This window comes from Canis lupus, chromosome 8, assembly GCF_011100685.1.
Source record: "Canis lupus familiaris isolate Mischka breed German Shepherd chromosome 8, alternate assembly UU_Cfam_GSD_1.0, whole genome shotgun sequence".
Classification (NCBI taxonomy): domain Eukaryota; kingdom Metazoa; phylum Chordata; class Mammalia; order Carnivora; family Canidae; genus Canis; species Canis lupus.
Window position 1 is genome coordinate 72658947 of NC_049229.1, and position 112101 is coordinate 72771047.

The 112101-nt window shown below is 66.3% G+C and overlaps 5 protein-coding genes across 9 annotated transcripts; 4 read left to right on the forward strand and 1 right to left on the reverse strand.

Annotated features, from left to right (window-relative positions):
• The first annotated feature begins 669 nt into the window (after window positions 1-669).
• Window positions 670-27411, forward strand: INF2 (inverted formin 2). 4 transcript variants are annotated; one of them, XM_038545909.1, is made up of 23 exons: window positions 670-817; window positions 11890-12289; window positions 14186-14301; window positions 14370-14529; window positions 14953-14986; window positions 15858-15999; window positions 16484-16625; window positions 16741-17418; window positions 17789-17934; window positions 18013-18074; window positions 18576-18678; window positions 18905-18990; window positions 19306-19406; window positions 20094-20164; window positions 20271-20378; window positions 20467-20537; window positions 21169-21289; window positions 21759-21923; window positions 22043-22145; window positions 22325-22486; window positions 22851-23450; window positions 23906-23962; window positions 26485-26622. In XM_038545909.1, the coding sequence occupies exons 2-22, from the start codon at window positions 11899-11901 to the stop codon at window positions 23959-23961; spliced, it is 3618 nt and encodes a 1205-aa protein (XP_038401837.1). In that variant the 5' UTR covers window positions 670-817; window positions 11890-11898; the 3' UTR covers window position 23962; window positions 26485-26622. The 4 variants fall into 4 exon arrangements, with proteins under 4 accessions (XP_038401837.1, XP_038401836.1, XP_038401835.1 ...); XM_038545908.1 differs by lacking the exon at window positions 670-817 and adding an exon at window positions 1743-1803; XM_038545906.1 differs by lacking the exon at window positions 670-817 and adding an exon at window positions 10052-10264.
• Window positions 27412-30313: 2902 nt separating this feature from the next.
• On the forward strand, window positions 30314-46981 carry ADSS1 (adenylosuccinate synthase 1). The gene is made up of 13 exons (XM_038545912.1): window positions 30314-30581; window positions 37280-37382; window positions 39455-39517; window positions 40227-40277; window positions 40606-40672; window positions 41529-41636; window positions 41737-41818; window positions 42543-42669; window positions 43179-43333; window positions 44120-44244; window positions 45065-45162; window positions 46385-46534; window positions 46610-46981. The coding sequence occupies exons 1-13, from the start codon at window positions 30390-30392 to the stop codon at window positions 46660-46662; spliced, it is 1374 nt and encodes a 457-aa protein (XP_038401840.1). The 5' UTR covers window positions 30314-30389; the 3' UTR covers window positions 46663-46981.
• A 3915-nt stretch (window positions 46982-50896) lies between these two features.
• Window positions 50897-55219, forward strand: SIVA1 (SIVA1 apoptosis inducing factor). The gene is made up of 4 exons (XM_038545913.1): window positions 50897-51066; window positions 52234-52428; window positions 53184-53340; window positions 55046-55219. The coding sequence occupies exons 1-4, from the start codon at window positions 50949-50951 to the stop codon at window positions 55101-55103; spliced, it is 528 nt and encodes a 175-aa protein (XP_038401841.1). The 5' UTR covers window positions 50897-50948; the 3' UTR covers window positions 55104-55219.
• A 3668-nt stretch (window positions 55220-58887) lies between these two features.
• Window positions 58888-78770, reverse strand: AKT1 (AKT serine/threonine kinase 1). 2 transcript variants are annotated; one of them, XM_038545910.1, is made up of 15 exons: window positions 77365-77383; window positions 76772-76895; window positions 76295-76433; window positions 67865-67993; window positions 64677-64788; window positions 64388-64535; window positions 64114-64245; window positions 63968-64033; window positions 62689-62757; window positions 62456-62581; window positions 62256-62384; window positions 61960-62174; window positions 61426-61513; window positions 59814-59916; window positions 58888-59702 (listed from the first exon to the last, which is right to left on the reverse strand). In XM_038545910.1, exons 3-15 carry the CDS (start codon window positions 76338-76340, stop codon window positions 59623-59625), a joined length of 1443 nt encoding a protein of 480 aa, XP_038401838.1. In that variant the 5' UTR covers window positions 76341-76433; window positions 76772-76895; window positions 77365-77383; the 3' UTR covers window positions 58888-59622. The 2 variants fall into 2 exon arrangements, with proteins under 2 accessions (XP_038401838.1, XP_038401839.1); XM_038545911.1 differs by lacking the exons at window positions 76772-76895; window positions 77365-77383 and adding an exon at window positions 78727-78770.
• Window positions 78771-83922: 5152 nt separating this feature from the next.
• ZBTB42 (zinc finger and BTB domain containing 42) lies at window positions 83923-87230 on the forward strand. The gene is made up of 2 exons (XM_038545988.1): window positions 83923-84334; window positions 84643-87230. Exons 1-2 carry the CDS (start codon window positions 83923-83925, stop codon window positions 85119-85121), a joined length of 891 nt encoding a protein of 296 aa, XP_038401916.1. The 3' UTR covers window positions 85122-87230.
• Window positions 87231-112101: the final 24871 nt, after the last annotated feature.

Sequence of the window (112101 nt, forward strand, 5' to 3'; positions counted from 1 at the left end):
GTGAGGCTCCGGATTTCTGCGCACGCCCCAGGCCGCAGGGGTGAGGGGTGCAGAGAAGCTGCTCAGCTCCGGTCCGGCTAGGCCATCCTCCCCAGCCCAGGCTCAAGGCTAGAAGGTTGCTCTTTCCTCCACTGCCTCCTTCCATCCACGAGGTCAACAAGCACCCCCACTGACCGCAGCCGGTAGCCGCCAGGTGCCAGGCGCCAGCTCGGGGTGGCAATGAGTCAGCCGGCCCGTGTCTTACCCCACCTCCAGGCGCCTCCAGAGCCGGGCATCGGGCTCCGGATCCAGGAGAGCATCCAGGCCTGACACCCCGCTCTGGGGAGGGCGGGGAGGCTTCCCGGAGGAAGCCCCAAAGCTCAGAGGGGCAGGGAGAGGCGCAGGGGGTGGGGAGGAGAGGCCTGGTCAGCCTTCCAGGCAGAGGCACACTTGCCCGTGCAAGGACTCGCTGCATTCCAGGAATCGCTGGGTCCCCATCCAGGGGTGGCCATCACATCCCCGAGTCTCCCGGCTGGAGAGGGTCCAAGCGTCGGCAGGCACCTTTCCTGGCTGGCTCCCCTGGGTACTCAGGGGCCCTCATCTGGCAATGGCCTGTTGCCAGGAGCCACCCCTGCACGGGGGGCGGACCCAAGACGGCTTCCTGGGCTGAGCAGGGGTGCACACGCCCCTGGGAGCGGGTATTTACAGGCCAGCCCTTGTCCCCACCGGACGGGCACGCGGTCCTGGGCAGAAGCAGGAGTGAGCCTGAGAAAGCCCGTGGGCCCGGCCCTGGCACCTGCACCGGTGCCCTGCCCTCTGCCCACCGTGCCCTCCCGCGGTAAGTCCTGCCCACCCCGCCTGCCTCCCCGGGGCCTGAGCGCCGCAGGTCTGGAGAAAGGCTTGTCAGGCAAGACCGGGGACGGGGCTGCTCGGTCCGCATCTTCTCCTCTTGCCCTAATTACGAGCTTTAGAGGCTGCCGTCCTTCTCCTTCACAGGTGGGACCTGGCAGTTCAAGCAAGTCCCGGCCTGACTCACACTGAGCGTGCTGGGGCCGGGCGTCAGGGCTCTGCCCCCACCTGCCCCTGACGCACCTGTGCCCCCCCCTCCCCCAGCCCGCAGGCCTGGGGCCATCGGCTCCCTGTGAGCTCCAATGAGGGTCAGATATCAGAAGGGACTTCCAGGGCTGGGGGCCGCCTCTCCCTAGCGACTCAGCCAGGTTTCCGAGCCTGCTACGGGCGGGAGCGGGTCGGGGTCGCCGTCAGGGTGCAGCAGTCTGGCGGGCCTGATGAGGCAGGGCAAGAGGAGGGGGCGCTCCCGGAGGCGGCCGCGGGTTGGAGGGGGGGGGCCAGGCGGTGCTCTCCATGCAGGGGCGGGGAAGGTCTCCCACAGGGGTCCTCGGACGTGGTGGGGGGCAGATGCGCGTCTGCAGGGCCCCCCCCCGCCCCGAGCCCTGTGGCTGGGCCGTCAGCTCGCTGCAGGGGTGCTGGGGGGGGACACGCGCGCGGGCGGGGCCGGGCGGCCACGGGGAGGTCTGGGGCGCCCCGCTCCGCGGCTCCAGCAGCGCCATCCCCGCGCCAGGAGCCAGACCCGCAGGGCGCGGGCGGGGCCGGGGAGCCCCGGACCCCCCGGCCCCGCCCCGGGCCGCGCCCGCCCCCCACGTGGCCGCCGGCGGGCGGGGCGGCCCCTCCTCTTCCGCGCGCCCCGCGGAGGGAGCCCAGCCCAGCCCAGCCCGGCCCGCAGCGCGCCCAGCCGAGCCGAGCGGAGCCCGGGGGCCCGGCAGCCGCGGCCCGGCCCGACCCCAGCGAGCGCCGCGCCCCCGCCCGGTGAGTCCACGCCTCCGCGCCCCGCGGGAGCCGCCGGGGAAACTGAGTCCCAGCGCGGGGCTCTGGGGCCGGGGAGGGCCTGGGGCGGCGCGGGGTGCGTGCTGGCCGCGGCCCCCCCGGTCGCCCCCACCCCGGGACCCCCCCCACCCCCTCCCCGGGCCGCCCACCCGCGCGCAGACGCCGCCCGCGCGCCCTGGCCCGCGCCCCGCCCGGTGGGGGCTGGATTCCGCGTCCCCGCGGCCGCCACCTCCATCCCCTGACCGCGGATCAGCCACAGTTGGGAAAATAAACTTCGGCTCCGGGTCGGCGGCCCGATCCCGCCCGCGCCCTGGTGTCCGTGGTGTCCGCGGGGCCGGGCGCGGGCCCCCATCGCTGCCCCGGGGCCCCCGGGTGGGGCTGGAGGGCTGCTGTGCGCTCCCCCACCCCGGAACCCGCTTCCCGAGGAGGGACCCCGGGATGAGCATGACCTCAGGAAGGAAGGGGGGTTACCCGCGGTGCCTGCATCAGCCTCCAGCTGTTCCTGGGGAGCTCAGGGGGCGCAGGGGGGCTGCTGTCTGCCTGCCCTGGAGGCTCTGTAACCCAGGGCCCCGGGCTGCACGGTGACTGACGTCCGTTGGTGACCACGGCGTTAGTGCCCTGTCCTGGCTGGCCACGCAGGAGTCATTGTGGCCGAGAGGGCGGTGGCCCTGCCTGGGTCCAGCACACACACCCTCGGGGGAGCTGGAGTTGGGAACTTCCCTTCTTCCCACCAGCCCCACCCCTGCTTCCCCAGGCTGTGGGACCTGGGCAGGACGCTTGCCTGCTCTGGGCCTCAGTTTCCCCATCTGCACCTGAAGGATGGGGACAGGGTTCAGGCATGGCAGGGAAGACACCCAGAGCAAATGCCTCAAAGCCCCGCCACGGGGCTGCCCGGGACAGGGGGCCTGCGGGGAGAGGGTGCCGGGTCTGGGGTCCGGGGCCCCAGACTCCCTCACCAGGACGGCATCAACTCTCGATTTAAAAAGCCAAGTCGGGGCAATAACCGCCCGCTGATCGCTGCCCCGGCCCCATCCTCGTCTCGGCCCAGGAGCAACGGGCCCTGCTGGGGGAGACCGAGGGGACCGGGGGTGGCCCTGCTGGGATGCACCCAGGCAGCCTCTCTGCCGGGGTTCCGCTGCTTTCCCGCAGAGAGTTAACTCTCAGGTGAAGCCCCCCCATTTTGTGGAGGTGCTGACAGCTGTCGGAGCTAATTGCACACACCTCACATGCCGGCCCCCGGGCGCTCCTAACCTCACGTACACCCTGTTCGCCTTTCATCAAAGTGCAGTGATTTTCCAGGCTGGAAAAGTTAGCGGGTTCCTAGGGCTGCTGTGAAGAGGGGCGCTGCTGTGGGTGCGGGGGGCGCCGGCCTGGTTCTGCACTGGGGCGGAGGGTTCTCCGGGGCACCCAGAGGAACCGGAAAGCAGAGCCCCCCCCAGTCGGAGGGATGCGGCCTGACTCGGCTGCCTGGCTCCCTCCCGCACTGTGGGCTTGCATACAGCAGGTGTCTAGTAGTTGCATGGGTCAAGGCCCAGTGGACACAGCGGATTGGGAAAGGCATGTCCGCTTCGATTTCGGGACAGTGAACAGGAGTGAGTCTAGGGGAGAAAGGCCAGGACTGGAAGGTTGAGGCCAGGCAGGAGCCGGTCTCTTCCGGGCTGTCCCCAGACAGAGCCGCCATGCCTGGGAGCCCCTGGACGTCCGAGACCAGGACGCTGGTTTCAACCCACTGGGGAGGAAGGAGTGCATGTGAGGGGATGAGCTCCCCATCACTGGAGGTGTGAGAGCAGGCTCTGACACGTGGCCGCCTACCAGCCTCACCCTAGTCAGGAGGGTCCTGCCCGCCCACCTCTGAACACCGGACAGCCGGGTCCTGAGCTGGCGTGGGGTCTGTCCACACAGCTGCCCCGTCTACCCCGCCCGCAGAGGTAACTGTGAGGTGGAGGGAAGCTCTCATGGTGCCCGCCAGCCGCCTCCCCAGCCAGGCAGGGAGAGGGGGGCGGGGGGCCTGTCCTCCCAGGAGGGGCCGCTGCTGCTTGTCCTCCCGAGGGGTGCTCAAGGAAGGGAGTGGGTGGGTGCGCGGGCTCTCCGGGCCTCCTGAGCTGCGTCCTGAGCAGGGTCCGTGTGCAGAGGAGCGAAGGACTGAGCCAGCCTGTCACACCTTCCCGCCCCACGGCTTCCGACCCTGGCGCCTACCCAGCCAGGCCTGGGTCCTATGGTCATCATCTGTTTCAGGAAGAGGAAACTGAGGCACAGAGCTGCTGGGTTGTAGTGGTGCCGTTTTGGCAGGATGCATTTATAAAGCCCCTACTGTGTGCATCTGCGCTCCCCTCACTGCTCCGGTGGGCCAGAGGGCGGGCGTACAGGGGTCAGGGTGAGCACTGGTGGCTCCAGGGGAGCACGTGGCAACCGAGGCTGTCCCCGTGTCGCTCGGCACCATCACAGGACCCTCGGGGTCGCGGCGCTGGACCAGTCTGGGAATAGGAGAGCGTGGTCCAGGCCTGGGAGCACCCCCGGGGCTCCAAACAGGGGAGGGGGCAGGCACCGGGGCACCCGGTGGCTGCCATAGGCCTGCTGAGCTGGACCCCTGGGCCGGCGGCCCTTCCAGCAGTGTGGGGTGGTCACAGAGGTCTCGGGTGCCCAGATGACGAGACCACACAGAGGCCACTCCCCTGGGGCCACCTGAGGACAGAGTGCCGTCTCCTGCCCGCCCCCCTCATGGCCACCCTCCCACCCAGCCCCACCTCATGCCTGGCGCCCAGGTCGGGGTCCCCTCCCACCCGTGTGCTGCTGCAGCACCCTCCACCGCCCCCCTTCCCGTGAGCTGGGCCCGAGCCAGAAGAGGGGCTGGGAGGTGAGAGGGTGGACCGGGGCCCCCTGCTCCCACAGGGGTGGCCCGGGCCGACTGAGCAGGGTGGGTGGCCAGGGCTGCTGAGGGCTGTGGGCTGGAGCCCTCCGTGGGTGGGAGACCAGTCGGGAAACACTTGGGGAGGTGGAGGCAGACCCACTGAGGCCTGACCGTCGAGGCTAGCCCAGGGCGCAGTGGGTCAGGGCGGAGGAGGCCGGTTCCGGACACACACGCGGCCCTGGGTGATGGCTTCCCTGCACTGGCCCCGCGCCCAGTCTGCCCTACACGCTCACTCACGCACACTCACGCACACACGCAGCCCATGGGGCAGGGGTCTCTGAGCTCCACCTCGGCCCTGCTGAGTGCTGGTGGACGTGGGTGTGGATGCCCGCGTGGGCTGGCCAGCTATGTCAGAGGACCTCGGTCTCCCCATCTGCGCCTGGTCCTGGGTCCTCTTGGGCCCTGGGTGTGGCCTCAGTGTGCAGCCTGCTTCCCCCGCCACCCGGGTCCCCACTTCTGCTCCCAAGTACGGCTTGGCTCGGCGGCCTGCACGCAACAGCAGGGAGGCCGGCGTCTGCTCTTCACCCCGCAGAGGTGGGAGGGCACGCCCCCCTCCCCTGCCCGTCCGTGTCTACCTTCCCACGTGTGCAGACGTGAGCGCCGGAGAACAGGAGCCCCACGTGCCCAGATGGGCTCCTGCCCTCTTGGAGGCACCTAGGGCCCTGCCTGGTGCTCCCAGGCTGCTGTGGGGGTAGGGGCGCAGCCCGGGAGGGACCCTGCAGGCCAGGCAGGCCCTGTAGCCGGCAGGTGCACCCCTGGAGAACGTCCTGGCCACCCCAGAGATGAGAAAACCAGGTCCTCGATGGGCCTGGTGGAGGCAACTGGCCAGGAATGGCTCGGGGCGTCCCCTGCTGCACGCCGAGGTCTTGCTCACCTGGCGGGTCAGGCTGCCGAGCCAGGGGGTCCAGGGACGGAGCGGGCCTGCGTCCCAGCTCAGTGTGGGCCCCCGGCAGCCTGGCTGAGGAGGAGGAGGCGCGGCGGCGGGCACAGGGGACAGGGGGCAGTGGGCACAGTACTTGCTGGCATTTCCAGGGCCCGGTTGACCGATGGCGCTCCGTGGATGGGTCGGGTTGGCGCTGAGCAGCTCATCCCCACTTGGGGACTGGAACCCGGGCCCTGGGAAGTCCAGGGGACAGAGCCAGCCAGCGGCAGAGCCTGATGTCACCCAGAACCTGAGCTGTGCCCTGCCCCCTGCCCCCCACGGCCCCTGGCACAGCCGGGCGGCCCCTCCCCCCTCAATCCACTGCTTTGTTCACCCGCCGGCCTCCAGCTGGGATGTGGGACGGGGCCAGGGGCAAGGACTGCTGGGGCAGGCAGTGGGCAGACTTCAGCCCCACCCCAAAGCCTGAGGCCTACGCGAGCAGGCATCAGGGTCCTCCCAGGCCCAAGAGGCCTCCTCCCAGGACAGCAGGGAGACACGGAGGGAGACACAGAGGGACACCGGAGGGCCTCCCGGAGGAGGCGTCTCTACGCTGCCTCTGATCTGGGGGCCGGAACCCGGGGAGGAGGGATTGGGGCGGCCAGCCCGAGGTTTTCCGCGGCCACTGGAGGCCCTGCGGGTGGAAGCCGCGGCCAGGTGCCTGCGGTAGAGCAGCACCCGATTCAGCCGCCGCCCCGCCAACTTCCTCGCGCTCCCCCACACCCGACCACAGGTCTGCAGCCATCGCTCCCCTCAAGCATCCGGCCGCGACTGGCTCAGCCCCCCGTGCCACTCTCCTGTGCGCAGGGTGGGCGGCCCCTGCCCGCCGCCGGCCGCCAGACTCAGGACCAGAACCCTGCAGATGCCCCCAGACCCCCAGGGAGGCCCGCGGGCCGTGCCCCTCGGCGGCGGGGAGGCGGAGGCCGGGCCGCAGCAGGTGGAAGCGAAAGCTCAGCTTCCTGGCGCGGGCGCCGCCGCCCTTCCTGTCCTCCCCGTCAGCAGCCCTGACTCCCAGGCCACCCCCAGCCCTCCCGGGAGGTGCAGCCCGCAGCGCCCAGCCCGGGATGTGCCCTGGGGCGGGGGTTCCTGTTTGCCCAGGTGTGTCCTCCTCACCAGGGCAGCCCCCTCCGCCGCTTCTCGTCCTCAGCCTGGAGGGTGGGACCGTGGAGGACCAGACAGGCCGTGCGGGCGCCCCAGGTCTGCCATCACCCCACCCGCCCCTGGACCCTGGAGCCAGTGGCCCAAGCCCAGGCCTGGCCTCCCAGCGCTCAGCACCCGCCAGCCCAGACCCCCCTCCACTCCCCGTCGCTGCGGGAGGGAGCCCAGCGCCGGCTCTGCCCTGCCCCCCGGCGCCCTGGGCTGGTGGCCGGCTCCCCCACCCGAGCCCAGGTCCCCTAGGGACGGTGGGCCTTTTCTGTCTCTGCTCTTTTTCTCTTTCTAATGATGAAAATGACCACATTCACCCCAGACGCAACTTGTGCTGGCATCCGGGCGTGTGTCCTGCGTGGCGTGTCGCTGCATGGCTGAAGTCCCACACGGTACGGCGCCGTGTCCTACTTCCCGTCTCTGTTTTTAATTCAGCGCTGCTGTGGAAGTCTTGGTGCCCCCCCGCCCCCAGGCAGCCCCTCTGTTTGCTGCCCGATGCCGCAGTGGCCTGGCCGGCCTCCTCCACGGGGTGGGGGTGCGGGGCCAGGTGAGGCCTCGGGACACACAGGCCCTGCTGGCCGTCCTGGGACCTGCGACGGCAGGCAGCAGGGGGCCGGGTACCCCTAGGTAACCAGGACAGCGCCCTCGGCCGAGGCCCTGTGCTCCGTGCCTGTGGGTGAGTGGGCGGCGGGGAGGCACTGGGTGGTTGGTCCTTACCCAAGGCCCACTGTGCACAGCACCCCGACCTGGGAGGCGCCCACGGCGGGCGAGCCCCACGAGTCCTTGGAGGGTTTACAGCCTGGTGGGGAAGGTGGTGCGAGCCCTGGACGCCCAGGGGAGCCGGGGCTGGGGAGCCAGAGGAGGACTCGGCTCCAGGGGCTTCCCCCAGTCACGCAGGGCCCTGGCTGCCCCTGAGCTCCAGGGAATTGCTGCTGGAAATACAATACAAGGGTTGCCAGGCAGTGGAAAAATTTGGAGCTAAAAATACAGTGTGGCAGCCCCGGAACCCCGCTCCTGCCATTTTACCCGCCTTCCCCAAGGAAGACAAGCTCCCTCTTTGCACCCCGCCCCCGCGCCCTCGCTGGCTCTGGGCCCAGAAGCACCCCAGCCCCTGTGCGATGCTGGCAGGGCCACCGGGAAGCCGCCTCCCCACAGCAGCCCACCCCCCTCCGGGGGCCCAGGTCCCCAGCCTGTGTCTTCCCGACGCCTCACTCCCACCCCTAGGCCCCAGTCCCCCCAGCAGCCCTCGCGGGGGTCTAGGAGAAGGCCAAAGCCCTTCCTCGCCGGAGCCGAGCGGTGGCACTTAGTGTGGGCGTCTGCACCCGACCACACGGTTCAGAGCCCAGGGGGCCCAGGGGACCCAGGCCGGGGCCGCCCAGCAGCCATGCCCAGGACCCGCGCTCCCTCTCTGGCTGTTTCCCCATCTGCATAGCAGAGGTTGGACTCTGAGGTCGGGGTGGGGGGGCAGCTTCGCCCGTGCCCCTGTGCCCCCCGTCCCCCTGTGAATACACTCAGAGCACTGCCAGGCAGGGGCGGCGGTTTCCCATGAGTCAGCACAGCACAGCTGCCTGGGCGTGTGGTGCCCGGATGGAGCGGCCGGTGCTGCTGTGCGGGGCCGGCCGCGCGTGGGCAGGAAGCAGATGGGTGACCAGCGCAGGTCTCCTCCGGTCCTCGGGGCAGCCCCGACGTGGGCTGGCTGAGCATGGGCCAGCAGCACACCCCGGCCAGTGGGCTGACCCCGGAGAGCTCTCGGGGTGGGGGGGGGGGCATGACCCCCTGCAGCGGGAGCCCCACTTTAGTGCAGAAAAGATTGACCCCTGAGAAGCATCGGGGGACGGACGTGCCGCTCAAGTCCGAGCCCCAGCATCTTCGTCTGCAGAGACCCCTGCCCATCCGAGTTCCACGGGTGCAGGGGGAGGCACGGTCTGCCTGCGGGGCACGTGGGGGGTGCTGAAGCTCCCCCAGGGTCGGTGTAGGGTCTGAGTCTCCGGATACTCGGACCCTGGGAGACAGTCCGTGCTTTTCAGCAGGTGGTGCCCACTGCAAGAAAGGCTCTGGAAATGCGGAATCCTGCGCAGGCCCCGCCCCCGGCAGGCCGGCCCCGCCCCCGCGTGGGGTGGGGAGCCCCGAGGTCACATTCCTGAGCTTGCGGCCCGCCCCGCCAGGCCGGCTCTGGGAGGGTCCCTGCCACCGCGCCCTGTCTGGGCGCCAGGCCTGGCCTGCAGCCCTGCGCTCTGGCCCCGGGAGGCGGTGGACGGTATTACAGCAGCGCGGGGTGCTCCGGGGTGCTCCTGGGTGCTCACTGCCTGCTCCCGGGTCCCGTTCGTCCACTGGGAACCCACAGCAGCTGTCCCTTTGCCGCCGGGGAGCCCAGGGCAGCGTGACTTCCCCGCGAGCACAAGCAAGCCCAGGAGTCTGGCTCCTGCCTCCCACGCGGGTCCCGGGTGTCGCCGGGAAGGCTTGTTCCCCACGCTGTTCTCCCGACAGCAGCAAATGCCTGATTCCCTCGGGGGCTCCTGGCAGGAACGTTCAAACGCCCCCCCATGGGAACAGGCAAGGGCTGTTTACCCGCGGAGCCGCTTGGATCGGGCACCAGCACTTGCCTTTGGCAGCGACTGCAGGCCGCGGGAGGGGGCGCCGGCTGCCTTCTCGTCCCGTCCCCGAGCGGGGATTGTTCCTGCGGTCACACGGTGTCGTACGCGGGCGTGCGGTGTGCGCACGTGGTGCCTCTGTGCATCCTGCGATGCACGTGTAACGCCATGTGCGTGTGTGGGGGGCGGTCACGTCCGTGTGTACGTGTTACATGATGTGTGTTCACACGCACGTGCATGGGTATGTGCACGTGTGCAATGTGTACAAGGAGGGGCATGACCAGCTTGGGAGAGTCAGGGCGCACAGCTCAGGATCCCTGGCGGACGAGCAGCTGGAGGGGGCTGGTCTCCGCCTGCCCTGGTCCCAGCCCCCAGTGCACCGAGGGGGCCCTGGGGGCTGGGGTGCGCAGAGAGGACCTGGCAGTGTCAGGTCGGGGCGCTCTAGCCCACGCACGCTGTGCCCGGAGCTTGTCTTCTGCAGCCAGGGACCCCTGGGGCTCTTGGCCAGAGAAGGCCCGGAGGATGCTGGGGGCCCGGCCTGGGAGAGTTCTAGTTCCAGCTGCTCAGCCTGTGCCAAGGCAACAGGGACTTGGGCCAGTGGGGCGGGGGCGGGGCCGGGAGGGCAGGGTCAGTCCTGGCTGCGTCTTTAAGCGGCAGCACCCACGGCGGGTGGCAGTGTGAGCAGAGGCCCCTCCGCTGTGCTCCTCATGCTGGTGGGAGCGGCCCTCTCCCCGGGCAGCGTCCCCGTGCGGAGCCACCGCTGGCAGCCGGGCGGCTCAGCGGTCAGCGGTGATGAGAAGCCAGGACAGCGCGCCGGGCAGCCCGAGGCAGGGCCTGGAATGGGTGGGCAGAGGCAGCCGGAAGGTCTTGCGCATCTGGGTGAGTGGGCGGTGGGGCAGGGGGCAAGAGGGTCAAGGCCTGAGAGGGACAGGGGAGGCCATGGGGTCACAGGGAGGGCTGACGGGCACCCCGCACGCCGCTGCAGCGATGCCCACACCCACTGCCTCTCCGGGTGCTCCCAGAGGTTCCGGTGAGGATAGTGGGGCCCTCGCGGGACCCGCAGCCTGCTGAGCCGCCTCCCCGGGGGGCTGGGTGGGGGCTGGGCTCCTGGCCTGCACCTACTGCGAACAGAGGAGGGGCTGCTGGAGTGCCAGGGTATCGCATGCCTGGGGTATGGGGAGCCCGGAGAGCACAGGGGACGATACCCAAGAGCTCCCCAAGGCACAGGGGGTGCGGGGCCTCCAGGAGAGCCGACCGTGGGCGCTGGGGACCCCGGGCCGGGCCAGCGATGGGCATCTGGGCTCTTGTCCACACTCAGAGATGCCCCCTAACTTGGCGGGTCGGGCAGCCCCGAGAGCGGGGCCGGGCTGGACAGCCTCCCCCTGACTGGGGTCCAGGCTGGCTCCGTTCTGCGCTTCCCAGCGCTGGGGGTGGGCTCGTGACCTGGCTGCTGTAGGTGCCACGGCCCTTTCTCTCCTGTATCCCTGGGGTGCTGGGGTGCTGGGGTGCCGGGGTGCCGGGGAGCTGGTGGCGGGCCGGGCCCGGGGCACGAGGCAGTGTCCTCCGGGCTCTGTCTCAGCAGCTCCGAGCCGCCCTCCTCACGGTAAGTACGAGACCCGAGCCATACATGGTTGCAGGAGAGCCTGGGCTGCCCCTGACCGTGAGGCCAGGCCCCAGGGGCTGTGGCTGAGGACAGCGTCACCGCCGAGGGCCCTGCGGGGGGGGGGGGGCACTCGGTGGGTGTGGCGAGGGCACAGAGGCTCAGCGGCCTGTCCTCCTTGGGGAAAGGCCTGTGCTCGGGGGCATGCGGGGTAGGGGTCACACCTGTTGAGGCTGCACATGCTCGGCCTAGGGGGACGCCCGGTCCTCCGGCCCACAGAGGGATGCTGAGGGCCCCAGAGGCCACCGCCTGTCCGGGCTGCTTCCCCACGGGGCCCGGGCCTTGCTCGCGATCGGGGTGGGCACTGGTCAGCCCCCTCCCCGGCCACGCGCCCGATGCCTGGGCAGCCCAGAAGTGCCCAGGGTCTGGACCTGCTGCACCCTGTTGTCCCTATCTGACCCTGTCCCTTGGGCAGGGGAAGTGCTCTGGGACGAGATAAGGGAGGGAGCCCCAGAGACACCACTTTTGTTGCATCGTCACCGTCACCGCTGGGTCAGTGGTGTTCCTAGTACCCAGGGGGGACGGGGGGGGGGGGGGGGGGGGGGGGGGGGGGGGGGGCGGTGGCCGCTGTGGCGGCCGTCGGGGGTGGGGAGGAGCGCCTGGCCGGCACAGGGGAAGCCCGTGGGCGGTGGCGGCCCTGACTGGACCAGGGCACAGCGTCCCCCCCTGCCCCCAAGGCAGGCCTGGGGTGAGCGGGAAGCAGGGCCACCCCGTGCGGCGGGGGGCGGGAGACACCGAGGACACTGCCCCGCTGGCGCCCCGGTCTCTCCCCGTCCCTCCACCGGCGGGGCGCCCCCGTCACCCCCCGACCCGGGACTCACGCCCGCCTCCCCCCGCCCTGCAGTTCGGCAGGATGTCGGTGAAGGAAGGTGCGCAGCGCAAGTGGGCGGCGCTGAAAGAGAAGCTGGGGCCGCAGGACTCGGACCCCACGGAGGCCAACCTGGAGAGCGCGGACCCCGAGCTGTGCATCCGGCTGCTGCAGATGCCCTCTGTGGTCAACTACTCGGGCCTGCGCAAGCGGCTGGAGGGCAGCGACGGCGGCTGGATGGTGCAGTTCCTGGAGCAGAGCGGCCTGGACCTGCTGCTCGAGGCGCTGGCGCGCCTGTCCGGCCGCGGGGTGGCCCGCATCGCCGACGCCCTGCTGCAGCTCACCTGCATCAGCTGCGTGCGCGCCGTCATGAACTCGCAGCAGGGCATCGAGTACATCCTGAGCAACCAGGCCTACGTGCGCCAGCTGTCCCTGGGTGAGCCGCGGCCCGCCGCGGGGGGGGGGGGGGGCTGGCGTGGTCGCCCCCTTGGTCGGTCAGGGTGAGGCTCCGGGCCGGGGAGGGCCGAGGGAGGGCCGGGGTCACAGAGAGGACTCACGGGCCAGGCAGGGAGGGCTTCCTGGAGGAAGAAGACCTCCGGGTCAGCTCAGCCGTGGTCGTCCAGCCGCTGCACCTGGTTGCCCCCTCTGCTCTGTGGCCTCGCCTGGCCTTGCCCCACCCTGCCCCCCTCTCCGGCCTACACCCCTCCCTCCGCCCCGGAACCTGCCACCCTGGTCCAGGCCCTCGCAGCCAGGCTCACCTGAGTCCACCTGAGGAGCCCCGCTTACATTCCCCTGGCCCCAAGCGCCTTGAGCTTCGCGGGCCGCAGCCCTGCAGTTCTGGCCAGCACTGGCGGCTGGCGGCGTCCTCTTCCCCCTTTCCCCACACCCCTACCCTGCCCGTGCCCTGCTCCCATCCCCGGGGGGCTTCGCCTTCCAGCACCCAGCCGCCACTCTGGCTCAGGCTGCTCTCTGCCTTCGTGCACCTGTTGACTGCTTAAGTTCTGAGTCACGGTCACCTCCTCCAGGAAGTCTCCCCAGGCTGCTCTGTTTTCTACCTGTGGGAGTGACCTCAGGCGGCCCTGAGTGAACAGAGGTCACTGTGCGTCCCTTGCCTGCCAGGCTGTGCCGCTCTCTGGCAGCAACCGCATCTCCTTGATGCTTGGTGCTTTGTTGGGGAGCGCGGGTGGGTCGGCCCGTGGGTGGGCGAGTGCCCGTGTGGGTAAGCAAGGCAGAGGCTACCTCGGGCCTGTCCTATGCAGCCCGGGCCTGGCTGTGCCCATGTAGACTCCTCTGTGGCCTCTCAGCAAGGCCCATAAAGGACACCCCCAAAACTTGCCCAGCTCAGGGGATGAGGTGGGAGGCAGGAGCTCAGCCCAGGGAGCTGTGCCAGTGTGGGCCTTGGGGCCAGGGCCAGCAGGGGCCACTCTGAGTGCGGCCCAGCCCAAGAGACCCCCGCCTCCGAGCCCCTCCCTGTGGCACCTGCCTCTCTGGTCCCCTAGTAGAGGCAGGTCAGCACCCCAGAGGCCAGCCCACCTGAGGCCAGTCCACCCCGAGGCCAGCCCACCTGAGGCCAGCCCACCCCAGGGCCCAGTCCACCCCGAGGCCAGCCCACCCCGAGGCCAGCCCACCCCAGGGCCCAGTCCACAACCCCCACCCGAGGCCAGCCCACCCCAGGGCCCAGTCCACCCCGAGGCCAGCCCACCTGAGGCCAGCCCACCCCAGGGCCCAGTCCACACCCCCTCCCAGGCCAGCCCATCCCCAGAGGCCAGCCCACCCCAGAGGCCAGCCCACCTGAGGCCAGCCCACCCTAGAGGCCAGGCCAGCCCACCCCTGAGGCCAGCCCACCCATGGCCAGCTCACCTGAGGCCAGTCCACCTGAGGCCAGCTCACCCCCGAGGCCAGCCCACCCCTGAGGCCAGCCCACCCCCAGAGCCCAGCTACCCGAGGCCAGCCCACCCCAGAGGCCAGCCCACCTGAGGCCAGCCCACCCTAGAGGCCAGGCCAGCCCACCCCCGAGGCCAGCCCACCCAAGGCCAGCTCACCTGAGGCCAGTCCACCTGAGGCCAGCTCACCCCCGAGGCCAGCTCACCCCCGAGGCCAGCCCACCCCCAGAGCCCAGCTACCCGAGGCCAGCCCACCCTAGAAGCCAGGCCAGACCCTGACATGGCCAGTGGGCTGGTGCAGAGCGCCCCCTGGAGCCCAGCTGCAGGCCCTGCCCTTCCTGGTGAAGTGTGAGTCAGGTCAGCCAGGCACAGGGTTGGGGGGGACAGAAGAAGGAGGAGCCCAGGCCTGGGATCGAAGGATCCCCCTGAGACTCGCCTGCCCTTGACAGCTCTGGACACGTCCAACGTGATGGTCAAGAAGCAGGTGTTCGAGCTGCTGGCTGCCTTGTGCATCTACTCACCCGAGGGCCACATGCTGACCCTGGACGCCCTAGACCACTACAAGGTGAGCCTCGGGGGCGCCTGGGGCCGTGGTGGGCCTGCGGCGCACGCTGACCCCTGCCCACCCCGCAGACGGTGTGCAACCAGCAGTACCGCTTTAGCGTCATCATGAACGAGCTCTCTGACAGCGACAACGTGCCCTATGTCGTCACCCTGCTCAGTGTGATCAATGCCATCATCCTGGGCCCTGAGGACCTCCGCACCCGCACCCAGCTGCGCGGGGAGTTCACTGGTGACCGCCCACACCCCCCGGAGGCCCCGCTGTGCCTCTGCCTCTGCTGCCCCCTGGCTGACCCGGCCCACGCGCTCCCCTCCAGGACCCCAGGGGAGGTCTCTGGGAAGCTGCCCCCGCCTGCTCCCTTTGGTGGACTCGGGGCCTTTGGGGGTGGCTCTCAATGTGACGCTGACCCCCCAGTGCTGTCCTGCCAGGGGTGGCAGTGACCACTGAGTGGGTACAACTGCGTGTCCCCTCCAGAGTGTTGCTGGTACCTGTAGGAATGGCAGGGTCCCCCTCCTGCCCCCTGGGCTGGGTATCCTGGGGGTGGCAGTAAGCCCAGGGCAAGAGCAGAGAGGAAGGCAGGAGCAGGTGCAAGCGGCCCGGGGTGGGAGCTGACCAGAGCAGCCCAAGGCCACTCACCCCACTGTCCCTTCCCAGGGTTGCAGCTGCTGGACATTCTGACGCGGCTACGGTGAGTCGGCATCACTGTTCTCTGAAGCCAGGCTCACCTTGAGACCCTTGGGTCCCAAGCAGTACTCCCAGACGGGCAGGAGGGGACTTGCAGCAGTAGCCCCAGTGGGCCCAGCCTGTGGACCCAGGTCCCAGTGACGACGGTTTGCCTGATGGGTCACTCCGCAGAACCAGGGGCTTGGCAGCTGCCCCTAGGGACCAGGCTTGGCAGGTGCAACACAGGACGCCCCGCTAAGTGGGAGTTAGGTGGACAGCAGAGCCCTCCTGTAGTGCAAGTATATCCCAGATGTCGTATAGGACACACTTAGGCTAAAAATCATTTGCTGTTTGTCTGAAACTCAAACTTGGTGGTGCCTGGGAGCCCACGTAGCCGTGAAACCCCATCCTGGGCCCCATGAGGTGCACTCTCCTGGGTGGGGGCGGTCAGCTGGGCCGTGGGGGGCCCAGAGGAGGAGCCTGGGTGTGAGGTTGCTAGATGCCGAGAGGGGCCCGCCCTGCCGCCAGGGGCGCCGCTCACCGGCCAGGCCAAGGTGAGCGGCAGGTGCAGGGCCCCGTGCATGCTGCAGCTCCCACTGCCCAGGCCGGAAGGCCTGCCCCTCACAGAGGCCAGAGCGGACCCCTCCATGTGGAGTGGGTGCTGCCCTCCCAGCACCCCTGCATGCTGGGAAGCTGCCAGCCTGCCCCCCCAGGTGTGAGAACTTTCTCTCCCCCTTCTCAAGGGCCTTGGGGCGCTGGTGACCTCCAGCCACGCCCATCCTGGCCACAGTGGCCGCGTGCCCAGCACAGCCCTGCCCGGGTCGTCTGCACGTGTGCCAGGTTGGGGGGCGGCTGGTGGGGCACAGCCTCAGCTTGTGCCCCCCACCCCACCCCAGGGACCTGGAGGACGCCGACCTGCTGATCCAGCTGGAGGCCTTCGAGGAGGCCAAGGCGGAGGATGAGGAGGAGCTCCTGCGGGTCTGTGGCGGCGTCAACATGAACAGCCACCAGGAGGTGTTCGCTTCTGTGTTCCACAAGGTGAGCCGGGGCCTGTCTCCCGGCCGGGGTCAGAGGCCGTGACCCCGGCAGACCCACCGCGGCCGGAGCACTGAGGCCAGATCGGGAGCCACGTCAGGGAGCTGCAGGGGCCGGGGGGCGGCGTCTGGTCCAGCTGGTCCTCCCTGGCTGGCACCTCCTGTCCCTCAGAGCCAGGGGGCACGTGTCCCCGAGGGGCGTCCAGGGACACCTGGAGACATCTGGGGTGGGCAGGGGTACCGCTGGCTTCGGGTGGGCAGAGACCAGGGATGCTGGGCGGCGTCCCTCCAAGCACAGGGCAGCACCCGGCACGGACAGTTGTCCAACCCCAGCTGGCCGCAGCGTGGCCGTCAGGGAACCTGGGCTCCGGCCCCTCACCAGGCCCAGGACGGCGACAGCGGGGACGGTCCCGGCCTCGGAAGCCCACCGTTGTCAGCCCGCCGGGCAAGGGCACGGCCGCTGACCCCCGCTCTTCCGCCGCGCCCAGGTGAGCTGCTCCCCGGCCTCCGCCCAGCTGCTGTCCGTGCTGCAGGGCCTGCTCTACCTGGAGCCCGGCCTCCCCTCCAGCCAGCTGCTCTGGGAGGCTCTGGAGAGCCTGGTGAACCGGGCCGTGCTCCTGGCCAGCGATGGTGAGCGGGCGGGGCACGGGGGGGCTCCCGGCCTCGGCCCGGGGGCAGTGAGCAGGCCTTTCCGCCGCCCCGCACCCACGTCTCTGACCTGGGCCCTGACCCCGACCCCCCACAGTCCAGGAGTGTACCCTAGAGGAGATGGTGGAGCGGCTCCTGGCTGTCAAGGGGCGGCCACGCCCAAGTCCCCTGAACAAGGCCCACAAGAGTGTCCAGGCCGACCTCGGCCAGAGTCGGAGGGGCAGCGTGCCCCAAAACAGCGGCGCCCCGAAGCCGGGTGTGGAGGACCAGCAGCCCGAGGCGGACCTCACCAGCCGGCACGTGGTCGACGTCCAGAGCACAAGCAGTGTGACTGCCCCAGAGCCGAAGGGCCTGGAGCCGCAGGCGCCCACCCCAATCCCCCCTGCACCCCCACTGCCTGGCTTGGGAGCAGGGCCTCCTCCCCCTCCCCCTCCCCCTCCACCGCCCCCACTGCCAGGCCTGGGGGCCCCAGCCCCCCCACCCCCTCCACCACCCCCACTGCCTGTCTCTGGTGGGGCCCAGCCTCCCCCACCTCCGCCGCTCCCGGGGTGCCCACCCCCACCTCCACCGCCTGGCATGGGCGCCCCTCCACCCCCACCCCTGCCGGGTACCTCTGGCTCCTCTGTGGCGGGTGGCGGCGAGGAGGAGATCATCGTGCCCCACAGGGACCCTGGCCTGGGCTCTGCCTGGGTCCCCAGCCACCGGCGAGTAAACCCTCCCACTGTGCGCATGAAGAAGCTCAACTGGCAGAAGCTGCCGTCCAACGTGGCGCAAGGTGAGGGCGCCCCAGGCTCCGCGGGGGGCAGGGGCCCGGCCCTGTGTGTCTGTGTCCCCCTGCTACCAGCCAGGGCGGCAGTTCAGTCCCTGCTCCCGACGTAGCCCTGGGTCCTGGGGAGAACAGGTCAGAGGTCACGCTGGAAAGCCCTGTGGGGTCCCCCCGCCCCCGTGCACACCGCTGTAAGCCGGGGTGTGCCTCCGATGCCGCCCCTGCGCTGCCCAGGCCCTGGGCGCAGATGCTCGGAGCGGGTCACGGCCAGGGCCGCTGGAAGGCCTGGATGGCACCTGCACATGCCGCGGGGGACGGCGGCCGGGGGCTCTCGGGCCCCGGGGTGGCCGTGAGCCTGACGGGGACACCTGGTCCGCAGAGCACAGCTCCATGTGGGCCTCGCTGAGCTGCCCGGGCGCCCTGGTGCTGGAGCCTGACTTCTGCAGCATCGAGCGGCTCTTCTGCTTCCCCGAGGCCAAGGCCAAGGAGCGGGCGGCCGCCGCCGCCAGGAAGGAGCCCAAGGAGGTGGGGCCGGGCTGGGGCCGGGCTGGGGCCGGGGCCTGGCCGCCCTGCACGTCCCAACGCCGGCGGGCTGTCTTCCAGGTCACCTTTCTGGACTCCAAGAAGAGCCTGCATCTCAACATCTTCCTGAAGCAGTTTAAGTGGTGAGAGGCCCCGCCCCCCGCTCCGGCCACGCCCCCCGACCACGCCCCCGGCCCCGCCCCCGGCGTCCTGGGCTCCACGGTGCCCTCTGCAGGCCGCCCTGGGAAGTACACACCCCCTCGCGGGCGGGCCTTGGAGACCAGCCGTCCCACCCGCACCCCGCACCCCGCACCCCGACCCCGGGAAGCCGAGGCCCCAGGCGGGCGGGGCTCCCAGCCCCCGAGTCCTTCCCTGCAGCTCTCGGGCATGCGTGAGCCGGCGTGCCCCGGTCCTGAGCAGCCCCCTGGGAGGAGGAGGCAGAGGGTGCAGACTGGGAGTGTGGTGCTCAGCCCCCAGCCTGGTTCCTGCGTGCCCCCGGCAGCTGGGCCCCTGCAGCCTCACGGGTGTGAGCAGCAGAGGGGTCCTGGGCTGAGGGCAGTCCCGACGGGCGGGGTCCCCGGGAGCCCACAGGAGGCCGCTGCACTCCCTCTGCCCCCACCCCCACCGCGCCCCCTCTCCTGCAGCTCCAACGAGGACGTCGCTGCAATGATCCAGGCTGGGGACACCAGCAAATTCGACGTGGAGGTTCTCAAGCAGCTCCTCAAGCTCCTTCCTGAGAAGCACGAGGTGAGTGGGGGGGAGTGCCCTGGGGGCTCCCCGGCAAGGGCAGGAGCAGGGGCGCTGGGAGCTGGGAGCTCGGCCCGCCTGGGGCCTCAGTGGGCAGACACCGGGAGCTGTCATGCCGCACATGAGGGGACGGTGGTGACAGCAGGTAGATGCAGGTGCTGGGCAGTGGGGGACTCCCTGGGACGGGCTGGGAGCTGGAACCCCACGAGTGGCCTCCTCCCCGCAGATTGAAAACCTGCGCTCCTTCACAGAGGAGCGGACCAAGCTGGCCAACGCCGACCAGTTCTACCTCCTTCTGCTGGCCATTCCCTGGTGAGCGGGCAGGCCTGGGCCCCGGGGCCTGTGGTGGGGAAGGGGCAGGGGGAGCGGGCCCAGACCCGGGGACAGAGTGGGGCCGTGCACCCCGTTCCGTGGGGGCTCCACTCAGCGCTCACGCACCCGCAGCTCTGGCAGGGAGGGGCGCCCCACTGGGAGGCCACAGCCCTGCCTGGTGCTCTTCCGGGGCCCCACCCAGGCCTGCTGAGTGCGCCCTGGGACCCGGCCCGGGACCCGGCCTGTGAGCAGCCCCCGAGCCGCGGGCCCAGAGCAGGTGGGGGCCCAGCCGCTGACGTCCCGCTGTGTCCCCAGCTACCAGCTGCGGGTGGAGTGCATGCTGCTGTGCGAGGGCACGGCCGTCGTGCTGGACATGGTGCAGCCCAAGGCCCAGCTGGTACTTGCTGCCTGCAACAGTGAGTGGGGGGCAAGCCTGGGGCCCCAGGACAGGGAGGGGGCCCGTGGCTGCTGGCCTCCCCCTGCATAGATACGTCCCTGCTCTAAGACACACACCGAGCTTGTGCACTTACATGCGCATCCAGACACACGGTGCACACACGCGGCTGCATGTGCACAGATATACACGCGTGCACACGCATACGCAGCCACATGGGCGTGCGCAGATACAGGCGTGCATACACAGATATGTGCTCAGGGACACCTGTACTCACCGCTTTCTCCAAATGAGAGATGAGCAGGAAAATACCACAGCCCCAGGGCAGGGACACACGTCTGCTCCCATCTCGGCGGCGGAGCCAGGAGGACCACCCTCCCCGAAGCCCCAAGGACAGTTAGCTGAGAACCCGGGAGGCCACAGCTATGACCTTCAGGAAGGCTGCTCTCAGCAGCGTCACCCAGAGGAAGGGGCAGGGGTCGTCTGCCCCCGGGTGGTGAGGGGTCAGTGAGTGCTAAGAGTGGCACACCTGGTTCCAGAGCCCCTGAACCAGGAGGGGGTTCCAGCCCTCCTGCCCAGCCCTGGACCAAGCTCGGAGGGGTTTGGGGGAAGCGCCTAGGGGAGGGGAGTGAAGAATGCTGAGACCCCCGGGCCACAGCCTCAGACACCCGCAGCACCCTCCCCCCTCAGCCCTGGCGCCCTCCCACAGGCCTGCTCAACAGCCACCGGCTGCCCGTCTTTTGCCAGCTGATCCTCAAAATTGGAAACTTCCTCAACTATGTAAGTGGGCCCCGCCCCAGCTCGTCCCATCCCCTCCTGCTTCCCACCCCCCACTTCCCTCTCCCGAAGCCTCAATGGCACTCACTGCCCACCCTGCCCCTCGCAGGGCAGCCACACGGGGGACGCCGATGGCTTCAAGATCCAAACACTGCTGAAGCTCACGGAGACCAAGTCCCAGCAGAGCCGTGTGACGCTGCTGCACCACGTGTTGGAGGTGGGTCCTCAGGGTGGCCCCTGAGGCTCGGGCATCCCTGGGCCAGGGTGTGGCCACAGCAGCGCTCAGGGGACACGTCCTGTTGCAGGAGGCGGAGAAGAGCCACCCGGACCTCCTGCAGCTGCCGCGGGACCTGGAGCAGCCCTCCCAGGCAGCAGGGTAGGTACCCCGCCCCGCCCCCCTCTGGTCCTGGCCTGGGAGGTGGCTGGGCCAGGATGGGCCTCATGGCCGCAGCACAACCCTGGGCCCCCGGGAGCCCCTGCCCCAGAGAATGCTGTCACCTCGGGATAGACCTTGGGTGGACGCCGAGGCCCAGGAGACGTAGACGTAGGGCGTGACCTGGTCACAGTCACACCAGGAGCTAGGCCAACTCTGCCTCTGTTCAAGGTGGATCCTCACAGCAGCCCACGGGGAAGGCTGTGCCACTCCCCTTGTACGGATGGGGAAACAGGCCGGGGCAGGTGGGGCTGCGTCCGTGGGGTCACTGAGCCCGGGGGCGCAACTCAGGGAGGGTGGCCTAGACCTTCCAACTGCAGGTACATGCTGCTACAGAGGGTTCTCAGGCCTGAGAGCCAAAGTCAGGCTGAAGCATTGGGTCATTGTCCCGGCTTGTCCGTCGCCGGCACCACGTGGCCCTCTCCAGAGCTCTGACTGCTTCTGGTGACCTGCAGGGGTGCAGTCCAGTGTCCCCTACTGTCCCCATAGGTGTGCGGGCTTAGGACGCCCACGGGCCCCACAAGACCGGATATCAGCTGTTCCTGACCCCACCTGGTTCTGGGATATGTTTTAGGATCAATCTTGAGATCATCCGTTCCGAGTCCAGCAGCAACCTGAAGAAGCTTCTGGAGATGGAGCGGAAGGTGTCCTCCTCTGTTCCAGAGGTGCAGGAGCAGTACAGCCAGCGCCTACAGGCAAGCTCGAGCAGGGTTCTGGGCTGGGAGAGGCAGTGCCCGGTGACCTGTGGGGGGTGGTCTGGGTCGGGGGAGACAGTGCCCGATGACCTCGGGGTGGGGGTCTGGGCCAGGGGAGGCAGTGCCCGATGATGTCTGGGGGTTCGGGGCCCCGCAGGGTTTGTGCCAGGCTAGGCTAGTGAACAAGGCAGGGCCAGGTGAGCGTGGGAGAAGACCACCCCAGGGTTGGGGTGCTGCAGGAGGGTAGCATTGCTGTCCTCGGTCCCCAGAGTAGGTCCCATAAGTGCGGGGCTTCCCTGATCCCAGGGACCCCAGTATCCAGACCTCCTGGTCCCAGCCAGACGCCGCTGCCTGTGGGGGCCAGTGCAGGTGGCCCATCACCCTCCTGCAGCCCGGCCTCATCCCCGTGATGGCAGGTGGCACCACTGTGGGCTCCCGCAGGGCTGTGACCGTGCCCCCCCGCCCCCAGACCATCATCAAGGCCTCCCGGGCGCTAGATGAGGTGTTCCAGGCCATCGAGCAGAAGAAGCTAGAGCTGGCCAGTTACCTGTGTGAGGACGCCCAGCAGCTGTCCCTGGAGGACATGTTTGGCATCATGAAGACTTTCCGCGACCTCTTCATCCGCGCCCTGAAGGTGGGCCGGCCGCAGCCCCTCGCCGACCTCAGGCGTTGCAGGTGGCATGGCCCCGCGGCGCCAGGCCCGGCCGTCCCTCGGGGGCTGGGGGTCACGGGCTCCGTGTGTCCCCCTCGCAGGAGAACAAGGAGCGGAAGGAGCAGGCGGCGAAGGCCGAGAGGAGGAAGCAGCAGCTGGCGGAGGAGGAGGCGCGGAGGCCGCGGGGCGAGGATGGGAAGCCTGGTGAGGCCAGGCCCGGGAGGCCGGGGGGCGGGGGGGCTCGTGGGGCCGGGTCTGCACGTGGGCCGCTCCCCCGACCCCGACCCCAGGCTCCGGTGGCCCCCACCCCTCCAGGTCACCTTCAGGGTCAGCCGGGTGGGCTCCAGGGACCACGGCATCTCTGAGGGTCTCGGGCTTCTCAGTCAGGAGGGGCGTCGGGAAGCAGGAGGAGGTGTGTGTCATCGACGCCCTGCTGGCCGACATCAGGAAGGGCTTCCAGCTGCGGAAGACGGCCCGCGGCCGAGGGGACGCGGAGGGGGGCAGCAAGGCGGCCGCCGCAGACCCCCCGAGGGACAGGGCGCCTGGTGAGACCCTCTCCCGCCTCCCGCGCTGCCCGAGGGGTGGGGCCGGGGGGCGGGGGCCTCTGACACGGGTCCCCGGGGCTCCGGGCTGCGGTGGCGGGAGAGGCCGACCCGGGCCTGCGGGAGGGGTGCTCCGCTCTGCGTGGCTGCCCCGGGGGAAGCAGGCCCCGCGGCCCCGGCTCGGCCGCGCCGTGGGCAGACCCTGGACGCCGAGGCCCGCTCTCCGGAGCCCCCCCTTGGAGGCCCCCGGGAAGGCCCGGGCCAGGCGGCTCTGCGGGGCTGGGATGGACGGAGCCCCCGGGGGCGCACCCCGAGTCGGGGCCTGGGAGCCGGGCCCGCCCACGCCGGTCCTGCCCTGTGTCCACAGCGGCCGCCAGAGGCCCCGCGGGAGGCGGCGGCCCCACCTCCGATCCCCGGGGCTTGGACCTCGCGGACGCCGTCGCCCCCAGCCCGCAGCCCGCCGTGGACGCACCCGAGGACGGCGGGCCCGGGCCCCAGGAGAGACGCTCTTCCTGGTACACCGATGCCAGCGAGTTCCTGGCCCCCGAGGAACCCCAGGGGCCCCCGCCTCCTCAGGGCGCCTGGCCAGTGGTGCTGGGAGGGGCCCAGGCCCTGAAGCCTCTCAGGATCTCGGGTGACAAGCCCTCCGGGGCCCAAGACACTGAAGAGCCCACAGCCCCTCGGGGCGTCTGCCTGGCCGAGGCCGACAGCACCGTCCGGGCCCCGCAGGAGGCCGCTGCCCGCAGCCGCAGTGCCGACCCCCCTGCCACAGGCCCTGTCGGGGACGGGGATGGGGACCAGGAGGACACAGCCCCAGACTCTGCGCTGGACACATCCCTGGACAGGTCGTTCTCTGAGGACGCAGTCACGGACTCCTCGGGGTCCGGCACTCTCCCCAGCGCCCGGGGACAGGCCTCGAAGCGGATGGGCAGGCGAAGGAAGAAGCGCCCCTCCAGGAGCCAGGAAGGTAACTCGGGGCTCCCCTCCCATCATTCCTTGTCCCCCCGAAGCAGGGCCCTGCTGGGAGGCGTTGACGTGTGGTCGGGGCTCATCCGTCCCACGGTGGGGCCCTGAGCCTCATGCGGCAGCCCAGACGTTCCCTCCCCTGCCCCCCAAGAGCGGGTGATTCCCGGGACGTGCCCACAGCCTGCAGGAGAGGAGGTGGCCACCCTTACGCACCTGGGAGGGGCAGCTCTGGGGGGGGCCGCTGGCCTCGTCCCCACGCCCCTAAGCCACTAACCCCCGTTTTGCGCCGCCTCCAGCAGGGAGTGGCAGCCGGGCGTGGAGCCAGGGGCTGCCTGAGGCCCAGCCGCGTTTGGCTCCTCGTCCACGCAGCCCGAGTGCCAGGTCGCCGGCCCCAGCTCTGAGTTCAGGGTAGTCTAGGAGTAGGCCGTTGAGTGCATTTCTCTTATTTGAAAGCAGAGGTTGTCCCTGACCCTGATGATAATAAAACAAAAAGATCGTGTGTGATTCAGTAAGGTACGTACTCGAGCTGGCGCTGCGCACTAACGGTGGCCGCAGAGGCAGGGGCCGCGCCCAGCCCCTCCCGGGCACTAACCTGGCTTCCTCCAGCCTGCCTGGGCCTGTCAGCAAGCCCTGCCCTCCTCTGCCGCTGGTGGTGGGACCCGCCTGGCCCCCTGTCGTCCCTTCCCTGTCTGCAAGGGCGGGAGCCTTGCTTAGCTGGTGTCTGCGCGGTGGCAAGGTGCGACCTCAGAGCTGTGCCAGGCAGATGGGCCTTGAGAGGGCGGGGCGGGCAAGACCACCTGGGGCGCCCTCCAGGGAGCAGGATGCGGGGTCCGTGAGGGCAGGGGCAGCTTGGCCTCCCAGGCCCAGCAGGACAGGCTGCCCCTGTCCCACGCAGTCTGGCTGACCTGTGGCTTTCCTGACTCCGAGCCCCCGGGGAGGAGTGAGGAACAGGGACAGTCCCAGGGCCAGCTGCCAGGGAGAAGCGGGCCACCAGCCCTCTCCCTGGCAGCAGGGACCACAAATGGATCTGTAGGCACGTCCTGGGCAACAGTGCCAGGCCCCCCAGGCCCTCCGAGTATGGGCAGGACCATCAGTGCCCCCTGACGTGGCCCGAGAGGCTCACAGATGCAGACGGAGGCCTGGGGTCCCTACTGTGTTCTGGACTGTGCTGCTGGAGCGCAGATCCCGTTCTGGGGGGCCGCCTGGTTCTCCACCCACCTGCATCCGGCTGGGTGCCACCGCGCTGTGCTGACCCCCTGGACCCAGAGGACAGGTCCAGCGGTGCCCCGAGGAGGCAAGGGCAGGGGTGAAGTCGGGGGCGCTGCTGGGTATAGTCTTTAACCTCAGCTCCAGAGTTTGCTTCTGGGGTTGCTTTCTGAGCATAAAACACAGCCGTGCACTTGCCGGAATGGCGCTGGTGGGTCCCTTAGGAGCCGGGATCGGGGCTGGTCCTGGGTGGGTGTGGGGGACGCTGGGCCGTGTGGTCTGGGGGTCTGGGGGGCCGGCAGCCACATGTGGCTGCTGCCCAGTGAACCATCCGTGTGCCCAGCACGGGTCTGTGCTCCCAAAGGGATCAGCCCCGGGGGGCGGTGGCTCCCAGTCCCCCGGCACGGGGTCTGCTGCTGCACGCTCGCCCCCCTGCCCCGGCCCACCGTCCCGGCAGCTGGGGGCAGGAGGAAGGAATCCCAGCCTCCTTATCGCCTCAACTTTTTTTTTTTGGAAAAACTTCACCCTGACACCTGACAGGGAACTTGTAAGATCATAGTGAACACCACGTACCCTTCACCCTGAAGCAGCCACAACTAGCAAAACGTAGCAAAGTGACGATCAGCATTTGCTGCATTGCTCTCAACTTCCCTGAAGGAGTTCAAAGCCAGGGACTCATGCCCTTTGGCCCCTGAGCCCACCTGGGGTCTCCTCCTAGGAAGGGGGCTGCTCTCCCCGCCCCTCCCCCTCCCCCAGGACGGGCCCAGGCCTGTCAGGTGCAGCCCCAGGCCCCAGCAGGGCCCAGGCAGGCGTCCTCAGGCAGGCCTGTCACCCTTTGTGGGTTGGGGAACTGAATCCTAGCCGGGACCACACCTCCAGCCTCTGTCCCATGTGCGCTGGAACCGTGGAAGGCACGTTCACTTCGGGTGGATCCCACGCCCCCACCCACGGGTTCCGGACTGTGTTGGGGCAGAAATTGCACACACATGACACCTCAGGAGGCGCTCGGGCCATTTATCCCACAGCCAGTGACCTGGCCCTGCCTTGCCCTGGATCCTGGCACAGTGGCGGGGCGGGGGGTGGGGGGTGTGCAGACAAAAACCCTGCTCTGGATGATGAGTGACCTTTGTGCCTGCTCGAGACCCACAGGGGGCATGTGGGGGAAAGAGCTGAGCCCTGGGCCACAGGGCTTGGCGGGGGAGGGCTGCGGGTGGAGGGAACTGTGGGGGTGGGCTCTGGTGCCCTCAGGACCGAGCTGGGAAAAGACCAGTCAGGAGGCCTCCAGTGTAAGGGGCTGCTCAGGACGCAGCTGAGGATGCTGTGGGGAGACGCAGCAGTGGGGATTGATGAGGGGAGGTGGTGTGGCCTGGGCCTGGGGGGAGAGAATGGGGGGAGGAGGGAGAGCTGAGCTGGGGAGAGAACAGGGGGTGGTGGGAGAGCTGAGCTGGGGGGGAGTGGAGGGGGGAGAAAACGGGAGGGGGAACGTTGAGCAGGGAGGGGGGGAGAGAGCAGGGGAGAATAGGGAGAGAACGGGGAGGGGGAGAGCTGAGCTGGAGGGGAGAGAACAGGGGCGAGGTAGGGGAGGGGCAGGGGGGCGGGAACAGAGCAGGCATGAATCCAGCCCGGGCAGGTGCAGGTGGACAGGAGCCAGCTGGCTGGGGGTCGTCCCCACACCTTCCACCTGGAAGGGTCTTGCTGCCCGAGGGCAAGGCCTGGGGTCGGGGGGAACCTGTGCGGCCACGGGGCAGTGGTGGTGACGATGATGATGACGACGTCCAGAGCCCGCCCTGCGCACCTGCTAACGCTGCCGTTTCCTCTCGCTCCCGCAGGCCTCAGCCTTAAGCCCAAAGCCAAGTGAGCGTGCCCGCGGCTGGCCCCCCAGCACTGGGTCACCGGATGTGCCGCTGAGTGGGGCTCCCCCGGGCCAGGCTGGAACCGGGCCCCTGGGAAACCAAAACTCTGTGCCTTACCCTCCAGGGACATGGGGCTCCCCCAGCTTCTTGGGGCATTTTGGCCGAGACCCCAACAGGCCCAGGGCCCGGCCCCGGCCCCGGCCCCTCCCAGACAGCCTGCACGCCCCCAGCGCCCCGGTCTGCTTCCTGAATGCCGTGGCCGCGCCTGCACCCGCATGCACCACAGCGCTGCCCGCGGGCTGAGTCCCCAGGGCAGGGGCCTGTCCCCAGGGCGCCAGCTTACAGGCCTCCAGCCGCGCGGCCCCGGATGCTTCTGGAGACCGGCCCTCGAGCCCTCTCCCCACAAAGCCACGGGAGCCCCCGACCCTGCCGCCGCCCCGTCCCAGGCCCCAGCCCCCGGCCCCCTGCTCCCGCTCTGCCCCTCCACCTGTTCAGCTGCGCTGGAGCAGAGCGGGTTTTAACTGAAATAGGATTGCGTATGCACTTCTGCTCTTCTGTGGTAGCTGAGTTGTGCGTGGGTGCGTGGGAGGGGGGGAGGGAGGACCCTAGGGCCTTGGGTAGGGGCGGGCTGGCCAGCATCCGCACAGACAGGCCACGGCCCCCCTGCTCCGCAGACCGGCGGGCGATCCCACGGAGTTGGCCCCCATCCCGGTACATCCAGCCCTGGGGTAGCCGGGCGTCCACCCTCGCTGCCACGGCCAGGGCCTGGCCACCTTGTCAACGGAGTGACCCACCCTGCCCCCGCCGCCTCCTCCGGGGAGCCGGCCACGACCCCCCCGGGCTGAGAGGTAGCCCAAGGCGTCTGGAGAGGCTCAGACCAATAAAGGAGAGCTGGCCCAGGGAGTGGCTGCGTGGCGTTCAGAGCGGCGGGCGAACGTGGGGAGGGGGGGGCAGTGCCGTGTATGGGGAGTGGGGGGGGGCTGCCTGCCTCACAGAGCACCCGGGGCCGAGCGGGTGCTGAGCAGACCCCGGTGCAGGAGGTGAGCACACCCCTTACAGGAGGCTCGGCCCCCATTGGTGTATAGGGAGTGACTCTTCAGATTTACGAGGTGTCCAAGCACCATGGTCCAGTTCTAGAATATTCCATCATCCCCTGAAAGTCCGCTTAGCAGTCACTCCCCATGCTGCTTCTGCCGGCCCCCAAATCTGCTCTCTGTTTCGATACATTGGCTTCCTTTTTTTTTTTTTTAAGATTTTATTTATTTATTCATGAGAGACACAGAGAGAGAGGCAGAGACACAGGCAGAGGGAGAAGCCGGCCCCACGCGGGGAGCCCGATGTGGGACTTGATCCCACAACCCCAGGATCACGCCCTGGGCCGAAGGCAGGCGCTAAACCGCTGAGCCACCCGGGCTGCCCCATAGATTGGTTTTCTGTGGACGTTTCCTGCAAAGGGTCACACCACGTGCCGGTGACTCCCACGTAGCGTGTCTTCGAGATCCGTGGTGTGGTGGCGTGTGTGGACGCTCCATTCCTCTTCGTGGCTGAGTAACACCCGGCCGTCCGGGTCGGCCTGGCTCTGCCTCCTCGGGTGCGCCCCCGGCCCCCCACCCCGGGGGTGTTTCCCAGTGAAACTGCTGTGGACGTGGGCTTTCCTTTCTCATAGGCTGAGGTTTTGACTCTTTACAAGACCACAAAGCGGCGGCCCGGTGTGTCGTCCCCGCCAGGCCCTATTTGGCGCTCCGGGCGCGGGCGGCCGTGCGGGTGCGCGTGAGGGCTGTGTCGGGACCACCGCGTGCCCTGTGGTCCTGGGGTGCGCTCTGCCCCCGGAGCGGGGGGGGCCCAGAGGTCACGCGGTGAGCCCCCCAAGGTCGGCGACCTGTACTGCCACTGCCCTGGGGACGACGGGCCCACGGTGCACAGGCCGCCGCAGGGGGGCCCGTTCTAATTCAGGCCGGGCCGTGTGACTGGCGGGGCCCCAGCTGCTGGGCCGGGACGGGCTGTTTATAGAAAAGCCTGACTCCCCCCGGGCCCCGGGCTATTTATAGGCCCCCGCGTAGGGGAGCTGCGCCCCTGCCGGCCGGCCTTGGCCCTGCAGATCCCGCGGGACCTGCGGGTGCCCCCCCAAGGGCCCCGAGCCCGCACCCCCTGCAGCAGAGGGAGACACCGCATGTGACGGGACTCCGGCTCGGCGCCCGCCCCTCCACGGGCCCCACGGGCCTCCAGGAGCCTCAGCTGCCTTCTGGAAACAAGCAAACAGCCCTTCTTCCCACGTTGGTGGTCCCTTCGGCGACAATCCTGCCTTTTCCCGGTCCACACTGCAGGCTTCCGAGCTCCAGCTCCTGTCCCGCTGCTCGCTCTCGCCGGCCGAGCCCTCGGGGCTCACCCTGGCCTGCCTTCGGAGCATGCAGACCCAGAGTCCGGGCGCCCCCCTGGCCCCGCTCAGCCCCTCCCGCGGGCGGGGAGCAGTGTCGGGGCTGGGGGCAGGTGCTGCCACCCAGGAAGGCAAGGAGGTGAAGCCTGCCCCTCACACCCCACTTGTCGCTTGCATTGTGGTGTTTGTCCCCCCGTCTCCCCCTCGCAGTGCTGGGAGAAAGAAATTGTTGGTGTCCCCATGTGAGAGAACAGGGCCCAGGACCCGGAGGGGTCAGAGCCAGGGCCCCAGCGGGAGGACCGAGGGGGGTGGCCGGCAGCACCGGCCTCTGCGGGGACCGTCCCTGAGTGACCTCGGTGTGACCACTCTCCCTCCATGGGAGCTTCTGGTCCTCTGGGTGCCCACGGAGCCCAACGGCTCTGAGCCCTGGCCACAGGTTAACGTCTGGGCAGCAGGTCCCTGTGTCCTGAGATGCCGTCCCCCACCCCCCAGAGAGAGGGGCACTGGCTCCTGGCCCTGGGGGGACGGGCTAATCGAGCGCTCCGGCCCCAGGGCTCCATCGCTGGCCCCTGCTCCCAGAGGGGCTGGCCATGTCCCAAGCCCGGTCCACATGGGGTGTCGGGGCTCCAGGTGGGCCAGGGGGTGGAGCAGATGGTGGGAACACGGGCCCCCCGCAGACTGTCGCAAATGGTCTCTGGAAGCCCAGTCCCTTGGTAGGCGGGCCAGGACAGGGGTCTGGTGTGGGGCCTCTTGGAGACCCCGGCCGCGTGGGGCCGGGGAGCATCCCTGGCTGTCTCTGTCCCGGCCAGGTGGCCCTGCCATCACGGGCCCGTCTCCCTGGGCTCTGGGTCCTGCAGACCAGAGGCTGCGCCGCCTGGTGGAGCCCGCCGCTGCTCCTGTTGCTGCCGCCACCGCATGCCTGTGCTGGACGCTGAGCCCCTGAGAGAATGGGTGGGTGTGTTGGGGGAGGGGACACACTGTCCTCTCTCTCCTTGGCCGCCAGAGCACGTGCATCAGTCCAGGGGACCCAGGGTCACCTCAGGGCAGGTGCGGGCCCCAAGTGCCCAAGGATGCAGACTCTCCAGGTGGAGTGAGAGGACACGGCTCCCCTTTTACGAGTGGCACTCCTGACCTGGAGAGAGCCCCCCACCCCGAGTTTCTAAAACCCTGAGGTCCTAGGCCTGACGGGGACGCGGTGGAGTGGGCAGGTCTGGGAGCAGGACAGCACAGGTGCCCCGTTAGCGCTCACGCAGGCGAAGCCTGGGTCTCGGGGCCCACGGTCTGTCCTTGGGCCCCCAGCTCCAGAAGGAGGTGCCCGCAGCCCCACACGGCGCCCCGTGGTGGCTGGGCGGGCGGGGGCGGGACCCAGCGGCCTGGAGGTCACCGAGAGGCGCCAGTGCGCCCGCCAGGCCCGCCCCCGGCCCGCCCCCTGCCCCGGGCCGGCTCCTTTTAGTGGCGCGGCTGCGGGGCGTCCTGTGGCCCAGCGCAGCAGAGGAGCCAGACCGACATGTCGGGGACCCGCGCCTCCAACGACCGGCCCCCCGGCACGGGCGGCGTCAAGCGGGGGCGGCTGCAGCAGGAGGCGGCGGCGACGGGCTCCCGGGTGACCGTGGTGCTGGGCGCGCAGTGGGGGGACGAGGGCAAAGGCAAGGTGGTGGACCTGCTGGCCACGGACGCCGACATCGTCAGCCGCTGCCAGGTGCGGGCCCCCCCCAGAGAGCCCCCTCCTCCCCCGGGCCCGGGGACCCTGTCCTCCCTGTCCTCCCCGCCCCGGCCTGGACACGCCTCTTGGATGCCTCCCCTTCCTGGACGCCCTGCCCGCCGCCGACCCTCCGCCCGCGCACTCCCCTCCCCCGCCCTGGTCCCGGACCGCCTTCCCCGCCAGCCCCACCCTCGGGCCGCGGCCAGGGAGGAGCTATAAATACCTGTGCTGAGCTGGGGACACCCGATCTTCAGGGGGTGGGGTGGGGTGCTCCCGGGGTGTGACACCGGCCCTCGGTTGGGGGCGGGGTGGGCCCCCCAGCTCCTGGCTGGTTTGAGACGCCCTCCCTCCCCGCTCTGTCTGGGTCTGGCCACGGGGTGTCCCCCGGGGGCCGGCCAAGAGGAGGCAGAGGCAAGGGCAGGACAGTGGGCCGGGACCCAGACAGGCCAGGGGCAAGGAGGGTCCCGGCCAGCCTCGGAGCGGGAGGGGCCGGGGACGGCTGGCCAGGGTGACCGCGGGGGGGGGGGGGGGGCAGACGCAGGCTGTGTCCCCAGGAGCCCAGGGTGGCCCCTGCCAGCTGCGGACCGCTCTCACGGGGCTCCCTTGGGGCCCCTGCCCCCGCGCCAGGGCCCAGAGCCACGCTTGCTGCCTGGGCAGACAGAGCTGGGCACAGAGGGGCCAGCGTGGGTGCAGGCTTCGGCCGGGCTGGGGTTCAGAGCCAGGCCCAGGAGGGCTGCCCCGAGGGGAAGGCCCCCCCCAGCTGCTCGCCCGGTCTGTGGCCTCATTCCCGAGCTCCTGCCAGGAGGGCTGGGGCTGGGGCACACCCGCCGGGGAAGGACCTGGGCCCAGCGCTTGGCGCAGGGAACGCCTCAGCTGCCGCCTGGCCTCGCCTGCCCCGGGCAGACAGCACATTCCTGGAAGGTGCTTCCTGGGACCAGGACAGACCCCCACACACCCCCTCCGCCCCGGGCCAGGCCAGCACGCCCGCCCCGGCCCCGGAGAGCCTCCGGGTGCCAGGGAGGCCTCGGGGTGCCCTGCTGCGTGGGCCGGTGGCCCTTGTCCCTCCGCGGCCAGGCACGTGGTACCAGCGCCCGCCCTGGGACCTGCTGGCTCCGGGGAGCCTCTTAAGTCTACCGGTGGCCCGTCTCCGTCCTGAAGAGACTGGGGCGCTTTGCAGGCCCTCCTGGCCATGGAGTGGGGCCTCCCCGCGCTGCCACCTGGGCCAGCAGGCCAGGCCCCGCCGTCCCCCATCTGTCACTGGGCAGAGTCTTGCTCGGCCGCAGAGCAGGCTGGAGCGCCGTCAGCTGACCTGGGGGCCCGGGGGCAGCGCCCCCTCACCCCCTCTGACTTCTCAGACCGAGATTAGATGCGTGTCCCCCTGCAGGAGCCCCGGCTGACTCACAGGGGGTAGCTGGGGGCCGCCCCAGGAGCCCGCAGCACCTTGGCCCCCTCCCCGGCCGCCTGACCCGCTGGTGAGGCAGGGAACAGTTGAGGAGTGAGAACCAGCGGCGCGTGTGGGTCCCCGGAGACCTGGGGCCGTCGGGCCGCACAGACGAGGCCCAGCCCTGGCCCTGGGGAAGGCTGCCTCTTACTAGGCGTGTGCGCAGGACGCCCACAGTCGTGGCCACAGGTGCACGGAGCCAAACCCGCCCTGACCCCGGGAGCCGGGCGGCACGTGGGAGCAAGGGGCCCCGGGAAGCAGGCGGCAGGGCACCTGCGGTGGGCACGAGTCCCGTCTGGGTGGCTGCCTGGAAGGGCTGAAGCCGGCCAGCCCCAGTGACCAGAGGGTCACCTGGCCTGTCGCTTGGGCCCGGGGCCGTCCCGAGTGGCAGCTCCATCCCCCACAGCTGCCCAGCTCCACTCCGCCTCCGCCTCTGTGACCCTCGCCGCCCGCGGGCCTGTGTCTCCCCTTCTCCGACTCGGCACACGTCCGCGGTCTGGGGCCAGACCCACCTGCACCCCCACAGCCGTCCCGGCTTCTTTGCTGCCCATCACGTGGGGCCTGTGGTCAGCACTACAGTCCTGGCCTCGGGCCTGGGTCCCTGCTGCTGTTTCCTTCTCCAGGTGGGGGACAGCCTCCCCTTCTCACTGCACAGATCCCACATGTCCCACGGCTGATGCCGTCCCCGTGGCACCCCAGCAGCCCCTCGTGCACCCCGAGCATCCTGGGTCTGTGGGGCTGCCCTGGGGCGCAGGGGTCGGGGCACGACCTCCCTTTTCTGGTTGGGGTGCAGGCTCCCCTGGGGACCGCTGCTGGCCTCCAGTGGCTCTGGCACCCCCTGTTCTCTGCACTGTCTTTGCATGGTATTGGGTGCCCCGTGGGGTCCCCACACCTCCACCGGGCTCACTTTCCGTGTCGGCCGGTGTCCTTCCCCTGCTCGGCCCTCTCCCCGGCCTGGAGTCGGCCCCAGGCCCACGCGGCCAGCTGCTCACGCCCAGCCCTTCCTCCGTTTCTGACGTTACTTTGCCCAGGACCACCAGGGTAGAGGTTTAAAATTCCCTCCATCCCAGCTGCCCTGTAAGTGGCACTGGGGCTTCACGCGTGACCGGGCACCATACAGGGTGCGGTGGTGGGTTTCTCTCGGTTTCCACCGCAGTCTATGCCACCACCCCATCCTGAAGGGGCTGGGGCCAGCCAGGTCACCCCTCCACGTCCCGCGGCTTGTGGGTGTCCTGGGAACTCTTTCCCCAGGTGGGGATCACCTCGAACCCCAGACTGCTCAGGGCCCTCCATGGGGAGCGGGGCCGGGAGTGCCTGGTGTCACTGCCAGAAGCAGGCCTGCCCTGCGTGTCTGCACCCTCTGATGGCATCAGTCACGCAGCGGGGGCTCTAGAGGGAGGGTTCCCCGGCTTACACAGCCCCTTGTGTCCTTGGGCACGTCCGCCCCGGGCAGGTGAAACCCGCATACCCACCTGGAGCCCGCGACCTCTAGCTCCCCCGACCTGCCCCAGTGCCTCACTGTGCAGAGGGCAACTTTGTGTTTGGGTTGGATGCTTGAGTGAGACGAGGTCAAGCGCTGCAAGGTGGGTGGACTTCAGGTTTACCCTGACGGGCAGGAGGCCGGGGGTTGGTCACCGGTGTCTCCACCCTGGGAGCCGGCTCCTTGCTGTGTGCCGCGCAGGATCCTGATAAAACAGGCTGCTCCAGCGGCCCAGGACCCAGACTCAGCCGGACCCCAACCTCACGCAGGGCTGGCCAGGAGCGGCTCCAGGGCCTCAGGGAAGCTCCCCGCTCCCCTCCTCACCTCCTTGCTCCCTTTGTCCACTTGTCTGGCATTCGGAGCAGAGCTGGGGATGGACGATGGACACAGGTGGCCGAGCTGGTCCCTCTCCAGTGAGCTGGGCTGGGGAGGCCGGCAGGGATGGGGCCGGGGCTGTCAGGGACACAAGATCAGCAATGTCGGGGAGACGGGGAGTCTGGGGCTCAAAGGTCTGAGCCCTCAAAGCTGACAGGATGGGGGTGGGGGGCAGGGGGCTGCATCACGGGACCCCCAGCCAGGCTGGTGCGTCCCCGGGGACCAGGGCCAAGGGGACACTGTGGCCAACGGAGCCGTCCAGAGCAGCATGGAGACCCGTGTCGTCGGGGGTCCAGAGAGAACGGGAGGGGGGCGGTGCTGGCTGAGTGGGTCCTGAGGGTGGGGGCAGGTCGGAGGTCAGCAGAAGGCCATCCAAGCTGACGACAGGGTGCTCAGGATGAGGGCCGGAACGGGACAGATGCTGGGGAGCAGGGGTATGTGTGTGGGTGACACGTAAGCAGGATGTGCTCACGGGGGAGCCTCACGGAGCCGCGGGTGTGCAGAGGGGGAGTGGGCGCCCCAGGGGCAGCCCTGAGCCCCTTCGCAGCGCCCCTACCCGGTGCACACTCACAGCCCCCCACACACACCGTTGCCTCCCAGGAGGTGGCAGCCTCTCTGGGCCAGCTGAGCCCACCCCGTTCCCGTTACCGGGCCTGCACCTGCGGAGCCAGAGCAGATGTGGGGCCCGAAGCTCTGGCCTTCACGGGGCGCCGCTGCCTCCCAGCGGGGCTGCAGGAGCCGGTCCCTCGGGCCTGGGAGTGGCCCCAGGAGACGCGCTGCGCGAGACTCAGGGACCTGGTGGGGTGGGGCTGAGGGGCGCAGAGAAGGGGTGCCGGGAGGATGCTCTCGGGGCTCTCTGTTCTCCAGGTTTTGGGGCCTGGTGGGGACGAGGACGAGGTACCAAGGAGGGCAGCAGAGGCCACACTCTCTAGATGTGGGGGGTGGGCTGGGGGGGTGTCTGCACTGAACGGCCCATGGGCACCGCTCTGGCGACAGGCCCTGTGGGTGTCCGGGGGCTCCCTGCCGGGCCTGGTGCCGACCCCCTGGTGCCAAGGAGGGTGGGCCCACTGGACTCCTGCAGGGGCAGGAAGGGTCAGAGCTGGCCAGGTTCCCCTTCTCAGATCCCTGCGTCCCGGAGGCATCGGGCAGGGGTGTCCTCGGGGGACTGTGAGTGACTGGGCGGGTCGGGCAGGGGCAGTGGGTCTGGAGCTGAGCCACACGTCCTCACCTGTCTCTCCCCGGGACCCTGGACAAGCTCCTCCCTCCAGCTGGTTTTCCCCACCGGGTGGGAGCTGGCCGAGCGGCGACCCCAGCCCCAGCCCCAGCCCCAGCCCCTGGCCCGGCTCTCCTTGGGCCTGCAGACGACCCTTAGCAATCAGCTAAAGCCTAAAGACGGCAGGGAGGTGTTCCTGCCCCAAACTTGCCACCCGGGGGAGGGCAGACCGGGGTCTCTCCAGGACGGTCCCCCAGGGCCTCCGCAGAGCTGCTGGGACGGCCCTCCCGGCGGTCAGCAGGCCCCAGGCTCGGCATCCTGGGGCGGGCCCGTGGCCCTGGGCGTGGATCGTGGTCTGACGTCTGGGCCCTGGGGCTGCCCGGGGCCATCTGACGCCCACTGGCCCACGATGGCCCCTGCCTGTTCCTAGGTGCCCGTGTTTACCCCCAACAAAGGTGCGGCTGTGCCGACAGTGCTCGTCTGTGTGTGTCCTCGGGCCAGCTGACGTTGGCACTGGGCGTGGGGAGAGCGCGGGGCGGGGGGTGTCTGGCCCCGGGTGCGGCAGGCGGGGAGTGGCCGTGGGGGGAGCGTCTGCAGAGGCAGAGGGCCTGCGTCCCCGCCAGCCCGGATCCCGCTGCCACCTCCCTTCTCTGGGGACCCAGGTCCCGGGTGAGCTGATGGAGGCCACGGCCCCAGCGCCCCCACCCTGTGGTGGTGGCAGTGGTCATATAGGATGCCCGTGCTAGGGGCGTCAGCGCCAGGGTCTGCCTGAGGCTGGGCCCGCTGCCCCCGCCCCGTGGCCTCACCCCGTCAGCTCCTGCTGTCTTCCTCTCGCTCCCCTCCAGCCGCCCCCCTCCGCGGCAGCCCACCTGGCTCACCCCCAGCGCCGCCTCCATCCTGAGTCCCGAGCCCACGCCCCTGGCTCCCAGGCCCCCCCGCCCCCTTCGTCCTTCCCGTCTGCCCCCCACAGGGCGCCCGTCGTGTCCACCGTCATTCCCCCAGAGCCTGTGGTCACTTCGACAGCAACACTGGAGGTGCCAGGGAACCCGGCCCTGCTGGCCACGGGGCGCCGGGGAAGGTGGCCCGGTTGTGCTGCGGGGCCGTCGGGCGGCACACCCGCGCTGCAGTGACCCCGGGAGTCCGTGGGACAGGCCCTCCACGCCGTGCAGGGCGGCGGGAGCAGGCCGCACACCCCGTCCTCGTGCGCCTCAAACACGGGCTGCCGGGGTGTGTGGGCGCCCCCGGGAGTGGCTCCTGGCAGGGCCGTCTGGGCGGCTGGCACAGCGCGGGGCGAGCCCGGGGAGGGGTGTTAGGGCCCCAGCCCCTCGCCTTCATTTACGGATGCGTGATGTGAGGCCCGGGAGGGAAAGCCCGTGTCCTGGGGTCTGTGGTCTGCGTCTCACTGTCCCCAGGTGCCGGGCCAGCCCCCTGCCTGGGCTGTCTGGGTGGAGGGATGGGCCTCCCTCCCGGCTGGACCTTCTGGGCTCCCCTCACGCCCCCCAGCCAGCCCCAGCCGCCGTCAGCAGCAGGAGGGTGTCCCCCAGAACACAGGTGGACTCAGAGCCGTGTTTTCCTTTTTATTTTTAGATGGGGGGCACGGGCCCCAAGGGAGGGCCCCTGCTATGGGGACTGGGGGTGCGGGCCCTGCTGGCCAGTGCCTGCCCCCGTCCCTCACCCCACCCCACCCCAGACAACGGTGCCACCTCACCCACTGTCTGCCACCATGGAGCTCGGGTGGTGGGGGCCTGGGCTTGTGCTTCCTGGAAGGGTTGGCCCTCATTCCTGCATCAGAGGAGGGACCTCCAGAGCGGCTCGCAGGTGCCACCTGTACCCAGCCCGCCTCCTTGGGGCGTCAGCGTGTGCCCAGGAGATGGTCCCGGGCAGGGTACGGGGTTGGGACGGTGGGACCAGCCCAGGCCAGGTCCCCTCCAAGCCAGTCCCCCGGTCAGGCCCCTACTCCTCGTCCGTGGATGGGGTCACTAACCTGGCGTACCCAGACATCCGTCAGAGCCAACCCCCGCGTGGACAGCATCCTGGGGCCCCGGGGGACAGACCCACTGCCCTCAGCCTCCCAGACGTGGCTCCTGACGTGATTGGGGCTGGTCCAGGGTGAGGCTGTGCAGGCCCACCCAGGGGAGGTCCACGCCCGCAGGTGCCTGCACACTCAGCCAGGTTTCTGTTCCCAGGGGGGCAACAACGCTGGCCACACCGTAGTGGTGGACGGCAGGGAGTACGACTTCCACCTGTTGCCCAGCGGCATCATCAACACCAAGGCCGTGTCCTTCATCGGTGAGTGCCCCCGGCCCCGGGTGTGTCGGCGGGGTGGGCCTGGGTGCCATCCAGCCTGGCCGGAGGGAGAGAGGGCAGGAGGCCCCGCTGAGCGGCGTGCGAGTGACCGCGAGGGCTGCACACCTGTGCGGGGGTGTGGGTGTGAGGACGTGAGCAAGTGTGCCGTGCGGAGGGGTACGCGCAGGGGTGCAGCAAGCAGGTGCGTGTGTGCGAGCAGTGGCCAGACCCTGCTGCAGGGGCGGAGGCCCGGCCGGCTAGCACCCCTGGCCTCTAGGACTGTGGGGTCTCTTGCTCTGTCTGCCCCCCACCCCCCTCTGGCCACCAGGCCTGACCGCCTGTCCTGAGGTCAGCTCTTAGCCTGAGCCTCCCCCGCAGGCGGCCCCCAGTACCGCCCGACCCCGGCCAGGCCGCCGGGATGGCCTCCCACCGCGTCCCGGACCTTTCCTCTGGCCCCGTCCACGACGCAGCAAGGCCACGCTGGGGACTCCTGTGCCCCCACCCCCACCCCCCAGTGGGGAAGCGGGGGCCGCAGCTGCGGGTGTGGGCCCGGTGAGGACTCGGGGCAAGTGCTGGCCGAGGAGCTGCGTGTGGACAGGCCGAGCTGAGGGCGCCGCGAGCCTCCCCCACCTGGGTGCAGTCTCGGGCCCACTGCAGTGGGCGAGTTCACCTCGGGGCCCAGCCGGTGCCCTGGGGAGGCGGGGGGCTCGGGGGGGCTCTGACCCAGCCTTCTCCAGGGCCACGTGGTGGGAAACGAGGCCACAGAGGCCGTGCTTGATGAGAGGTGCTGCGCCCGGTGTCGGAGCCCAGGCTGGGTGGTCACTAGGGAGCGTCGAGGGGGCTCGGTTCGGCCACCCGCGTGCTCTGCAGGGGGCGAACGTGCCGGCACTCACGCTCCGCTTGCGACATTCGCCGGGCCTGCCCCACTGTCATCTCAGGACACCGTGGCATTTAGGTGACCTTTTGTACTTGGCGTGGCTTGCAGTCTGCGCCACTCCCACCTGGACCCATGTCTGGTCTCCTCGGGCCCAGGCGGTGCCACCGGCAGGCTTGGCGGGGCCGGGGGTGGACGCCGGGGGCTCCTCCTGGGAAGGCAGCAGGTGGCCCGGCCCGGTTGCCTTCGCTCTAAGACAAGAGGGCTAGCATTTCGCTCTAGCCTGGACCCCACGCTATCGTGCGGTGTGACCTGGGCGCGTCCCCGTCCTTCTCTGGGCCTCAGGCTCTGCCCGCGTGAAACATGTATGTGGACCCCAGCTCTGGTGAATGTGGACAGAGAAGACGCGGCTCCCCAGAGCCCCTGCCTGGCTCCCGGGAAGGGCTGGGGGCTGCATTTCTCCTGCCTTCCCACCTTCGTGCTGTGCCAGTAAACTGCACCAGCCCCACCAAGGTACAATCTATGTGCCATGGGACGCAACACAATCCAGCCTTGGAGCCTTGTGGCCACTGCAGGAAGTGCCCCGAGCCGTTTGCTGGAGGCCCTCCCACCGCAGCGTCCGCACCCGCCCCGCTCCTCCAGCCTCGGGCTCTGCAGATGCTTCACCAGGCCTCCTCTTTTGTTGTGATGAATACACACAACACAAATTTGCCATCTTAGCCATTGCTAGGCACAGAGCTCGCTGGCGTGAAGCAGGTTCACACTGTTTCACACCCACCACCACTGTCGTCTCCAGAACCTTCCATCTCGCCAACCTAAGGCTCCGTCCCCTTTATACACTAACCCCCCTGGCGCATCCTCGGCTTCCTGTCCCTGTGCATCGACTCCCCCAGGGACCTCCTGTGAGTGGAATCACACAGGGCTGTGTCCTTCAGTGACCTGCCTTGTCACTCGGCACCATGTCCTCAAGGCCCATCCGTGCCATGGCAGGTGCCAGAATTTCCTTCCTTTTTAGGCTGAGCAGGGTTCCGGTGTGTGCTGGAGCCCCTGTGCTTCACCTGTCCGCGCGCGGGTTGGAGGCCTGGGTCGCCACGGCCTGGGGACAGGGCTGCTGTGAGCGAGGGGGCACACGCTTTGTGCGGCCTTGAAGCTAAGCGGCTGGCGGCCACCATTCGCTCCAGCCCCCTGTGGTGTGTTGCAGGCAACGGGGTGGTCGTCCACTTACCGGGCTTGTTCGAAGAAGCAGAAAAGAACGAGAAGAAAGGTAGGTCCGAGTCCCCGCCCGTGCTCCCTGGCCCGAGCCAGGCCCCAGCGGCGTGTTGGGGAGCGCCCCCGGGGTGGGTTCTGGGGGGCAGGGGTGGGGTCAGCTTCCCCAGCTCTCCGGGCCCCACCCGCCTCCCGCGGGCTTTCGCTGTGCAGAAAGCTGGTCTTGGCCCAGGGTGCGGAGAGCAGGGCAGCCCAAGGCCCCAGACCCTGGCTGTGGGGCTCAGTGTTTGCGGGAGCTCGCAGGACAGGTGTGGCACCAGGCGGTTCACAGTCAGCAAGCCCTGGAATTTGATGAAGCTCCCCAGGAAACCCTGATGTCCGGCCAGGACTGGGGACAGGCAGTGGCCGAGGCCACCGGCCAGGGCATCACGGCAAGCTGCTCCCCCTGAAGGCCGTCGAGAGGCAGCAGCCCTGACGCCCTGACACCCTGACGGGGTCCGAGGAGGAAGCGGGCCTCGGCCTCGGGGCCGGAGTGCTCAGGGCAGGAGCGAGAGGAGCCTGGGGAGCCTGAGCCTGGACACGAGCCCGGGACGTGCCAGGACAGAGGCCCCGGGGCAGAGGTGGGGTGGCCCTGGGACAGACTCCGGGCCCTCTGCAGGGGGAGATAGCCTGGGCGACCTCCGTGCTCTCTTGCCTGGGGGTGGCGGGGAGCGGGGCCAGCCTGGCCCTCTTGCCGTGACGGCTGACCGCGTGCCGCGTGACCGCAGGTCTGAAGGACTGGGAGAAGAGGCTGGTCATCTCGGACCGCGCCCACCTCGGTAAGCACGCCCGGGCCGGGGGCAGGCCGGGTGCCACCACCTGCCGTGCGACTCCCCCACCGCGGCCCCGCCACCTGCGGAGCCCACGCAGCTCCACGGGGCCTTCTCCAGGACCTTCAGAGCGGGCAGGGGGTCGGGATCACGGTCCCCTCGGCAGAGGGAGAACAGGCCCAAGGGGCTCACGGTCCCCTGTGAGACTGCGCTGGGCACAGGCGGTTCTAGGCCCCTTTCAAATGGGGCCACCTGGCCGGGCGGCCCGGGCGAGCGCAGGGGAGCCCCGTAACCCTGTGTCTGTCTCCCGCTCGGGGACCCTCGCCTGGCCGCGCAGTGTTTGACTTTCACCAGGCGGTGGACGGGCTGCAGGAAGTGCAGCGGCAAGCCCAGGAGGGGAAGAAGTGAGTATCTCGGTGGCTTTCCAGTCTGGGAGCTCTGGGGTGTGCCCAGAGGGGAGCGGGGTCCACCCGAAGCCAGCACGACCGCGGGCATCCCAGCCCAGCCTGACCACACACACACCCACACACACACCCACACACACACACACACACACACACACACACACACACGGGCCACAGCGCCACCAGGGCACCCGAACCCCTGCCCCACCAGCACCCACGCCCATTCCTTTGTCCTCCAAAGATATGCATGAGAACGTGCGTGGGACTGGTTCTCCACGCCAGGGCAGGGAGAGGCTGTGGCCGTCCTGCCCCATCAAGTGACACACTCACTGGCTGCACGTGTGCACGCACTCACACCCGTGTGCACACAGGTACGCACACACACTCGTACACAGGACGGCCGGGGGCAGTCCTGAGCGGCCACTCCCTGAGCCAGGGCGGTGACGGGCAGTGGGTACGGTGGGCACGGCCAGCACACCCAGCCCCCGGGAGGCAGCCCGGGCAGAGAGCATCGTCACCGCCCGGCCAGGGGGCAGGGGGCCTGATGCAGACCAGAGGTCTCAGAGCCCCAGGTCCCGAAAGACGGCAGGATCAGGGCTGGCCCACAACCACCTGGGGGGCCCCAGCCCCCGATCCCTGACAGCCAGTCACTGGAGGGGCCAGTGGGCTCTCACAGCACCCCCAGACTGCCGGGGTACTGCCGGGGAGGGCCCCTCCAGCTCAACCCCATTTTCGAGGGCTGCAAACAGGCGCCGGGGTGCTAGCCCAGGGCCCTGAGCGACCGGCTCCTTCCCAGCCCCGTCTTGCATATCAGCCCCCCAGACCCCCCCAGGCTCACGGCCGCCCCGTCTTGCAGTATCGGCACCACCAGGAAGGGGATCGGACCCGCCTACTCCTCCAAAGCTGCCCGCACGGGCCTCCGCGTCTGCGACCTCCTGTCGGACTTTGATGAATTTTCCGCCAGGTACCTGAGCCGGCCACAGCCCCAGGGGGGACCGTGGCTAGTGCTGAGGGCGCGGACACCCAGGCGGGGCGAGGGGTCGCAGTCACTGTCGCCCCCGCAGATTCAAGAACCTGGCCCGCCAGCACCAGTCCATGTTCCCCAGCCTGGAAGTGGACGTCGAGGGGCAACTCAAAAAGCTCAAGGTAGATAGGGGCGCTATCTAGGGATGTGGGGGGAGGGCATGGCGTGGTGCGGGGGGGCATGGCGGGGGTACAGCAGCCCAGGGAACACTCGGGGAGTGCACTGTCCCGGGCACTGCTATGGAGTGGCCGGCCCTCTCGGCAACCACAGGCCCCCTGTGCAAGCTCATGCCAGTGAGGGCAGGAGGGTGCCTCCCCAGAGGCAGGGGACCCTCAGGCCCCCCACTTTCCCACAGGGGACGTTTCCCAGGATGTGCTGGGGAAAGAGGCTGGGGCCTGGCTGACTCACACAGGGGCAGCACTGGGTCAGGGCCACGATGAGGAGAGCACAGAGCCCTTCCGGAAGTTTCCAAAGCTGGGCTCCTGGCTCTTGGGCGCTGTGAACAAGGCCAGTGAAGATGCCAGCCACACCGGATGGGGGCCCACGTAGTGACCTCAGTGTAACCCCCTTGTTATAAAGGCCTGTCTCCAAACAGTCACGTTCTGAGGTGCGGGGGGGTGGGCGGTCAGGACTTCTACAGATCGGGGCGGGGGGGGGGGGGGGAGGGATGCAGTTCAGCCCTTGGCTGCAGGACGGGCCGGTGCAGGCATCACGGACGACGCCCAGACGGGTTTGCAGGCCAGGCCCCTTACGGGAAGGGAATGTGCCGGGCGTCCTGCCGTCAGGAGGGCCCAGAGTGGGGGGCCGTGGCCTGGCCCCACCGCGGCCTCCTCTGCCTCCCCACAGGGCTTTGCAGAGCGGATCCTCCCCATGGTCCGAGACGGTGTCTACTTTATGTATGAGGCGCTCCACGGCACCCCCAAAAAAATCCTGGTGGAAGGGGCCAACGCAGCCCTCCTTGATATTGACTTCGGTAGGTGCCCGGCCCGGCTGCTCCCACGATCCCCCCTTTGCTGCCTGCCGGGGACCAGGCTGGCCGCGGAGCGGGTGTGCAGGGCTGCCTTCCGGGGCCACGCTGCTGCCCGTCGTCCTCATGCTTCAGCTGGGAGGGGGCAAGCGACAGAGCTGGCCTAGACGGGAGGGGAGCGGCCAGAGCTGTGGGCCCTCAGCACGTCCCGTCCTGACCCCACGACCACATCAGCCCCAAGGCCACCTCGTACAGGCAGGGGAAGCGCCCACCCTCCGAGCCGGGGGCAACCTTCTGTCTCTATTCCCCCGCAGACTCCTACGTGGGCCACCGCGGCCCGACGCACAGTGCCCACACAGGTCACTCCCCCGGGAGGGTCCCTTGGCCACTCGCCCTGGAGACCCGCCGAGGGGACGTGCAGGAGGCCGACCCAGACGCTGCCTCTGCCAAGCCGGAGCCCTGGGCCGGGCTGCTCTGCAGGGGTGGGAGGCGCCCCTGACGGCTCTGTCTTGCAGGGACGTACCCCTTTGTGACGTCATCCAACTGCACCGTGGGCGGCGTGTGCACGGGCCTGGGCATCCCCCCCCAGAACATAGGCGAGGTCTACGGCGTGGTGAAGGCCTACACCACACGCGTGGGCATTGGCGCCTTCCCCACCGAGCAGATCAACGTGAGTCCCCAGCGCCGGCGGGGCCACAGCAGGGGCCACAGAGGCAGAGCCCGGCCCCGTGCTGGGCAGAGCAGGGACACAGGCGAGGGCAGAGGCGGGCATCCGCCGGGTCGTGCGCCACAGAAGCTCCCGGGAAGCCCCGGGGACCAGCCCTTCAGAGCACCCCATGCGGGCAGCTGGGGGAGCCCTCAGGGTGCCGCTGGCCGCCTTTCCTCAGCAAGGGCCCAAGGTCACGTCCTGAGCGGGGGCTGTGAGGCCATCGTGGGAGGGAAGGGCGCCGCATCCAGAACACCCCGTGGCTGTCGGGGCAGGGCAGCAGGCGTAGGGACGGGGCCTCACCCAGAAACAAGCACACACCTGCCCCCCCCATCCTCACGTACCTGCACGTGGGCCATAGCGGGGGAGGCAGGAGGCGGCCGTCCCCAGAGCCCGGTCCTCCACGTGTCCAGGAGGAGGCGCTCAAGGACACGGACCCCGCTGGTCAGCACGGCCTCACCAGTGGGAGCCTCGGCTGAGGGCACACCTGCCAGGGACGTGGGGACGGGGGAGGCCAGGCACGAGGAAGGACTTGTCAGGGGGTACAGCATCCAACAGTCCCCAGGGGGCAGCAGGGAGAGGGAAGAGGGGGAAGAGGGTTAGACAGCAGGAGGAGGAGAAGGGAGAGGGGGAGGGAAGGGGGGAGGGAGGAGGAGGAGGAGGAGGGGAGGGGGAGGCACAGAGAGAAATGCCAGGCGCAGGCCCCCCCTCATGCCGCGGCGGACCTCACTGCTCTGCCGTCTCACGCAGGAAATCGGGGACCTGCTGCAGAGCCGTGGCCACGAGTGGGGGGTGACCACCGGCAGGAAGAGGCGCTGCGGCTGGTTGGACCTGATGATTCTCAGATACGCTCACATGGTCAACGGCTTTACCGCGTAAGCAGCCCTCCCAGCACGGGCTATGTCGGGGGGGGGGGGGGGGGGCGGCACGGTGGGGCTGACGGGTGACATCGGAGCTGGCCTGCCATCTGCTCCTGAGCACCTGTGGGGAGGGCGACAGCAGGCGGCCAGAGGGCGTCCTGGCACCTGCAGGAGGTTAACGCCGGCCATCGCGGGAGGGAGAGGAACCTGGCGTGACGGCCTACGCAGCTGTCCTCACGGACACGACGTCCTCTAAGTGGGATGTCGCCGGGCTTGGCCGGACCCGACTGCCAAGACCTCCCTTAGGTCTGCCCGGGTTGGGCGCTGGGCGGCCAGAGGGAGACACTGTCCCCACACCGTGAGCAGGTGCCAGAGAGGCTGCGCTCTGAGCGCCGAGGCCACGGCAAAGCGGAGGACGGGGTGGCATCGCCCCCATGGGCTCAGGCAGCACAGAGACCCACCTGTGAGGCTTTCAGGCCTGGCCTGGACAGGAGGAAGGACAGCATAAGGCCCTGGGCTCAGAGCCCGGGCCAGGAAGAACCGGCGGAGGCGGCCACTGTCGCTGCCACCAGGGGCTGGACACAGTCCCTGCGCGTCCCTGGGGGTGCTGGCCGCAGAGGAGCTGAACGCAGCCCCATCGCAGGGCCCACAGGGTCAGGGGGGCGGGAGCAGGGTCCCGTGGGGGCACCCGAGGTGAGGGCCCCCTCTGCCCACCTGTCACCGGGGCTGCTGTCTGCGTTTCCTGGTGGCCGTAAACAGCAGGGGAGACGCAAGGGTGGAAGGCCAGCCCGCCCCCAGCTTCTCCAGTGGGTGGCCGTCTGCTGGTTGGGGACAGGCTGGCCTTAACGAAACTGGACATCCTGGATGCCCTGGACGAGGTGAAGGTCGGCGTCTCGTACAAGCTGAACGGGAAGAGGATCCCCTATTTCCCAGGTACGGGGTATGGGGTATGGTGGCTTTTCTGAGAAGGGACTGGTCTGCACGTGAAGTACGCAGAGTGCCTGTGGGGAGCCCCCTTCTTCCCTCCCATGGGGATGGAGTGGGGACAGGGAGGGGACAGGTGGGGACCGGACCGGCTGGCTGCGGGGCAGCCCAGGGAAGGGGCTCAGAGGGACGGACACACCTGGGGTGGCAGGTGGGAGCCAGCCCCCTGCTAACCCCAGGCCCCAGGGACGCTTATGTGCTACCAAGGCCCACCTCCGGGGCACGCTGGAAGCTCCCTGGACAGGGGTGGGCTACCGCACGTCCCCTCTTTAAAAGCAGGCAGGTCATGTTTTCTTGGATGGCCCAGTTCCTTATGCACCTCGACGCCCGCCCCAGCGACTTCCTACCCACGGCCACGGGGCAGCCGCGCTCACGCTCCCCGAGTGCACGCATATAACCACCAGTGCTGCTTGGCTGCAGGACCTGCATGTGTCCTGTCCACCCGTGTCCCCGGCCCTGCTGACCCCTGGCCTTTGAGAAGGCACAGCAGGGGGGTGGTGTGACCCCAGGGATCCGGGGCCCAGGGAGCACACAGTGAGGACGCTGGCAGTAGGACCGCTTGTCCCAGCGCCTTCCATCAGTAAGGGATGGGTGGCATCCACTGGGAGCCACATGCCGGGAGCCACGGAGTCCTGGCTGCAGCAGGGTCCTTGCCCTGGGAACAGGACACACAGATCCCTTCACGCTTCAGGACCCTCAGAATTTCCAAGGGGGGCGGACCCGGGTGGCTCAGCCCATTAGGCATCCAACTCTTGATTTTGGCTTGGGTCATGATCTCGGGTCCGAAGATCGTGCCCTGCATCGGGCTCGGTGCTCAGGGCAGGGTCTGCAGGAGATTCTCTCTCTCTGCTCCTTGCTCTGCATGCTCATGAGCGAGAGATCTCTAAATAAATGGATAAATAAAATGTTAAAAAAAAAAAAAAAAAAAGAATTTCCAAGTGGGGTCCATGGAATTCCGCAGCTGAGCCAGCACTTGGCAGATCCGTGTCTGGGGTGGACGAGTCCCCTGGTCTGGAAGGGGTACAGCCAATGTCCGAGAACCACCTCACCCACCCCCCTGAAGACCAAACAGGGCCGCTTGGCCAAATAGGGTGAGCAGCTACCCCCACCCCTGCCGAATGGGCACCAGGTCTTCAGGACATGGGTCCCCCCCGCCCCCCTCTGTCTCCAGCGAACCAGGAGATACTACAGAAGGTCGAAGTCGAATACGAAACGCTGCCTGGGTGGAAGGCGGACACCACGGGCGCCAGGAAGTGGGAGGACCTCCCCCCGCAGGCCCAGAACTACATCCGGTTCGTGGAGAATCACATCGGAGTGGCAGGTGGGTGCCCGTGCCCCTGCCACCACCCCGCCCTCGGCCCCCACGCCCGGGGCTGAGCCTCCCTTTCCCTTCCAGTGAAATGGGTTGGTGTCGGCAAATCAAGAGACTCGATGATCCAGCTGTTTTAGGCAAAGGCAGGGCTGGCCAGCAGCCGCGGCCCCATCCGCATCCACAGCCACCAAGTCAACGCCCGAAAGGAGGAAGGAGAAGTATTTTCTGTACTTTATGTTCCTAAGCCTTCAGCTCAGCTGATTTCCACGGTGACCCAAACATCTGACAGCCAGCGTTGTGTACATTTTTATTTTTTAAATCCTGCTATTTAAAATGAGCCAAAGTACTCAGAACAGAGAACTTCTACGGCACGTGCATTGTCCCACGGTGGTGTGGCCGGCTGGAGCAGTTTAGTAATAAACATATCCAGTAGCCACCGAACGGTGGTGACCAGTACGTGTCTGGCTCTGACCATCCTTTTGTTTTGACTTCTGAACACTAACGCTTGGCGTGACCAGTCGGGGTGACACAGGTTTCCGGGATCACACAGCCAAGCCCTGTGCTTGTCTGGAGGGCAAGCGGGAGCGAGCCCGGTGGGCAGACCGCAAACATTCAGTGCGTCCCAGAGGGGAACCCTGCAGCACCGCCGCCTGAGCTCTGAGCCCGTGGGGGTGCAGGCAGCGCCCAGCAGCCCCCTTCATGTCAGCCGTGTGCACCTGCCCTCTGCCCTCCAAAGGTCACCGGCTGGAGCAGGTCACTTGTTAACTGGCCACAGCTGCCACGAGCTTCCTGAGGTCTTCGCTGGGAGCTGAGGAGTCCCCTTGAGCAGCTCTTCGGAGCCTGGGGTAAATGGAGAAAAATAACTGTCCTGGGGAGATCACTTTGGTGAGGAAAGGAGTTAGACGGGGAGACCGGCTTTGTAACCCGGCACTGGCAGCTGGGCTCATGGAAGTGGGTCGGTGCCCACGGGGCTGGCTTTCCCGGGGACCTCGCGGGGCCCGAAGGTTCGGTGGTCCAGCCTGGCTGGCTCACACCAAGGACACCTAACCGCGGGACAGCATCCTTGGTGAGCAGGCCCGATTCTGAGCCTCCTGGGCCTTCATGCACACTAGCAAACGGCTCCAAACAGTGTCCAGAACAGTCTTGGGCGACGTGAAACAAGCCAGGAACACGGGCCGCAGCCGCTTCCTTGGCCTTCCAGTCGCCGAGAGCACAGCTACCCGGAGGCCACGGGAGAAGCACCAGCCAGACACAGTCCTTTCCATTTCCCGAGGCAGACAGGAGCCGCCCTCAGGTCTCGGTGCCCCCAGGGGGACACGCTTCTCCGGGCGAGCGGGCTGTCTGGCCACAGCAGAGGGATGCGCGCCTCTGACAGTCACCCAGGGTAGGCATTTTTCAAAAGAAAGAGAAACCATTTCATTCTGTATAAAAAGCTACAAGCCTGGCTTTGGAAGGTTGACCTGCATATTTAAATTAGCTGCCAAATTTTCAATTCTCTACCTTGTAGTGGCCGCTAAATCCTTCGCTTCAAGATTTTGTTCCACCTCCAGACAAAATCTTGCAGAGGCAGCCTCGGGCGATGCCCTCACGTGGCTGTAGCGTTTTGCAGGCTGAAAAGATCAATTTACGGGGGTGATGATTCCTGCGTGGCGCCAACTTCCTTACTCCCAGGGATGGGAGGCTGTCCTGAGGGGTGGGCGGGGGCACGCAGCCCCCCTTTGCAGCAGGTGTCGGAGGGTCTGAGCGATGGTAAGGTGCTCTCTCTTTTGCACCCGTAACAGCCCCAGCATGGAGGGGCTCGCAGTGGTCTCAGCTCAACGCGCAAGGGAGACAAATCCCTAATCGATCCAGGTTGCTGGGCTCTTCCAAGTGCCCTGAAAAGCGGCCAGTTCTCTGGACGTTCACTTACCTGCACTCGGCCACCCCGCTCCGAGGCGCTGACCGGTGAGGGGAGCCGGACGGCCAGAGACATCCTTAGAGGGGATCCAGGGGAGCTGCCTTCGCCAGAGCCCAGACCAGGCGCCAGCCCAGGTCGGTCAGCAAGTGAGCGAGCGGTGGTGCAGCACACACCCAACTCACTCAGCAATGAAGGAACCTCACCGAGGGGCTCAAAGTCGGCGCGCTGAGGGGCCCAACACGAACGCGTCTGCAGAGTGAGCTGCCCGTGTGCTGCGAGGCTCTAGGACAGCAGCTGCACTGCAGGGAGGGGAGCGGAGCCAAGGCCTCCTGTGGCCACACAGGTGTATGCGCTTGTTGTCACGGACGCCACCGTCCCTCGCTCATCCGGGCACTGCTCTGGGCGCACATCCGTTCGACTTCGCCGTAACTAAATTACGCTGCAACTTAAGTTACTCACAGGGATGCAAGCGCAGCGACTGCCCAGCCCTGGGATGGCTGAGATGGTCATTGCTCAAAATCTTAGGGCCCCGAGGCCACCCTGACCAGACACGGGCGAGAATGCACCTCCTGCCAGCCGTGCCCGCGGTGTGTCTCTCGGGAGGGGGAAGCGTGTTCCCTCCTCAACCTGGTGAACGTTCATTTCCACAACGTCCCACTTTCTGAGGTTATGCTGCTCGGCACCTGCTTCACACACAGCCTGACCCTGGGCGGCAAGTGTTCTCGGAGCATCCTCTGGCCTGGGCAGGGCAGGTGTCCTTACCTTGTCCCTCCACAGGCCCCTGTACTTCCCTTTCGGTGACATCTGTCCCAGCCGGGGGGAGGGACCCCGCTGGCTGTCCTCAAGGCCGCTCCGAGAGCCCAGCGCAGAGCCCGGCATGTTACAGGCTGAACCGTGTCCGCCCTGGGGATTCCTGGATCACCCGATTCCCTGCACCTCCCTGCACCTCCTGTCGGGACTGTAGCTGGAGAGAAGCTTCCTTCCTAGCGTTGAGACAGAACTGACGTCTAGCACAGGCCCTACTGGCGCACGTACCACCGTGTGGGCGCGGGGTGTTCGGGGCGACCAGCCGATGCGCACACAGTAGGAGCTTTACCACCCGAGCTCGGCTAACACGTGGCAGCCCATCTTCCTGTTGCCGCGGCTGCAGGGACAGCAGCTGACATCTGCTCTCAGTACCTTCCAAGCTGCACAGGTGGCCTCCGGCCAGCACCTCCCCGATTCCCGCCCCATCCCACCGCCACCCCCTCTGCTGTTTCTGGGAGCCCGACGACGTGAGGTGCCGCGGGTGAGCGGCACAGTCCAGCATTTGTCCTCCTGGCTTACCCCACGTAGCATCATGCCCTCCGGCTTCCCGCGGGTTCCTGCAAATGCCGCGCTCCCCGGAGTCGGCGGCCGCCCCGTAGGGCCGCAGGGTCCTTCGCAGCCCTCTGGACAGGGCCGCGCTGACCCGCTCGGTGCATTCGAGCCCCGGGCCGGGGCCGCGCTGACCCCGCGGTGCGGACGCTCCCTCCCTCCCTCCCTCCGAGTCGCCAGCCTCAGTCCCCCCCCTCCGCGACCCCCGCCGTGACCTCGGTCGTGACCCCGGCCGTGACCCCGGCCCGGGCGCTGCCGGCAGGTGGGCATGAGGCGCGCCGGCCCCCCGACACCCACTCGGCCCCGCGTGCGTCCTCGGAGGCCCCGAAGCGGCTCCAAGCGCGGCCACGCGCCCGCAGAGAACGTCCCGAGCCCCGCACCACGAGGCCCACACCCCGCAGGGGCCGCCCTCCGCCGGCCGGAAGTGACGTCGCTGCCCCGGAAACGCGGCCGACCGGCACGCCCACTTCCGTGACGACGAGGAGCTCCTCCGACCTCGCATCTCGGAGAGCGCGAATCCTCCTCCGGCGCCGGCGGCTTGGACGACGGCGGGGAACCAGTGTCAACCCTCGCGTCGGCTCCGCCCCGCGCCAAACCCCGAGCAGCCCCGCCCCTCCCGCGCGGCCCGCCGCGGCCCCGCCCACTCCACCGCGGCCTATCCCGCGGCGCGCTTTACGCAAGGCCCGCCCTCGGCGCGTAGGCCCCGCCTCCAACCTACGCTGGGCCAATCCCGCGCCGCGGCCCGCCCCCGCCCTGGCCCCGCCCATTCCACCGCGGCCTATCCCGCGGCGCGCTTTACACAAGGCCCGCCCCCGGCTCGCCGGCCCCGCCTCCAAGCTACGCTCGGCCTATCCGGCGCCGCGCTCGAGCCCCGCCCCCGGCCTGCCAGTGCGGCGCACCCTCCGAGCCTCTCTCCCCACGCCGCTGCCTTCCGTGCGTCCCGCGCCGCCGTCGGACCCCCCCCCCCCGCCCTGGCCTTCGGCGTTTCCCGCGCAGCCGGGCCCCGCCCCCGTCCTCTCCCCCAGCCTATCCCGCGCCGCGCCGCCGCCGAGCTCCGCCCCCTTCCTCGCCGCCGGCCTATCCCGCGCCGCGCCGCGTTGGCGCGCGGCTGTGACGTCACGGGTGGCGGCGAGGCGCGCGGCGGAGCTGCGCCGCTCCGGGCCGGCGGCCATGCCCAAGCGGGGCTGTCCGTTCGCGGACGCGGCCCCCCTGCAGCTGAAGGTCCGCGTGGGTCAGAGGGAGCTGAGCCGCGGCGTGTGCGGCGACCAGCACTCGCGGGAGGTCTTCGGTGAGTGCGGGGCGCCCTCCCGCCCGCGGGGGCCCGAGCCGGCGGCGTCGCCCCGGCCCCGCGTCGGCCCCGCTGCAGGCCCCGGGGAGGGGGAGGAGGGGGCCCGGCTGCGGGGGCTGCGGGCGCCGGGCCGCGCCGGCGAGTACCCGGAGCTGCCGAGGTGAGGCTCCGGGGTCGCCCTCTCCCGCTGTCCCCGGCCCTCCCGAGCAGCCCTGGGTCGCAGACGAGGCTTTCTGAGCCCTCGAGTGATAAAGCTGAGCGCAGCCTGGGGCCGACCCGGTCAGGGCAGGCAGGCAGGCAGGCAGCTTACCTGCAAGCGGGGGACAGTCCGGCAGCTCTTTCCCGCTGCCTTGAGGTCCTGGGCGTTCCAGCCGGGCAGTCACCCCAGGCCACCTCCGGGCCGCGGGATCCCGGGACAAGGTGAGGAGGAGCTGCGTGGGGCAGGGCTCACCAGCCGCCCATTTGAGTCACCGTCCACGTCACACGGAGCCAACGGCTTCCAGGGCCTGTTGGGCCTGGCCCCGTGGGGACGAGGCAGGAATCACAGAGCATCTGGGGGCTGGAGTTGGGCGTTTGATCTTGCGAAAGCCCCCGATGACGGACGTGTGGCGCGCGGAGAGCCTCTGCTGCTGGTGCCGAGCCACCACTTCGGCTCTCAGGTGGGAGTGTCCCGGGCCCACAGGCGTCTGCGGAGCTCCAGGAGCGCTTTGTCAGGAGCCGGTTTCTGTCGTGCTCTGTAGTAGGTGAAGGGGGTGCACGCTGGCCGGGGCTGTCGGCCCAGCTCTGAGCCGCTGGGTGTGAATGAGTGATCTGAAGCCCAGAGCGTCCTCTGTGCTATACACCAGCCGGCTTGCAGGGTGCCGGGCAGGAGAGAAACAGCAGTGACATGAGGCCACTTGTGGGGAAAGCCGCATGGAAGGTCATGAGAGGGAGCCTGGGTTGGGCTGCGTGGTGCAGGATCATCCTGGCGGAGGTGGCCGCTGAGCCCTGGTAAGGAAGGGCGAGCGGACCCAGTGGTCCCCAGCTCACCAGGGAGCATCCTGGGCCGGGGCGGCTGGATGACAGCACAAAGGAGGCCTGGCCACGGCAGCTGGCAGGATGAGGGGGCAGTGCCAGGGCTTCCACGTTGCAGGGCTGTGAACACTGGGACTGATTTCTCTTCCTCAGAGAAAACCAAGCAACTCCTTTTTCGAGGGGCCCAGGCCTACATGGACCACTTGTGGGAGGAAGGCTGTGCCATTGTTGACCTGCCGGAGTCCCCAAAGCCCGGCCCCACAGAGGCCCTTCGGGCAGCCCGTGGGCAGATGCTGATTGGACCAGATGGCCGACTGACCAGGAGCCAAGCCCAGGCCTCTGAAGCTGGTGAGTGAGGCCAACAGCAGGCACTTGCCCAGCCATGCGCTAAGGGTGGATCTGAGCACTTGACTCCTGACACTGTCTGCCTGGGAGCTTCTCCTCCCCTCCCTGCAGGGGCAAGAGCTGGCCCTGGGGTCTGAGGAGCTGGTGAGCACCAGGAGGCTCCCGACCTTAGGAGGTTCTAACCCCCATCCACCCCCGGCTGATATGCAAGCCTGCAGGTTGTGAAGCAGCTTTTAGCTGGGGGATCAGGATCCACTTGCAGCAAGACCCAGAGTCTCAGCTGGGTGGCTCCGCCGGTCCGGCGCCTGTGTGGTGTGCAGCTCAGACGACCACCTTTGTTGCTGGTTAAGAGCCATAGTCCCTGCTGCCCCCCTCCCCAAGGCCTGGACTCGGGCCCAGGAGCTCTGTTAACCAGTGATGCAGGGCCACACTTTGAGACACGGGTGCTGGACACACGAGACGGGGGCCACAAGAGTTCTCATACAAGCCACAGTGGGGAAGAACCGATCCTTCCAGTACCGACATTTGAATAGCGAGAATGGAAGGAGCACTCAACCCAGAGTCATGGAACCAGCCCTGTAACATGCTCCCAGGCACTTGGGGTCTCCCTAGTGAACAAGGGTCTGTGGGCCGTGCTTTCTCGTGGGGTGTCAGGAGGACCCGCTTGCAGGGAGTCCGGTCAGGGGTTGTCGGTGGCCCCACAGCCTCCAGCACTTCAGATCCCTGCAGGGCTGACGGATGGCGTTTCGTTCTTACAGACCCCTCCGGGGCAGCGACCAGAGCCTGCTCCTCGTGCGTGCGAGCCGTGGACGGGAAGGCAGCGTGTGGCCAGTGTGAGCGTGCCCTCTGCGGGCGGTGTGTGCACGTCTGCTCCAGCTGCGGGGGCGTGGCCTGCGCCCTGTGTGCCCTTGTGGAGTAAGTGGTTGACCGTGGGGTGCCCGCACAGGCACTTGAGCACCCCCGTGACGTTGAGGCCTGGAGGTTGGGAGAGCGGCCGTCTGGCACTGCCCCTGGGGACGCGGTGGTGCCAATAACTGCTTTGCCTGGTTTTTTAAGTTTTTCTGAAGACTGAGCTTTTGTCACAGAACTGCAGATCACATAGGCTGCCACTTCTGCTTTGCTCATAGTCTTCTGTCTCAGTAACTTCGTGATCTGATCTTTCAGGCTCCGACGTAAGGACTGCGTCACATGGTTTTTCCTGTTGGTCTGCTCGCCAGTGCAGGAAGCAGGGGTGGGGGTGGGGGTGGGGAGCAGGCGCAGGCCTGTATGTGTGTGGCTGGGTGCGGGCTGTCTCGAGCCAGAACGGACCGTCTGCTTAGTGTGTTACTTGAGTGCGCGTGTCTGCCTCCGCTGTCTGGATCCCGCGCCTGCTTGAGAGGCACCAGGTACCATTCCCACCCCAGTGGCCACTTTTGGTGCCGGCTGGGAGTGCAAGACGAGGCCCCCACGCAGACTTGGAGCTGGTTGTGCGGACCTCACACTAGTTTAGTCACAGCAGCCTAAAGCCAAGCGTGGAAGGCAGAAGCCCACCTCAGGTGGGCCAGCCGGCGGAGCCTGGGAAAGCCAGGGGCGGGGTGGGTCCTGGGAACCCCTGCTGTCCTGTTTGGGTTGTATGTTGGCCAGTTATGCATGTGGAATACTCTTCCCTTTGCTTCTGCGAGCTTATTTTTACCTTCCTGTCTCTGTGCAGACTGAAGAGGGCTGGGCCCCCGCGCCTCCAGGCCATTTCCCTGGGGAGGGACCCAGTTGGGCAGCGTTCAGGTTTAGGGAGGAGTTCCTGGAGCCCTCCCCCTACCCCTCCATGTGTGGCAGCCTTCCTCCTGTCCTGACGGTGTCCTCCTGGCCTTTATCTCCTGCTTCCTCTTCCCCAGCTACCTACGGAGTTCACCCTGTGATGGGGGAGGGAGTGTCCATTTCTTAGAGCTACGGCCAGGGGACGGGCTCCCTGCTCCAGGCTCCAGGTCCCAGGGCTGAGGTGGCATCCCAGGTTTAGAAGGCGGCCTGGGCCTGCTGCTCCCTCCCTTTCAGGGGCAGCCCCTTTGGGTCCTGGTATCCGGGGCCACGGAGCTGGGAGCTGTGCCAGGCTCTGCTTCCACTAAAAAGTAGCCCTGCGGCCATCGGCGTCCTGCCCACAGCTGGTCACCTGTGGCACGTCCGGTGCTGCGGTGCTGTGGGCCACAGGCTTACCGTCTCCCCTCCCCTCCTGGTGGCAAGCTGCGCTGCCTTCTTGATGGCGCATCTCAGACTGAGGCCTCTTTCCAATTTTCTTGTCTTTTCGTGGTCTCTCCTAAGGACCCTCCTCTGTGATTTGCTAAACTACTGTGGTCCAGTAAATTCTAACTGGATGCCGGGAGGTTCCCGTGTGGGGGGCCACAGGTGGGCCGTCGGCTCTCAGTCCAGTAGGGCTGCTGTGACAGACAGCAGTGGGCGGTAACTTCGCGTGTGGGGTTAGGGCCCACCCGCCTGCGGTGTGGCCCTGGCTTAGCTAGATCTGCCTGCGGCTCACGGCTCCGTCCCCAGATACAGTCAAGGGACTGGGGTCAGCACCACAACATACCAATCCCGGCGGACACAACTGAGCCCCTAAAAGCCGTTTTCTCTCTTCCCTGTGACATTGCAGCTGTGGTGACGTTCACGAGTCGGTGCTCTGTGCCAGCTGCGCCATGTTCGAGGCCTGAGGGCTGGCCTTCCCGGACGGACTGCACCGGTGTCGATGCCGTAGAACTGTGGGGGGTGGGGGTCTGTTTTATATTTTGTACCGAGGGCAGAAGTGAATAAACCTTTTATATTTGGACGAGAGGACTCAGTTACCGGTTTGGGGGCGTGGCCTCCTGGAGCAGCGCCCCACAGGTGGTGTGCTGGCCCCCTGGGCTTCCTGTGGGGTGTATAGATGGGAAATGGAAACGGGCATCCACAGTCAAGCTACTGCAGCCCCTCCAGCCAGTGATGACGAGAGAGCATTTGGATCCAGGCTTTCTGACGCCAGAGTGCAGAACCATGGTGCCAGAGCAGCTGGGGCGGGACGGGATGTGATGTCCCACACTGCCCCTGAAATGCCACCACTACGTGCCCCCATCTGGGTGTCCACTTGGTTTTTCAGATGCCTGCGTGGCCTGGCTCCAGGTGACCGGACGGTCCCTGTTCTCCAGGGAGGGGTAGCCAGCTGCACCATGTCCTCAATGCATTTGGGGCAGTGGCCTGAAGGGAGGGGAGTTGACAGGAGCAGCAGTAGGGTGGCCAGGAAGACAGGAGAGGAAGCCAGGGGAGGTCACACAAGCAGCCTGTGGGTCTCCCTCTCCTGGTCCCTCCATCCTGGTCCCCACACATGGGGTCCCCTGCAGGGCAGATATGTCCAGGGATAGTGGGGTATGATTCTTAGAGGACACAGGGTGGCAGGCTGGAGCAGGGCCCAGGCTGTGACTTGCTACTGTGGGTGAAGCATCAAAACCACCAAAGTTCAGATGGGAAGGGCCACACACAGAAGAGGCTGATGTGCCATCGGGGCAAGGGGAACAGCTGTCCATCAGTCCTCATCATGGGACCACCTCCTCTCGTCTGGCTTCCTGCAGAAGCCCTGAGACCTCTCTCCAGGCGTCACCTACAGGCCATGGCCCAAATAAAGCACATCACGCTGGTCATTTGGGAAATGCAAATCAAAAGCGCAAGGAGACACCACCTCCCACCCATCAGGATGGCCATTAGTAAGAAAACAAGGGTTGGCGAGGATGCCGAGAAACTGGAAGCCTTGTGCACTGTTGGGAGCGTAAGATGGTCTGACCACTGTGGAAAACAGTGTGGTGGTTCCTCAAAAAGTTAAAAATAGCAATCTTGTATGATGCAGCCAGCCCTCCACTGTGTGTTTACCCAAAAGAACTGAGAAGGAACACGAAAGATGTGTACACTCCCGTGCTCGCTGCGGTGTGAGTCCCCGTGGCCAGAAGAGGGGAACAGCCTGTGTGTCCATCGACAGGCCAGGGGGTCAGCAGACCGGCCTGTCTGGGCCGCAGGGGGGTATCTAGCCTCGGGGAAGGAGGCCCTGACCCCTGCTGTGGCCTGGATGGACTGTGAGCATGTGGGGCCCATGACATGACCCGGGCATGGGAGGACCAATCCTGTGATCCCTCATGCTGTCCCTCGTAGAGTCCGATTCATGGACACAGTAGGATGGGGGTGCACCAGGGGCTGCGGTGGGAGGTGGGGGGTGGTCAGGGCTTCACTGGGACAGTTTGGGAAGGTGGGTGGTGGTGGTGAGAGCCGTACAACAGCAACTTGCTGCATGTAGAGCCACTGAGCTGCACACTTAGAAATGGTTAAAGTCAGGTCAGGGGCACAGTGGGTTATGTGGCTGATTCTTGGTTTGGCTCAGATCGTGACCTCAGGGTCCTGGGATTGATTCCCATATAAGGGTCCACATTCAGCAGGGGGTCTGCTGGAGAGTCACTCTCTGCCCTGCCCCCTGCTCACACATATGCATAGTCTCGCTCTCTAGAATAGCAAATAAGAAAATTTTTAAAAATTGCTTCTAAATTTTTTTAATTTTTTAAAAATTGCTTCTAAAGAGGCATGTGGTGTCATTCTGCATAGTGACACATGTACCTATATTAAAGAAACAAACAGTAGACTCTTGAAAGCAGAAGTAATAGGAGTTTAGTTTTGACATCTGTGGACACAGAGCTTGGAAATGGGAGTGTGCCCTGCCCTGTTGCTGTGCATGGGGCCCCAACGGCACTTGGAAGGCAGATGGAGAAATACGGGGTGTGCGCTGGCCATCCCAAAGCCACGGGGCTTGGGGGCCCTCGGAGCTGCTCAGCCGGAGGGGCTGGATCCTTCCATGGACACGGAACGTCCGTGGGAAAACTGGTAAGCAAGCCAATAAAGGAGATAAGACAGATGTTTGGAAAAAGTCCTTTAATCCAAAGTCAGGCAGGAAAGATGAAAGGAGTGAGAACAAATGGGACCCAGAAGAGCAGCAAGAGGGTTCTTAGGCTCCGTCCCACCTCAGCCGCCTGCAGTGCGAGCAGCAGACCCAGCACCTTGGTCAACGACCTGAGGGCTGGTCAACTCCGTCTGTGCGCACGCATCCCCGGGCTGGCCGCTCCCGGAGAGCAGGCCCAGCCCGACGCCCCCAGCTCTGCAGGGCATGCCCGCGGCAGCGCACCCCACATCGCCCGCAGCCCCCAGCTAGCTCTCACGCCTGCGGCAGTGGGTGAGGGGCAGCCCCGGGGCCGAGCACTGCTTCCCACCCCCACCCACGTCCCTCCTGAGGCTGCCCTGGGCCGGCAAGGCAGGTGGGGGGTGGGCCAGGAGAGGTGGTGCGGCCTCACTGCCCCCACCAGAGGCCCCCACCCACTTGCCGCCTGCACAGGCCTTGCCTGCTGGGACAAGCTGGGCTCCCAGGAGTTCCCTGAGGTGCCCATCTCCTTGCACCCTCTACTGCTCCCCCCCGCAAGTTCAGGGCGTTCATTCGTTCCTCAGCACCCCCCATGGGGTGCCATGGCCATGCCCTCGACCTTGACACCTGTCCTGGGACCAACGGCACCCCGCATCCCCTGTGGGAAGAGGTGAGCCGCCTGGCAGCGGCTCCAGGCACCTCCCTCATCCCCCCACACCCGCCACTTGCAGTCACTGTTTGCTCCAAGCTTGAGGCCAATGGAAGCATCTCACTGGATTTCCTATTATTTCCGATAATGGACTTTTGCCTTTCCTCTTCACGGTGTGAAGTGTACCTAAAGTGCAACGACCTTAATTGTGTCTAATGTCTTGAGGAACCGCCGTAGTTTGCTCCCAGCGGCCGCACCACTTCACATCGCAGCGACGGTGCGCGGGGTTCAGATGGGATGCCCGTTTCTCTTACCTCTAAAGCTCCCTATACTATGTAACGTTTGTGTGTTTGTGGTTCTAAAAAAGCTGTGTACTCCTGTGACTGGGGGCTACGCCAGATGTGCCCCCCATGCGGCGCTCCCTCCAGCAGGAGGGGCAGCCACCCCACCTGGGATCACCTTGGAGTCCAGAGACGGAGGGGCCCTCACCCCCACCTCCAGGCCTATGCACCAGGACCTATAAACGTCCGGGCGTCCCGGCCACACCTGCAGGGGTGCGTCCCCGGGCGAGGAAGCCAAGGCTCGCAGGCACTTGGTGGACAGTTGGCTCTGCTCTGAGCAAGCGACCACCGGGCATCCACCAGGTGGCGCCTGCAGCGCGTCCCACTGGGTTCCTGGGCCGCATCTGGGCCACCTGCACCCCTCTACCTGGCAGTCCCAGACCTGCTGCGTGGCCTCCCCCAGGCCTCCTGGACTGTACGGGGGTGACACGGCTGGGCGTGTGGACTGCCGGGGCATGTCCCCGCTGCGTGAGCCCTGCCACGGAGGGCCGTCTTCCCTCAGAGGGTAGGCTGATCTGGGGGCGCCCCCCCGATGCACCGGCCGCCTCACTCTTTACCCGCCACCCACCAAAACCAGCCACAAAGTTGAAAAGCAGTGTTTATTGAAGAATTCGGAGGGAAAGTTTCATAATAGTAAAAATAGTAAAGTTGAATGTAAAAAGCGCCCCCGTGCAGCACAACGTCGGGCCGCGAGGCGCGGAGGGTGCTCCGAAGGCCCCTCCGAAGGGCACTGGGCGCACGGCGGGCCAGTGAAGCTGCTCCGGAGGACACGTGATACCTGGGACACCACCGAAGTGGGATGGCCCCAAAGGGACAAAAGGGGGGGAGGGAGGGGCTTTCTTGTCACTAAGATTAACAAAACCCCAAGATGCACGTGAATAGCATGATACACAGCAACGGATTGCAACGTCGTTCCTCTGCCTCTCGGGCGAGCCCGGCCTGGCCTGCCCCGGGAGGGGACCAGGCCAGCGTGCCACGGCCAGGCTGGGCCAGGACAGCCGGCGGGAGGGACGGGGGCCGCAGGCGCGTGGCTGCGCGAGGTCCTCAGCCTTTTCCTATGTGAGGCTAATCGTTCTGAAGGCCAAGGCCGTGTCTGGAGACCCGGATGAAATAAATTAGAGAAGCGCGCAGGACCCCTTCCTCGGGGCCGCCGGTCTTCCCATCCCCGGAGCAGGGCGCGGCTCCTCCCAGTGCATCCAGAACTAAACACGAAATCCTAACGGTCCTGCCAGGCTTCCTCCCCGACCCGGGGCCGGCGCGGTGGGCGGCGCGGTGGGCGGCGCGGTGGGCAGCGCGGCGCAGCCAGCCGGCCTTCGTCACGCCGTGCCGCTGGCCGAGTAGGAGAACTGCGGGAAGTGGGGCCTCCGCTCGCTGTCCTCCCCCTCCATGTTGTCACCTGCAGCCGGTGGGCGGGAGGTGCGCTCAGACCCCGGAGCACGGCTGCCGTGCCCGAAGGCCGGCCTCGCAGGCCCTCCCGCCAGGGAGCTGGGCGGGCTGCCCTCCTCACCTTGGTCGGGCGGCGTGATGGTGATCATCTGGGCCGTGAACTCCTCATCAAAATACCTGGTGTCTGTCTCCGACGTGACCTGAGGCTTGAAGGGCGGACTGAGCTGTGGGGGGCAGTTAGGGGCGGCAGGTTAGGGGCTGAACTCTGCCCTGCCCCTGGGGCCTGAGCTCTCCCCCTCCAGGAACCCCCGGGAACGGGGCTCTGGCACGGAGACGCACAGAGGGGGCGGCCCGGGCCCTGCACACGCGGCCCCGCCACTAGGGCCCACCGGGCCAGGCTCCCGGCCACCCCACAGCTGGCCCCGCAGCTGGCTGGCTCTGCAGGCCCAGGCCCCCGCGCAGAAGGCCACAAGTCCGTTCTCTTTTCTAGCTTTCATGACTTTCTGGTTCTCTGACGAGGTAGGAAGGAGATGAAGAGGGACTCCACAGGCCAGGATGGGCTCCCAGCCCCATCCTTGGGTGCCGTGCACACCCCTTCCTGACCAGAGAGCCACTGGCCCAGCTGCCAGGGGCTTCCACTCTGATCATTCATGATAAAGGGCCAGGCCCATCCCCACGGCCCCCGGACCCCCCACCAGGGCCAGTGAGTAGTATTCCCATGCAGTGCCTCAGGGGGACCCAAGAAGCAGCCAGTGCTGGGGTATGAGGTGCACGTGACATGCCCCAGATCCACACAGGGCTCCCAGGGCCCTCCCTGCCCAACCTCCCACCAGGAGAGGAGGCCAGGCCTTCCTCTGCATGAGCTCTCTGGGGCCTCGCCTGGCACAACGGGGAAGGGACAGTCCTGAGTGCACGGCCTGGCTGGCCTCATTGGTGGCTCCAGGACAACAGCGCAGCTGGCTGAGTTAGGCCGCGGAGGTTGCGGGGGGAACTGTAGGGGACGTGCCCGTGGGAGGGCCCCCCAAGCAAGCACTGCCCTGCAGTACTCCAGGGCTGCCCCTCGTGAGCTAGCAGGGGTCAAGGTTGGGCAGCAGCTGGGCTGTCGGAGGGCAGAGCCCGGTGGTGGCAGACCTCAGGGCAGGGTAGTGGCTGGGAGCTGAGCAGGGTGGGGGCGCCCCGTCTCGCAGACAGGGCGGAGGCCCACCCGGTGTGTGCGGCCTGCAGGGGAGGGGAGAATGGAAACCAGGTGGGAGTCTATTTGGTGACAGGTGTGCAGCACGCCCTGGTCCAGGCTTCCTGACCTGCTGGGCCACTGCGCCCCTCAAGTCCCTCAGAGGGCAAAGGACAGAGGAATGGGGGCAAGCGGCAGCTGCCTCGCTCCTGGGAGGCCTCCTGCATGCGCTAGGCAAGCGGGTGCTGTGCCCCGATCCCACGTGCTCAGGGCGGCAGGACGGACTATGGACAAGTGGAGAGAGTGGGAGGGCAGGGTTAGGGCCCCCGCTCCACTGCCAGGCTTCACGGGCAGCCTCAGGGACGGGGAAGCCTGAGGCCCAAAGCTGACAGGGCGCCGGGTTCGGGGAGTCCACGCCCCCACACTCCCTCTGGGGGTTGGACCGAGGGAGGACCCTGCGGGAGGACCCTGTTCGGGGCTTGGGAGGAAATCCCGCAGTGCAGACCCTGTAAGCCTGGAGAAGGGGTGGGAAGGGGGGAGATGCGCCAGGCCACCCACACACCTTCTTCTCGTACACGTCCTGCCACACGATGCTAGCGAAGAAGCGGTGCTGCATGATCTCCTTGGCGTCCTCTGAGCCCCCTCCGAGCCTGCGGAGGGACACGTCAGGGGCTGCCATGCCTGGCTCAGGGCTCGGGCCCCTCACCGGGCCCTCCTCCTGCTGGGGTCTCGGGGCAGCAGGGAGGACGGTGCAGGGGGCACAGCCTGGGGCTGGGGGGCACGGGAGAGGGGAGCCGGTTTGAGGGTGATGGTCCTGGGGCGGGGGATGGCACTGCCTCCCTGGGGGCAGTGGACAACACCAGGCCATGGGCCAGGCTCCTGCACGAGGAGGACGTCGGGGAGGCAGGTGCTGCCGGCAGGGCAGGGTCTTCCTGAGCAGGTGTGAGAGGCTGCGAGGTCCCCATCGGCCCTGGCCGAGGACGTCACACATCAGCCACCAGCGTGGCCCGGAGGCTGGCCCGCTGTCCCTGGGGGGCACGGGCACGGGGGTGGGGTGGCCCACCAGCCCCCTGCTGGCTCAGGGCCGCGGGCTCACCTCTGCTTGGGGTCCTTTTTGAGCAGCCCTGAGAGCAGGGACTTGGCCTCAGGGCTGAGCGTGCGCGGGAAGCGCAGCTCCTCCATGAGGATGAGCTCGAAGAGCTTCTCGTGGTCCTGGTTGTAGAAGGGCAGGCGGCCGCACAGCATCTCGTACATGACCACGCCCAGCCCCCACCAGTCCACCGCCCGGCCGTAGTCGTTGTCCTCCAGCACCTGGGGACGCAGGGGCGCGGGTCACAGGCCGCCCGGGGGACGCGGGGGCCCAGGCCCCCTGGGGACGCGGCAGGTGCGCACCTCGGGGGCCAGGTACTCGGGCGTCCCGCAGAAGGTCTTCATGGTGGCTCCGTCCTTGATGCCTTCCTTGCACAGCCCGAAGTCCGTGATCTTGATGTGCCCGTCCTTGTCCAGCATGAGGTTCTCCAGCTGTGGGGGGGCGGGTCAGTGCCAGCCCCACCCCCTGCAGCGCACCCCCCAGGCCGCTCCCGCCCGCCCACCTTGAGGTCGCGGTAGACCACGTTCTTCTCCGAGTGCAGGTAGTCCAGGGCCGACACGATCTCGGCGCCGTAGAAGCGCGCCCGGTCCTCGGGGAACACCCGCTCCCGGGACAGGTGGAAGAAGAGCTGCGGGACAAGGGCGTGACGGTGTGGGGGCTGCGGGCCGAGACCCTGCCTCCCGGGCGGGACCCCAGGGCTCAGGGCCAGCCCCACGCACGCCGCGGCCACCCTACCTCGCCCCCGTTGGCGTACTCCATGACGAAGCAGAGGCGGTCGTGGGTCTGGAAGGAGTACTTCAGGGCCTGCGAGGGAAGCAGAGCTGGTACGCGGCCCCCGGGCCCCGCAGGACGCCCGACGCCCACGGGCCGGTCTTGAATCTCAGGCAGGTAGGGTCCCGGAAGCTGGCGATCCTGGTGACCGCGTGGAGGCTTCCCCCGGGCTCGGGGCCCAGCGCGGGACGGGGTACGGTCGGCAAGGGGAGGACACGCCTGGGCAGAGCTTCCCGGCCGCCCTCCCACCCCACACCACCAGCGGCCTGGCCGTACACGGACCGAGTCGTCCCCACAAGTGACTGACCCCGGGTCTAGCCCAGCCGCCGGGGAGGAGCCCCATCCACGGAAAACACAGGACAGGCTGGTCTCTACCGGCCACAGACTCGGGCAGCGGGGATAAGCTGTGCCCCGTGAGCCCTGTCCCCTTGGAGAACCTGCAGAGGGGGTGCCACCGCCAGGGCCGGGGGTGGGGGGGGCAGCGTGCACGGACCCCGGAGGCCCTGTCGAGCGCGGCAGGGTGCTGTGGTCATGGGGGTGCGCTGAGGGGGAGGGAAGGACACAGAGCCTGGACACGAGCAGCAGGAGCAAGGTGACACAAATCTCAGGCAAAGCCAGCATAAAGAATGAGTCTGGGCTAAAAAATGAGACCTTCTTTAAAAATGTCGGTCACTTCTCCTAAGAAAACGTTTTAAGGAACAGAAACTTTAGAGAAGTACAGCCCCTTCCCTACTTTGCTCCTGCTTTGGATCAGGCGGTCCCCTGGGCTGAGGACACCCTGAGTAGGTGACGCAGCCTGGGGGTGGGGGGGAGTCCCAGGGAGAGCCCGGGTGGGGGCAGCGCCCGGCCAGACCCTGCAGGTGAGCGCGGGCCCATCCACACCTCCCAGGAGCTGGCCGAGCCCGGGACGGCGCTAAGGCTAACGGCTTTCCGGACGCTCCTCCTGGGCCAAGGGCCCCCCAGGATGAGACCCTCCTGGCTCCAGCCTCAAGGGGGGAGTAGCCGGAAGGGGGCGTGCAGGGCAGGCACGGGGGCTTGGGGTCCTCCCAGGGCCTCGGGCAGCGCGGGGGGAGGAAGACCCCATTCCGTGCACGGGGGCACAAACCACCCCCGCCTCCCGGCATCCTCGCAGGTGTGCCCACCCTCGGCCAGGCACGCGGGGCTTCCGCGGACAGGCTGGTGGCAGGGAGCCCCCGGCCCAGAGCCTCACCCCCGCAGGCAGCCCGGCGCCTCCAGGACTCACCGTCAGGAAGGGATGCCGAGAGTTCTGGAGAACACGGTTCTCCGTGAGCGTGTGGGCAACCTCGTCCTGGAAGACAGAGCCCGGTGAGCCCCCGCCTGCCCCTGCCCGCCCCCACACCCCGGCCAGGCCCCGGCCCCGTGCCCCACCTTGGCCACAATGACCTCCTTCTTCAGGATCTTCATGGCGTAGTAGCGGCCCGTGGCCTTCTCCTTGACCAGGATCACCTTCCCAAACGTGCCCTTCCCCAGCAGCTTCAGGTACTCAAACTCATTCATGGTCTGTGGGGCGGCGGGCAGGCACCTGGGGTCAGGGCGGCCCGGACCCCCCCGCAATCCCGCATCCCAGCCCTACTCCTCCCACAGGGCTCCCAGTGGCCACAATGGGGCGGCCAGGCCCCTCTGAGCTGGGGGAGCGCCTCACCACACGGTGCTTGGGCTTGGCCAGGGACACCTCCATCTCCTCAGCCCCCGAGTTGTCACTGGGCGAGCCCGACCGGAAGTCCATCATCTCTTCCTCCTGCCTCTTGAGCCCGTCGGCCACTGTCTGGATGGCAGTCGTCCACTCCTCCCTGCAGGGCCGGCACGTGAGGCCCCGTGACCCCGGCCTGGACACGGGGGACAGCGAGGCCTGGCTCCCCACAGGGCGTGTGCCCTCCCCACCAGGGAGCAGAGGCCCCGGCACCCAGCTGCCCCGTGCATCCATCTCATACCGCTCCTCGGGTGTCTCCACGTGGAAGGTGCGCTCGATGACCGTGGTCCACTGCAGGCAACGGATGATGAAGGTGTTGGGCCTGGGCCGCTCAGTCTTCATCAGCTGACATTCTGGGGGCAGGGCTGGCAGGTGAGTCTGCACCCCCGCACACAGGGCCCACCTGCCCCCGGCCCCGGGACCCCACCACCAGGTCATGCAAAGCCCTATCCCATTCCCATTCCACGCCTTGGCTCCCCTGCTTGTAAAACCAGGGGTGGGACCCCTATTCCAGTCCTGACACTGTGCTGGCAGGCAGTGAGGTGCCCCTGCAGGGCTGGCTGAGGCCGGGTCACCTCGGCCCCATGTCATCCTCTCCCCTGGTCCTTCGGTCTCTGAGCCCGTGCTGCATGCCAGGCAGCTCAACTGGCCGGAGGGAGGAGGAGGAGGGATGCCCCAGGGGCGGGGCAGAGGAGGGAAAGCAGCTGGCCCCCGAGCAGGAACCCCCTGCCATTTACCCAGCCCACGCCCCCCCCAGCAGGGCCAGTCCCAGGGCAAAGGCCGGTGGGGACTCACCCTTCAGAGACGCCGCCTGTCCTGGGCAGGCAGCTGGAGGACATGACCCTCCCTGGAGGCTGCTCGGGCTGTACCCACCCCACACGATGGCATTCCCCCACCACCACCCGAGGCTGGGGATTCCAGGCGCATGGCAGGAACACGGAGACACATATCCAGAGCACGCACACACCTGGAGCATGCACAAACCTGGAATGTGTGCACACCGGGAGCTCATACACAGCTGAAACACACGCACACTAAGGAGCTCAGAAGCATGCTCATGGCCGGAACAGGCACACACTTGGAGCAGGCACACAGCTGGGATGCGTGCACACCGGGAGCTCACACAGCTGGAACATGCACGTGCCTGGAGCAGACACACAGCTGGATTGTATGCACACTAGGAGCTCATACACAGCTGAAACGCGGGCACACCTGGAACACACGCACACTAGGAGTTCCCACACACTGGAAGCTCACACACAGTTGGAACACACACACACCAGGGGCACGCTCATGGCTGGAGCACGCACACACCAGGACTGCACACACCTGAAGCGGGCACACAGCTGGACCAGACACACAGCAAGAGCAAAACACACCAGGAGAATGCACACGCCTGGAACAGGTACACAGCTGGAGCACGCACACACCTGGAGCAGGCACACAGCTGGAGCACACACACACCTGGTGCAGCCACACAGCTGGAGCAGGCACACAGCTGGAGCACGCACACACCTGGAGCAGGCACACAGCTGGAGCACGCACACAGCTGGAGCACGCACACAGCTGGAGCACACACACACCTGGAGCAGGCACACAGCTGGAGCACGCACACAGCTGGAACACGCACACAGCTGGAGCACGCACACACCTGGAGCAGGCACACACCTGGAGCAGGCACACAGCTAGAGCACACACACACACCAGTAATGCACGCACACCAGCAGCACAGGGGCTGTGGGGATGCACGAGGCCCCAAGAGGGGTGTGAGCCAGTCTGGGGTACCGCTGAGAAATTCTAGGGCGACGCTGGCCCAGTGTGTGTGAGGGCCCTAGCAACCTCAGGGGGGCCTGGCCGGGCTCGGCAGAGGTAAGGAGTGGTCTACCGGGGCTGGGCCTGGCCTATGTCAACATGGGGATGGGGGACAGAAAGCCTTGTGGCCTGTGTTCTCCGTCCCGCACACCTACCTCCCACTGGCTCATCAGAGACCACCAGCTTTTCCCAGAACCTAGGCGCCTGGTGTCCGTCCCACCCTGGCTTCCTGTGCCCCCACCCCTGGAATCCATCCCCAAGGAGAAGCCCGTAGCCACAGAGGCCCCCACCCAGCCACCTCCCCGGCTTCAGGGCCCCAGCCCCAGCCCCTCTGCATGGCGCCTGCCTCCCGAGAGCCTCTGTAGGCTCTCTGCCCGCAGGGAACATTCCCCAGGGCCCCCACAGCCCTGCCAGCAAGGTGGCACCCACCCCAGCCAAGGAGGCACTGGGCGGAGCCCAGCCAGCCACCAGGCTGCAGGGACAGGGGTGCCTACCTCCTTGGTCTCCCGTCACCCTGGAGCCCCTACTCTATGGCTGCTCCGAGGAAACCTGAAGACGCGGATGGGGTCAGGACTCAGTGGACCCGGGTCATGGTAAAGGTCCCCTGGGAGACCCCCAGGCAGGAGACTTACAGGGCAGGGGCTATGCTCCCCCCCGGACAGAAGCCCTCGGTGGGGGGCTACGCTGGCCATGCCCCTTGCCCCTACAGCACAGCGCTGGCTACACCGAGAGGGTGGGCAGGACAGCCAAGGTCCAGGACCGCCCAGCTCTATGTCCCTGCCGCCCACACGGAAGCCGTGAGTCCCTCCCCATCACCCCTGCCACCTCCCCGAGACTCTGGAGCAGAACCTGGGCCAGACGTGGGGGAGCTACAGGACCCCAGGCTCCCAGGCTGAATGGCAGGGAAGGCAGAGGGACCCGGAGCGTGGAGATGTATAAAGGAGACTAGGGTGGAGGCCGGACCCCCACAGCGGGCACCTCGTACCCTGGACGGCATCCCAAGACGGACCCAGGAGGTCTGTCAGTTCAGGAGCCCATCACTCATCCTCCCCCCCCACCGCCCGGGGCCGTGTCCCGGGTCAGCCCCGGGCGGCCCAGCTCCATGCCCAGGTCACCCGAGCCCCACAGGTGGGGTCGCACCAGCTGTCCCCACCCCTTGCAGGTACAGAGTAAGGCCACCGGAACACGGAGTTTAGAGAAAGCACCAGGCTTTCCAGCTTTGCAGGCTGCCCCAGGCCCCCTGCGTGGCACTGCCCCCCACAAACCACCACAGGGCCCAGGCCTCTGGGGGCTCCTCCTGGGGGGACAGAGGCTCCCGGAAGCCGAGTGCCCCTCTCGCACTCTCGTCCTGCCTCCACACCCAGACCGCCGTGAGCTCCAGGTGGCGTCCAGCCCACTTGCTGTGCCCCTCAGCCAGGCCCTCGGACGCCAGAGCAAGCGGCCCCGGGACAGGTCCGGGGTGGCCCGCCTCGGAGCTCCCGGCAGCCAGAACCAGCCGCACGCTAGTTCCCACGGGGACTCAAAGCCAGCCCCGCCGCCCTGCCCTCCTGTCCAGCCAGGGTGGCCCCCGCGCCCAGCGGTGCCCAGCCGCGGCCCGGGGAGGCCGCACGCACTTACGTGCCACGGAGAAGTTGTTGAGGGGGGACTCTCGCTGCTCCACATCCTGGGGCCGCTCCTTGTAGCCGATGAACGTGCCGTCGTTCTTGAGGAGGAAGTACCGGGGCCGCCAGGTTTTGATGTACTCCCCTGAGGACACGGCGCGGTGAGGGGACGCGGCCGCCGGACCCTGCCCCATCCGCCCACGGAAACCCCGGCCTAGCACACGCACCCAGGACACGCTAACCCGAGGACGCTGCCCTCGCTCCCAGCAGGGCGGACAGGGGTGCCAGCGTGGCAGGGCTAAGGGCTCCCCCCACCCACCTGGGTCCGGCCAGGCGGCGGCCGCCAGTTACTGCAGGGACAGCGGCCCCCGGCCTGCAGGATGGAGCCTGGCGTGTGGCATCGAGGGGACAGCGAGTGGGACTCAGGGCGCCGTCTGCAGCAGCACCCCGCCCCCGGGCCGGGCACTGGGACACTTGCCTCCCCGCACCCCCCACCGTGCACATCGCGGGCATCAGGGCAAAGCCAGGCCCAGGTGTCCGCGTGCTCCCCGGGCTGCGACCTGCCACCCCTGACCCGCACGCCCACGGATGGGCTACCCAGGTACACGGGGAAGCGTTCCCCAAGTTTCGCCACATCAGCCATAAACAGGCGTTCGCACTTAAGAACCAGAGCAGATGTCCTCTGCGATGTTCGAGCGACTGTCATTTTTCATACTGACACCCCGAAAAAAAATGTTTCATTTCCATTTTGCCGAGCAAGGAGTTTGCACAGCGACGAAGAACTTACTAATTAGACAACTGCTTTATCGCAGGAGCCACTGGGCAGCAGGTGGGGGGAGGCCGGGTCCCCACGCTCTGGGCCGGGCCCTCCCTCCCGCAGGGCCCCGCGGCAGGGGCACCGGCACAGGCCTGCTCAGGGCCAGGCACCGGGGGTGGGGGGGCTCCCCGCCTCACTGCCCAGCGCCTCCACCAACCCAGCGGCCTCTGAGACCCAGCCCTGGCTCCACGACACCTGGTGGGGGCTGGGGGGTCACCCCGGCCCTACGCGGCTGGCACAGAGGGACCCGAGTGAGGGCAGCGACCCGCCCGGTACCCCAACCGCACTCAGCGGGCCCTCCACCCCGATCCGCCGAGCCCCCAAGCCCGCGAAGACGGTCGGCTGGGAAGGCTGGGGGGACCTCGGGGCCCGGGACCCGCCCGGCGCCCCCACACCCCTTCCCCGCCGGTGCAGCGGGTGGGCCCGAGCGAGGCGGCCCCGGGCCGTGTGCAGCCCACCACCCGCGCGGGCCCGGGCGCGCGCTCCCACCCGCCTGCGCGCCAGTCTGGAGCTGTCGGCCCCTGATGGAGTGGCTCCCACCCCGCCAGCTGCCGCTCCCCGGGACGCTAACTGAGCGGGAGAGCGATGAGCGCCTCGCCCGCGCCGCCCCGGAAATCCATCTTGATTCACCAACTGCCGCCGGCCCCCACCGCGCCCAGCACCGCGCCCCATGCGTGCAGCCGGCACGTGTGCGCCTGCTCAGCCACACCCACACGCCGGCCGGGGCCTCAGTTTCCCCACGGGGTCCAGGATCCCTGGAACGGGGGTGCCGGTGCTGCAGTACCCAGGACTCACCCGGCCACTTGGCTGTGCACCTGCGGCACTCCAGGAGCCTTCACCCCACCCCGCTCCAGGGCCAGGAAGGTTCTGGAACCCAGAACTGGGGGAGGGGGGGCCGGGAGCAACGCTGGCAGGGACGAGGCTGAGCCCTCCACCAGCCCCAGACCCAGGGCACCAAGGGCGGCCACGGTCGGCCCCCAGCTGTCCCCCCGCCGTGCCCCACACAGCTGGGGAGCAGGGACCCCGGGAGGCTGGAGCCAAGGCTCCGAGACTCGCAGAGCCCCTTCTGCCGGGCGGGGGGCCGAGGTGGTGCCAGATGCGCCCCGGGCTGGGGCTGCGTGGGAATGCATTCAGCCACACGTTGGGGCCCCGGAGCCCTCCCCGCAGCGCTGGGCTGACAAGGACGGAGGGAGTGGGGGACGCAGCCGCCCTGTGCCTGCCCACCGCTGTCCTCGGGGGCTGGGGCCGTGGGGTCGGGGCGGGGACACACACTCCAGCCTTCACTGCGGCAGCTGACGACCACGGACGCCCGAGTGCCGTCAGGGCGCTGCTCCCGACGGGGCCCCCGCCACTGCCTCGGGGAGACGCCTGCCCGCAGCCAGGCCACGACCCCCGAGGGCTCTCCGTCCACCGCGTCCACCCCACACGGGGTCTCAGCACAGCCCCGGGACCAGCCTCAGGGGCGCTCGGCACGGCTCACCCTGCACCCCCGCCACGAGCGAGGCGCCCCTGCCCGGACGGTCTGCCCCTCGCCCCCGGTGGGCAGGCAGGGCGGGCGGCGTCTGGCTCCCCGCCCGGACTCGGCCCTCGGCCCTGCAGCCCCACACCCGCCCTCGGAGGCCGCGTCCTGCCCGGCCGGCAGAGGGGACTCCGCGCCCCAGCTTCACCCCACGCCCGTCCACCCGCAATAAGGGCTCCAGCTGCCCTGGCGGCACGGAGTGGGGTGCACGCAGACCAGGGCTCCCCACGTCCTATCCCCCTCAGGGCCCCACAGCCCCCGGCACGTGCCCTGCGCGTCCTCCACTACAGGGGCCCTTCGGACACTGCTCATCTCGGAGCCAGCTCGTCCCCAGGGAGAGGCTGGGGACCGCAGAGGGAGGGGTTTCCTCGTAGGCAGCCCCGGCCCCCCGCAGCCCAAGTCATACTGACAGGACTTGGGGACGGCACGGGCAGGGGCTGCGGGCCTGCGCCCTCCGGGCCACCCGGGCACGGGTCCCGAGCCGCACTACACCGAGGGCCGGCACCCACGCGGGGGGCAGTCGGGGGTCGCGCCGCATGCTCAGCCCAGGCCTGACGCCCGAGAGTCCTCCACGCTGTGACCCGGCCCGTCACCCCCAGGCCCCGGCCCACTCAGCCGCCACGCCCCGAGCCCCGCGAACGTTCCCTCCCAGTCCCCAGTTTTTGGGGAAAGTGCTAGATAAACACTTTGCCGCAGCAGCGGTGGCGGTGGCAGGCGGCGGCTGGCGGGGTGCCAGGCGGCGCCGAGCTGTTTCTCCACAGCAAAGCGAGCCCCAGCAGGCCCGGGGAGCGGGCGCCAGCTGACAGCGGCGACCGTGCGGTCCCCTGCCGCCAACACATCCATCGCGGGCCGACAGCTGCCGGGCGCCCATTTACCTTCTCCAGCACAGTGAGCAAACGGCCCCGCTGACGGCAGCCCATCCATCGCCGCCCGCCAGCAAGGGGCGGGCACGGGTCATCCCGGGGGGCCCGGCCTGCCAGGCCTCTGCCGGTGCAGCAGCCCACACACCCCCACTCACGCGGCCCCGGGCCTGGCGGGGCGAATCACGCCAACCCGCCCCGTGACCCTGAGCCGTCCCGAGGGCGGCGTTTGTGGGGCCGGCCCCCGGCAGGGCACGAGCGGCCGCTGGAGGAGGGCATACGCTGCCCTCCCGGAAGGCCCGCCTGGCGGGGGGGGCTCCTTGTGCCCCCTGGCTCCCTGGGGAAACTGAGGACTCTCACGGTCACCGATGCTGAGCAGAGACCCGGTCCTGCGGGCCAGGCTGAGCTGCTCACGGGGCTTCGGCTCTGCCCCCACGCAGGCAGGCCCCCGAGTCACGGCCCGGCAGACACAGGCAGCCTCAGGAACACGGGAAGGCATTGGGGGCCGCCGGGCGCTCCCTCCTGCCCAGGACGGTGCCCCCCACCAAACTCCGCGTCGTCCAGGCCCACTCCCGGGCGCGGCCACCCGCCCATCACCCCAGCCGAGACGCCCCTCCAGCCGCCGTGTTCCCCGCGCACCCACCTCCTCCGTGGGCACCACCTACCATCGGCCAGAGGAGGGGCCGCCCTGAGTCCCAGCCCCTGGGACATGCCCACGAGGCGTGGTCCCTGAGCCTGCGCCCTGGTCCGGGGGCCCCCGCCCACACCTCGGGCTCACTGCTGGTGTCCTGCCCCGGCAGCCCGGAGACCCTCACCCACATCACGGCTCTTTCGGCGCCCCTCGGAGAGGCCACAGCCCCACTGCCCTGCGGCCAGCTGCTGGCCCCTGCTCATCTCCCTGCGCACCCCCGCCCCCTCCCAGTGTCCCCCATCGAGCCAGCCACCGGGTCACCCGCCTCACCCTCACCTGCCCGCTCCAACGGACGTGCACCTGGCCCCACCGCAGAGGGGCTCGGCGAGGCTGGGTTGGGTGGGGGGTTCGGGGGCAGCCGCAGCCACTCCTCCGCCTCAACGAGCATCCTGGGGGCTGGGAGGGGAGTGGGCAGCCGCCAGGCTGTGGGTCCACCAGCTTCCCCCGTGTATGCCGGCCTCTTGGGCCACAGGCCTGGGGACGGGGACTGCGGTCATGGGGCCCCCCTGGGGATCTGGGAACCACATCCAGAGTCCGGAGACGCCACCTCAAGCCCCTGGGGTTGGCAGAAGCAGCATGGAGGAACCCCTCCCCTACAGGGCATCAAGTCTAACGCCCCGAAACACAGGCCAACTCCTGAAGGCTGGGGACGACACCTGACGGCGGGAGCAAGCGCGGGCCCGGCCACAGGGGATGCGCAGCTCCCGGAGCTGGCCCGGGGCTCGCCGCCCTCCCACCGCGGCCTGGGACCCCAGGGACCTGCGCCAGCCGAGCACAGGAGCCCCGGGCCGGGGCCGTCCGTGCCGAGCGACAGGAGCGGCGGGCACCGGGCCGCTGTGGGGAGCGGGCGCAGAGCCACCGCCACGGGCTCCGGTTACGGGGGGGGCCTCGGGGGGGGGGCGCTGGCCCCGAGCCCGGCCGGGTGTGCCTGGGCAGGAGGGACGCCAGGGGCGGCCGAGCCAGGGCCCACCCCACAGCGCTCCTCAGCACTTCTAGGAACCCGGCTGCTGCAGCCCCGGCTCGCCTCCCCCGAGAGCTGGCGGCAGGTGGGGGTCTGGGCGCGGCGCTCGGGGCCGCCCCCCCGCATCCCCCCCGCCCCCAGCCCGGGCCTCGCGCCCCTCCTGCATCAAGTGCGCGGTGCTGCCCAGGGCCCGCTGCAGGGAGCACGGCCCACCAGCACCCAGGCCCCTGCCCCGCCCCTGCTTGTGACCCCCCCGGCCCACCCCCTGCACGGAGCCCGGCCCCCGCAGGGCAGCCCTGCTCAGACAGCACACCACAGCACGGGCCCAGGCACCCAGGGCCGGCAGGCGGTGACCCCTCACCCCCCGAGCGAGTCACCCCAGCTTCCTCTTCTGTTGTTTGTTCTGCACGGAGAAGCCAACATGTTCACAAAACAGGAAACAGCCCCCAGTGGTGGTGGCCACGGCCACGGCCACACGCCAGGGCCAGCAGGCCCTGGAGCCCGGCTCCCGCCCCCAGGCCTGGCCCCCCTGCACCGAGCTGCCCTGGGGGCAGCCCCGGGCCCCCCACCCCACCCCGCACGGCACCAGCTGCCTCACGGACCGGGGGCTGCCGGGACCGAAGCCACAGCCACCTCGCCAGAGAAGCCGAGGAGGGGCAGCCCTGCCCTCCAGCCCAGGCCACGGGGCCAGGGGAGTGGATCCCCGCTTGCTTCGGTGTCCTGCCGAGCCCCTCACCCCGGGGGGCGGCCAGCCCCACCCCCTCCAACAAACAACAGCTGACCCCAGGGCAGGATGTGTTCTAGTGTGTTCAACAGGCCCATCTGCTGGCGAGGGCTCGGCAAAGCTGCCACCCCCTCCGAGGGGAGCCAGGCTGCACCCTCCACAGTCCGCCGCACCCACACGGGGCCCGCAGGACCAGGGACGGGGTAACGGACGGCGTCACCACTGTCCCCCACCTCAGAGCCACGTGGGGCACACAGGTAATGCCAGGGCCCCGGCAGGAAACAGGACCAGCCACAGCTGAGGGAGGGGCGGTGGGAGAAACACGGCCCGGGGAGCCCAGGCCCCACGTGCTAGGAAAGGGCTTTCCCGTGCCTGGAAAGGGCTCGGGGCACCGCAGGGCGGGGACAGGCCAGGGCCAGGCCTGCTGACCCCCGGCCACACAGGTCCCGGGAGCAGCGGCACCTGCGCCCCCAGCGCAGCTCTCCCCCACCCCCCCCCACCCCGCCACCCTCAAGCCCAGCTCCCAGACCGGGGGCCGCAGGCCAGCCGAGCACGCTCCCCGCGGGTCCCTCCTGGCCGATGGCCAGCCAGGGTCCGCGCGGGGGTGCCCGGGGCTCCCCGCCCAGGCCCAGAGCCCCCCCTCCATCCGCCCAGCTCCTCACTGCCTTCCTCCCCTCTCCTGGTCCCCCAGGTCCTGCTGGCCTGACCCCCAGGAGAACCACAAGGCGGCTGGGCGGACGGTGCCCACGCCGTCCTGGGCTCTGAGACTGGGCCCGGGGGACAGGGGAGCCCCAGAGCAGCTGCAGACACGCAGGCCGCGACCTTCGCGCAGGGTGGTCGGAAGACAAAACTGGACGCCGCAGGCCGCTGGCTAGACCTACACCCTGGAGCACGCGTGGGTTTTTAATTGTCAACCTTTAGAAATCAGGAGAATGCACATAAGGGAGCTTTGAAAATGCACATTTTTTGAGCAAAACACCAAGCCCACCAGCCTCCAGCAGCCAGGCCTGGGCTCAGGTATCTGCTTATCACTCAGCTAACGTGCGTCAGAACAGCCGCCTCTGCTCAGGAAGCCCACCCGCCCCTGGGGTCCCCGTCGGCCCAGCCTGCCGCCCAGCCACCCAAGCCTTCAGCAGCTTGGGCTCACTCTCCCGGGGACCCGCTGCCCACTGGACACACGGGGACACTGAGGCCCAGAGGGCTTGCCTGGCCCCCGGAACGGGTCAGTGCAGGGCTCAAGCCCCGGCGTCCCCACCCAGGCCGGCCTCCCCGCTACCCACCACGAGCGCTCCGGCCTCGGCATGCGGCATCAGGTCACCCGGGAACAGCCCCAAAGTCACTCCCCACGGATGGACACCTGCCTCCCCACGGGGAGCTGGGACCCCCTCTCCTGGCCTGAGGCTGGGGCCTAGAGGCCTCTGAGGCTGGCTGCACCCTGACTGGAGGCCCCCCACAAGCCACGTGACAAATGTCAGCAGGCCGTGCCCTGCCACCATTCCTATCATTTACTGGGGGAGACCAAGGCCCCGCGAGCTCAACAGATTTGCCCTGGGTGGGGAGGGGTCACAAAGCGACCAAATCAGATTCAAACTCAGCTCTCCGGATGCCCCCTGGCCCGACACCCCACAGCCCCTTCAGGAGGCACACGCCCTGAGTAGCAACCGAAAAGGCACCCCTGCCCCAGCCCGGCTGGCAGGGGACGTCCCCGTGCCTGGGTCAGGGGCCCTGGACAGCCCCGAGGCCCAGGACCTCCTGGGTCAGCCCTTCATCTAATAGTCGGTCAGCAAACGCTTGTCAAGGATGAAGAGGCACCGGTCCCACGAAGGGGACTGTGGACGCGTGCTGCTGCCAGGCCCGGGGCGGGTGAGGGGGAGGGCTGGCCAGGGGTCCTGGGGGGCCGAGGAGGACGGAAGCGGGGGGGCCGGGTTCTTAGGGGAAGCTAGGCGGAAGGGCTCCCCCGGACCGCAGGGCCCTGAGCGTCCTGGCCTGTCTGCAGTCCCCGTGCAGCGGCCTCCCTGCAGCGGCCACACAAGCTCTAGAAACACAGCTGACCACATCCCTGACCCTGCGCCTCGAGCGCTCGGCAGCCCCAGCCCCTCCTCCCTGCCCCTCCGCGCCTCCCCCCGCCGCTCCTCCGGCTCCCCGGCCTGCTCCGCTGGGGAGCCCCTGTGCACCCTCCAAAACCCAGACACCTGCTTTTGCCACGCCCCCTGGCTGCTCCCCATGTCTGAGGATCCCCCTCCCCACAGCCCGTGGGACGCTGCAGTGGGACGGGGCACCCCCCTGCCATCTGCTGCAGGACGCGCACGAGGAGTGGCTGACTAGCCAGCTGGGGTCACCAGAGCCTGGGCAGGAACAGGTCCGGAGGAAGAGGAAGTGGGGTGGGGGCAGCTAATTCCCGCTCTGGGCCAGGAGACAGTCACTCGCCAGGGGCACCTGGACGGGAGGCCAGTCCGTCCGCCGCTACCCATCCCGGAGCAACAGAGGGCCGCGGGCCCGGGGCCCCGTGGGTGCGGACAGGGCAGGCCGGGCGGGCGCGGGCCAGGCGGCTCGCTGCTCCAGCACATGCACGCCCCGTGCCGGGCCCCGGGGTGGTGCGGAGCCCCCCCAGCCCAGGCCCGAGGCGGGCAGCAGGCCAGGCGCAGCACCTCAGCCCTGGCCTCAGGAGCCCTCGGGCAGTGCCCCGGGCCGCCAGCGAGCCAGGCCTTGGACGCGCCCCAGTGGCCTCCCTGCCTTCCAGGAAAGCGGGCAGGGAGGTGGCGGTGGCTCTCCCGCCCTAGGGACCCGGCCAGGCGGCCACTACGCCAGCCCGGCCACCCGAGGGGAGCCGGCCCCGGGACCCCTGCCCCAGCCCCAAGCCCCGCGGGCACTGACCTCTCTTGTGCAGCCAACCCTCCTTCACGATGGCCACGTCGTTCATGGCGCCCTGCTCCAGCGGGCCGGGGCCACCCCAGCGCCCCTCGCTGGCCCCTCTCAGCAGGGTCTCCCCGAGGCCAGCCGGCGTACCCAGCCTCTGGAAAAATCAAGGGGCAGCGTGTGAGGTTGTGTCCACCCCTCCAGCCCCACGGTGAGGCCAGGAGGCCCTGCGCACCCAGGATCCCCTGCGGGGTCCTCCCACCCCCTCACAGCCCTGAGCCACAGCCACTCCCCATGGCTCCCACCACGGCCCCCGACAGAGTCCAGGTTACCAGCCCTGCTCCCTGGGGCCGAGGCTGCAATCCCCCTGCCACCCCTCTCTGACCCCCAGGTCCCCAGGGTCTGCTGGCCCTCCTACATTCCCACTTCCCCCCGCCTGGCCACAGACCATTCCCCACCCCAGAGGCCCTCCGGGTATATCCCAGCCTCCCTAACCTGCCACCTCCTCCAGGCAGCCCCTCTGACTGCTCTGGTCTATGCTGCTTGGCCTCTCCAGGGCCCTGGTGAGTGCCCCTGAGCTCCCTGCCCACAGGCCGGGGTTCCTCCTTCTCGCCCCAGACTAGGAAAGAGGAGAAATTCAAACAGAACAAAGTAGGGCCAGGAGACCAGGCGGCTGGCGCAAATGAGAGCCCGGAGCCCTCCAGGGTGACATAAAATACCTCCCCCCAAGAAACCCCAAGCCCCTCCTAAACCACAGCACCCCTGCCGGTCTGAATCTGGTTCATTCATCCGGCCAGCACGGACCAGGCATCTCTGGTTTCGCCAGGCTCGGCCCCGGGGACAAAGAGAGGTTCACATGGTCCCATCTGAGAAGCACCCAGTCCAGGCTGGTCACAGACCCATAATTACAGCATTCAGGAGGCAACAAATGGGGGGGTGCTCTAGACAAATGCAGAGGCCCTGGCACCCGCCCTGGCCCACCAGCAGCCTTCCCTGGAGCAGACACTCTGGCCATTGAACCTGAGGGGCCCTCCCCGTCGCTCCCTGCTGGATGAACTCCTAGGCATCCCTCAAAACCCAGTTCACACCTTCACCCACTCTGTGCGTCCTGGGAGAGAGCACTCTTCCTGGGCGCAGTCCTCTGCGAGCCCTCCACGCGAGCACTGCCGAGGGCAGCCCGGGAGCCTCTCGACTCGGGGACCTCGGGCCCAGGACGCCAGGGGACCTCCGCAGCGAGCCCAGCTCGGCTCTTCCTACAGCTGCCTAGGCACCCTCTGGCCACGCACCTTACCGGCCTCCTGGGGCAGGGTGAGGACCCAGGGGAGGCTGCTCTGAACCTACGGTCTTAGGCTAAATTTAGAAGAGCGAGAAGCCCCCGCTGGCTGTGTGTACCGCCAGGCCAGGGAACACACTTTGCCCAGGGAGAAAGTGCCCAACGGGCCCCGCAGGCCACCGGCAGCCGAGCGCGGGGAGCAAGACCTCCAAGGACAGGGCTCCGAGCCCCGAGCCCCGGGGCAGGCCGGGGCCCCTCTGGGGACACAAGTGGGCGTGGCCTGGAGGCAGAGGGCTGGCCTCGGAGACCTCTGGATGTCCCCCGCCCCCACCCTGGCCTACGTGGGGCCGCGGCTGACAGAGTCAGACAGCTGTCGAGCCCCGCGTGTAAAAATATATCTGTGCACACACACAGGCTGGTGTGCATCTGCAGAGAAACGCACGCAGCAGGCCAGCGCGGCAGCCTCGGGGCGCACTCGGGGCGCACGGCCGCAGGGACGGGGTCCCCGTTTCCCACGGCTTCCGGACCCCAGGGCCTCCACCCCGAGGGCTGCTAGCGTCGTTATTATTTAGGGGATGGCTCAGGAGGCGCTGCCTGCGCTCACAGGGCCCCTTCCTCTGCCTCCAAAGGCCGCCGTGGGGCCGCGGGCTCAGCTCGCGCAGGGCAGGGGACCCAGGCCCGCCAGGCGCCCCCGCCCTCCCGTTGCACCGGGCTCGGGGCACACCCGGGCCCCCGCCCCCCGACAGCGCGCAGGAACCCCCGGCCGGGTGGGCGGCGCCCCCGGGCCCACCGCTCAGGCGCAGGCTGCAGGCCCGCAGCGGGCGCGGCCCACAAAGGCCGCCGGGCACCTCGCCATCACGTACAACTTTCCGTCTCGCGGCCGCGGAGGGCTCCGCCGCGGGGCCCCCCGCAAACTCGCCGCGGCCGCCGCACCCCGCGAGCGCCCCGCGCCCCGCGGCCGCCGCCTCCAAGGTCAGGAGGGAGGCCGGGCGCACCCCGCACCCCGCCGCCCGCCGCCCGCCGCCCCGGCCCGGCCCGGCCCGGCCCGCGCCCTCCCCGCCCAGGCCGCGCTCGGCCACTTCCTGCTCCGCTCCCCGCCCCCGCCGCGCCCGGGCCGCCGCCGCCAACAAAGCGCCCGCGGGAGGAAGTCGGGCCGGGGCGCGGGCGGGGCACTCACCGGGCGCCTCCGGGCCGAGCGCGGGCCTAGCCGGGCCGCGGCCTCCGGCGCCCGCCGCTCCGCATCCCCGCGCGCCCGCCGGGCGGGGCCGGGCTGGAGGCCGCGGCGGGCGGGCGCTGGGCGGGCGGGGCTCCGCGCCGCCGGGCCCGGTGCTCGTGGCGGCCGCCGGCTCGCGTCCCCCGGCTGCGCTGCTGCGCTGGCTGCGCTGGGCCGCCCGCCCGCCCGCCCGCCGCGCTCGTCCCGCCGCCGCCGCCTCCGCCTCCGCCGCCGCCGCCGGCCCGCCCTCTCCCCGCCCCGCGCCGCCCCGCCCGGCCGCCCGCCCACATCCGCCTCCGCCGCCCGGGGCGCCCCCGGCGCGGCCGGGGCGAGGGCGCGGCGCCGGGAGCGCGCGGCAGGCGGCAGGCGGCGGCCCAGGCTCCCCGCGGCCGCGTGCTGCCCGGCCTCAGTTTCCCGGCGCGGCCCGGTTCCGCCGCGGCCGGTGGGGCCTTCCCGGGGCTCCTGCCCCCGTGCGCGGGGGGAGGATGCCCGGGGGGGGGGGCGCAGCCGAGGTGACCCTCAAAGGCCCGAGGCACGACCCGGCCCCCCCATGGGGCCTGGGACCCCGGCTGCAATGCGCGCCCGGGACACGGGGGCTGCGGAGGGAGGGGTCCCAGGCCCCCGGGCTGCAGAGCCACCTTGCCCTGGGCACGACCCTCCATCCCTGGCCGCGCCTTCCCAGAGCTGCCCGTGGCCCCGAAGCAAGACACCGACAGCTCTACAGGAGCAGATGGGGGGCTTCCCACGGTGACAGCGGGACAAGCGGGCCCCAGGGACTGTGGCGGCTTCCAGCGCACACCTGGCGGGCGGTGCCTGTCCTGGGCTGGGACAGACACCCAGAGAAGGGCTGTCAGAGGGCAGCCCAGGCCCCTGCCCGCCACCCAGTGGGGCCCCGGCCTCCCACAGTCCACCGGGCAGGGGTGGGCAGCGAGGCGCGGGCGAGGCGGGAGGACACTGCAGATGACCCCTCCCCGGGCCCTGCACTCGGCTAGAGCCAGAGATTTCTCCAACAGCTGCCCCTCCCCCCACCCCTGAGGCCTCCAAGTCTTAGCGATCCTTTTGTGAAAGGAAAACTCCGCGAGTTACGCTCCAGGAGCGTGTGTTCTGTGGGGGAGAGGGCCACTTCGGTTCCTTATCCAGGGTCAGAGTTCCGCCCGGGGGAATAGATACTTCATCTGGGTCAGAGGCAGGTGCAGCCCAGCTGAGCGGCCAGCAAAGCACCTACACCCAAAACTGGGGCTCCTGCCAGACTCCTTGGGGCTGAGGGACAGTCATAGTCCTTAGAAGACTCTCCCCTGCTCGGGGGGACGCTCACCCCTCATTCCTCCTCCTCGCTCCCCACCAGATATCCCACATCTGTCCTTCCCTTACCCTGCAAACCTTCCCCCTGACCCCTGGGACTCCCACCTACCCACTGCTGCCCCAGGAAGGGTGTCCGTACCCGCCCCCCCCCCCCCCGGCCACGCACGCTGTGGAGAACAGGGTGGGGGTCAGTGGTGTCCGGCAGCCCCTGGGGAGGGGGGTCTGGGAGGGCGCCCTCTCATGGAAGATGTGGCGACTCCCCAGCCGCTCCGGGGCCCAGTGGCCGTGAGAGGACAGGCGTCCTGGCCGGGAGGCCGCACCGCCGTAGTGCTACTGTCCTAAACCTCCGGCTCGTTGGCCGCCGGCCCATCTCCAGGAGGCCCCCCTGCCGGCTCCGCACGGAGCTCCGGTGCCCACCAAGGGCCCAAGACGTGCCGGGAGCCCCACGCCCGTTTCTGCACCCCGTGTGAGCCTGTCCTCAGACCTCCCGGAGGGAGAGCAGAGCGCTCCCCCCCAGGACACCCCCTCTGCACCTCAGGTGGAATGGCAAGACGAGGCCCCACTCCTGTCTGCCCGCCCCGGCCCACGCTGGGGCCCCTGGGGATCCCTCGGCCAGATGTTTCCAACAAGAAGTGCTGCAGCAGGGCCCCGAGGAGGGTGGCTGCCTGCCCCGCCAGAGCTCCGCGGCCTCGGGCCTGTCACCTTCTGCAGCTGCCAGCCGTCGGGCTGCCTGGTCTCAGCAGCAGCTGGAGGGCGGGGCCCGAGGGCAGCTCCCAGGCCAGATGGCCGCCCGGCCAGCTGCGTCCAGGGAGGCTCCGCCTGCGGTGGCCTCCTGTCGTCCTCACGCCCGGGGACCTCGCGGGGCCAGAGAGGGGATCCAAGGGCTGCGGAGGGGGGCACCTCCCGGTGCCATCTCCCCGGGGCTGCCTGGGACGGCTCCTCCTGGGCAGTGGGGGGTGGGACAGGGGCACCCAACTCAGACCTTCCCACCTAGAGGCACAGGGGCCCCCTCTCCCTGTAGGGATGCCCCTCCTCTAGCTCACGCCCAGCTGGGCTGGCCTCTCAGCTCCCACAGGCAGCGTCCGAACCTGCTGCGGCCCCTCTCCACGCCCCACAGCCTCGGTCAGGGCCCCAAGGAGCACTTTGTCCCACTGGCCAGGCAGGACAGGCCAGGACACCCTGCCCGCCCCGGGGCCTCCCTCTGGGCTGCCTGGGGAGCTGTGCACCCAGAGCCCCAGGAGGGCCGGCCTCCCTCCTCGCCTCCGCGGCCTCGGGGGCCTCACTGGGGAAGCAACCCTGGACAGGTAGGGCCGAGAAGCAGCCAGGATTTGGTGGGCCGTCCCTCACGGAAGCCGCCACACTCACTCCAGAGACCTGTTCTGAACCCCTGTTTTGCGCCGAGCCGCCTCGTCAGCGTCAAGGATACGGCGGGAAAGCCGCGAGGTGGCGCGGTCACTGGACGCGGGGAGCGCTCTGGAGAAGGCCAAGGCCGCGGAAGGAGAAGGTGGGCTGGGGCGGCGCTCAGCTGGGGTGGTCGGGGAAGGCCACTGTCTGGGGGGACCCATGGGAACGCCGGGGACTGGGTGCCGGCCCCGACAGCTCTTCCTCCCACTTTGCAGATGAGGATCTCAAGGTTCCAGAGGGTCGAGAGCGGTATGCAAGGCCGAGGGGGGGCAGGGGGCAGGCTGAGAGCCAGACAGGACCCCAGGGGCCAGTCCCACCAGGGTTCACCTGACCTCCTGTGAATTCGGCTCCTCCTGCTGGGAGCCTGCTCCAGGGGGGCCGGGAGGGGGGCTGGCCCTCCTTGAGGTGGGGGGAGGGGTCAGGGGTCGGGGTGGCCAGAGTGGATGCACCTTGGGAGCCAGGGCAGTCTCCATGGCCGAGCGCCCTGTGGGTTCAGGGTTCCAAGGGTGCTTGCCAGATTTAGGAAAAGAAAACTGCAGGATGTCCAGTCAGATTTCAACTTCAAATGAATACGGAGTAATTTTTTAGTGTAAAAATGTGGCTTTCCTTGCCATAGACTTGAGATACTAGCTGCGCTGCCCTAGTCCTCAGGTCTCCCACCCTAGGATTTGAATAGGACCCCTGGGTGGCTCTGTCCCTCCCACCCCACAGGTGCCACTCCCTCCTCCTGAGGAGCGGGCTGGAGGCCTCCCCACTGATCCACAACCTGGGGTCCCAGCCTTCGCAGTCCAGCCCCTCCGCCAGCACCTCCTCCACCCTAGTCCAGGCCTCTGTTCCACCTGCCACCCACCCCTGGCTGGGTTTCCTCTTCCCCAGCCCATTCTCCATCTGTGGGGCTGCGGGGCAGTGCCGGTGGGATCTCAGGAGACCATCGGGATTCAAATCCTGATTCAGGGACTTACTGCCCGCTGGTGGCCGCTGACCTAACTAACCTCCCCCGTCACACCAGTGCCATCACGAGAGCACCTAGCTAGCCGGGTCGCAGTGAAGGGGAGCTGCGCAGCGGGGCGAGGTGCTCCATCAGGGCAGCCCCTTTAGATCATTCCCCTGGGAAGAGACTGCCAGAGACTACCGGCGGGCCACAGTACGTCCCACCCCTGGGCCCCAACTTCTTCAAAATCTTTGCTTTCTATTTCGCTCAGGTTATTTCCGTCTCCCCGCAGACCAGGTGTACCCTGACACCTTTGGGGTGCTCTTGCACCTTGTCCCCAGGATGCCAACTCTGCAGTCCACAGGGTCTCCCCCTTCCTAAACACTTTTGTGCCTGTGCTGGACCCTCGGGCTCTCGGGACTCCTCCGTCCAGGCGTGTGGCACCCTCTCCGCCGGGTCTGCTGACAGGTACCCTGTGCCCGAGGCCCTGGGACACGCAGCTCAGGGCGCCTGCCCCCCCCCCCGCCCCGCAGACCTTGCACTAGGGCTCCCCTGATAGGGTGGGGACCCCAGTTCTGGATGCCGCGGTGGAAGAAGGTACGAAATCAACCGCATTCAAAAACAGGCTTTGAAAGAAGAAGGGGTGTCACGTTTGCAAAATTTACGCCCCGCTCCGAGTGTCCCCCCCTTCGTCCCACGGCCAGCGCCCCGCGAGGTGCGCCCTCGGGTCACAGCCCCGGGGGGCCCGCAGAGGAGCGGGCCTCGGACGCGGTTCCTTCGCCGAGGGGCGCCGCGGGGTCCCGTGGGGGGCCCGACACCCGGCGCAGGCGGCAAACATCGCGAGAGGCCCCCTCCCCTCCCCGCCGCGCCCCTCGCCCCTCCCGGCCCGGTGCCCCAGCTGGCGGCGGCCGGGCCCCGCTGGGCGGGGCGGGGCGGGGCGGGGCGGGCCGGGAAGGGGCGGCGAGGGTGACCTCAGCGGTTCCGCCGCTCCGGGAAGGCGCTCGGCCCGCCCCCTCCAGCCCCCGCCCCGAGTTTCGCTCTCTCCGGGGCGGGGCGCGCGGCGGGCGCTGTCTGGCCGGCCAAGTTGCAGCGCGCCCCGCCCGCGCCCCTCCCCGCCGGGGCTCGCCGCCCGGAGCCCGGCGCACCGGGGCGGCTGCGGGGAGGGCGCGCACCGGGGCGGCTGCGGCGGCGAGGTGAGCGCGGGGGCGGGCGCCGGCTCCTCCCGCCCCGCTCCCCGCTCCCCGCTCCCCGCTCCCCGCGGCCGCGCTGCCATAAATGGGGCCGGCGGCGGCGGCGGCGGCGGCGCGGCGGCGGCGGGCGGGCGTCGGGGGGCGCGGCGGCGGGCCCCGGGGTGAAGTTCAGCGGCCGCCCGGGGGGCGCGCGCACTTGGCGCCCCGCCCCGCGGCCAGCGGCGTCCGTTGGCTGCGGGTCGAGGCCTCCCCGCCGCGGGGCAGGTGCCGGGGGCGCGCGGCGGGGCGCGCGGGCTGCGCGGACGCCCCGTCTGCGCGCGCCGAGGCGGCGGCATGGAGGTCCCGGGGCACGGCGCGCGGCTGCTCGGCCGCCTGCGGCAGCAGCGCCAGCAGGGCTTCCTGTGCGACTGCACCGTGCTGGTGGGCGCCGCGCGCTTCCCGGCCCACCGCGCCGTGCTGGCCGCCTGCAGCGTCCACTTCCATCTCTTCTACAGGGACCGGCCCGCCGGCAGCCGCGACGCGGTGCGGCTCAACGGCGACGTGGTCACGGCGCCCGCCTTCGGCCGCCTGCTGGACTTCATGTACGAGGGCCGCCTGGACCTGCGCGGCCTGCCGGTGGAGGACGTCCTGGCCGCCGCCAGCTACCTGCACATGTACGACGTCGTCAAGGTCTGCAGGGGCCGGCTCCGGGCCGAGGGGCGCGCGCCGCCGCGGGGGGAGCCGGAGCCGCCAGCCCGCGCCCCGCGCCCCCAGCCCGCGCGCTCCCCGCAGCCCCGCGCCGCCGCCGCCGCCGCCGCCGCCGCCGCCGCCGCCGCCGCCGCCTCCGCCGGGGCGCGCGCCCTCCCTCCGCGAGCGCTTGTTCCCCCCCCTTCCTTCCCCCGGGGACCCGGACGCGTCCTGGACCGTCGCTGAAGCCCGCCCGCGGCGGGAGCCCGGCCGCCCCCCCGCGCCCCTCCAGCCCCCGCGTGCGGACCGCTTTCCAGGGGCAGGAGTCCTCGGGCTCGTGTCGGACTCTGTAAGGCGGCTGCTCGCCACAGCCGCCTCCCCCCTCAGCTCTGTCTCGGGGTTCGCGCTGTTTCGTTTCTTCCTTTTGGCGGCTCGGGCTTCGGCGGCGGGCGCCGGGGCGCTCCCTCGTTCGTCCGCTGCTGTGCCCGCTGTGCAGCAAGCTGTTGCCCGGCGCGCACGTGCTGCAGGGGCACCTGAGCGCCCACTTCCGCGAGCGGGAGGGCCCCCGGGCGCGGCTGTCCCCCGACGGCCCGGCGCCCACCTGCCCGCTCTGCGGCAAGACCTTCTCCTGCGCCTACACGCTCAAGAGGCACGAGCGCACGCACTCGGGCGAGAAGCCCTACACGTGCGTGCAGTGCGGCAAGGGCTTCCAGTACTCGCACAACCTGAGCCGCCACGCCGTGGTGCACACGCGCGAGAAGCCGCACGCCTGCCGCTGGTGCGAGCGCCGCTTCACGCAGTCCGGGGACCTCTACCGCCACGTCCGGAAGTTCCACTGCGGCCTGGTCAAGTCCCTGCTGCTGTGACCTGTCCCCAGGCAGGGCGGGGCCTCGCAGGCGGACCCTTGGGGTGGAGGCCGCGGGAGGGGAGCTGGGGAGCGGGAGGCGCCCCTGTGCCGCGCTCCCAGCAGAGGGACCGCTGCTGCCCCCACCGCGGGCGGCTCAGAGCTGGGGTCACCCTCCTGCTGCCTCGCTCCTCCCCCACCCTCGGGCGGACTCCTGCTCCCAGCTGTGCCCTGACCTTGAGCACTGTCTTCCTCTCCATCCCTCCAGCCAGTGTCCCCTCTGTCACCTCCAGGGGGTGTCCCGAGGGCCCTGAGCCCCGGCCCAGGCTCCTTGGCTTCAGAACGCGCTGTCGTCCTCCCACGGGGGGGCTTTCCTGACCACCTCCCTGACTCACTCGGGCCTTCCCTTGTGAGCCTGGCACCGTGCTTGGTAGGGAAGGCACACATCGCAGAAGCTGTCAGCGTGTCCCAAAAAGGGCACTCGGGTGGAACAGGCCGCTCCTGGTGGGTGGCAGCAGGAGCCTCCCGGGGAGGCGGGCGGCAGGGCGCAGAGGCAGAACCAGAACCAGCCGGAAGCTGAGTGGCTCTTGAGTTCCAGGTGCTGGCGTGGGACGTGGGTCCCCCAGGGCTCGGATCCTGACCACACTTCAATTCCGTCCGTGAGAGGAAGTCGCAATTTGGAAATGATTCTCTTCAGACGCGGAGAGCTTCCCCTCCCCGAGGTTGCCAGATGTCTGCCCGCAGGCGTCGGGCCGATGGGCCGTGCTGCCTCCCTGCCTGAGCACAGGGTCCGGGTGCCTCTGAGCACCCCGGGCGGCAGGGGCGGGGGGGGGGGGGGGCTTGGGTCTCGCAGGCTGCTACTGGGCTGCTGTGGGCCTCACCCTGACGTCGCTGGTTTGCCTGCCTCCCTGCTGCGGGTCATTTCCAAATGCTGCTCTCTACTCGGGTGATGTTTGCGGGCTTTCCCTTCCCTCCAGCGGGGCTGGGTGACAGCAGCCATCCAGCAAGGAGGCGATCAGCTCCTGCCGGCCTGGGGTCACAGCCCCCCGCTATCACCCACAGCTTCTGGAAGGGAGTGACCTCTGCATTTGCAGTTGGTGGCGGTCACCCAGCAGATCTTGCTGCCACAATCTCTGTGATTAAGACAAGGGGAGAGGGCAGGCGGGGGCTTGTCCCAGCTCCTGGGGGTCTTGCCGGCGACAGAGCGCCCCTGGACTCCTGGTATCCACCAACTGGAGGCACTGAGGACAGAGTCCAGCCCAGTTTAAGTTATTTTCTCGTCTCCTGGCAACACTTGATGTCATATTTATTTGTCTGCCTGGTCTGGAGTGGAATGACCGGCGGCCTCACAGCAGGTGCACAGAAGGGGCTGGCTCCCTGCGCGCCCTCGGCTCCCCTGCTGTGTGGGCAGCCCACCCTGCGTGGCAGGGCCTCTCCTGGTGCGTGGGGCTCAGAGGCCCTGGACCGGCTGCAGACCAGAGAGCGCCGGGCAGGGGATGCCCTGGCGCTCAGCCCACACCTCTGGAAGGGCTGCTGGTACCTCGCACTCTGTCCTGTACTCCGTGGCCAGGTGTTCCTGTGTGTGCGTGTGTGTGTGTGTGTGTGTGTGTGTCCAGCGAATGCCGAGGCCGAGCCATGCCCACCGCCCCAGCGGGCAGCAGGGAGACGTGGCGGCGGCCCTGGTTTTCCCCGGGGGTTCCATGGGGAACTCTCCCGTCCTGACTTATCAACACTGGATTCATTGTCTTCTGCAGTTACTGTGAAGTTAATGTAAAGGGAAGTGGTTAGTTTTTAACTTGAGAACCCACACAGTCCAGACGAAATCTCTATTTATGTATTTAACGCACACAGTGCGTGGGCACGCGTGGTAGAGGCGCGCGGAGATGCAGCCCGAGGAGAGCCTGCCGTGCGGGGGCCTCGGGGCCGGCCCGCCCCGTGTCCACGGCCTGGGCTGGGCAGCTCCCAGGGACCCGGGGACACTTGCTTGTGCTCAGCGCTCGGCGGGCGGTTTTGTTTGCACGCGCCCGCCTGCCACGGCAGTCTGGAAGGGAGGGCTGTCTTCCTGTGTTCACATCATCGTCTTCATGACAGTGCTAATAAAGTCCACCCCAGGTGGAGGTGGCCGGGATTATTCCTGGGGACAGGAGTGTGTGCCTCTCCAAGCGTGTGCGGGAAGTGTGGGCACCGCTGGGGGCAGAGGAGGCCCCGGGGGCAGGGGAGGGTCCCAGGTGGGAGGCAGCCACTCTGGGGCCCATGTCTCAGGTGGCATCGCCTGCTGTGCCCTGTGGGGGGGTGGGTAGGGCAGGGCTTTGGACAGGTGACACACCCCCTTTCCTCAGGCTGCCCTCCCTGCCCTGGGGGGTGCAGGATGCAGGCTGAGACCTGGTGAGGTGGGCAAGGCTCAGAGGGGACGTGTCCCTCCTGGCCCAGCCCTCGCATGGGGACATGAAGCTGGTGGCCCTCTGGGCACTCCCTTGAACTGTGCCTTTTTCACCTGGTCCTGGCCAAAGTGTCCTCCAGAAGAGCCAAAGCAGACCGAAGGGCAAGCCAAGGGGTCCCCAAAGGTGGTGCTAAAAAGGCTGCCACGCTTGGGCTATACTTTGAGGCCTTGACCCGTCCTGACCCCAATGTAGGTCACTGCTTCTGGAAGGTCGCGCCCGACACCTCCCCTCCCCCACGCAGCCTGCGTCCCACTGAGCCTTCCTCCTGGACCAGGGCCACTGTCCTGCAGGGAGACCCTGTCATGTTCCCAGTTGGGCCTGTGACTCAGCCTTCTCAGAACCAGGGGAGGAGGCTGTTGCCATGCCAACCAGGCAGGGGAGGAGGGCGCCGAGAGGCCCCCTTGGGGGAGGACTGAGCTGGGACGGGGCTTCCCGGGGCTCCTCTCAGCCGCCCGGCACACTCAGCTCCCTGCCCCCTCCATCACCCAAGCCATCAGCCCCGTTCCTCGAGGGCTGGAGCCATCCGGCCAGACCCACTGGCTGGATGGTAAACTGAAGCTCGTGGAAGGGCCTGGGGCCTCCTCCTCCCTCCTATCCCCCGTGCCCCGCCAGCACTATCTCTACAGTAGATCCCCACAGAAACGGACCCTAAAATCTGGGCCAACTTTCAAGTGGGGGAGGACCTAGTGCTTGGCCGCCTGCACGCTGACAAACGGTGGGGAAGGGGTGAGCTGAGCCTGTGCCGTTCCTCCTTCCCCTGCGGGCCCGCTTCCCGATGTTTCCATCCCACCGCACCTCCTTTGTCCATATCGAAGGGAAAGTGGGTCTGGGCCTCCCGTGCCCACCTGACCTCCCCAACACCGTGGGCAGCAGCCCTCCTTTGCCTGTCACAGAACCCTGCGGGGAGGGCCACCAGGTGCTCGTCCTCGTCCCCGTCCCCAGGGCACTTCCGTCCCTCAGTCTTCTCACGTGTCAGACGGGAATCACGGCCCAGCACTGCAGAGGGGCGTCGGGGTCGCGCCCGGTGGGCACACACGGGGGCAGCGGCCACTAGGTGCTGGCCAGCGCTGCCCCACGGATGATGACAAGGATGACACAGCTGGGTCCCCGCGGGCCGTCCCCAGCCCAGAGGGGCACCCGGGGCAGAGGGCTTTGGCAAGCGGGCCCCAAAGAGCAAGCCGAGCTCGTCCTGGGGGTGCTGGGTGCGCTGGCTTTCGGGGACCAGTGCCGGTCCCATTGGGCCCTGGGCTTTCTCGTGGAGTCACCAGCCCTGGTCATCCCTGCTGTGTGCCCCTGCAGCTGTCCGGGCAGAACCCCCTGCAGGGTTCTCCACGCACGGGGCGCTGTGGGAGGAGTACGGGGATAGCTGGCCGGGCCCTGGGGCGGGCGGGGTGGGAGGCCGTGTCCAGGCACGCATACCGTGCCCCCCGGCTCCAGCCTGGCTGCTGCTGGCCCTGCAGACCTGGTGGGTCTGGGGCATCCCCGGAAATCTAGGGGCGTGGGGACTCCCTGGAGCCAAATGGCTTTGTTTTCAGCAATTTGAACTGAAGCCTGTGTGCGGGGAAACCCACTGTGGGGGAGTCCGGTGCGCGCTGGCCGCAGCTCACAGCGCAGGCGGTTACACCCCCGACGCTCCAGGGGCTGGACGTGTGAGATCCAGGTGCTGCAGGGCTGCTCCTGGGCCTCTCCGGGCGTGTAGACGGCCACCCTCTCTGTGTCCGTGTCCTGATCGCTGCTCTTCTAAGGACACCAGTCCTAGTGCACTAGGGTCACCCTGGGAACCTCATTTTAACTTGATCACCCCTCCAAAGACCCGACTTCCAAATACAGTCACACTTCAAGGTGCTGGGGGGTGAGGCCCCCGACACAAATTCTGGAGACAGACGATCCAACCCCTGACAATCAACCCCTGGGGCTCAGAGGGACCCGGAGGCCCAGGTCTGAGCCGGCCACTGCGGTTTTCCCGTCGGCGAGGTTTGCGGAGGATCCAGCTCGCCCTCCGGGGCGCCGGGCAACCCACGGGCCGCTGGGCGCAGCTGCCTGCCGTCGTCCCGAGGCCAGAGCCACAGCTCGGGGAGGACTGTCCTCAGTGGGCCCGAGCCCGTCCTGCCCACACCTTCACGGGGCCCACACTGGAGTCTCACCCCCCAGCCCGGGTCGCACAACAGCCGCACCCCCTCTGGAACCCCAGGTCCAGCCCCTGCACCGCAGCACGAGCTCCGTTTCCCCGTCTGCCTAACGGAGCGGCTTCTCTGTCACGAGTCCTGGCCCGTGTCTGGAACCGCCGGCGTGGCCACCTCACCATGTCTGGCCCCTCCCTCTACCCGGCTCCCCTGCCCAGGCCTCAGTCTTCGGCGGCCTCTAACTCCTCGGGGACTCAAGCCTGAGTGGCCGCAGCCGCCCCCGACGCTGCGCAACCCGCAGGGAAGGATGGCGCGTCCGCTGAGCACATGCCCCCATCCTGGGCCGAGTGCGGGACGCACCGCCCGCGGCAGAGCCCAAGTGTTTGCAAGGCGGCGTGCAGGCCTGCGGAGCCAGGGAGGGAGGCCGGGCCGCCTCAGAAGCTCCCGAGGCCCCGGGCGGACCAGTAGCCACGAGGGGCACCGCGGTGGGGCTCAGTACGCGCCCATTCTGAAACCCAAAGCCCGACGCCCCGGGGCACGGGTGGGATGCGGCGCCCTGGACCCTCACACCACCGGCGGGAACTCAGGAACCGCACGCCACGTGGAGAAAGGAGGCCGGTTCCCGGGGAAGTGAAACATGCACCTGTCACGGGACCTTCCCCAGGGGTCCCTGGTAGTGATAGCCACGGTACCGGAGAGCTACGCAGCCCGAATGTCCACCAGCTGGAGCGTGGACGCACCCCTTGCGGAAGCCTCATCCCCCCTCGGGACGCCGTGTGACAATGAAGGGGGGTGGCTGGTGAAACGAGAGGACGAAGGTCCCTGTTCTGCTGGAGAGCCGGCAGGCGGGGGGGCTGCAGTGCCACCTGCATGAAGCCCCGGGGCAGGCGAGGAGTGTCCACGGGAAAGATCGGACATTCGCCCCTGCGAGGGGAACGGGGATCGACTGGGGATGCGAGGGGACTCTTGGGGGCTGGTGGACAGTTCTTGAGGTTTATGGGGCGAGATGCCATGTAGCTACCAAAATGTACCCAATTTAACCGTCCATTTTGATGCATGTACATTTAAAACACCCGATAAAACGGCGAAAGGGCCCGAACAGAAGAGCTGACGGGACACGAGCCGCTGTGGGGGCGGGGCTGGGCGCGGGGAGCCTGTCGCTCCCACTACCGGCACCGAGAAACTTCCCGTAATAAAATGCTTAGAGGGATCCCTGGGTGGCGCAGCGGTTTGGCGCCTGCCTTTGGGCCAGGGCGCGATCCTGGAGATCCGGGATCGAATCCCACGTCGGGCTCCCGGTGTATGGAGCCTGCTTCTCCCTCTGCCTGTGTCTCTGCGCCTCTCTCTCTCTCTCTCTCTCTCTCTCTGTGACTATCATAAATAAATAAATAATTAAAAAAAATAAATAAAATGCTTAGAGACACCATGCTGCAGGCTGGCGACGATGGCAGCTTGGTCACACCCTTCATCCGTGAGGCCACAGGGCGGCGGTGCCAGGACCGAGCCCGGACCCGAGCCGGGCGGCCCTGAGCTGGTGCCCGTCTGATTCTGAGGGCACGACGGCCGCGCCACGGCCTGCACCCGGCAGGTCCAGGGGTCCGTCCCACAGAGAAGCTCGGGCGCGTGCGTGACGACGCGTCAGGCTGTCGTTCAACGCGGCAAAACGTCGGTGAGGGCTTAAGTGCCCAGCGGCAGGGGACCAAGCGGAGTGGCCGCCGTGCGGGTGTGGACGGGGCGCCACTCGGCCACCGTGTCCCCAGGCCACCGCTGAGAGCCACTTACAACGTCCCCCGGAGGCCCGCAGTTGTGCCCTCCCTCCAGGGACAGGGGAGGTGGGGAGACCTTGTTTTTGTTTGTTTTTAAAGATTTTATTTATTTATTCATGAGAGACACAGAGAGGCAGAGCCACAGGCAGAGGGAGAAGCAGGCTCCATGCTGGGAGCCGGCCGCAGGACTGGATCTCAGGACCCTGGGGTCATGCCCTGGGCTGAAGGTGGCGCTAAACCGCTGAGCCCCCCAGGCCGCCCGAGAACCTTGATTTGTTTTTTTTTTTTTTTTTTTTTTTTTTAAATTATTTTTATTTATTTATGATAGTCACAGAGAGAGAGAGAGAGGCAGAGACACAGGCAGAGGGAGAAGCAGGCTCCATACACCGGGAGCCCGACGTGGGATTCGATTCTGGGTCTCCAGGATCGCGCCCTGGGCCAAAGGCAGCCGCTAAACCGCTGCGCCACCCATGAATCCCTTGTTTTTGTTTTTGTATTTTAGGTTTTCCAAGCGAACATTTTTTAATTGTTTTAAAAGATTTTATTTATTCATGAGAGACACAGAGAGAGAGAGGGAGAGAGGCAGGGACGCAGGCAGAGGGGGAAGCAGATGCGGGACTCGATCCCGGGACCCTGGCATGATGCCCTGAGCTGAAGGCAGACGCTCAACTGCTGAGCCGCCCAGGCGTCCCCGGGTTTTATTTCGAACCACACGACAGGTCATCAGTCCCCAACGTACAGGAGTCGGGTTAAACTTGGAACCCTCACCCCTTCCATTGTCACACGACTGCCTGAGCCCGCAACCGTCTCCCCTCCCTTGCTCCCTCCGTGGCGCCGTCCTTAAAAGCCAGACACCGGAGCTGCTTCCTCCGGCGCGTGCCCCGCGCCACCCCACGCGCCCCTGCCTTTGGGCTCCTGCTCCTACTCACTTCTTGGGCGTCCCCCAGTGTTCCCGTCAATACAGATACTCCTTTCCCCCCGCCCCGTGTCGCCCAGAGAGGCCTCACACGGGAGGAGCCGTTCTCAACGGTGTTTTTCTTTTGAAAACAGAGGGTAGAGATCTTCCCGGAGCAGCTCATACGCTTCCCCGACGCCGTAACTTGTAAGAAGGGCCACGCCGTGTCGCATCGTGTGGTTGTCAGCACCTGATCTCCTGGTGTGGACACCTGGGTGGTTTCCAGAGGTTTTTAAACTTTATTTATTCATGAGCCGCACAGAGCGAGGTTTCCAGGGCTTCGCTCTTCTAAGCGCCGCTCTGTCAAGCAGCCGCGGTGGTGCAGGCTGGGCACGTGGAGGCATCAGGCGCCCGTCCTGGGCAGGTGGACGCCCTCGCAGTCCCGACAGGTGCCCAGTCACCGGCACAGCAGCATCCTCACCTCCCTGGCCACGTGCCAACCACAGTGAGTTCCCACCCTGTGATTTTTTCCCCAAATCTAGTAGGTAAGGAGTCGCAACTCCGTGCGACTTTGTTTTTTTTTTTTTTTTTTAATTTTTATTTATTTGTGATAGTCACAGAGAGAGAGAGAGGCAGAGACACAGGCAGAGGGAGAAGCAGGCTCCATGCATCGGGAGCCCGACGTGGGATTCGATCCTAGGTCTCCAGGATCGCGCCCTGGGCCGAAGGCAGGCGCCAAACCGCCGCGCCCCCCAGGGATCCCCAGATGCCTCCTGTGGCCGGTGCCGCCCGGCCGATGCCCTGGACCCGCCGCGCCCTCTCCGCCGCCCCTCCCCGCGGCCCGGCCCCAGGGCGCTGCCCCCACAGCGCCCCGCCCCCGCCCCCGCCCGCAGCCCACCCGGAAGCGCCGGCCTCGCCGCGCACGCTCGCCCCGCCCCCCGCGCGCTCCCCCGTCACGTGGGCAGCGTGCGCCGCGCCCGGAAGTCAGTCCCCCGGGGAACGCGAGCCGCGCGGCCGCGGGTTCCGCCCGGGCGCTCGGCCGTCGAGGGGCGCGGGGGCGCGGGGGCGCGGCGCAGCCGTGGGCGGAGCCGCCTTCCCACCCGCGGGAGGCCGGGGCGCGGCTCCCTGCACCGCAGCCCCCGCAGCCCCCAGAGCTCCAGGCCCGGCACCGCCCGCGCTGCGTGGCCGCGTCCTGTGCCCCCGGGTCCCGCCCAGGCCCTGCGCATCCCGACGCATCCAGTAGCCCAGGAGCTCCGCGGGCGCCGAGAGCCGCCGGCCCCCAGCACGGTCGGGGTCGCTCAGCGATGAGGCTCCGGCGGCCCAGAGCCCTCCCCGCGGGGGGCAGCCGCAGGACGGGAGGAGGCCTGGGGGGCCTGACCTCGGAGGGCCTGACCTTGGGGGGCCTGACCTCGGGGGGCCTGACCTCCCTGGGGGCCCTGACCTCGGGGGGCCTGACCTTGGGGGCCTGACCTCCCTGGGGGCCCTGACCTCGGGGGGCCTGACCTTGGGGGGCCTGACCTCCCTGGGGGCCCTGACCTCGGGGGGCCTGACCTCGGGGGGCCTGACCTCCCTGGGGGCCCTGACCTCAGGGGCCCTGCTCGCGGTGGCTCAGCTGATTCCCCCCAGGCCCGAGCCAGGCGCTGGCCTCGCCCCTGCCCTCCCCTCCCCGCAGAGCGCATCACCCCCACCCTCTGCCCGCCCTCCCCGAGGCCCGCCCTCCTCCAGGGTGACCCCCAGACCGCGAGGCCTCTCAGGGCCGCCGGCACCAAACCCCGAGAGCTGCGTGTCCAGGCCTGGGCGGGGGGCAGGAGGCCGCTGGCATCGCAGCTCAGATGCACACGTGGGTGCCAGAGGGCGGGAGCAAGGGCACTACCGCCCTCAGAGCCGGGCCAGCCCAGGGGCCCCACCCGTCAGCCCTTCCAGCACCCCAGGGTGCGGGGACCCCAGAGGCACATGCACAGAGTCACAGGGTTTGGAAAATTGGTAAAAAGTTGTACAGAAAATAAATATAGACATAAAATGTAGGGTACATGGGAGAAGGGAAAGATGTGAAAGATAGAGACACACGTATGCACACGTACGCGTACACGCGCTCGAGCTGCCAACACAGACTAAGCGGTGTCAGCGACGGATACTTAGGGCCCCCGGGCGGCGCAGCGGTCGAGCATCTGCCCTCGGCTCAGATCATGATCCCGGGGGCCTGGGATCGAGGCCTGCTCACTGGGGCCCTGCTTCTGCCTCCGCCCCTCCCCATCCCCACTCCTGTGCTCTCTCTGTCTGTTTCTCAAATAAGTAAAATAAAGAACAACCAAAGTTCAAACGTCAGGAGCACGCGTCAGCACGAGCTATACCCGCGCGTACGCCGTATGCATGAAGCCGTACCCGTGTGCAGATGTATCTATGTCTACGCACACCTTTTTTTTTTCTCCTGAAAGACGAGCTCAGAAGTGTGTGCGTTTGGGGCCGTACAGCCGTGCGGTGTCTGCGTCTGGACCCGGGTGAGGACTGAGGCCTGGAGAGCTGTGGGTGCGGAGGTTGGGCTGTGGGCCCAGCACCAAAGCAGAGGGGTGGGCAGGGACGGCCCCAGGCCTGTTCTCACCCCACCCCACCCCCGACTCCTGCCTGTGACTCCCATGGCCTCCCCCCATGCAAATCCCGCCGGCCAAGGAGCCAGACCATGTGACATTCTGAGCCAGTGGTCTGGGGGTCGGGGGGAGACACAGAGCACCCGGCCAGGGCACACCTCTGAGCTCCGCGTGCACACCTGTCCTTCGCTGGAATGTGATCCTCGTACCCAAGAAGAAAGAAACGAAGTCAGAGAGGAGGGTCGGCGTGGGCCGTGCTTCCAGGTGAGCTCCAGGTTGTGTGTTAGCCCCAGCAAGCCTCGTCTTAGGAAGCAGAGGGAAGGAGAAGGTAAAAGAGGCCAGTGAACCTCAGGACATGCATCGCTGCTACCAGACTCACCCCAGCACCGCTGAGCGCCGGGCTAGGGCACGGATGGGAGTCTCCCCTGCACGTGGCCCATCCTGCACCCCTGACTTTGAGGGACCAAGACCCAGGAGAAGGAGGTAATCGCTGGTCCCAGCGGCGGCTCCACCTCGCTCCTCCTCGGCCCCAGGGGCTGGAGTGTGTGAGCGCCGGGACCACACCTCTGCCCGGGGTCAGCTGCCTTGAGTCGCGGGTAGGGCCCGCGGGGAGGACTAGCGGGCACGGTGGTGCTTACACTGGCTGTGAGACGGCTGCTTGTAACGAGCCGGGTTACTTTGCTGCCTGACCCGGCACACTCTGCCTGAGTCTGAGAGTAATACAGGTGGGAAAGGTGGGATCAGATGGGGCACACGGGGCTATCCCCCCCCCCACGAGCTGAGGTGCCTCCAAACAGCAGGCATAGCTGGATGACCGGACGGGTTGAGAACGGGTGGTGGTGGAGGATGGAAGGATGGACGGACACGTGGATGGACCGAGATTGGTTGATGGACGCGTGGAGAGTTGTTCGGATGGAAGTGTGCACGGGTGTCCAGGGGCAGGTGCGTGGATGGGTGCCTGGGGGTGGACGCGTAGGAGAAGATGAACAGACGGAGGGAGGGATGTCGCCTGAGAACTCTGGAAGGTTTGGAAACTCCGCCTGCGTCCGTGGAACCCTGACTCAGCGTCCCGTCCTGCGTGCTGGGGGTGCGGGAGGGAGGAAGCCTTTCTCCTGGGCGAGGTCAGGGGGCCGTGGCCGGCGTGGAGCAGAGGCAGGAACGGGGTGAGGTATGCTCTGGGGCCTGGTCCGGGGGAGGTGGGGGGTTAATAACAGCAGGTGGCAGATTCCTGTGGCCCAATAAGGAAAGAGGAAAGGAAGTCTTTGGGGTGCCAGACGCTGACGGTGTGAGGTCGTGGCAGCGATGGCCTGGCTGCCTTGAGCAGAGGCTGAGGAGATTCAGGCCGAGCCTGCTGGGGCGCGGGGGTGCAGCAAGCTGGCCAGTATGTCTGGAGCTGGAGGAGGAAGGCGAGGGGGGCAGGGGACGGGAGAGGCTGCGGCCATTGGAGACATTTCGACTTTGACCTTGAGTGAGTGGGAGCCACTGAAGGGTTGGGTCCCTGAGTGACAAGCTCAGACTTGGCTTCTGGCCGCATCTCCCTCGCTGCCGTGTGCAAAGCCGAAGGAGTGGGGCCAGGGAGGGGGCTGCAGTAGTGCAAGACGGTAGTGCAGGGGGCAGGCGCCGGGGCTGAGGGGAGATGCCAAGGCAGGAGGCCCTTGGTCCTTGTGCTCAGGCTGCGTGGGCGCTGCCCCTGGGAGGGTGGCCACGCAGCTCACTCAACCAGGCCCTGCCGGGTAGGGTCGAGTGCTCTGCGGTTCCCAGTGAGGGCTCCCGGGGGAGAGGTTTGGTCCACTTGGAAAGCTGTGGGACTGGGTCAGCCAGGGGGCGGCTGGGGGACGGGGTCCTCAGTCATCCTCAGGTCCCGGGGGCCAGCCCTGTACCCTTGCTCTGCGGCAGCGTGGAACCAGGTATCTGCGGGGAGAGCCCCCCTTCCTGCAGGAGCTCGGGGCTGCATCCGGGGCGTTCCCAGCCTCCCGCGGCCCTCAGGATTGGGGGCTCTCTGCATCTGGGATTGGGGGGCTTCCGACCTCCTCGCAGCATCCTGGGACCTCCGGGGAGGCCTCGGACCTCGTCCCCGCGACCAGCGCGCCATCTGGCGGCCCGCGCAGGACCCGCCTGTCCCAGGGATGCGCTGCGGGTCCGCGCAAACCCCCTCCGCACCGAGCGCGGCTGCAGACAGCGCCCTCCGCCCTCCCAGTGCAGCTGGTGCGGGTGGAGGTTGGGGTCCCGCCCCGCTGGGTGGGGACTGGGGAGACCCGGCCGCGGGGGCTCCCAGGAGAAGGGCAGGCACGGGGGCTTTAGGCGACGCTTAGGCAGGTGGCTCTGCAGGCAGGGCGGGGGGGGGGGGGGGGGGGGGCGCACTGGTCGGGGCAGGTGAGGCCTGGAATCCCCTCACCACTTCCACCAAGTAGGCGGTAACGGCCTTGCTGGGCTGCCAGTGTGGACGGGAGGCGGAGAGGCAGGTGGCCAGGGCCGGGATCTTACAGACAGGGACGGAGGGGGATGCGGGGGCACCAGGGTGGTGACCTGGGCTCTGACCTGGCCGGAAGAGAGAGGCGTGGGTGGGTCCTGGGAGTTGAGGGGGGGCCAGCACAGGCCTGGGTATTGAGGTTATGGGGGCCCGTGAGGGTGGGGGAGCCAGGGGGTCGGTGGGAGAGAAGTGGGCCCTGGAGAGGTGGTCTCGGTGGAGGAAGCAGCCGAGGGTCCCGGAGCCCACCGGGGGTCTCTGGGCAGCTTGGGGGCAGCAGTCCCAGGAGGGTGGGAGCTGGAGGGGCTCCAGGACCCCCAGGACCGCGGAGGGTCCACACCCAGCCGCCCTCTGCCCTGCAGGCCTGTCCCTCTGCTCAATTCTCCCCTACGGTCACTGCAGCCTGTCCCCCAAGCTGCTCCATCTGGGGCCTCTGGAGGGGGCCCCTCTGTGGGAACCCAGTCTACGTGCCTAGGATGCTGTCTCGGGGTGCCCTCAGGTGCCCTCAGAATCCCTCCTGGGATGCAGATCACTGCCTGCATCCTCCCCAGGGACCCAGCAAGCTGACCGGCTGCCCAGGGCCGGTGACCACAGGGCTTGCTGCCCCTCCCTGGGCCCTGGCGGGAGAGGTTTGGGGACGCGGAGGAGGGGAGAGAAGGGGCCACCAGGGCTCAGGGGCGGCAGGGCCAGGATGAGCTCCCCTTACACACCACCTCCCCGCCGTCCCTTCACCCCGACCTGTGATGGGGGGTGGGGGGCGGCGCTCCTGGCCGCGCCCGCTTGGGATAAAGTGATTATGTTTGTCTGAACAAGTGTTCAAGCTGGTTTCACGTGTGTGTTTTAAACTTACACGAATGGCACAGTGTTCAGAATCATGCTGGTCCTGTACTTCCCATTTGCCTTGAGGTGTGCCTGACACACGGTGCGGAGCCCCGAAGCTAGGCGTACAGTAGACGGCCCTGCGGACTCCAAGTGCATGGGCGCAGCGGGCACCCTTGTGTCCATTCTGGGGGCGCCCCGACCTTAACCGCACACACAGGCTCTGACTGGTTTGGAGCCTCATCCGAAGGGACTCGGGCAACATGCCCTCTTCTGCATCTCACTTGTTTTCACTTAGGAAGATGTCCACGAGATACATCCATGTGTTGGATGGAGCAATAGTGGTTTTTTTTTTTTTTAAGATTTTATTCATTTATTTGAGAGAGAGAGAGAGAGAGAGCAGAGGGGCGGGGCAGAGGGAGAGGGAGGGAATCTCCAGCTGACGCCCCGCTGAGCACAGAGCCCGATGCGGGGATCGATCTCTCGGCCCTGAGATGGTGACCTGAGCCGAAACCAAGAGCCAGCTGACCGAGCCCCCCAAGCACCCCACGTAAGATACTGCTTGTAGGCAAAGCCTCTAATTCTCACTTTTCATTCTTTTTAAGAACGTAAAAAATTGAGATAGAATCCACATACCATAAAATTCACCCTTTCGGAGGGTACAGTTTAGGGGCTGCTAGTGTTCACAGAGTTGTGCCAACATCATCCATCACCATCATCTAATTTTGGAGCGTTTCGTCACCCCAAAAAGAAGCCCGGTCCCCATGTGCAGTCCCTCCCCCTCCGCACGGGCCGCCCCAGCTCTGCTCTCTGTGTCCCAGGACTTAACCTTTCATGTAAACGGAGTCACACAACAGGTGGCCTGTGGCGACTGGCTCCTTTCACGGCGCCAGTGCCTCGTTCCTTGTCATGTGTGAGTATGTTCGCCGCGCGCGGGGGCGGGGGGTACCGCACGTTGTTCATGCGCTCAGCTGCGGCGGGCATTTGGGCTGGTTGTCCCTTGGGTTATTGTGAATGCTGCTGCCGTGGACACACATGCACGTGCTTGTGCGGATGTATGTTTTTCAGTCTCGTGACTAGGTGTCTGGAAGCTGAATCTCTGGGTCGCACGGGAGCTGCTAGGCCTAAATTGTTGAGGGAGTGGTAAAGTGTCTCCAAAACGCCTGCACCGTGTGCTTTCCCAGCAGTGACATACGAGGGCCCCTGGGTCTACATCCTCACCGACACTTGTTACTGGGTGTCTTGGATGACAGCCGTGCCAGTAGGGGTGAAATGGCATCGCCTTGCGCTTTTATTTTTTATTTATTTATTTATTTATTTATTTATTTATTTATTTATTTATTCATCTATTTATTTATTTAAAGGTTTCATTTATTTATTCATGAGAGACACACAGAGAGAGGCAGAGCCACAGGCAGAGGGAGAAGCAGGCTCCATGCAGGGAGCCCGACGTGGGACTCGGTCCCGGGACCTCATACACTTAGGGGTCCCAGGAGGTCACGCCCTGAGCCAAAGGCAGATGCTCAACCGCTGAGTCACCCAGGCGTCCCATTCTGTGTTTTCTTCTTAGGGTTTTATGGCTCTAGTCCGTACGTTTAGGTCTGTGATTTTTTTTTTCCTTTAAGAGAGAGAGGAAGAGAGAGCACAAGCGGTGGGGGAGGGGCAGAGCGAGAGGAGAGAGAGACTCCCCAGCAGGCTCCACGCCCAACACGGAGCCCGATGCAGGGCTTGATCTCATGACCCTGAGATGGTGACCTGAGCCGAAACCAAGAGTCAGAGGCTTAACCGACTGAGCCGCCCCAGGGGCCCTTAAGATACATTTTGGGGTAATTTTGTACATATTGGGAGATAGTGGTTCAAGTTCACTCCTTTGGTGCAGAACCCCAGTTGCCCCGGCGGCACTCGCAGAAGACCGCTCTCGTCCCACTTCTTGGCGCTCTCGCTGGAAATCAGTTCAGGATAAGTGTCTGGGTTCACATCTGGACTCTCGGTTCTGCTCTGGGGGTCCGGTCTGCGCATCGTCACGCCGGTGCCACACTGTCTGAATTACTGTCGCTTTGCATACATCTTGAAATCAGAAAGTGTGACTTCCCTTTGTTCGTTTTAAAGATTGGTTATTTGGGGGTCTTTTGCATTTCCACGAGAATTTTAGGATCAACTTGACTGTTTCTCCACATCTTCGCCAATATTTGTGGTTTTCCATTTCTAAATCATAGTCATCCTTGTGGGTGCATAGTGATGACTCATTGTGGTTTCACTGGCATTTCCCTAGTGACTAATGATGTTGAGCATCTTTTCATGTGCTCATTGGCCATCTGTATGTCTTCTTTGAGAAATGTTTGTTTAAATATTTTGCTTTTTTTTTTTTTTTTTTTTTAAAAAAAAAAGCAGGCTCCATACTCAGCATGGAGCCCAACATTGGGCTTGAACTCATGACCCTGAGATCAAGACCCGAACTGAGATCAAGAGTCAGATGTTCAACCAACTGAGCCACCTGGGTCCCCCTCTTTTGCTTATTTTTTAGTTGTCTTTTTAGTTTTGTTTTGTTGCTGCTGTCGAGTTGTACGAGTTCTTTATATACTCTGAATATTAATCTTTTTTTTTTAATTTTTATTTATCTATGATAGTCACAGAGAGAGAAAGAGAGAGAGGCAGAGACACAGGCAGAGGGAAAAGCAGGCTCCATGCACCGGGAGCCCGACGTGGGATTCGATCCCGGGTCTCCAGGATCGTGCCCTGGGCCAAAGGCAGGCGCCAAACCGCTGCGCCACCCAGGGATCCCTGAATATTAATCTCTTATCTGATGTAGGATTTGCAAATACTTTGCCCCATTATGTGGATTGCCTTGTCCTTTGATTTAGAAGGTTTTCTAATTCTTTTAAAAAGATTTTATTTATTTATTCATGAGAGGCACAGAGAGAGAGGCAGGGACACAGGCAGAGGGAGAAGCAGGCTCCGCGCAGGGAGCCCGACGCAGGACTCGATCCCGGGACCGCAGGATCACGACCTGAGCCAAAGGCAGATGCTTAACCGCTGAGCCATCCAGGCATCCCTTTACCCCATATTTTATTCTGAACTTTATAGCTTTAGTTCTTACGTTTAGGTCTTCGATTTATTTTGAGCCAATTAATTAATTATTTATTTAAAAAATAAGCTCTATGCCCAACGCGGGGCTTGAACTCATGACCCCAAGATCCAGAGTCGCATGCTGAGCCAGCCAGGGGCCCCCTGAGTTAATTTTTGATTATGACATGAGGTAAGGGTCCAACGTCATTCTTTTGCCTGTCAGTGGCCGGTTTTCCCAGCACCATTTGCTGAAGAGACTGTCCTTTCCCCACTGAGTGGTCTTGGCACCTTCGTCAAAAACCGAGAGGCCTACGTGTGAAGGTTTGTTTCTGGGCTCTCTGTCCTATCCCGTTGGTCTCTACACCCATCCTCGTGCCAGCGCTATGCTGTTCTAATCACTGTAGCTTTGCAGTAAGTTTAGAAGTCAGGAAGTGTGAGTCCTCCCACTTTATTGTTTTTCAAGACCGCGGGGGCTACTTCGGGCCCCTTGCAATTCCACGTGAATTTGAGGATGGGCCTTCCTATTTCTGTGGGAGAGGCTTCTGGAAGTTTCATGGAGACAGTGTTGATTGCTTTGGGTAGTCCTGACCCTGGACAATGTTGAGTCTTCTTTTTTTTTTGTTTTTTTTTTTGTTGTTTTTGTTTGTTTGTTTTAATGTTGAGTCTTCAGATCAGTGGGCACAGGTGTCTGTTTATGCAGGTCCTCTGAAATTCCTTTCAGCCGTGCTTTATAGTTCTCAGCATTCAAGGCTTTCGCCTACTTGGGTAGGTTTATTCTTAAATAGTTAATCCTTTTTTTTTTCTTTCTATCAACTTGATGGATTTATTCCTAAATATTTAATTCTTTTCTTTCTTTCTTTCTTTCTTTCTTTCTTTCTTTCTTTCTTTCTTTCTTTCTTTCTTTCTTCTCTCTCTCTCTTTTTATTTTTGAGAGAAAAAAATATTTTATTTTATTTATTTTTTTTATTTATTTATTTTTTTTATTTTGAGAGAGAGAGGATGGGTGCATGCACGCGGGAGGGGGGTGGTGCTGGTGGTAGTGGAGGGGAGCGGGGCAGAGGGAGAGGGAGAGAGAATCCTGAGCAGACGCCCTGCTGAGCTCAGAGCCCCAAGTGGGGCTCCATCTCACACCCTGGGATCGTGACCTGTGCGGTAAGGAAGAGTCAGACACGGAACGGCCTGAGCCAGCCAGTCAATATTTAAAAATAAATATTTAATTTGTTGACATGCTGTTGAGGATGGAATTGCTTTCTTAATTTCTTTTTGTCTCTTGAATTATTTTTTTGATCTTAGCACTTGCTACTAACATTTAAATATATATTTTCTCTCTCTCTCTCTCTCTCTCTCTCTCTCTCTTTTTTTTACTAGAATAAAACTTCCATAAGGGCTGGAGCTTTGATTTGTTTACTGCCATAGTCTTGGATCTTAAAACAGTGTCCCGCCCAGAGTTCCGCACGTAACTGCTGAGTGCACGAATGGCCAGAGGACATGTCTGCCTATGTTGGCGTTCGCTCTACTGACCAGAGTTTTCCCCCTTGTGCCACCGTGAAGGCCGCTACACTAGGCGTCGGTCAACATGCTTTGTGCAATGGAGGTTTTATTTTTATGGCAGAAATTCTCAATCGGGGGAGTGATATCTATTTGTCTTTTTGATGTTATTTGTGGTTGACAGGCTGCTTTGCGAGGCGCCTCCACCGGCGTGAGGGTCCCTGACCCCTGCACCCCCAGAACCACGAGGCACTAGCCCCCGTCCAGTGTCTGGCGGCCTGAGGGTGGAGGCCTGTGTCACTGGTGCTGTACTGGGCATCTCCCCAACAGGGAGAGAATGCATGTGTGTAGTGACCACTTGTCTTTGTCTAACCTGAATTGCTTATTTATACCCTTTGTCCATCTTTCTTTCTTTCTTTTACATTTTATTTATTTATTCACAGAGAGAGGCAGAGACACAGGCAGAGGAAGAAGCAGGCTCCATGCAGGGAGCCTGATGTGGACTCGATCCCGGGACACCGCAATAGCGACCTGAGCCAGAGGCAGACGCTCAACTGCCGAGCCACCCAGGTGTCCCTTTCTTAAAAAAGTTCTTAAAAATCATTTCTTGGGGGCACATGGCTGGCTTAGTCGGAAGAGTATGCATCTCTCGATCTCAGGGTTGTGAGTTCGAATCCCACATCAGTTAAGTGATGACTTAAACAAATAAAACTTTAAAAAAAATTTGTTTCTTTTCACTTTCTCAAAGCCTTTTCTGATCTGAGTATCATAGATATTCATCATTTGTCTGTTGTCTGCTTTACAAATATATGTTTTTTTCCAAAGTTACCATATTTTAAAAAGTAATCTCTAATTCTAATGTGGGGCTTGAACTCACAGCCCTGAGATCAAGAGTCCCATCTCCACTGACTGAGCCAGCCGGGTGCCCCCCCCCCCCCCCCCGCCGTTTACCACTTTTTTTTTTCATTTACCATTTTTATATTGAACTTGTTTACTGTTTCCTGTTCTGTACAAAATGCAGTATTTCCATGGAGCAAATAATGTCTACCTTTCTTTTATAGTTTTAGGGGACCTTGCTTGGATTAATATGTTTTTTTCAACCTGAGTCACATATATGCTGATCTGTTTTCTTTCCCCTCCAATTTTTCAATTTCTATATTTAATGATTTAGTCAATCTGGTTTTGGCACTGACACGCTACAGGAGATTTTCCTACGGATGGTTGTCTCGTGCCAACACCACTTATGGAGCAGTTGGGCATTTCCCCCTGAAGCCACCTTCCTCTGCTGTCCTGGCTGAAATTCACCTGTAGATTGGTGACGATTTCTAGAATTTCCACTCTGGTCGGGGATTTGTCTGTCTATTCCTAAAACGGTTCCACATTTACTGGGTTACAGTAGCGTTAGAGGTTGGCCTAGTATCTGGGAAGGCAGACTGTCCTTTGCCCTTTTGCATCTTTTATACTTTATCCCCTTTTGCTCTTTTCTCAGCTATTGTGGGCATTTACTTGCATGCATCTTTATTTTTAAGATTTTATTTATTTATTCATGAGAGATAGAGATAGAGATAGAGATAGAGAGAGAGAGAGAGAGGCAGAGACACAGGAGGAGGGAGAAGCAGGCTCCACGCCGGGAGCCCGATGTGGGACTCGATCCCGGGGCTCCAGGATCGTACCCTGGGCCAAAGGCAGGCGCTAAACCGCTGAGCCACCCGGGGACCCCAGATTTTCTAGTTTAAAATCTCATTACTGGAATAGAAAAAAAGGGGCACCTGGGTAGCTCAGTGGTTGAGTGTCTGCCTTCAACTCAGGGCGTGATCCCGGGGTCCTGGATCGAGTCCCACGTGGGGCTCCCTGCATGGAGCCTGCTTCTCCCTCTGCCTGTGTCTCTGCCTCTCTCTCTCTCTCTGTGTCATGAATAAATAAATAAAATCTTTTAAGAAAATAAATAAAAGACTGATCATTCCATATGCTTCTCTTCTTGCCAATTCACCAGATTATTCTATTAATCCCAGTAGTTTTTACTAGAGTGTCTCAGGTTGTCCAGGTAGTCAAGCATCTCATCCTCCCATCGAGGTGGCTTTGTAATTTGCAATATTTATGCTAATTACCCTACTTCCATCTATATTCATAAGTGGGATGGCTATCTTCTTTTTCTTGTACCATCTGTTACCAGCGGGCTGGGGGGAGGGGGAGGCCCACCTTTCCCTGTGGGATGGAATAGGGTCAGTACTGCTCCTCCTGCATTTTTCCAGCCTCCTTTGCTCACCACCTGCTGTGGTCCCCGCAGGACAAGCCGTCTGCTCCCTGCCCACCCAGGGTGGTTGGGGGGAGGTGAGACTGGTCCCTGCTCGCCTGGATCCAAGAGTACTGTGTGGGACACCCGGCCCTTTCGCCGATCCCTCCCGTCAGCCTGGGGTGTGAGTGTGAGCCCCCAGTCATAGGCCTGAAGGCTGAGAAGGGGAAGCCTAGAGCCCCCTGCGCAGGGCCGTGAGGAGCCAGGCCGGTGCAGCTGTTGGGTGCACTGTCACCTACCCCAGCCCCCACCCCCCTTAGTGCAGGTGGTATGTGCCACCCCCGGGCATAAGGCAAGGCCAGGGCTTCCCAGAAGCAGGCATACAGTGGTGCTCAGTCTTGGAAGTGTCCCCCCCTCCTGAGCCGGCCCTCTCGGGCTCTCCTGTGCCTCCCTGCCACGCTCCCACGGAGTCCATCATCCTGCCCACCATCCGCACCTGTCAGGCTCCCCATCCTGAGAAACCAGTGAAGCCAGTGACATCCTGCCCCTCCCACCTTCCTGGCCATCGCCACCTCGTCCCAGCCTGCCCCCACACCTCCCTGACTTCCTTGGCCCCCCACGGTGGGCTGTCTGGAACCTCCTGCTGGCCCCCACTTGCTCTCTGTAGTCTGTGGTCTTTGGCTCTTCTGAGCTACCCAGGCTGGGCCAGGGGTGCCCACGACGCAGCATAGCGGGCACGTTCCTGGAACCTCTGTCCTTGGTGCATCGGGGCAGAGCTGGCGGGGTCCCCATTGGGAGAGTCAGGGGCTCACAGCCGGGTAGGGCTCGGGAGTCTTGCCGGAGCAGACTGGGCCGTGGCCTTGGCGCAGAGCTTTCAGGCAGGTTCCCTGACACCTCGGCTCTCTGCCACCGTGGGGATGCTGCAGTGCCCCCTCCCCTGGTGACCCGGCGCCTTCATGCCTGTCCACACCCCAGTTCTCCCCCCACTCCAGGGAAAAGCTCCCAGCTGAAAAGGATGAGCATGTTGGCTTTGGGACCAGGGTTTCCCTGTGGCTTTGGAAAGTCAGAAAAAGGTGACAGTTGTCCCTGGGGCCCCCCCGAGGTAGAGGGGCTGCATCTCAAATATGGTTCTTGGCCCCTCTCTTATAGGAAAAGAAAGCACATATCTAAAAACCTCAGCTGGGACGCCTGGGTGGCTCAGTGGTTGAACATCTACCTTCCACTCGGATCCTGATTCCTGGGGTCCCGGGATAGAGTCCCACGTCGGGCTACCTGCATGGAGCCTGCTTCTCCCTCTCCTGTGTCTCTGTCTCTCTCTGTGTCTCTCATGAATAAATAAATAAAATCTTTAAAAAAGAAACACAAAAATCTCATCTGTCCCCCTTCTGGGGCCAGTTCACAGCTCGCCCCTCCCCCAACCCCCAACTTAGGTGGCCGGGGCTCCTCTTGGCTCCTGTGGTTGCCAACCCTGCCAGGCGGGGGCTCTTTCCGGCCCCTCCCGCCCCCTCTTCCTTCGGCCCGGCCGCTGGCGCAGGGGCACCACGTCCAGTCTTCCTGATGGCAGGGTAAGGAAACTGAGTCCCAGAGAAGCCACGGGACTCCTCGCTGCAAACCACTAGCTGCTGGGTGGAGCACGAGTGCCTCTGGGACAGCAGGACCTGTGTCTGCGCACCAGGCTGGACGGTGGCTCCTCTGTCCCTCTGTGTTGGGGGGGGGGGGCGGCCTCCAGGGTAGCTCTGTGAGCTCAGGCCCCTTCCCCACGCCTGTATTTCTGGCCGTGGGTTGGTCCGGCGGAGAGGTCTCTGATGCCGCAGGTCAGGACATCAGGTCAGGACACCGGCTCAGAGCGCAGTGGGTGCAGAGGGGACCTTGTGGCGCCCGGAGTCTGGGTGGGAAGGTGAAGGCGGTGACCCAGCGGCGGGACCCGCAGCCCCGGCCTCGGGCCTCCTCACCCAGCCAGCCGGGCCCTCGCGGGGTTTAACTGGGGGGTGGATGCAGTGTGACACACGTGCGACAGCAGGGCACGTCCGGGGCAGAGCGAGGCGGGTGGGCGAGTGCCCGCGGGAGGGGCCTTCTGCCAGGACAAGGGTGGGGGTGGCCGCCGCCAGCAGCAGAGGCCCGAGTGCGGAGGGGTGGCCCCGGCACTCACAGACTGGGGACGGGGCTGGAGGGGAGAGGCTCCCGCAGGCCCGGGTCTGCGGTGTGGCCCCGAAGGCCACGGGGAGTTAGGTTGTGTCTGCCGGGCAGGGACGGGGCCAGAGCCCAGGCCAGGCAGGGGCCGCCCCGGCCTCTGCTCACCCTGGGCCCCAGGATCCGGGGGAAGAGCCCCTCACCTCGGGAATGTTCTCTGGCGAGCTGGGGGGCTCGGAGGCCACGAAGGGGGGCTATGGGTCTTCTGCAGAAGGCCGGGCTCCTCCTTCCCCACCCAGAGACCCCCTCTTCCGGAGGCTGCCTCCCTCCCACAAGCCAGGCCTGTCCAGGCCCCTTGCCCACAGCCCTGCAGTGGCCGCCTCTCACCCCACCCTGCCCGGAGCGAGGGCTCCCTGATGCCGGGACGCCCCTGTCCGTACGGTGTCCCCGCAGCAGACCCTGAGGTGAAGGCCAGCGTGTGCGGTGAGGGAGGTGGGGTGGGGGGGTGAGCAGCCCCGGTGGGCCACGGGAACCCCTCTACCTGCACGGCTGTGCCACGGAGCTGGGGGCTAGCCTCCCAGGAGCAGGGGCGGGCTGGGGTGACTCCTTTGGCGTGGGGCTGACAGCCTCTCCTCCAGGGGGAGTCCACGGCTAACTGGCCATGGGACTTAGCCATCAAGCTCTTGGTTGCAGTTACTTGATTTTTTTGCATTTTTAAAGATTTTATTTATTTACTCATGAGAGACACAGAGAGGGGCAGAGACACAGGCAGAGGGAGAAGCAGGCTCCATGCAGGGAGCCCGACGTGGGACTCGATCCCGGGTCTCCAGGATCACGCCTTGGGCTGAAGGCGGCACTAAACCGCTGAGCCACCCAGGCTGCCCTACTATGTGCTTTTAAATGAAGCTTTTAGACTTGTTGTAGGCAGGTTTGTCTGGTATTTGCTATTCATCACAGCTCGAAGCCGAAGTTTGTGCTTTGTGCTGAGACTTTACTTTCGGGTGCATGGAGTTTCATGATTGTGATTAAAAATTAAATGGTCTAGGGACTCCTGGGTGACTCAGCAGTTGAGCGTGTTGCCTTCGGCTCAGGGCATGATCCTGGGGTCCCGGGATCGAGTCCTGCATCAGGCTTCCTGCATGGAGCCTGCTTCTCCCTCTGCCTGTGTCTCTGCCTCTCTCTGTGTCTCTCATGAATAAATAAAATAAAATAAAATAAAATAAAATAAAATAAAATAAAATAAAATAAAATAAAATAAAATAAAATAAAATAAAATAAAATAAAATCAAAAAATAAAAATTAAATGGTGTAATAAAGTATAATGAGTGCCATACATTTGACAGGGAGATGGTAAAATCAACCTACTAGATGACTTCATGTAAGAAATTATTAAAATTATATACATATTGTGTTTTAACTGTATAACAGAATAATGAGAGAAGTAGGTTGCATTCATTTTAGGTAAGAAACACATTAAGAAAGAAAACATGTCAAGATAGAGTATTTTTCTTTTTTTTTTCCTCCTTATACACTTGGACCTGAGAGCAAAACCCTTCATCAGGATTGTCTGACTCCCCTGGTACGTGGTTTCTCCGTGGGAATCTTGGACTCCGCTCAGCACTAGCACAATTCCAGAATAGTCCGAAAACTCCGGTTTATCTACTGCAAAGGAGAGCAGCAGGCACGCGTACATCTTGTTCTGATACTTGGGAGTTGGGCCTTTCGGTTCTGCCTGCGTCTGGGAGGCTGCAATCACTTATCTTCACTTGGAAGCACTTGGATTTCTGCCTCATTTGATTTGGGTCCAGTGTGAGGCCACAAAACCTTGCTACATTTTGTTCAGTACTCCCCTGTTGGAGCCATAGAACCAGGAAAACAGTGTGCGTGGCCTACGTGTTCGGGATGCAGCCAACACCCACGGGCTTTGTGATGTGTGTTGAAACTGTAGAGCGGGATGCCTGATTTGGGGCAGGAAGCACGCAGAGCTGGCAGGTGCTGCAAGGACAGGGCCCGAGGAGGTGCGGGCCCCAGGCCCCGGGAGTGGGGTGGGCTCACAGGGACGTCATGCCTAACGACATCCACATCTGCCAGTGTGATGCATTTTAAAAACATGTCGGCTTCCATTAGAAGTTTAAAACTGTACAAAGAGGGGTTCCCTGGTGGCTCAGCGGTTTAGCGTCTGCCTTCAGCTCAGCGTGATCCTGGGGTTCCAGGATCGAGTCCCACATCGGGCTCCCTGCGTGGAGCCTGCTTCTCCTCCTGCCTGTGTCTCTGCCTCTCTCTCTCTCTCTCTCTGTGTGTGTCTCTCATGGATGAATAAATAAAATCTTTAAAAAGAAAAACTGTACAAAGAACCCCTGTGCATGCGTCAAAATACACAAATCAATGTAGAGTGTCAAAATAAACATAAGTATCTAAAGCGTATAGAAGTAAAATGTAAATCTGAGACATGGAACCAAAAATTCCGTCATGTGAATCACGATAGAAAGGCATTTTGCTTAATAAAAAGTGACATTTCAATATCTTAAGAAGCCTTTGATGAGAGCTACAGCGGAAGCCTTCTCTGCCACCGTTCAGTAAGGGATGAGATGGGGCCTTCTGGACTATAGGACTGTAGAGGGGACATGGGCTATCCCACAGCGCCCTGCACCTGCCACGGAGGCCTGAGCTGCCGCAGGTGAGCAGCCCTCCTTGGTCCGGGACGGCCGCCCTGAGAGGACCCCGCGGCCTTGTCTGCCAGGGGAGCTGCAGGGCTGTGCTCAAGTGTCGGGGTGTGATGAGCCCGGGCTCTCAGCAGAGGGGCTCTGCGCTCCACCATGACGGCGCACGAGAGCAACGGGGCCTCCTGACCGGACCTTCTCCTAGCCCCTCACTGTCCTACTCTGTCCTATAGCCAGGAGCACGGGGGGGAGGGGCAGTGGGGACAGGGGTGTGGGGGGACAGTGGGACATGGACGCTGCCTTCACCTGTGGGTCACCTGTGCAGGGTCATGTCTGGGAGGGGTCCCAGCAGATTCTTTATTTTTTATTTTTTTAAGATTTATTTATTTAATTAATTAATTAATTAATTAATTAATTTATTTATTTATTTATTCATGAGAGACACAGAAGGGAGAGAAGCAGGCTCCATGCAGGGAGCCTGACATGGGACTCGATCCCGGGACACCAGGGTCACGCCCTGAGCCATAGGCAGGCACTCAAGTGCTGAGCTGCCCAGGCATCCCTTTTTTCCTTCTTTAAAGATTTTATTTATTTATTCATGAGAGACAGAGAGAGAGAGAGAGAGAGAGAGGCAGAGACACAGGCAGAGGGAGAAGGTCCCAGATACACTGTCCTTATGGAAGGAGGCTCCGAGAGGGCCTCGTGGACACCACGTGGACACCGCCGCACAGCGCCCCCCCCTCCTCGGGTGTACCAGTCCTGGGGCTCATGCCATTTTGCTCCAGCCCAGCGCCCGCTGCTCCCAAGCTGGGCCCGGGAGGGCGGGTGCCCCCCCCCCCAGCAGAGTGGTCTCAGCTGGCGTGAATAATTAACCGTGGACTCAATGCAGCTCTCCTGCTGCGTGCAGATAATTACCTTCAGCCCTGAGGCTGAGTCCAGAGGACTGGTGTCTAGGAGGCCAGCAAGCCTGGGTTGTGGGGGGAGTGGGGGGCTCCAGGCCTCTGTGGCGAGCGAGGCCAGTGTGGAGGCTCTGCCGGGGTCACCGTCTCCAGTCCCCGAGCATGGCCGCTGTCCCAGTGCTCAGGCCACAGGCAAGCCCAGAGGGTTCCCTAGCTGGGGACCCGTGGGCCCAGGGCCTGCAGACAAGTGTGGCCCCTGTCCCCTCCCGGGCCAGACAGGCCCATGGAGACCGGGCAGCCACACGGTGGATGCAAACAAGGAGGTGCCCCTGGCCCCACCTCCGGGGGACCCAGCGCCTGGCTACAGCTGACCTTTGGCTTCTGGTCACCAGCAGGGATGTGCCAGGCCCAGACAGACCGCTGGGCAGGGAAGAGCCGGTGGGGTCCGTCTGCTAAGTCTCCTGTGTTTTCTTGGAATGTTTTTGTGGGGTTTTTTTTCTTCTTCTTATGTTTCTGGACCACAAGGATTTTATTATGGAGATAGGAGCCCAATGCTTTTTTTTGCAGATGGCTGCCAGTTGTCCCAATACGCTTAATTAAATAATGACCTTTTCCTCATGGATTGTAAATGCCAAATAATCAAATGCTAAATGATGACACAAACCTCTGATCTGTGTGGCCAGTGAACTGCCCCTAACGAAATGTTCCGGTTGGTTCTAAGAGAGAGTCTGCCCTCCAGCACAACTAGAGCCTTCTGTTACAGAATTTTACAGGATTTTCTGCGGCTTTCTTTTTTCTTTTTTTGTTGTGGTAAATATATATGACATAAAATTTACCATCTGACCCGTTTTTACGGGTACGGTTCAGTGGCATTCAGTACATTCACATCACTGCGCAACCACCACCACCACCCTTTTCCTGAACCTTTTTCATCTCCCCAAACTGAAACTGTCCACTGAACACTCCCCGCCCCATCCCTCCACCCCCAGTAGGGATGGGTCCCCTTTTGCTCCTCCATCTGTCCATCAAGGGGCATTGGGCGCTGCCACCTCTTGGCTGCCGTGAGTAATGCTACTGAGCATAGAGACAGACATCTGTCCCTGTCCCCGCTTTCAGCTCTTGGGTGAACACTCAGATGTGGAATGGCTGGATCATATAATAATTCTATTTTTAAGTTTTCAAAGAACTGCCATACTGTTCCCCGGAGCAGTTGTACCATTTTATATTCCTACCGACAGTGCACAGGGCTCCAATTTCTTCACATCCTTGCCAGTACTTATTTTATCTGTCTGTTTATCTATCTACCTACATTTCTTTTTTTTTTTTTTTCTACCTACATTTCTTGATAGTAACGATCCTAATGGGTGTGGGAGGTTTTGCACCGCCCTAGAAGGGATGGTGTTGAGCCCCTTTCCATGTGCTGTGGCTCT

Excerpts from the sequence above, each read along its gene's own strand:
- AKT1 (XM_038545911.1), bottom strand. The coding sequence starts at position 76,340 with ATGAACGACGTGGCCATCGTGAAGGAGGGTTGGCTGCACAAGAGAG. Across the intron at positions 64,536-64,676 it reads GTGGAGACACCCGAGGAGCG|GGAGGAGTGGACGACTGCCA; the intron begins GTATGAGATGGA and ends CCGGCCCTGCAG. Across the intron at positions 62,582-62,688 it reads AGTACGCCAACGGGGGCGAG|CTCTTCTTCCACCTGTCCCG; the intron begins GTAGGGTGGCCG and ends CTTGTCCCGCAG.
- SIVA1 (XM_038545913.1), top strand. The coding sequence starts at position 50,949 with ATGCCCAAGCGGGGCTGTCCGTTCGCGGACGCGGCCCCCCTGCAGCTG. Across the intron at positions 51,067-52,233 it reads GCACTCGCGGGAGGTCTTCG|AGAAAACCAAGCAACTCCTT; the intron begins GTGAGTGCGGGG and ends TCTCTTCCTCAG. Across the intron at positions 52,429-53,183 it reads AGCCCAGGCCTCTGAAGCTG|ACCCCTCCGGGGCAGCGACC; the intron begins GTGAGTGAGGCC and ends TCGTTCTTACAG.
- ADSS1 (XM_038545912.1), top strand. The coding sequence starts at position 30,390 with ATGTCGGGGACCCGCGCCTCCAACGACCGGCCCCCCGGCACGGGCGGC. Across the intron at positions 42,670-43,178 it reads CCTCCTTGATATTGACTTCG|GGACGTACCCCTTTGTGACG; the intron begins GTAGGTGCCCGG and ends TCTGTCTTGCAG. Across the intron at positions 46,535-46,609 it reads GAATCACATCGGAGTGGCAG|TGAAATGGGTTGGTGTCGGC; the intron begins GTGGGTGCCCGT and ends TTTCCCTTCCAG.
- INF2 (XM_038545906.1), top strand. The coding sequence starts at position 10,178 with ATGAGAAGCCAGGACAGCGCGCCGGGCAGCCCGAGGCAGGGCCTGGAA. Across the intron at positions 14,302-14,369 it reads ACGCCCTAGACCACTACAAG|ACGGTGTGCAACCAGCAGTA; the intron begins GTGAGCCTCGGG and ends CCCACCCCGCAG. Across the intron at positions 18,075-18,575 it reads TTCCTGAAGCAGTTTAAGTG|CTCCAACGAGGACGTCGCTG; the intron begins GTGAGAGGCCCC and ends CCTCTCCTGCAG.
- ZBTB42 (XM_038545988.1), top strand. The coding sequence starts at position 83,923 with ATGGAGGTCCCGGGGCACGGCGCGCGGCTGCTCGGCCGCCTGCGGCAG. Across the intron at positions 84,335-84,642 it reads GCCGCCAGCCCGCGCCCCGC|CTCTGTCTCGGGGTTCGCGC; the intron begins GCCCCCAGCCCG and ends CTCCCCCCTCAG.